Below are 130795 nucleotides of genomic sequence, written 5' to 3'. Positions count from 1 at the left end.
CTCTCATGAAGACCTAAGCCATGTCTTTGAGGTGCTATTTATCAGTTTGGTGATATGAACTAATCTTGGTCACTTATGGCAGTACACTGCACATGGCCTTGTGAAACCTTGCTATCACCACCGGACTACTGGAAAGCTTCCAAGCTGATCCAGCTCTAACACTTTGTTCCAGATACCAGGCTAGACCTGAAAAGATACACTATGTTTCACTTAATTCTAGATAACAGTAAGATCTAGGTAAATGAAGTTAAAATGTGTTAAATATGGTGATTTCAAAATAACATTAAAGTTGCAAGCATGTGGACCAATATTAAACTTGACAGAGTGACACTCAGAAGTGTGAAGCAATGGCCATGTATTAAAGTGATAAATTCACCCTAAAAATATATGAGGTTTCCAGAAGTATATTTAGCCATTTACAGGTTAAATAACTAATCAGGTAGACTATGTATCATAAAGTTTAAGGAAATGTTGGGGCAGTGAGGTTTGATCATTGATGCAAACATCAATACATACCAATATACAGGAAAGTCAAATGAAATGTACTAAATTAGAATATATTACTATAATCAATCTTATTAATGAGGGAAATAACAATTTTGGATACTGCAAATGAATACAACCAAATGTGGTCACACAGATCAACTATAGGTACCAATAAATCCTATATCATCAACTAAATGTGAAATTCTGATCCCCAAAACTTGTAAACAAGGATTGAAATTTGCATATTTGGGACATATACAATGTACTTGTTAAGATCAAATGTGCAAACATAATTTAAATGATCTGTCTGAACATTTATAGTGTATTTTTAAGATTGTTGGTTACCAATTATTAAACTCATTGATTCAGTAGAATCAGATATCAGCTGATGCTTCAATACCGCATTCTGTCAAAGTACTAAATTGAAATGTGTTACCATACATAGGAATATTCATGATGAAATAACATTTTGGGATATTTGGATATTTTCAGTGCATACAGCCAGAAATGTGCCTTACAGATTCACTATAGGTACAATGTCAGCCTATATGATGTATTGAATGTGAACTTTTGATCCCAAACATTTTAAAATATTTGGATATTTGTTTATATGGGATATGTAACCATGTTAAGATCAGTTGTACAAAGTTAATTTCAAATAATCTGTTTGAATATTTGTTATGTAATCTTTAGAGTGTCAGTTAACAAATATTATTAGTACTTGATAATGCATAAAGCAAGATGGATCATTAGAATTCCATTAACATCATGTAGGCCACAATGCCGAACTACACCAATTAATATCTTAACCAAACTGAACAATAAAATGGAATGCATTTTGTGTTCAACTTACATCATTTTTGCTGTTTTCTTACATCCAAGGGTAAATATACCTGGAGAAAGCATATTTTATCCCTTTGACCTGTATTTCATTCTCAGACAGTTTAAAATGATTTAGTAGAGAACTTGAGTAGGCTCTAATATAAAGTTTTCATCGCTGTCCTCTCACTAAATACCTTATAACTATGTTTATAAACAACTACTGAAGGCTATACAAGAAGATGTGTGTTACTCAGGAATTTGCACCATCATAAACACATGAATTAACTGCTTGGACCCCTAATAAATAGTCTGAATGGCCAATACAAATTATAATTTTGTCTTTGTGTATTTTAAATGAAGGTCTCATTTTGACTTACAAAGATATTTTCTGTGACAAAATGTGACAAATATCCAACATTGGAGCTTGTATATGGTGTAGGAATATATACATGCTGATAACATTTAATATCATTCCAAAAAATATTATATATGTGCATTGTAGGGGGAAGTTTTTATTTTATTTTAATGTTTTATAAATTTTATTGAAATTTTAAAAATAAAAATTAATTGTTTTACTTTTAATTTCATTCATATATTTTCAAAGTCAATAGACATAACATGTTCAAATTTCATGTGTCTATCGTTAATAATAAAGATTTTATATCAATTTAAACTTTACTCCAATACTGCCCTAATAGGACATAGAAAACAATTAATTTTACTATATGTTCTCTACATTCTTTTCTCAGTACTGACCTTTCCACTGTGTGACAATCAGTGCAAATCATATGTTAATCTAAAATACCTTCAAAGATGACTTCATGGTGAAGTTCTCGTCAAAGGTTGACCTGCTCTTTTTGAGATGCTGGACTGTTAACATAGCAGCATGAAAATAGAACACAGATTTCACTTCCGGATCATCACCAAGGCCTTATTACTCACTGTTCACTGTCGCCAAAACACATACAGACAACAACACCCTGAGCTCATATTCTCAAGAATATACAATTACTTTTAAATCCCTACCAAAAATGCATAAATAAAACTCTTCTATCACCACAAAAATGAGAGAGGAATAGGTGTTCTAAAAAAAGACTAGAACTACATTCGTGGGTACTTAACTGGAAGTATTAATTGTGACCCAATTCCACATGAGGCTTCAATCCATAGCCTTGACTCCAAGCTAATTCACCAAGAAGCTTTGATTCAAAGTCATGATTCCATGTTGAATCAGCAACACTATTTAATAAAGAGCTGTGTGTCTAAGCTAGAGAATTACGAGACACAGACACAGAATCAAATTGATGTGGTGGAAATTTTGTATAAAAGAGTATTATTTATGGAAAACAAATTTCACAAAGGTGATATCGATATTTTAAAATGACTTTTATAATTTATTTCTCATTGTGACATATAGAAACGTATAGAATATTTTCACACACCTATATATCGTGCTTACTACCTAAAATAACGCATATCAAATATGCAAGAATATGGAATTCGCAAAATCCATACAAATTATAAATGTCAGTTTATGCAAAAGCTCTCACAATTCAAGCATCATGTACATACTTCACACGTATCAAACGCTTTACCCAGTCCAAGCGTAAAGCACAATTCAAGAATCGTCTAAATACTGCACACGTATCAAACCCTTTACCCAGTCCATGCATAAAGCACAATTCAAGAATCGTTTAAATACTGCACATTTATCAAACCATTTACCCAGTCCATGCATAAAGCACAATTCAAGAATCGTTTAAATACTGCACACTTATCAAACCCTTTACCCAGTCCAAGCATAAAGCACAATTCAAGAATCGTTTAAATACTGCACACTTATCAAACCATTTACCCAGTCCATGCATAAAGCACAATTCAAGAATCGTTTAAATACTACACACTTATCAAACCCTTTACCCAGTCCAAGCATAAAGCACAATTCAAGAATCGTTTAAATACTGCACATTTATCAAACCCTTTACCCAGTCCAAGCATAAAGCACAATTCAAGAATCGTCTAAATACTGCACACGTATCAAACCCTTTACCCAGTCCATGCATAAAGCACAATTCAAGAATCGTTTAAATACTGCACATTTATCAAACCCTTTACCCAGTCCAAGCATAAAGCACAATTCAAGAATCGTTTAAATACTGCACACTTATCAAACCCTTTACCCAGTCCAAGCATAAAGCACAATTCAAGAATCGTTTAAATACTGCACACTTATCAAACCATTTACCCAGTCCAAGCATAAAGCACAATTCAAGAATCGTTTAAATACTACACACTTATCAAACCATTTACCCAGTCCAAGCATAAAGCACAATTCAAGAATCGTTTAAATACTGCACATTTATCAAACCCTTTACCCAGTCCAAGCATAAAGCACAATTCAAGAATCGTTTAAATACTGCACACTTATCAAACCCTTTACCCAGTCCAAGCATAAAGCACAATTCAAGAATCGTTTAAATACTGCACTCTTATCAAACCCTTTACCCAGTCCAAGCATAAAGCACAATTCAAGAATCGTTTAAATACTGTACACGTATCAAACGCTTTACCCAGTCCAAGCATAAAGCACAATTCAAGAATCGTTTAAATACTGCACACGTATCAAACGCTTTACCCAGTCCAAGCATAAAGCACAATTCAAGTATCGTTTAAATACTGCACACGTATCAAACCCTTTACCCAGTCCAAGCATAAAGCACAATTCAAGAATCGTTTAAATACTGCACACGTATCAAACGCTTTACCCAGTCCAAGCATAAAGCACAATTCAAGAATCGTTTAAATACTGCACTCTTATCAAACCCTTTACCCAGTCCAAGCATAAAGCACAATTCAATAATCGTCTAAATACTGCACACGTATCAAACCCTTTACCCAGTCCATGCATAAAGCACAATTCAAGAATCGTCTAAATACTGCACACGTATCAAACCCTTTACCCAGTCCAAGCATAAAGCACAATTCAAGAATCGTTTAAATACTGCACACGTATCAAACCCTTTACCCAGTCCAAGCATAAAGCACAATTCAAGAATCGTTCAAATACTGTACACGTATCAAACGCTTTACCCAGTCCATGCATAAAGCACAATTCAAGAATCGTTTAAATACTGCACACGTATCAAACCCTATACCCAGTCCAAGCATAAAGCACAGTTCAAGAATCGTTTAAATACTGCACACGTATCAAACGATTTACTCAGTCCATGCATAAAGTACGATTCAAGAATCGTTCAGATATTGTACACGTATCAAACGCTTTACCCAGTCCATGCATAAAGCACAATTCAAGAATCGTTTAAATACTGCACACCTATCAAACGCTTTACCCAGTCCATGCATAAAGCACAATTCAAGAATCGTTTAAATACTGCACACGTATCAAACGATTTACTCAGTTCATGCATAAAGCACGATTCAAGAATCGTTCAAATATTGTACATGTATCAAACGCTTTACCCAGTCCATGCATAAAGCACAATTCAAGCATCGTTCAAATACTGTACACGTATCAAAGACTTTACCCAGTCCATGCATAAAGCACAATTCAAGAATCGGTTAAATACTGTACATGTATAAAACGCTTTACCCAGTCCACGCATAGCGCAAAAAGCCACTATCTCGAAACTGCTAGTTTGAAAAATTAACTAATTATTTAGACCCGTAAATATTCCATTATTCAAATTAATTTTCTACCGTACACTTATTTATGATTTGATATCAGACTTTTAACTTAAGTTAAATCTGCTAGTGGGAAGCTTGTCTTTAATTTTGTTTTAGTTCACTTACTGGATGTTGTAGATAGCAGAGCCCACTCTAAGTTTTCCACACTGTAAAGGAAGATATAGTTAGTTTTCAAATCACGGGGGGGGGGGGGGGCGTATATCGAGTACGGCCTGCAGGGTAGTGTCAGTAATGCATTTAGTCATTTTCTCTTGTGTTCAAAGCAAGATCACTCTTGTAATGAATCTGTGGTCTTAAACCAGGTAACGGAAAAAAGCGGTAAAGTTTTGTAAAATCAACAAGTAATTTATTTCCTTATTATACAAAGTGAAAATTGAAATGGAGCTTACAGTGTTGGGAATTAAACACCAAGTTTTTTATCACAAGTTTAAAATTATAGAGTTCCGAAATGAATTCCAGTTGTGCTGTGAATGAATTTCCATCTTGAATGTGCTCATGTGCCAGTAGCCTCAGATGTGTTAATATACCAACAGTCTTGATGGGGCACAAATATATAATTCACAATGTTCTTTAATGAATTCACAATAATTCCAAAATACTCATGTTGTCGTAAAGTTTTTTTAAAAAATCTTCATAACTAAAATGAATAATTTAAATGATTAAATCCTCTCAAATTATAATTGAACACACCTAAATAGACTAATCCCATTAGACATATATGAAAGGTTGGAATGGGCATTCTAATTTAAACAACCTTTATATAAAAGTATACATTAAGAGTAAAACGATGAGGGGCCAAATTATATTTCCTGAATGCTATAAGTTGTAATTAAGGTCAGGTCTTTTTTACTTATATTTTAGTAAAAAAATAAACATAATAAACATCATGTAGACTACAAATTCCAGAGGGGAAAACCAATGTCGTGAACTCAAAGCTAAGTAAATATGTTTACATGGAAATGATAATTATCTTAAAATATAATCTACAGTAATGGACAAAATAAACCACATGATATAGATATACATAACACTCTAATGTGACAACAGAACATTTTTTTAAGTTAACATAATGGTTTGTTTATTTTGAGTGTTTTTATTTACCCCAATAAAATGGTATATCTAAAACCTGCATATGAATAGATTAAGCGCTGCTTTTCGTATGAATGCAGCCTAACGATTCATATATTCCCCCACCCAAACGTACACATTACAGTTGATAAAGAAATAACACACTCATATGCAGGTTGTGTAATGTTATATGTACATTCCTTGGTTGCAAATTTATTGTGACCTGTCTTTCTGCAACCATTGAGTAATTTCTCAAGATTTTATCAGCGAAATTAAAACTACTGTTTACATAGAACAGATACACGAACATGTCCATACTATGCTGATTATCAAATGGCGCCACAACCTGGTACGTCGTCAAACAGCAAACAAGACATTTGTTTTGTTTGCTTGTGTCCAGCATCATTAAACCTGCTCAGCGTATTAATCCAAAATGTTTGTTTTCCTAAGTACAAGATCATGTTTCTTGCAGTTGCTTTTCTGTCCACAGTATACTAATGAAAATCTTCATTTTATGATGCCTTAAACATCACAAATATAAATGAATGATATGATAAAGTGCTACATTTTGTTTCTTCTGTGCCCTTAAATGTCATGCATTAATTTATTTGAAATATTTTAAGAACACTTGTAAGATAATATAATACTTGTATTTTATAATTTGCCAGCTGAAAGGTTGATAATTTATAATTTCCTGCAGACGTTACCAGAATAAAGAAATTATTGATAAAAACATATCAGAATCTAGAGACAATTCAGATCAACCCGGGATTTTCAGATAAGATTGGAAATATCGAAGATTTCTTTACAGACTTAGTTGTAGTGAAAGCATCTGAAAAAACACCGGGTAATACAATAGGTCAGCTGGAAATAAAGTCTGTACAGAGTTTAAAAGAAATATTTTTTTTACATGTACTGATATAATCAATCGCATTACATGTATACTGATAGCATCAGCTGATCTGGGAAAATCCACATTATGTAGGTATCTTGTGCGTACTTGGTGTTCATGTCAAAAAAGAAGGCTGCATAATATCACCGAAAAAGGGTCAGCTTCACATTCATCAGCAAAGAACAAGAAAGATGGTCATGTGATGCTCGTATTAAATATCCTGCTCTACATTAACTTTGAGTCATTTCAAATGAAAAAGATTTAACTCACGTGATCTGCACGCAAAACCCTTCTCTTAAAGCCACTAGAGAACTTTCCACTGATCAGCTTTCACTCTTAATGGAAGAAATGGAAGACAAAAAAGATCTGCTCATCATGGATGGCTTAGATGAAATGACTGTGCCCGCCGTGTTCATCGAACAAACGCTAAAACGAAAAGTGTATCCATCAGTGACAGTCCTTGTTTCCTCTCGACCCTGGAAAATATATAATTTGCGGCTAATTCAGCCTGCTAATGCTGACTTTTTAGTTTGTATTCTAGGACTCAGTTGCATCAATAGCATGTTATTTGCTCAGGAAATGTTTGAAAGGTGTTATGGGGATGAGTCAATTATTTGACTGTTTAGGTTTGATGTAAAGCATGACATTATTATATAAAATCGTATTCATGTGCCACTTCTGATGTTGTTTTTTTTTGTGCATGATAGGTATAAGAGAAATGTTTCCCTGAAACTGTTCTTTATTTGTATCTGAAAATGCTATACATAATGGCAGACCCGTATAAAGAGAGAAAGGCTGAGACAGGACAAGATGAGTTAATCAGCTGACATGTAGAAGAGACAAACACACAGCTAAGAGATATTCCTAACTTACAACACATATCTATCACCAAAATCTTTGGTGAGAAAGTTTTCCTATCCATCAGTGACGTGGTAAGTTATTATCTTCTATCTGATAGGCAAGAAAATAGTCTCATTTTCGATAAGGACTATCTACTTAGGCAACTAGGGAATGATTGCAAATCAAAGCTGCAGTTAGTCGTTGAAATTGGTCTCCTATCCAAACATGACAGTACAGGTGTAGTTGGTTTTACCAGAAAAATAAGTCTGAGTTTTCTTCATACGACTATTCAACAATTGCTAGCAGCCATTCCATTGTGTTGTACAGAGAATAGTTTTGCTTAGTTTCTTGGTAGGTTGAGAATATACAATGACCTGCTTCAGAATGAAATCATTGTTATGTTCATTGTTGGTATGTCTCCACAAAGTTGTATGAGAATATTTGAAAGAATATTTTTAGCAAGCATGTGATGATAATATATATATATATATATATATATATATATATATATATATATATATATATATATATATATATATAACCGAGAATGGGGCTACCGAAGTAAAAGCCTTTTCACATTTGGTTGCCAAACTCTCTCGAAGATGTAATACTCATCTTTGCCTGTAACCTGTATAGAAACTGTGGGAGAGAAACTACTGAAGAAAATATTCACTTCAGACTAAGACACCTACATGCAGCTAATAAACAAGAGTTCGATACAACTTTTTTATTTGAAGCATATTACCGATGTCACTTTTCTTTTCCTAGATCAAGTAGATTTTACCTCAGAACATGTCAGTCTAGTTGTGATATTTCTAAATGTGTTTATTTTAAATATCTGGTACTAAAAGATAATAATCTTGATCTACTGAAGTTGGATCTATCTAGGATGTATGCGTTGTCAGTGCTTATTAAATGGAAATTAACCATGACCTGTGAGAGTGCTGTATCTCTGTGCAGTTCTCTACCGCAATATACACAACTACAGGAGCTGAATCTGAAAAATATTAACCTACATGATAGTAAACTGGACGTATCGATGGATACCCGTCTGTCCATACTCAGACTGGAAAATGTAACTGCATCAAATAATAGTACAGTGCTGCTGTGTAACAGTCTATCATAATGTAATCACCTCCAGAAGCTAACACTGATTAAAGTTAATATTGGCGATGGTAAACTGAACCTATTAGGAACTTCCCGTCTGTCCAAGTTCAGACTGTTTCATGTGACTATGTATAGCAAGAATACTGTGTCAATATGCAACAGTTAGTCACAGCTGCATGAGTTTTTTTGTTGGTTTTTTTTTTTGCTAATGAAGTTATATAATTTGCATAAGTGTGACTTTTTAGTAACTGGAATAATTTTCTGGGGTGGGGTTAGGGGATTCCGCAAAGCAGTGATTTTTTTGGAAAATGAACAATAAATAGTCGTTACATTTCGTATGATCTTAATAAAAGAAAACGTGTGAAGGTAAAATTTTGTCCTTTACAGCGACTTAATTATATTACATTTTGCACTCTTCAGTCATTACTGGTGATCATGCTGTATTATTATGTTTAAATTAAGGTGTATCTTTCTTGTTGTCAATCGAATGACAGATCTATCGGCAAAAACGAAAACATGTTTTACATAATATCAGTTTAGATTCTCCATGAAGCTGTGCCATGTTGTCATAGCTGTTTGTTCGTTAAATAGACAAGAATAATGTAAGCATGACTTTTATACCTCAGTATCTTGGTGTACAGGTTGTCAACACGTATAGTTCTCATATTTATGCGTAGGACATTGTGTCTGATAAATATTATAACTATTGTTAACATCTTTCTTTGACCTCTATATGTCGCCGTACAGACTGTCGGCAATTAAAGTTCTCTTATTTACATAGAAATCTTATCCGATAGATAGACAGACTGGACCAGAATGCTCGTGGCTCATTTATTTGTAACCCGCGTTTCAAAAGTCAGTTTTATAATTATAATCTATATATTTATGGCCAATGAACTTTACATTTTAAGTCAATGTGGCCCACAGTGTCGAAGATGCTGAACTACTTTGAACTAGAATATTATCAGTATCATTTTGTACTGAATGTCGACAATTACCCTTATAACATATATGAGATTGCGTCTGATATGCTACTGTCTGCATCACTTTAAGACCTGTCTTCCATTGTACTGAATGTCAAAAATTACTTTTATAACATATACGAGATAGTGGCTGAGAGATATACTACTGTCTGCATCACTTGTATACCTCTGTCTTCCATTGTACTGAATTTCGACAATTATTTTTATAATAATTATATATGACATTTTGTCTGAGATGTTACACCCTTATCTGTTTCTTTATATATCGCAAGTATTACCTTTAATGCAACCGAACCTCTTGTCAGTTCACCAAACATTTGAAACTTAATTTTTCAAAATTAGTACAGACACATTTTCCTTTTCTCTTTAATTACAAATTTTGCATCCAGCTTTCAATCAGATATACATGAATTAATTGTACATTTTAAATTTCTCTGAACAAGTGTTGTTGTTTTCGGTGCAATTAGAATTACGCCTCTAACTTCACAAATATAAAACTTCTTTTTTGATTTCATTCTTATTATACAGAATGTATAATTGGTTTACCAACCATTTAATGTTACGTAATGCTGACACGTTTATTTAAACTGGTTTTTTTAATACATAATTCTCTCTCTCTCTCTCTCTCTCTCTCTCTCCAGATTAGTTGATAAAAACTGTTTAGAACCATCACAGTCTCAATTATTCTCTACACCATTATACAGCTATTGGTCTCTTTACTGCTTACATATAATAAGGCAGTATGGAAGATTATAGCTGTTTTCAATTAACTTGCATTTCAGGATCATTATTATTATTATTATCATTATTCAGCCCAACCTTATTTTCAAACTAAAATTTTCTTTCAGGTATTTGGGCAATTTAAAGTGAAGAAATCAGCTGAATATCTGAATAATTTATTGATTTAAAACTGTATTGTCTATGGAAAAAATGTTTCATTTTGTTGTTAGTTTAGTATGTTGAAACCACAATGATAAAATAATGGTGGCAAACACAAAGAATTATGACAAGCATTTGCCTGGCATGTAGTAGATGGTACAATCAAGTCAGCATGGCCTGGGAAAAACGCTGATGTGTTGTACACCCTTTTCCAACATTATAATTTATGGTTTGCTTGAAACTTCCAAGTTGCTGAACTAATATTCCGTTTAAACGATCATTTGTCATTCCAATACATTTCATCATATTAAAAAGTGTAGAAAAAAGATAGACCCAACTCTATAAAGTATTGTATATGCTTGTTAGACTTGCCATTGCTTAATTCAATACATTAAGTGAAATTTGTAGTATTGACTATGAACAACAGTTTAACTATGTGACTGCAAATCTAAGTACATTATGTGCAACAGTACAAATTCATCCCATTTAACATATTGACACTGATCGAGTACTAGACATGACTCTATGTCTGGAATTAATCTTGTGTTGTCTTCACCTGTCTTGGACATCATTAAACGCAGCACGAATTTAGATTGAGATTTACTATCAGCCAGTCAGAGACAACATTTCAAAAGTAACGTCGTTTATGATTGTAAAAACAAAATCTGAATCTCCAACTCAAGACTTTATGTTGTCTCATTTTTCAGGTCATTGTTTTATTTACATTTCTGTTGTTTGAAATATTTTTGTGGATGGTGTTGAACAAATATATTACTGAGGTTATTATCTATATCTGACACATTTCAATATCAAATCCACATAAAATTAACACAATGTATTTTCTTATATATATATATATATATATATATATATATATATATATATATATATATATATATATATATGGTCCCTCCAACATACATACATACATGGTCCCTCCATTTAATTTTGTTACTGTAATCAGAAGAATAGTTCTTCAAAATATACTTTGCGACCTGTGATGATTATAATACCGTATTCTGGAAAGGCAATAACTATGATTATATCAGTCATATTCAACTAAAATGCAGTTCATTACAGTTACGAATGTATTAACTATGCAGTTTTAAGAAACGCTAAATGATGATTGCTTTTTCACTTACTTTCTAGGTGTATCAAAGTACTTTTTATTAGATAATGAAGAATTAAATGCGACATTAGGAAATCAACAGCTATTTGCGGCCTGCTATAAACTGACCACGCGTGCTTTCTGTTGTGGAAAAACGATGCGATCTCAATAATCGACCTTTCAATAATATCAATCAACTTATTTTTAGCAGCCTCTTATATCCTTGCCTACTAATCTAAAAATCAAGCTTTCTTAACAGCCCCTTATATCCATGCCTTCCAAGGGGGTCCTCACCAGTTATTATGTACTTTTGAGAGAGTGACGTCTGTAAGGTGAAGTTATTTGCATTTTTAAAAATGCACATTGGAGAGAATGTTAGTATACCTATATGCTACTTTAATGTAATGTGGCTGACATTTCTTTTGATATTGTACTTTAAGAAGCTGTTGTTGAGAGTGATTGTGCAGTCAAGCTATACATTATTTGACAAGCTCATATTTGAATGGTATTTTGTTTTGACTGGTTCACTGCTAACAAAAATGCAAGCCAACCCGGAAAAGTGTCAATCAAAAGATTTGGATAAAAAGTCATTCAGCATGAAGCCTGTACTAAACATACAAAGTGCTTTCATAAATTGTGAATAAATTGGTAAGCTCCATGGAATTGTTATTGCCTATCAACTGCATTTCGATTCAGATTTAAATGAAAATCATTGTAGGAAAGCTTCAAGGCCCCTATCTTGTTTGAAACGAATTGGTCATCAGCTAACTAAACTCAATAAACTAACAATCTAATATACATTTATCCTCTCCAATTTCAATATCCGTCCCTTAGCCTGGCATTTCGACAGCGACACGAACCATCTCAAACTATAAAAAAAAAAACTACAAGATCGTGCTCATGAGATTTACGTATGATGATTTCACAAGCAACAATCAAAAACTTTACTTATGGAAAAAATGCTAATTCTAAAGGTGCGCAGACTTCGGGTTATGACTCCAGAGACTTTGAAGAAAATTGAATAAGCGTGCTCCAAAACATTTGGACGTTTTAAAGTTTTACATACTATAAATATAATTTTAGATATCAAATAATTTAGATGTCCCAAGGATTAAAACCTCAATATTTGGCTAAACAATCATGTACATATGCAGGTGAAACTCAGTGGAATGAGATAGCTGCCAAATCACTTTAGACAGCGATCGAACTTTAATTCATTTAGAGCTTTAATTCTATCCTGGAATGGTAAAGACTGTAAATGCAATATCTGTAAATAATACTCACACCTTCACCATGATGACAGCTGATGTGTGTGATGGCGTTTTTCTTTATCACTCCGTGTCTTACGTACTAATCAAGTGCCCTACTATTAGCTACTTTCTTTTTAAGTAAGGCGTAAGCTACATTAGAGCATGTTTTAGTCCTAATTTGGTGCTTCTGGATTTCGTTTAAATATTTTATATAAATTTAGCATGAAAAATTCTAGCACGTAGTTAAATCCTCCTGAGACAAAAAAATTATAACAATATTAACCACAATTAGTTAATAAGTTCAAAGTTGTACTGGAAAAAATTATTTAGCAAAGTACAATGTTATTTAGAATGAAATGGAAGAAAACATTGTAGATTACTTCACAAAAGAGAAAAGCTTTGTTTAGACGTTAATGTTCTTTGTATCAGACGATACTGAAATGATCATAAGATAATGTTTAAATTGTGAACCAAAAATGGTAGTCATCCATAGACAAGGCTACTATGTATTTTGGTACTTTAAATCTAGTTATTGTTTATAAGCCATGTCAAATTATGTTCTGGTGATCAAACAACTTCGTTGCAATTGGAATTTCAATTTATTTGATGAAGCATTTTTATTCCTTTACAAACTTCTTTTGAAATGTTTCCGTTTTAAAGAAATTAAATTAAATTCATCCTTAAAAAAAGTCCAGAAACTTTTCATTTATTTTTTTATCGGTTATCAAGTTGTTTTATCTTTTGGAAAGTTATTAGCGCCATAGAACTTGATGTTATCGTTCATGTCACCGTAAAAGTTTTCAGAATCAACATGATGGTATACCGAATTCGCATCAGTCATTAACGGTCTTGTTTAGTCATCGTTTTGTTATATAACTTGTTGGAGCAAAATTCATATATGAGTTATATGGATTTACTCTAGAAATGTTTTGGCAAATTAAATTCAAAGTTAGTTTGTCTTTCTTGTTTCTGAGGTAGGCTGACGTGAGTTCACTGTTGTTGTTGTTGTGGGGTTTAACGCTATTTTTCAGCACGAGATAGGCTATACATGGAGTCCAGTATTAATGGTAAAGGAAGAACCCGGAAAAACCCCGGAAAGAACCACCGACCCACGAGAAGCTACTTGCAAGTTTTCTCACATACCCACATAGGTTGAACCCGAGACTCGAACCCACGCAGACAGAGGTTGAGTTCACTGTAATAAGTGTTCTCCTTGCAAGGTAGAGATATTTCTGACTAATTCTATCAAAACATAATTTTAGGGATCTGCTTTTCCTGCGACATTATAACAATTTAATAAACACAGTTCTTCATCAATTTGATGACGTCTTTCCAGAAGCCGTTGACAGCTTTGTGTCTCAAGCTTCTATTAAGTTTAATGAATGCTTTCAACAATGATTGTTGATTACAGTAGATAAAGCTAGATACCTTTGTACTTATAAATCCAATTTTAGTTCAAGCTTTAGATTTCTCTATATCTATATCGTGTTCTGTACATTTTGATATACATACAGATTTGGATAGTGATGGCTTTAAACATTTGTGTCCATCTGTTACCTTTTTCCTACAACTCTGTTGAATCATTTTCAACATATATTGATTTCTACGAAGTTAATGGGTCCTACAATATATTGCCCAAGCACTATTCGTTTATTGGTTGCTATTTATTATGTGATATCATCCTTTTTCCATCTTTAATTCTACGTCAACCAGCGAGAACACGAAGAAGTCAATCAAATCTCAATATCCGTAAAATTGCATTTTTATTTAAACCGGTTGCCTTGCTGGCTTAAGATAGTTGTTATCAATGTATAAATTGCTAAACCCCCAAAAATGTCAAATATTATTTAAAAAATATCCGTCATGACATAATAATCATGCAAGTCACGTGTGTGATAAAATTAAGGTTCTTCGTGTCATCCTGAATACAATTAATTTTTTTCAGATATATTCAAGTTGTTTGCAGAGAAACAGAACTTCTGTATCTAAAGGATAGCATTATCATCATACTTTTCCAAGCCTATCCTTGTAGTCAGATGGTTAAATGTCCTTTCTTAGATATTAGATTCTGTATACCCAAGCTGTACAAAGGCCTGTGTAAATATTTGATATTCTTCTCAGAATCGAAACCGTACTATAAACCTAAATGCGATGTTCACCATTATTTGTTGTTTTCTTTTTCTAAACATTAAACAATCAACTTTGAAATTCTTACTCAATGAAATAAATTCTGGTCTATGCTCCGTGTGACTTTTACCTCTCCAACTTGATCTACATGCTATAATAATTTTATTCTGTTCTAATAATGTTTCTGGTGTATTTTCATCGCAAATATTTGATATTATCATGTCCGTTTATCTATCATGACAGAATTTTAAACAAAACTTTAAAAGTATTAATTCGAGTTTCATTATATCTTTATATTTGGGGACCACGAAAGGGAATTATAACTAATATGTCAAAGTGTCTTTGTATGTAAGCTATTCTGTAGCTTCTCTCCATGCCATGATTTATGGACATATCAATTCTATACAAAATAGCGATTGCTACCGCTTTAAATTATACACTTTTAAATTTATATTAAATTGATTTGCGTATAGTTCTCACTCCAGCTGCCAGCTGTTTCGAAAGACTATGAGATTTGGAAATAAATGAAACTAAAGGCCTTCAAAACTCATCTCTGATTTATCAAACTTCAAACAAAATGGGTTCTTCCAAGTTGTGTACTTTATGTAAGCAAATTAACCTAATGGCCTCTGCCTCTGCCAAAAATGCTGAAAGGGTATGCAAACTCAAAATCACATCAGCTATTGTCAGTCAGTCAAGTAATCTGTGGAATGGTAATTGTTTATCTCTAACTGCCTTTATCTTTTAATTGTCTCAATGACAATTAACTGCATATGCTGCCCGGTGATGATAGATTTCCATGAGCATTAACCATGAAGCTATGCAACTGTTACTGTTGAACAGACTACAGGTTACAGACATATATCACTGAGTCAAGCATGGTCTGTTTTTATAAGATTTACTGGAAATTATGTTTTTATAAATATGACCGTGTGGTGCTGGGAGTCAAGAATCAGAATTTTTGTGTGATTCATCATGATCTGTCAAGTACATTACCTATTGCCAAAGGAATTGTTATAAACTGAGGGGAACTGTACTGTTACATAACTAGAGGCAAAATGTGGGAATTGTTCTCATAAACAAAACAAAAAATATTGGAAATTTAATAATTGAGAACTACAATAATTCAGAAATTGCTTTGATTTTTTTTCAAATTAGAAAAATTTCTGACTTATAGTTAAAGTAACAAGTCTATAAAATGTCATATTATTTTTTACATTAGGAAAGACTTTTGGATGCACATGAGTGTGGACAGTACTTAAAGGAGATTTCTGAAAGATCTATTGTATCATGCTGAAAAATGTATCTCACTAACATGTGCCCTCCTTTGTGTATTTCATACATGTTGACTATGATCTTCAACCAGTGCAAATATGATTAATTTTTTAATACTCATTGAAAACACACTTTGAAAACCTAAGCCAGTAAAATTGGCAGTGATCTTATTGTCGGAAGGGTATGTTCTTAATATTGATACAAACAAGTGTTTAGTTTGATGATTTTACCATGAACAGAGCTTGAGAAATAAAGTAAAACATGAAATTTACCCCACGTCAGAAATGCATGAACTATGGTTGATGATAACCTACTTTTTCAATGAGGTAAAGGTGCATGCCCTCACTGCATTTCATTTTCTATTAAACCCATCGTTACAAACTGTTTCCTGGTACTTAGGAAGAATGGTTGATACGTAGCGCAGTTGTACATATGTATTATTTTGATATGTGTGAATGTCAGTGCCAACACAGATATAAGAACTCTCCTGTTTTCTAGTGGAAGCAGAAAACATGATTTACTCACGGCTACATAACAATACTTTATTGCCACATAATTGTGGAGCCATAAAGGGAAGACTTCTGCATAGCAAAATGGAGGTAGACTAACTATATAAATATACTGACAGGAGTTAACAGAAGGTTCTTTCAAATGCTCTATAATCAAGGCTTAGACAAAGTTTGGGCAATGTTTTAGAATGTCTACACTAAGCTACATTTTGGTTCAAGTTCTGGGTTATCAAGTCTTTGCCATGTTTTTAACACAGTCTTTAACTATGAAGCCTTTGCCAAATTTTAGCTAAAGCTATGAACTATTAAGTCTTTGATAACTTTAAGTTCTGGGTATTCAAGTCTTAGCTAAATTTTTGGCTAAGTTTTTAAAATGAAGACATAGCCAAATTTTGGCTTAAGTTCTGGACAATCATATTTAAGCAATTTTGGCAGAAATTATCATACACATAAGAAAACCAGTAGATCTAAACCTTTTGGTCAATAGACTAACTTCAAAGACAGTCGGATCTTTTATCAACATCAACTATGCACAATTTCAGGGAAATAAAAATTAAAAATAAAACAAGTGCATTTATGCCATATGGAACCTCTTGATATTTTCAACAAACAGTAACTTTTCAACATTATCAACCAGATTCTGATGGCAAATGCTGCAAGAATAATTTATATAAGAGAGGGTATTGTCAGTTAAATTAAGAACAAGAAGTAGTGTATCTCATTGTTCATGCACCATGTATAGAATATTGTGCTGAAATATGGCATTAAACCCACATACCAAAATGAAACCAATCACTGCAAAGATATCTTTGTTTTTAAAAAATCCACAAGCATTTTCAGTTTCCTTCACATTTTTATTACCTGGTGACCACTGATGACATTCAATGTGATTAAATGAAATGTCTTCAGAGACCATCTTTATACCAAAATAATATGGTCTTTCAAGGCAAGTGATTTCCCATTACAGATAAAAACACTATATAATCAGTCTTTGATTTAAAAACCTGGTCTCTTGAGACATATCTCCCACTGCAGTTGTCTTTCATGACAGGTTTTTCTGTATCGAGTTACACATAATGAGCTCTCAATAATTTCCTGGTCAAGAATTTACCTTGAATCATTCAATATTTTCAGAGAAATCAAAAATGTCCCCTCCATATCCAGTTTCATATAAGGTCTTCCAAGTAGGCGTTTGTTAGAGGTCTTCCAAGTGGGCGTTTATTATAGAAGAATCACTGCAAATATGCTATGGTGACTGCATATGACTTGTGATACATTACCCCCTACCCCATCTAAAAAATCTACTTGGCATGAAATACACAAACTCTGGACTGCTGCTACTTGATCACATCCATTTAAACTCAGATTTTCAAGCATTGTTAAACTTGTTGCATATATTTCTTAGCCAGTAGGTTTTAGCCTTTGAGGAAAGCATACTTTTTATTTAATTTTGTATTGTCTGAATTTTTAGGTATAGAAGAATACACATTTTCCAAAACATTACTAGGTTCAATATTTTTACAATTCTTTTGTGCTGTGGCAATAGCCATACCAGACGGCAGAGCAGTGACAACAGACATAACATAGCAAAGCAGTGACAACAGCCTAACCAGATAGCAGAGCATTGACAACAGCCTCACCAGATAGCAAAGCAGTGACAACAGCCTAACCAGATAGCAGAGCAGTGACAACAGCCTAACCAGATAGCAGAGCAGTGACATCAGCCATACCAGATAGGATAAATTTTGCAGCTATACAATGTAGCAGAATAAACATGTACTGTTAATACCCTTACTGGATAGAGGAATAAACTTTAAAAACCTTGGTGTAGCTATAAGCCACCTGAAATGGGATCAAAATAGGTCAAGCAATTTTCAGAGGTGAAAACAGCAACAGCGTACACATGGATTCTATATGACACAAGATAAATAATGCAGTAAAACAGCTGCAGACACATACTAACAACTGACAAAGATGTCTATCATGTGCATTTGACTTGATGGTTAAGGTGTCTGACTCTTTACCCGAAGCATATAGGTACAATTCCCACCATTGAATCAACATGGTTTGAACCTTTTGGTGCATCCTTGGGCAAGGGTACTTAACCTTACTTGCCTTACTTGGCATGACTCAACTTTCATTTGTTGCTGTGCCATGCAAAATCCAAAAATCAAACCCAACAATCTCCATCTTAAAGTTTGTTTTTGTAGACAAGGCAGCACATTCAATCAAAGTGTTCTGTATGTGAGAATAAACAAGCAAAACACCAAAAAAATGGGACAAATTAAGATTTATTTACATGATCTATGCATTTTAAATTATTAACAATATTCGTTTAATATATATTTGAGACAGAACGTTAACTTCTGAAAACATGAACTATATGTATCTTAACACATGTAATTGTGTAAATTACGGAAATTTAATGATTACATGACACATGGATCTATAACAATCCCGAGCATGGTCCACTTTAACCTATACAAAGCTATATACTTTCTGCATTTTTCAGAACAAACTGATGTTTTTGTTGGTTTTATATTTTATGGATGAGGAATGAGATCCTATTCATTTCACAGAAGGACTATTTGTTTGATATATCTTTGAATTTGTGGCTTGTATAAACCAATAAATTAATGACACATGGCATCCGATCAAAAACAAAGAAATCACAGTTGTTACAATCATATGCGAGAGTAGTCAGTAATGTGAGCTGGCTAGATGGATGCTTTCTCATGAATAGGTTTCACAAAGGAGTCATTTTTATTTTATTTTTTTTATTTTTGTTATTGTGAATTGGAACCATTTGTAATGACTTAAAAGGTCTTTAGGTAACAATGCTTATGTGGAATTTGGTAAAATTCTCTGGAGCAGTTTAAGACAAGATGATGATGATGATGATGTGTGTGTGTGTATATATATATATATATATATATATATATATATATATATGAAACTGCAGCCATTATCTAAATATTTTGTTGGCCTCCTGGAACAGTCTAGCCTTGACTTCAATTACAATTAAACTTGCTGAATCATATGTACAGAAGCTGTTTTGTGATTATTATATTTTTAATAATAGCATCCATTTCAGACGGTGAACTGGCATTGTTTACACAACGATGAAAAGTCTTTATGCAATAATTCCTTATTTCCAATTTGGTTGATTTAATCAAACTGTTTTTAACAACAAGTCAAAACTTGCCAAAGATGATTATGGACACTACATAACACAAAACAGATGGAAAAAACTAAAGACAGATCAGCACAGTAAGCTAAAACTGTCATTCTCGAATATCAGTTTCATTGTTTTTGACTGACAAAGCTAATATAGTATTCGAGGTTGTCAAAGACTTGATATTCTAAAATTCAGTTCTTGTAATGAAAAATTCCAAAGCATCTCTGTGGTTAGAGAGAAATGCTGGTTGGGGAAAGCTAGTGACAAAATCTACAGATATACCTTTTTATTCTGCATAGAAATGTGGATACTGTTTTACCAACATATTTTAAGAACTTGGCAAAAACAATTTCAAGGTGAATTTCAGTACAAAATGTCTCTTTGCTGAATACATAGTGCATCATGAAAAACCTGACTAGGGCTGTATTCAATAAAGCTTGCATTGAGTAGCATTAGACTAACATTAGGTTCACAACCCAAGTACATTGGCTGCTAGTCATTACTGCAAGGCGGCATAAAGATAATGGTCAAGACAGAAAATCTGCAATACAAATTTTATTTCATGAGTTCGCCAACTTTGTTGTATAAACAGAGGCCTGAAGCCTGAATAACTGATATATTCAGTTCGTATGAATGTTTTGAAAGCATGGTTTAAACATTGGGAAATTCTATTTTATGTTTTCTTGATAATAACAATTATCCACCATATTAAGAATTTCAATGATAGGACAGGCCATTCAGCACTTCCTAAATGCCATCCACACTATCACTAAGCAATGCTAGCCTTAATGAATGCAGCGTAGTGATGCACATCAAGTAATGCCAGTGGAAACTATTAGGCCACAGAAATGACTCACCATCATCTATTATTTTCTTTCACAACAATTTTGTGATCTACAGATATAATCTTGAATCAATTGTGATTTTAGTAATTTCACTGGTATCCATTATATTTTAAATACAGTGCCTAAATTGAATAAATTGTGTTATTTTAGCAATTTCATAGGTATCCTTTCTATTTTAAATACAGAGCCTAAATTGTTTAATAACTAAATTTCTCCTTCATTTTCTAAATAAAAAGTTAATTGTATACTGATTGATGTGTATCTACCAGTACAAGAAAAATTTGTTTTTCAAAAATGAAGGGTATTAGCAAAAAAGCATATCTGTACAATGTGTACACGTGTGTGTTGTACATTGTGTACAAGTGTGTGTACTGTACAATGTGTACAAGTGTGTGTACTGTACATTGTGTACAATTGTGTGTACAATATGCTCTTAAGTGATACTTCTTTCAACATAACAGTAAATCTTGATAATATATAATGAAGACGCATAAAACTTCCCACAATTCCACAGAGTAATGTGAAAACTTTCAAAAATTAAATAACAATCTCCAAAGAATGTGATTATGTTTGAGATCTTTAAAACTATACCATTCAAATAATTTAGTATGTTATTAACAGTACTGTTTATTTACATACAATTAAAACAATAATAAAGTAAGATGAAAAATGTAAATGCCAATTCTAAATATTGATTTCTTAAAACATGGCATCAGGTTTAACCATGCCAACCCCACGCACACAATTGACCCAACTGTCAAAAATATAGACCCTGGCCTTCGGTAACATAATGCTTCTCAAAAGCGGTGTCTACACTGTTAACATGACAACTACAACTAGTATGGACTACTCAAGAAGAGTCTTGGACAATAAACTACATGACAATTACTCAATAAAACATGACAACTACCAACTTGAATACAGCCAGTATGGACTCGAGAAGAGTCTTGGACAGTAAACTACATGACAATTACTCAATAAAACATGACAACTACCAACTTGAATACAGCCGGTATGGACTCAAGAAGAGTCTTGGACAATAAACTACATGACAATTACTCAATAAAACAGTTCAAGGAATCAATAAATCCTGGTCTTCATCATGCAAATTTTGAACAACTTGTAAAACAATAATGATAAAATTTATATTAATTATCTCTTTAACAAATAGATCTATATACAGTGTTAATCTGTATAATATATCTGCAGGTAGGTTTATTTCAATAATTTGATATAATAATAACAAACAAGAATACTATATATAAACAGTACAGAATAGGCCCAGCCTGTATTTGATACTGTCTATATAGGAACTAGCTAAGCATGCCCAACTCTGGACAGTGATGAACAATGAATCAGTGGCCCTGACCATGACCTTGTGACCCTAAAAGGTACAGACTCCTTCACTGTCCTTAATACAAATGAGTTATGAAGTTTGTTAAAAAAGATGACTAATAAACAGGTTCTAATAAACAAAACAATTTCTTTATTTTTGACAACTTTTAAGATTCTGACTCAACATCTACAACCCCCTTCATTCCCATAACATTAAGCCATCTCCAAAGTCTAGTGCAATTACAAAATTTTTTAATTAATTATTTTCATATGAACTTGATCCTCCTTGTTTCTGTCAGAGTGACCTTGGCCACTGAACTTCTGACCCACAATTCAACAAAGCTTGGCCATGATTGATGCAATACACTTTTCGTAACTGTGATCCTTCTTATTTTCTGTCATCTTGACCACAGATGTGTTGAATCCAAAATGGATAGTTTTATTTGTCTTTTTGTGTCCAAAAAGTAAGCATACACACAGTATGGTTAATGTATACTGAAAACAACTAAAGCTACTGTATGGAAAACAATTTTTCCCTTTCTTAAATCACAGTTACCTTGATCTTTGACCTTCTGACCTATACAAATCTACTGGTTTCTGGTTCTTTTTTTAGACAACTGCTCATCATCCAAACAGTTATTTCATATACTAGGTCAAGGACTTAAGATATCAGGTATAAACCATTAATCTTCTTGGACTGTGACCTAGACCTCTGAGCCCTAATATGAAAGGTTTCTTTGTTATCCCATCTTCAAGTCATCCACAAAGATGATTGCAGTATGTGACATCTTTGTGTAGAAACCATAAAAATACAAATGGACAGATAGACAGATGCATGGAAAAATGTCATAACATGAAATGAAACAGCATGAATAAAAATATGGTTAAATGTTAATGCATGTGTATGGTGAGTGATATTTAATACTGCTAGGTCTTGTCCTTCTGTTTTGTATTCCGAGTATTGGCTGAGCCTTTTAATGTATTCTGAATTAAATCTGTGGATGAAACTGTGGAAGATGATCCTGGATTCGAGGTACTGCTTACTGTTTGTTGTGGTGATGGAACCTGTGAATAACAGATATAAATGAATTAAAATCCAGTTGTATTTATAGAAAAATGTACAAAGTAATATTTAATAAAGTTGAAACATATTTCTGATATTCTTCAGTGATAAAAAGATTTTCAAATTAGCTGCCCTGGTTGATATATTGGATTTCAGATTGGAACCATTTTCATTTTGGTTCAACTCAGCATTATTAAAAGTACTTTAGTATGTGCTCCATGTCAATATGATCATGCAGTATTATCGAATAAACCAATTTTTCTTAGAAAATTAAGTTCCTTTTAAAATACTTACCCAATCATAATACCTTAGGAGAACTACTCCCAAATCCAGCCCTCGCAGAGACTTTTTAGCTAAAGGGAGATAAGTTGTCTGCTAACCTATATGGTGGTTGGGAAGAGTGATCTCCCCTTAGGTATGAGACTTTGTGACAAAGTCATGCTCTCAATGTATGTAACTGCAGGGAAGCTGGGAAGATATATGAATATGATGATTGGGTAAGTATTCTTGAAGAAACAATATACAAGGAAAAACTAGTTTCTTCTTTCAATCTGTTACACAATCATAATACCTTAGGAGAATAGGATAGAGGTAGAAGGAGGTACATACCCTTACACCAGAGATACCATTTCTGGTCCCCTAAGGTATGTGAGACAGCTTCTAAGAAACCTGACTGGAGGAGAATCCATCTGTTGGGGCACTGCTTCAAATAGGGAAAAAAGTTTCCTCCTGCAAATCTAGCGGAAATTGCGAAGCCACATCTTAAGAAGCTGTCCACTGACCTGGAAGGGTGATCTGTTCAGCTGCGGATAAAGGTCCCACCAGAACAAACTGAGCCCTCTGAAATGACAGATCCTGGAGATAAAAGCCAGAGAATGTGGACTCTGATCTCTATCCCACTGTCTGAATGATGTGAACGAACAGTTCCGGTTCAATGCAAGGCTGGTGGCAACTGCTCTAGCCAAAATGTGTAATAAGTTCATGTGAGCTGGGGTTATTTCCCTTTATGCCGAGTGAATAACCCACTTAATCCAGGACGAGATAGTCTGTGTTGATATATCTTCCTGTCCAGTCTGGAGAGGTAGAAAGAGGTGTGATCTCCCTTGATGCAAAGGCTCTGTTCAATTTAGGTACCACTTCAAAGCCCTAACTAGGTTTTCAACAGATGTGACAGAAGATTCATGAGGAAAGTCTGGTTATCTGTGAAAGGAAGGCAGTTCTTGGTGATGAAAGAGGATACCGTCATAAGCAAGATGGATGCATTATGTTGGAACTGGATGTAATTTGGGTCTGCTGATAAGGCATATATTTTGTGAATTCTGCCTGCAGTCACTAATGCCATGCAGGTCTTGTAGGAAAGGTGTGCCAGAGATGCCGTTTAAAGTGGTTCAAATGTCTTGTTCAGCCAGTTCATACCCAAGAGAGGTTCCACACTGGGCATAAGGCAACTGCCATCATGGTTGTTTCAGGAGACAATGGAAAATCCGAATTCACCGAGGAGTTCCCATCACTAGATTGATGAGGTTGCTGATCCACTACTTCTCCCATCCGAGTGGTGCAATGAGGATAAGGCAACACTCTGATTCTCTTGCTTTCTGCTTTCTCTTGCTTATCAGTTTTGGAATCAGAGGTGTTGGAGGGTATGCATCCAGGCCATTTCCTATCTATTGATAGAGCATAGCCTGCCCAGTCTTTGAGTGCAAAATAGGAGATACGCAGGTTGGGAGTTGGTGTTCCACCTTGTGGCAAACAGGTCCACCACCAGTCGATCAAAGCAGGTACACACCTGAATGGAAGCTGATGGATGAAGATTCCATTCCATCTGTATAAGCAGATTGTGACGGGACAGAGATTTGTCTAGTATGTTAGTAGCCATGGGATATCGCAAACTTGCAAGTGGTTTTGTTTTTTACAACACCACTTTATAAAATCCCACAATACTAGGCTGTTTGCGAGCTCTGTCAAACCCCAAGGAGTTATGGTAGAGGGTGTTGCCAATAATACTGAGTCTTGTGGTGGTGACTTGGGTGCCAGAGCGATTTCAGAGCGAGTCAATATCTGGCGCTTCGTGAGAAGGTAAGTTACTTTATCTGGACTAGCTTTTGGTCAGCTGGGGACAGGGCTATTGAAAAGAAAACAAAAACTTGAACAAATTAAAAAGTTTAAGAAAAATCTTTGCAAGATACCCCATCTTCAATTAACCTGACAACCATATATCTATGGTTTCAAAAGATTGAACATGTAATATGCGTTTCATGCTGCCATTGGTAGCAACCATAAGAATATTTTTTCCCTGCAAAAATTAAACTTTCATAGCACAATAAACATGTCACTATAGAAAATCCATCAGATTCCATTGCTTTTATATAAGTTTGGTGCTGACATCCTCTGAAAAAAAGATTAACGGTATTTATTTTTATTGAAGATTGTTGTCGACTTTCATTGATGAAGGGTGCATGTGTTATTGAGGTTACCATTAAAGGAGAGCTTTGGAGGACCAAACAGATGTCTGTTTCTTATTGCAGCAGCAACATCAAATAATTTTAGAGCATTGATTGAGACTGAATTTTTTTTCCATTTGCTTCATATACAGAATGATTGGTGCTTCATAGGTGATCAGTTTTCTTTGACGTCTCAGCAAAACCATTTTTTTCTGGGTACATTTTAAAAACAAAAGATAGTAGCTGTAGCTGTCATTTGGTTGATTGTATCAGTTACTTTTCCTGCATTCGAAAGTTGGTTGAGTGTAGCTAGTCCCAGTAACACAGATAAACCAAAATGTACATCTCCATGTTTTATTTTTGTTGTTGATCTTTTGTTTTGTTTTTCTATTACATTTCTGGTGGCAGAGTGATGCTGCCTTCCTTGCATGCATTAGAATTTCTTTTTTTTTAAAAGGCCAACAGACACAAATGTTCTGTTCTGTTCTGACAGGGATTACTACAGAAAAGATGAGTATTCCAAAGGATTTAATTCTATGAGTGAAAAGAAGAGGAATTTTACTTACCATCCACATACAGAGGTCAATCAAAATAAATATATTAATTACTAGCGAGGGGCTGATAATCTGACACTATTTCGCCCGAAAAATCCATTATGAGATAGTGCCTCATTCAGTTGATCTCCGCTACCAGAATTTTTTTTTAAAAAGGAAAAAAATCCAGAGATTTCACAGTATAGAGTACTCAGGCCTGATGTCAAAATAAGCAGATTATGATATAACAATGCACTGTTAACATGATTTGTCAATATGCACTTTATCTAACAATAAATTCCAGTGCATTTTACATCAAGTTTGTGGCATCCTTTAATGATGCCTCTGAATTTTATTAGTCCAAACCCAAGATTGTATATACAAGCTTAAACAGTCAATAATGTTGGGGGAAAAAAATCACCAGATGGTATATTTTGACACCAGTAAGGAATATAAATAGCAATTTGTGACATTGGTGAAGCCCAGCATGATCCATGAATAAAACTTTGTATGTTATTTTATCCTACTTTTAAGGGGAAAAATTTTTTTTGAGTACAAGAAAAATACAGATGCAATTGCAGGAGCCATGCCATGATCATCTTTTATTAGAATTCTTTCCAAAAATCATAATAAACTTTTTACATGTTACTTTTCATACTTTGAGGAAAAGAAAAGAAATTTTTGTATGAGAAAAGTACATGTTTATAAAATTTCGGGAGCCACACCACAAACATGTTATATCCGAATTCTTGTTATAACAGAGCATAAAATAGGGGGTCACACTGTACAATGACAATACCATCTGTAACGAGAAGTATAAACCTGTGGGTCTGCATATGTGATGTTTGAATACAGTGTGGGTGCAGAGCTATACCAAATGATGGTTACCTGGAAAAAAGTGATTGCAGATGATCTCAATCACAATGCTACCTGTAGGGAAGGTCATGTACAAGCAGATTCATTGAAGCATGGCATTCCAATGCTTAGCATACTGTCGTAAAGGAAACTCACCTGTACATACGAGAAATGATGGAATTATACACATATAAGGAGTATTTTAAGGGCAGAAAGACATGCACACATATAAATAATGTAGCCCAAAACTATCTTGTGAAGTCACAAAGACTATCCATGCGAGTGACTAAGAGCTCTTCAGACATGATGGAATGCTTATGAAGATAAAAATGTGTTGCCTATAGAAACATGCATGAGCAAGATGTGACTGAGTAAACCATGTATAGAAAGCCAACCTGTCCTTGTCCAACCAGATCAAAAGCAATACAGAAATGTACACAAGTGCCTACATTACACACAAGAACCTCCACCTAAAAGGGAACTGAGATACCAATGTACGTGTGCCAGATATCCATTATGAGGAAATTACCTGTAGGCAAAAAGGCCCACAGATTGCTTTTTTTGTGGGTACAAGTAAAATCATTGAAGTTGGTGCCCAGATGCTACAAATGCTTTGGAATAGAAATTCACTGACTGGTACTCATTTGTAATGGAATTACACATATATTAGGAGTTTTTATAACTGTGAGAGACTTGCACATTCAAACTAATTATAGCCTGAACTGAATGTGAAGACACTTATGCTCCCTGTGCAAGCACCTAATTGGTGATGATGACAAAGCATTAGCAAATTGTGAAGGCAGAACTTTGTCAGAATACGTTGAGAAAAGGTTGGAAATATAGATGGAATATACTTTCCTCAGAAGTGAACAACTCCAACAACTTGTAATAGTAGATCCTGCACATAGATTATGGCTTCTGCAAGGTCTCTCATGCTCAAAGCCACATTAGGTCAGCAGAAAAAATTTAGCTTCCTTTAGCTAAAAGTATTATTTGGGAGGGCCAGATTCGTGAGGGAGTAGTAGTTCTCCTAAGTTATTATGATTTGGTAACGTATTTAAAGAAGAAACATATTCTACTCCAAATCTTGGTGTCTTCTTCAATATGTTACCTGAAGATTGGGAGATTATGTAATAGATGGTGGTGAGATGCATCTCTTTACCTTGGAAAAGGCACAATCCTTTAATGTATGTGAAATCTGAGAGATACTGGCTAAATTTAAGATACAGATATGCCTGGATGTGGCTTATTCATTGATGTATTGAGGAGATCCAAGATGTCTGGCCTATTCCGCGATGTATTGAGTAGATCCAAGACATCTGACTTATTCAGTGATGTGTTGAGGAGATCCAAGACATCTGGCTTATTCAGTGATGTGTTGAGTAGATCCAAGACATCTGACTTATTCAGTGATGTGCTGAGGAGAACCAAGACATCTGGCTTATTCAGTGATGTATTGAGTAGATCCAAGACATCTGACATATTCAGTGATGTATTGAGGAGATCCAAGATGTCTGGCCTATTCCACGATGTATTGAGTAGATCCAAGACATCTGACTTATTCAGTGATGTGTTGAGGAGATCCAAGACATCTGGCTTATTCCGTGATGTGTTGAGTAGATCCAAGACATCTGACTTATTCAGTGATGTGCTGAGGAGAACCAAGACACCTGGCTTATTCAGTGATGTATTGAGTAGATCCAAGACATCTGACATATTCAGTGATGTATTGAGGAGATCCAAGATGTCTGGCCTATTCCGTGATGTATTGAGTAGATCCAAGACATCTGACTTATTCAGTGATGTGCTGAGGAGATCCAAGACATCTGGCTTATTCATTGATGTATTGAGGAGATCAAAGACATCTGGCTGTGTTGATGAGATCCAAGACATCTGGCTTATTCAGTGATGTGTTGAGGAGATCCAAGATGTCTGGCTTATTCAGTGATGTATTGAGGAGATCCAAGACATCTGGCTTATTCAGTGATGTGTTGAGTAGATACAAGACATCTGACTTATTCAGTGATGTGCTGAGGAGAACCAAGACATCTGGCTTATTCAGTGATGTATTGAGTAGATCCAAGACATCTGACATATTCAGTGATGTTTGAGGAGATCCAAGACATCTGACTTATTCAGTATGTACTGAGGAGATTCAAGATGTCTGGCTTATTCAGTGATGTGTTGAGGAGATCCAAGACGTCTGACTTATTCAGTATGTATTAAGGAGATTCAATATGTCTGGCTTATTCAGTGATGTGTTGAGGAGATCCAAGACATCTGACTTATTCAGTGATGTGTTGAGCAGATCCAAGACATCTGGCTTATTCAGTGATATGCTGAAGAGATCCAAGATGTCTGGCTTATTTAGTGATGTACTGAGTAGATCCAAGACATCTGGCTTATTCAGTGATCTGTTGAGGAGATCCAAGACATCTGGCTTATTCATTGATGTATTGAGGAGATCAAAGACATCTGGCTGTGTTGATGAGATCCAAGACATCTGGCTTATTCAGTGATGTGTTGAGGAGATCCAAGATGTCTGGCTTATTCAGTGATGTATTGAGGAGATCCAAGACATCTGGCTTATTCAGTGATGTGTTAAGGAGATCCAAGACATCTGGCTTATTCAGTGATGTATTGAGGAGATCCAAGACATCTGGCTTATTCAGTGATGTGTTGAGGAGATGCAAGATGTCTGGCTTATTCAGTGACGTGTTGAGGAGATCCAAGATGTACAAAATTTCCTGGGCTGAAATTTGATTATCTAAGTGAATGGCTGACAAAACTGAGATGACTAAGATATTTTCCAGATAGTGGAAGACTCAGTTTAAGTGGGCTGAGAGCTACATTCCCAAAAGTGACTGAAAGTTTTGGATGAGATGAGCATGGATCCGTCCTTGTTGTCAAGGAATAAATGGCAAAGCCATTGTGACACAAACCAAACATGTCTTGGTACAAAACTGAATGTAGAAGTGGTTAAGAAGATTCCATTTATGATTCAAGTGAACCCCCTGCAAGTCTAATATTCAGACCTTAAGGGAATGCCATAAACTAATAGATGTTTCCCTGCAAGTTAACCTTATTAACTCGAAAGGTCAGTGAATTGTGAGTTAAAGGGAGGAATCTCAGAGGCCTTGGATGACTACAAAACCATCTTCCTGAACTGTGCTGAGGCCCATCTCGGAATCCCCATTCTTGATTTACATTGAAAGTAATTAGGATATTTTTTTTCCAGAAAGACATTAAAAAAATTATCTTGCTCTTGTTTCTGGGAAGAAAAAAACAGAACTCTAAGCTTCATTTTCTTATAAGAAAACAAATTATCACTGTGATAAAAAAAAAATCCTTATCTGACAGATATTCCAATTCCTGCAACATTGCTCCCACAATTAAATGATTTTCTTACTGTACACATGCAAAAGGCCTCACCATCAGTTAAACAGTCAGTCCCTTACTAAACATATGTAGCATTACCCCTTCTTCAATGCTGTATCATTGTCAACACTGTTGTAATATATTGACAAGAATTAACAACAGATGAATATGTCAATTTCAGTGGGAAGGTGTCATTTATATTCCACAAGGCCATCTTTCTTGCAGCACAGTATTTAACGCCACAATTGCAATGTCCGAATTGTGTGAAATGAAACTGAATTAAAATTTATTACTGAAATGAACAATGATGTGGGGAAATTGCCATGATTATAAGATTAATCTCACTCTTTGTTTCTGTGGTAGTTAATTTGCAATCAATGATTTTAAAATTTTATTTTCCAAGCAAAGACAAAACAACCCTTACCATCAACTTAGTTTGCTTGCTTGCATTTTATTATTGTGGCATAAATTATGATATTCAAAAGAGCCCAAATCAAAATCTCTATCTCTTTAGTGTTATGTCAATACACTGATTTATTTAGTTTATTTATTTACAGAAAAGATGTGTAGTTATATAACCTATTGTACCATGCATCATTGTCGATATTAAGGTTTGAACTATTCATATTTCATATGCAAAAAAATATGTGAAGTTCACCATAATAGGTGAACCATCTTTTACTGCCTTGGCACCTGACATTGTTTGCGATTGGGGGGGGGGGGGCAATCCCAATCCTTATATTTATGTGTTTCTGTGCCACACAAGCCTAAACCAAAACAAACATACCTCAAATGATGTATACATTTAGGTTCTGCAAACAATTTTAAAAAACTTGTCCAATATCCTGGATTATTTTATGCACCTGTTATCAACTTTTAGTGAAAATAAGTGTAGTCATGTAGTCATCCGTCTTTGGTAATTCTGAACACAAGTTCTCTCAGGAATATAAGGATCCAGTAAATGTTTTTCAGCCAACTTTTTAGCACATAATGAAATTAAATCATCTGATATTCTATTTCCTGATGCTGAAACAATACACGGCCAATCATTCAGCCATTGAATTTAATCCTTTCATTCATTATCTTTTATTTACTTCTCTGTCATTACCACAGTTAAATTTTGCATCTTTTCCCAATTCTGGCTAAGTTAAAACAATGAACTTCACCTTTAGATATACTGTCATCCTGCAGCATATTTTCTAGTGATTGCTCTCAACCTACCTTCTTTTTCTCAGCATTTTATCAACTAAGCCTGCATTATTTTTTGTTCTTTTAATACATTTATATACATGTAGCATAGAATGTCTTCATCCAATGTCCATGCATCTGCATCCAAGAGATGTGCTTGAGTAGAGACCATGTTTTACCAATTTGATCACTCATTGTTTTAATAATGGCTGTATACAACAATTCCTAATCAAATATACAGCATTGTTAACATAATGTTTGGGAGGGAAAAATGTATATATTATAAATATATGAGCAAAAAAACAAGTCCATTAGTTTATAATGGCAAAGACAGATAATTCAGAGCCCCACCATGCTCTCTTTGTTGTTGTTGTTGTTGTTGTTGTAGGGTTTAACGCCATTTTTCAGCACAAGATAGGCTATACATGGCGGCCAGTATTAATGGTGGAGGAAGAACCCGGAAAAACCCCGGAAAGAACCACCGACCCATGAGAAGCTACTGGCAAGCTTTCTCACATAACCACTTTAGCCAAATCCGAGACTCGAACCGACGCAGACAGAGGTGAGATGGCAGTGATCCATAACGGTGAGCGCTTTAGACCACTCGGCCACTCAGGGCCCCTGCTCTCTTTGTGTCTACCTTTCAATTAAACTATTTAGTAGCGCATGTTTGCAGTGGTCATAAATGGTAAATCAAGCCCACTCTATCAAAACTACATGAACTCTGCAATGGTGGTCAGATGTGTGTCTGTGAGAAAGCATGATGTGTTGAGCTTTTCTCCATCAGAAGTCACAGCAACTCCGTCAGGATACATGAAGAGATGGAGGGATTTTCTTTTTCTTATTCCTCTGCATCTCCATCACATTCATATACATATGAACAATTCTTTTTTTTTTTTTAAACCTGTCAGGAAGTTTTTCATATGGCAAGATCATTTCATAGTGTTTAGTGGTTTTGGTTAGTATTTGTTAGGCACTGAGAGTAATGTATCTTGCCAATGGACACAACACAATAAATTTGTTAACAAAATTGTACACACTGCATTCTTTTTCAATCCTTTTTCAATCTAATTTCCTCAATCACTTATTTATTTAAAGACCGCTCCAGTGGTCTAAGTGGTTAGAGTATCTGCCTTGGATATAGGAGATTGCAGGTTCAAACACTGGCCTAGTCATACCAAAGCCTTATAAAAAATGGTACTAGCAGCTGCCTTATTTGGCATTCAGCATTAAGAGGTTTGTGTTAGGATTGATTGGCCTGGTGTCAGTATGTGACTGGGTGGTACATGATGCTACATGTCTGTGGCATGATGCCCCAGTGCTAGACATGAAATGCCTGGCTGCAGACATATTAGCAATATGGCTAAAATTGTTAAAGCTATGTTCAAAATCTAAATCACACATACGTCTACTTAAATTGTTACCTATTATACTTCCATTTATTGTTTTTTCTTCAGTTTATATTAGATTTAATTTATCCCTTAGATGTAATATTGTGCTAATTTATATAACTTGCTTAATGGAAAAGTATGGATACTGCATTTAAAAATATTTATCTTTTATAAATCTGTATTGTATGTTTCTTATGTTACTTCTATGGCTTTAACAGGAAAACTGGCATGTAGAGAATGCTTTCAAGAGTTTAGGAGAAATCACTTAGAAGCTTTTCTATGTTCAGTAACGGTGGCCAGATTTGACTTGGGATTGGCATCATCTGTAAAAGGTCTTCATGCCAGGATTCTAACTAATTTCAGGAGATTTTGACAAATGTTGTATCAATTTGGTTTTCATTTTGCATTTACTGTAGCAGCCATGTTTGAAGGCAAATCATTTTTTTTAAATTTTGTTAGACCTTCATGGCAGGATGCTTTCAGTCAAATTCGGACAAATTCTGCTTATCAGCTTTTGAAAAGTTGTTGGCTATTTTGGTCTTTCCTTCTTCAGTAATAGTGATCATTTGTTATAACAGATCTTCATCACTTGCATATAGCTTTAAGCCACTTATGCCATGATGCCTTCTTTCAAAAATTTGTTTGAATTCTGTTCAGTGGATTTTTCAATAAGCATTTACAGGTTATTTTATGTCTAGTGATGGTGGCCTTATCTGCTAGTGGCTCTGTATCAGTTGAATTAATTTTAAAAAGATCTTCAAGCTAGGATACTGGTTCTAAATTGTTAAAATTCTGTTAAGAAGTTTTTGTATGGTCAGACAAAATCATGATACAACAGGAGAAGGGCCACATCATAAGCTCACTTATCCTTACGACCAGGTGAGCCAAAAAAAATTCTTAGTACTAAACAACTGTACACAACATTCACACTACAAAATTATATTAACAAACACTGAATATTTATGTACAGAAAGCAATGTTGTTAAATACAATTACCCAAAATCCATCTTTTCATTTTTCATATTTTAATTATAATATTCTTTTTCAAACTTTCATCAGAGTGCTAATAAACCTTTTTCAAAATTCTGTGCTTTCACAATCTGACATACTAATGTAGTCATAACCTAAAAGCGATCATTATCTAACAAAACAGTGCTTGCTTGAGAGGTTTTGATCTCTGGCTAAATAGATAGAGTTGCCACAGTAAATAATTCTTTGTCTCATGCTTGTCAGTAATAGGAAATTCTTCTTAGTTTAAAAGGTTGCTTCAACTTCATTTTGAAATTATCTGATAATAGAAATTAAAAATAAAATCATCACCTAAAATGCAGAATTAAAAGAGCGAAAATTGTGTAACCTCACATTCTTCCTATATTTCTTTTACCCTAATCATCTTTCTGAATTCTGCCCTTCACCACTGATTTAATTATGTTAGTCTAACTGTGTATCAGACTCTTGCCTTGATTGCAACACTTCAGCTCAGCTGTGTCGTGTCCCGCACTCCTTTCAAAACATCTGCTTCAAGAATAAAACAAAAGGAAAATTGGAATCTGTGCAGTCCAATCAATTGCATCTGAAAGGTACTCTATCACTAAATGGAGTCAAGTAAAGTAAAGCTTCTGTTTAATTATGTAACTGCATTAGTTTGACACATGTACTAAGACTGACAAGTCACAGTCAAAGGCACGAAGTTGAGACAGTAATTTACTGCTGGCAGCAGTCTGTTTGTACCTATATTAGATTATTACAGAAAAAAAATTGTTGTATGTTGACTGCTGTTGGCAATTGCTAGTGTGAACCTTATTTATATACTTAATGACAGTATCATCAAAAAGGAAGAAAATCTCCATTATTCTTCTACAACTCTGCTGCATTTTGCTTAAGGCTGCAACATTTACATGTGTAAACTGGCTTAGCTTCATTTACTGTCTGTAAATATTTACAAAATCAGTAAAAATGAAAAACAAACATGCATTTCATGTAGCCATCTTTGACACTGGAAAAACCACTTGTATACCACAATACTGCTGCATTTCTTGGTCACTGTAGATCCCATAAAAGTAACCCATGTTGTGTGTCTAGACAGTACATCCAGATTAATCATCAACTTTTGTTATCATATAGATATACGTAAAATTAAGAAACAAAACTGCTATCATCCTAGGGATGTTTGACTGAAATTGTCCGATGTAATCAACAAGGATGCCTTATTAACTGGATCCTGCCTTCATATGAGCCACAGGTCGTACAGCAAATACACCTATTGTAAGTTGAGCTGGATAGTCCATGCAAATTATAATAGCAGTCACCTGTTCTGTACCTTTGGCAGGTAGATATGGGGAAGATGCGAGTTGCTAAACATTTTGTTTAAACAGCATCATCTGGTTGTTACAAACCATGCATCTGTTTAGATATACCAGTGCTACAGCCTTAATTATGAATTTAGGGCTATTATGAGTACAAGGTGCTGCAAGAATAACAAGATATTGGAATTTTGGACTAGTATTTTTGGAGCATGACCACTGTGTGAATCTGCATATTCTAGATGATACAGAAGGGGAAATCCTAATAATCAGGGATTGGTCTTTGTGATGGTCCCATGGCCCTCTTTTCTACAGAAAGCAATTGGGTTTTGTGATGGCCCCATGGGCTTCTTTCCAATAGAAAGAAATGTCAAAATAAGGAAAATCAATGAGACATAAGACACGAAACATAAGAAAATGAAAGGCACCAACATGAAAATTTGAGGAGTAAATATCTCTTAATATTTTTGCTGCTGCAAGACAAATGCTCCATTTCAACTGTTATATAGAACACTTATTCAAAACAAATGCTCCATTTCAACTGTTATATAGAACACTTATTCAAAAATGCTCCATTTCAACCATTATATAGAACACCTATTCAAACTAAATGCTCCATTTCAACTGTTATATAGAACAGCCATTCAAAACAAATGCTCCATTTCAACTGGTCACAGAAAGAGTCCATTCAACATAAATGATCCATTTCAACTGTTATATAGAACACATATTCAAAACAAATGCTCCATTTCAACTGTTATATAGAACACCTAACCAAAAATAAATGCTCCATTTCAACTGGTCATAGAAAGAGTCCAGTCAAAATAAATGCTCCATTTCAACTGTCATATAAAACAACCATTCAAAAAAAAATGCTCCATTTCAACTGGTCACAGAAAGAGTCCATTCAACATAAATGATCCATTTCAACTGTTATATAGAACACATATTCAAAACAAATGCTCCATTTCAACTGTTATATAGAACACCTAACCAAAAATAAATGCTCCATTTCAACTGGTCATAGAAAGAGTCGAGTAAAAAATAAATGCTCCATTTCAACTGTTATATAGAACACCTAACCAAAAATAAATGCTCCATTTCAACTGGTCACAGAAAGAGTCGAGCAAAAACAAATGCTCCATTTCAACTGTTATATAGAACAGCTAACCAAAAATAAATGCTCCATTTCAACTGGTCATAGAAAGAGTCGAGTAAAAATAAAAGCTCCATTTCAACTGTTATATAGAACAACCATTCAAAACAAATGCTCCATTTCAACTGGTAATAAAGAGTCCAGTCAAAATAAATGCTCCTTTTCAACTGTTATATAGAACAACCATTCAAAACAAATGCTCCATTTTAACTGGTCATAGAAATAGTCCATTCAACACAAATGATCCATTTCAACTGGTCATATAAAAAGTCCATTCAAAACAAATGCTCCATTTCAACTGTTATATAGAACACATTCAAAACAAATGCTCCATTTCAACTGTTATATAGAACACCTATTCAAAACAAACGCTCCATTTCAACTGTTATATAGAACACCTATTCAAAACAATGCTCCATTTCAACTGTTATATAGACCAACCATTCAAAACAAATGCTCCATATCAACTGGTCATAGGAAGAGTCCATTCAAAATAAATGTTCCATTTCAACTGTTAATTAGAACACCTATTTAAAATAAATGCTCCATTTCAACTGTTATATAGAACAATTCAAAACAAATACTCCATTTCAATTGGTCATAGAAAGAGTCCATTCAAAATAAATGCTCCATTTCAACTGTTATATAGAACACCTATTCAAAACAACTGCTCCATTTCAACTGTTATATAGAACAACCAATCACAACAAATGCTCCATTTCAACTGTTATATAGAACAACCATTCAAAACAAATGCTCCATTTCATCTGGTCATAAAAATAGTCCAGTCAAAATAAATGATCCATTTCAACTGTTATATAGAACAACCATTCAAAACAAACGATCCATTTCAACTGGTCATAGAAGGAGTCCATTCAAAATAAATGCTCCATTTCAACTATTATATAGAACAACCATTCAAAACAAATGCTCCATTTCAACTGGTCATAGAAAGAGTCCAGTCAAAATAAATGCTCCATTTCAACTGTCATATAAAACAACCATTCAAAAAAAATGCTCCATTTCAACTGGTCACAGAAAGAGTCCATTCAACATAAATGATCCATTTCAACTGTTATATAGAACACATATTCAAAACAAATGCTCCATTTCAACTGTTTTATAGAACACCTAACCAAAAATAAATGCTCCATTTCAACTGGTCATAGAAAGAGTCGAGTAAAAAATAAATGCTCCATTTCAACTGTTATATAGAACACCTAACCAAAAATAAATGCTCCATTTCAACTGGTCATAGAAAGAGTCGAGTAAAAATAAATGCTCCATTTCAACTGTTATATAGAACACCTAACCAAAAATAAATGCTCCATTTCAACTGGTCACAGAAAGAGTCGAGCAAAAACAAATGCTCCATTTCAACTGTTATATAGAACACCTAACCAAAAATAAATGCTCCATTTCAACTGGTCATAGAAAGAGTCGAGTAAAAATAAAAGCTCCATTTCAACTGTTATATAGAACAAACATTCAAAACAAATGCTCCATTTCAACTGGTAATAAAGAGTCCAGTCAAAATAAATGCTCCTTTTCAACTGTTATATAGAACAACCATTCAAAACAAATGCTCCATTTTAACTGGTCATAGAAAGAGTCCATTCAAAACAAATGCTCCATTTCAACTGGTCATAGGAAGAGTCCATTCAAAACAAATGCTCCATTTCAACTGGTCATTGAAAAAGGCCATTCAAAAATGATTTCAGTCAAACTGTATATCTTGTACTGTTCTTGGAAACTGATATCCAGTTCCAAGGAGATCTTTTTAACAGTCAGAAAAATGAAAAAATATATAGCCCCTTAAATGGGTAATTTAATGAAATATGCATTTTGCTTGCATTCCACTCATGGTGTCATTTAAGTTATCTTCTCTTCATTTTTCATTTTCTGTCTCTGTAACACATTCAGATTCTGCATTTATTACTTTTGCATCTTGTCAAAATAAAAGTGGGCTTTAATAAAAAAGTAAATGCATGCAATGCAAAAAACAACACTATCATAAACTGATAAATACAAACAAGTAATATGCAACTGCAATACATGTAAAAATTAATTGTAGCTGTAAAAATTGTTTGTCGATACAAATGCCATTGTTTTACGTTATCACATAAATGGTGGTTGTGACAATAACAATGTCTTGACCTGTAAGGGGTAAAAAAACTGTCAAAGTAAAGAACATAATCCTGGATTACCCCAAGAAAGCACTTTCAACTGTAAATTTAGTGGCAGCCTGAAATAATCAATTTTCAAAAATCTGTTCTAGAAACTGGCATTGAGTTCTGTTTTGATTTATCTCTCATTCTTCTGTGTTTTATATTTTTCATTTGTGCCCTTTCTATACTTTAAAATGTATTCATCATTGTGCCTGCATTCATTCTGCAGTTCTCAATTATTCTGCATTATATCTGCATTCCATTTTTGCTTCATTTGTAAAATTATCTGTTTAGGGTCTGTATCTTCATTATAAAATGATAAAAATGATTATTAATTGCTGCCCATAAGGCATTTCTGTATATCTCAACTGTGAAAGGTGGTATATTTATAATGTACCGTACAGTATGAAAGGTAGTACATTAAAAATGTAACATTCCATACACCCTTTTACAAATTTTAACGTTGAATCATATAAAAAAACTCAACACTGCATGTGTCATTTGCCAGTAAAGTTATACTTGTCTGTCACTACTGTATCTGTCATTGCCAATAAAATTATACTTATCTGTCACTACTGCATCTGTCATTGCCAATAAAATTATACTCATCTGTCACTACTGCATCTGTCATTGCCAGTAAAATTATACTCATCTGTCACTACTGCATCTGTCATTGCCAGTAAAATTATTCTCATCTGTCACTACTGCATACATAGGTCACTGCCATTAAAATTGTACCGATTTCTCACCTATGATTTACAGGGGAGATGAAATGATACAGAATGTGCTGTATCTGCGACTTACATGGGTTGATGATGGCTGTGAGTGAAGTCTACTTGTGTCAGATGATGGACCAGTGTTAGCTGTTCAAAAGAAGAAATAAACTAATATACTGTATTGTCCACAAAATTTTCATACTCTGAGAACACCATTAATTCCCACATATAATTTGTTGTTTTGTTCTCTAAATTTTACAACAAAAACTTCCTATCAAAAGTATGTAAAATGTTGGCATCAAGGAAAACAATAATATTTTTACATAAAAAAAATAACACCCATCAAAATAGATCAAGGGAAGTAATAATACTCATTTCCTCATGGTTAAAATTAAAGTTATGTCCCCTTACATATCTTGACTGGTCTTTCCAGTCAAATGACCAGAAGAGCTATATATATAAATCTAAAAGCATCTCATTATTAAAAACACAAACTATATTCTAAATAATGGACTGGGCACCATGTGAAATGCTTTGAAGACTGAAATAACGTCATGCCATATTTATTTTAAAACCTCATAACAGGTATTTAGAACTGACATAACAAAGAAATGAATTCAAATTAAGATTGTTTAGAAGTAACAACACAAATCGCTGCCACTAAATACCCTGAATACAGCTTATTGTCAGACAAAAGAATTAAATTGTAAGGTCTATTCAATGAAACATGCTTCTGAGATTCACACCAATTAAAAAGAAATAACAAGAAATTAATCTGTGCAAGCCCTTCTTTTTTTTTTGAGGTTCAATCCCTTCCACTGGGACTAGCCAGCTATTTAGAAAAAATGGTTCATGAATCCAAGTTAATATGACAATGATAGTCGATGAAGGAACCTGTCAATTTTCGTGATTTTTTTTCTCCAGGAAAAGTATTTTGTTTAGTTTCTCCTCAAACTGGCCAAGTTTAATCTAAGTTTTTCTGATTTTATCTTTCTGAAATTTGACCATAAATGACATGTCACTATTAAAATATGCCCAATGTTAACATTCCTGCCAATGAAAACAACATCATATTAAACACACACACAAACACACTCATATTAAAGACACAAACAAACAAACTCATATTAAACACACACACAAACACACTCATATTAAACACACATACAAACACACTCATATTAAACTTGTAGGAGCAAGTTGTTTGTTAAGGTTCTTTTATTTTATATAAATATTCTTTAAGTGAAACAAAATGAGAATTTAAAGGATTTTGAGTATGATGAAGATATGAGAAACCATATTTGTATAAGATTATCATTAATGATTTTGAATAAATGAAAATATACAAATGACTCGTTTTATTTTTAAGGAAAGGTGTACCAAAATTATGAAAAGAGATGTGCCTCAAAGAATAAACATGCATGCATACACACACACACACACACATATATATATATATACACACACACACACACATATATTATATATATATATAATGACCCTTTTGACCAAGGATATTCATCCTTTGGGTAAAAGTAAAAATATAACCAGTGAGTTAATCATAAGTAGCTTACATCAAACTTGATGATGTGAAAGATAACTGAAAATTATATGAAATTTAACAGAAATACACATACTGTATTGCATTTTAGTTGTATTACAACTTGGATAACTGCTGTCACTTTATAAATTTTCACAAACTTGGAATGACTTTCTGGCAACACCTAATGCTTGGTTTCTTAAACATGTGCTCTCTCTCCAAGGAATTATGCAGTACTTTTGGCATGTAATGATCCAATAAAAGTAGAGAAAACAAAAGGTAAACAATAATTGTTCTTAAACGTCTAAAACAAATTTTGCTGTACTTTCAAAATCATTTTTCTTGCATTAAATCACTAAACATTAAAACAGGATACTAGTGATGGTGATATTTTAGGTGAGCTACACTTTAAAACAGGATACAAGTGATGGTGACATTTTAGGTGAGCTAGACTTTAAAACAGGATACTAGTGATGGTGATATTTTAGGTGAGCTAGACTTTAAAACAGGATACCAGTGATGGTGATATTTTAGGTGAGCTACACTTTAAAACAGGATACTAGTGATGGTGATATTTTAGATGAGCTACACTTTAAAACAGGATACTAGTGATGGTGATATTTTAGGTGAGCTACACTTTAAAACAGGATACTAGTGATGGTGATATTTTAGGTGAGCTACACTTTAAAACAGGATACTAGTGATGGTGATATTTTAGGTGAGCTAGGAAAATGGGCAAACACCGGAGGATTGGAAGAAACAAAACAGAAATGTGTTCATACAGATGACTCACTACACTGCCTGACCTACCTAAATACAAACTTAAACAAAGCATAATGGATGAAACGACTAGGGTAACATTATTATTCACAAACCTAAATCTGCAAGCACTGTTCAATTTCTTAAAAATAAAGGACTGTTTTATGAATGTTATTAGTAACTAATAACATATCACCTGCTGCAATATATACCTAACTTGTAGAATTGCTAGAAAACCAAATGAATTCTTAGACACAATCATATTTGATTTGACAGAATCCTATTTAAGAGGTATCCAGAGTATGGTGTTCACTTTTCTGACCATGATATACTGAAATTTAAACACAACTAACTTGATCAATGAATTTATAATGCAAGTGAAATTTATGGGCAATGAAGCAAACTATAAGCATATGAATTAAAATAAAATGGATGATATCTCACTTTTCAATTGGAAAAACTATCCACAATCACTTTCAAGATTCATACATGGACCTGTTCATACATTAACTATGATTTACAAGTGAATACATCTAAATAGCAGGTCAACTCCCAAGGCTCCAATATTTAGAAAATCTTCCCACACCTTTAAAATGACACAGGGAATTTCCTGAGCAAATTCTCATTAAAGACTAAATATATTACATAATCATCAGAAGGATAACAGAAATCGCTGTTTCCTTAGCTTCATTCATGTTGTCCAGAATGAGTGGATACATCTGTGGTAGTAAATAGACCAGAAAGAGTGACTGCAGGCAAAGGTGTCAAGTTGTTCAAGTACTGAGTAACCAACATTGTTTTTTAGAATTAATTCGATCAGTGGCAACCTATAAAGGAATAAACAGAAGCCAGATAAACCAGGACCAGACCAAACTTTTATCCATGTTTTTAAGTTAAATCCTACCAAACACCATAAACACTCATATGTTATCTCATAATGTGCTGGCAGATCAGGTCTATCTTGTTTGTTCTACTGATTATTCTTATTTACACACAGCTCTGCTAATGCATAACGAGCTGGCAGATTGGGTCTATCTTGTTTGTTCTACTGATTACTCATATACATACAGCTCTGCTAATGCATAATGCACTGGCAGATCGGGTCTATCTTGTTTGTTCTACTAATTATTCTTATAGACACACAGCTCTGCTAACGCATAATGTGCAGGCAGATCTAGATCTGTGCAATCAGACTGGACCTGTAGATATGAAGATGTTAATGTTCTGTACCTGATTCACTTGTATTGGGACTATCTTCTCTGGAACGGGTGCCAAGATGCATGCTGCTTCCAGGTAAATCCTGAAAGTAGGTCACAGTTTCATTCGTTTCATTCTTGCTGTACATTTATTGGAATTATGAACATATTATAATCAAATAACCAACTCACTGGAAGACATATCTAGCTTGGATTTAATAATGGTACAAATTAATAATAATAATAATGATATTAATGAGGAGGAGGATGATGATGATGATAATAATAATAATAAAATAAAGAACAAAGAAAGACATTTAATGGATCTTGTTGAGAAAAAATGGGCAGATGGTGTAGAAGGGTAACACTAACTGCCCCCACCACAGTGAACAAATGATAATATGATAATACAAACCTCCAGTGAGCTTGTCTTTATCATGTCTTTTGAAATGTCAACAGTGGATGAAGAAGCAACTGATGCAGAGTCGGTGACTGAGTAGGGAAGAGAAAGGCGAGCATTCACTGCTAACAAATGGTCTCTTCTTGATACCAAGGTTTTGATATAGTCCTCAAGTCGGCCATTTTCTGATTTGAGCTGGTGAAGGCAGTTTAAAAGAGATGCAACTGCAAAAGGAGCAATTAACACATAAAAACATTATGAATGATAAGCATTATTAAATACACGACACATAGGTACAAATAATGAGTGAACCAGAAATCTAATTAAAATATTTATAAAAAAAAAAAATCTTTGAACTTAAGGTTTTCAGTTTATATGAGACTGATGTTCTGAGAAATGCATTTTCATCTATTATTCACAATTAGATGGGCATGTGATGAGGCAAAACCCCATGTGCCAAGATGGCATATGATATATATATGAGTAGTAACATACTGCGTGTGGACATAACTCCACTGTCCTTCCATTCTCATGCTGTTGTTGGGTTTGGGTTTCACTGCATAGTAAATGAAAGCTGAAGTAAGCTGGCTGATGAGAGCTAAAAACAATGTAGTATGAACATTTGTAATATTCATTACTGCAATAGTTCAAAAGCTCAAATAGTTCAAATACGTTTTTTATTTTTTTTCTTTATCATCCTCAATAACATCACCACTTTTAATGAATTTGATGAAATCATTCTGGATTTACTGAGCTCCCTCTCCCTCTTTCTCTCACACACAAACTATATTACAGAACTCTTTCTACATAAAAAGAAGCCAGGGTATGAAAGGTCAGAGCCTGTATGCCCACAATGAAAGGATTGCTGTAAAATGTGTGATGTTCCCCATGGTTAAAAGTGAGAGTGAGCCAAAGAATGAATTGTCAAAGCTTCATAATGTTTCATACATGTTTCATGAGGTTTTAGAAATAGAAGCAAATGAATTTTTTTTAAAACAAAACTTGAATGCAAACTATCTAGAAATGTGATCTTCAAAATGAGGTCAAAATGACAATGAGTGTACAGTAAAAACTGCTATGAGCGACCTCTGCTATGAGCAACCACCTGTCCTTTCCGACCACAATTGTAATGCAAGGATCAATTTTATTATACAAATGCTGTTATGAGTGACCACCTGCTGAACGTGACCAGCAACCATGACCACATTGCAAAATTGAGGATTATCTTCACCGACCTCTATCTAATCCCCGTAAAAACGACTGCTCATACTGTTCTAAATTGTAATTTTTTTATATAAAAAATAGGCTGGCAACCGATGTTTGTTTTTTTTTTAGCTATCTCTAAAGTGTTTTATAGTTTCTGTCATAAGCCAGACTAAAATATATTTCCTAGTCTGGTTCCCTGCTTCCTATGCTCCTTGCATTGTTCTCCGCTATTCGTATAGGGGTGAGCAACGCAGGGAGCATAAAAAGCAGGGAACCAGACTAATTACTCCCAGACTTAGCCAGCTTTCTGGCCTTATCATAGGAGCTGGCATCCCTATTAACGACCTTATCGAGAGAACAGACACCACCAACCTACATGTAATCAATTATTACAACGACCACTTGATTAGTAATGACTGTCCTGATAAAAACAAACATAAAAGGAATTTTAAAAAAAAGATTGTTGCTACTGGTGATAGATGCTACAGTCCGTAAACCGGGCTAATGCACATCACAAATTGCCATTGTAGTGCCAAAGTTGACATAGTGGTCGCGTATATTGTTTGTCCATAGAGTTAATCCCACAGCCCAGTAAAAACCATCTTTATATTCGATATTACAATTGAGCACTAATAATTTTAACACCTAGAACCCTAATGACAATGGACGAACCTCTAACTAAAAAGAGGCAAATTTTAAGGCTGAAGAAAATATTTATTTCAACTGAAAGAAGTGAAAAAGAGCAGACCACTGGCAAAAAAAGCGGTTTAAATGTCAGTAAAACAAATTTAGGCTGCTATAAAGGAAAATGAGTATCTTCAAATGTAAATGTTATTTCATGTTTAATGATAGAAGTATATCTTTATTGATTTATAATTTGGTTTTTAGATGAATGCATACAATATTTTAGCAAGAACTATTAATAAAGAACAGAATATATGTACAGTGATTGTGGTTATTTTTCTTAAAATTGTTCTGAAACTGCACCTTGGAAACTGATCTTTTTGTACAAATCTGCTATGAGAGACCACCAGTCTTGAGAGACTGCATATTGTTGGCAGAAGGGGCAGTCTCTCATAACAGGTTTTACTGTATTCCAATATGAATAATCTTACCTTCCTAATAATTCGTCTAAGCATAGAGAAAAACCATCAACAGATTAAGGAAATGTAAACAAATAATAAAAAAAGCCAAAATCTAAATGCAAATTTTCCACATCTGTGACCTTAACTCCAGGGTCAAAAGAAATAAAAGGGTGAGTATAGAATGGATTGTCTTGCTTTCAAAATGATTCCTGAAAAGTATGATGAGAATGGATCAAAATGTTTAGGAATGCAAGCAAATGAAAGAACTTTTAACCAAAACCATAATGCAACTTGTCTATGACTGTGACCTTCACTCAAGGTCAATGGGTCAATCACACCTCACAGAATGATTTGTCTTGTCTTCATAATGATTCATTCCAATTATAAAGAAAATCCATCATGGTAATAACATAAGCTAATAAAGAAACTTTAGCCAAAATTTTCATGCAAATTTTCCACAACTATTACCACGACATCTAGGTATAACGGACTGGTGAATCTGTCACACAATGAATTTTCCTAGTTATATATTAATTAATGTCAAGTATGATAAGAATCTATGAATGGGTTTAGGAAACATAAGCAAATTAAAAATTTTAAATCAATAACTTAATGCAGATTTTCTCTCTGACCCTGACACCAGATAAAAGGTGCGAGTGTGAATGACATAGAATGGACAAACTACATAGTAAATTATGACAAGTATGATGAGAATCTGTAGTGAGGTTTTGGAAATATATGCAAACAAGAGGCCAAGTACATGATACTGTTCGCCTGGGTAATTCATATGTCAGCTTGTGAATGCAAATTTACACACATGCTGAAACTGAACAAGCGAAAGAAAAGCCTAGAGTACATAGCATAACTGCTACTTTGAATTCAATGTCATGTCATTTATCTTTTTTCCTAGACTATACATACAGTGTCACTTTTTTGACACAAGGACATTTATACAACCAGCACATGTTCGATGAATCTATCCATGCACCTGGGAAACTAGGCCGTAGTTCGTAACTTGGAAACTCCTTACACCCCATGGGACCTTGACCCTAAGGTCATAACTTGGAAACCCTTGGAATCCCCACTGCAGTTAGCTCAGTGGTTAAGATAATGGACCAGAAGATTGTAGGTGCAATTCTCACCAACTAATCAGCCTTAATTTACTAACGAATAGCTCTGGTATGTTTTTTTGCAAGTCATGTATTTATCTGCTCTTAATAATTAAATCTGGAAGTGTTTCAGAAACAATGCACACTGGGTTATGTTTTGTCAAGGGTTTCATTCTGAAAAGAAATCACAGGTTTTTCTACTTCAGGTAATGGTGACTATATTTTTGACGGTGGGTTGTCATCATTTAAATAAACTAAAAATACTTCAAGGCAAGGTATTCCGTGTCAAATTTGGTCAAATTCTTTTGAGCACTACATGAGGAGAAGTTGCTGAAATATCCTTATATATTCAGTAATGGCAGCAATATCCGCTGGCAGAATGAAATCATTTATATACTTTTAAAGAGCTTCATGTCAGAATGCCTTCTTTAAAATTTTATCAAAATTCTTTGAGTGGTTCTGGAGTTTATTCAAATTTTCAAATTATGCAACAGTGGCCATATTTGAAAACAGACACACGTTTTCAACAAATCTGGAAATGCTTTTTGGCCGAATGATTTCTTTCAAATTTGGTTTTATTATGTTTATTTGTTCTTCAAAAGAAATCATGTCATTCTTCATATATTTAGTAATGGCAGCATATCTAAAGTGGATCGGAATCATTTAAACAAAACGGAAAAGAACTTCATGCAATGTATGATGCTTTCTGTTCAAATTCTGGTGTTTTTTAGCAATGGTGGCCATATTTAATAGTGGATTAGTCAGGGAAATAATTGCTGTATCTTGACTTTTTTCTCTCCAATTTAACCCCTTGACAAAATTACAAGACAGATGCATTAATTTTTTTATAAATTTCTTTCCTTTTGCAGAACGTCTAAAACTTATTAACAGAAAAAAGTAATATCCTGAATCCATTATTTTCTTCTCACTGTATAGAAAGATCAAACAACTTGCATAAAGTTAAGCAATAATGCAAAACAGGTGTTACGTGCAAGGTAATAGTTTTTTAGCAGGAAGGAAAGACATGTAAACAAGATAAACAGTAGAATTGATAACAATATTTTATTTAATTAAACAGGAACAAGAGATTGTAAACAAGAAATAAAATTTTCAGAAGACGATAAAGCTTACAGGAATAATTTTATTCATAGTTTTTTTCATTTGTCAATACTCACAATTAAAATAAAATGGAGAAAAAACAAGTAACTGATGTAGTCCTTTTTTAGTATGGTGATGCTGTGATTCTCTGGATGCATGCTCGTGCCATGTTCCAAAAGTTAAATAAACATCAACTCATTCAGTCCCAGCACTGTTATCTTTATCACTGCTGCTATGACCCAGCAGCACTAAGCTGTGTCTAGCTGCTTGTGCCCCAAAGAGTTTTTACCTGTTTGGAAAATTTTGTTTTCATTCTTACCTTAATTTCTCTTCTTATATCAAATAAAAATCCATGAAATTTTCATCAATTATTCCAAATGAATTTGTCTACACAGTGATTATTTTTTTTCTATTTGTCCAAGTCTTTCACAACTTATTTATACACTATTTACAAAATTATGTGCAACATTTTTTTCAAATCAGACCTTAATTTCATTGAAATAAACAAGGAAAATTTAATCTGTGATATGGCCTGAAACATTCTGCACATAAATTTACTTGGCATTGTTCACATCCAGTTGTTTGTTCAGTGAACACATTTTGCAGGGTTTTTTCTTTGGCATGACCACTGGCCAATGTTGACCTTGCTGAAGCGGGGGTTGAACTTCTACTTCTCTTTTCCTTTTACCTACAAATCCACCAAGTAGTTGATGTACAAGATTCATTCTAAATTCCAGCTGGGTTCTAGCTCTTTCCCTGTTCCTTTTGGTGACAATATTATGGTTCCATGATTCTTTCATCAGCAAATATGAATTTACTACAAAAGTGTCAAAAAGGAAAAAAAAAACAGATACTTCCATCATTTCAAGGACTTTCTACCAGTGCTCAAGTTGCTCGCATTTGATCCACATGGTCTACTCCATTCATGTACATGTTGTACAGTTTGACTGGGAGTGGACATGGAATATCCTTGAGGGAACCATCTTTCTGCTTCCAGCTAACAGATGTGGCCTCACCGTCACAGCTGGTACACAGTATAGTGATATTCTTCTTGTCATCCCAAACTGTAACTCTCATGTCTCCTTTTTGTTTAATTATGCTTTGGCCCTGCTCCTTCAGCTTTACTTTGTGTAATCCAGATGGAAGACCCTTTTGATTTGATCAAACTGTTACGCTGCCATACCTACCTTTTTGCTGAAGCTGAAGAAATAAATCTGGATATGTAATTGGTGTAGACATGGTGTGCAAGACAAAACAAAGGTTCCATCAAATTAAGAACAACCCTTTGTCCAAGATTTATTTCTGGATTGTTGTCAGTCCTTCCAGTATAAACCTGAAAGTCCCCAACATATCCATTATGAGGATCCACTCGAGCCCATACTCTGATGCCTCTCTTGGTTGGTTTTAAAGGCACATACTGCTTAAAGCCCAGTTATCCTGAAAATCCAATAATTGCTTCATCGATGGACACCTCACGATGTGGGTTGTATCCTCTAGTGCATGTATTGCGAATATGCTCCAATACTGATCGAATGTGGGCCAGTTTGTCGTGACCAGGAGTTCTTCGAGGTGGGATGTTGCTGGTGTCAGTCACATAAAAATATTTCAGTAGATTTTCAAATCTTGCATGACTAAATTGAAGTTCAATGCAGGGAAGGATGGAAAAGTTTGTCCTTATACCAATGCATATCTTGGGCTGGTGCTGGAAGGACTCCCATAACAACATGAGCCCCAATCAGAGCTTTTATCTCATCTGGTGTTGTTGGATACATTTTGTTTGGTGATACCAAGATGCATTTTTGGGCATATGCATCAGTTTTGTTTGCAATGTTAGAGTACAGTTCATCTGGAAATAACAAATGAAAAAAATCGATTTCTCTTTTTTCCTTGTTCATGTTCACTGTAGGTCCGGGATTTGGTCCACTAAAATCATCAATTTGGACAGGCCGAAGATGATCGCTCCAATCTGCTAGATCCGCAAGAACTCTATCATCATCACTATCAGCATCCTCTTCTTCTGACGATTCAATCTCAGAAACTTCTAGGTCCGAATCTAAATCTAGCAAAATATCCAACATATCTTTCCTCTGCTTGCTCAATATTTTCAAGATCAAACCCAAGACACTCCTCATTTTCGCTCTCATGATCATTAAAAATCACTATTATGTCTGGCATCATATACAATTTTTCATGAACAGAACATGTGTAGTGAAAGCGCTCGCGATTAGTAACCCTTGGCTTCTGAACAATTCAAATCTGCACAAAGGAAAGTAAAATCATTTCTGATTGGTTTAATACTGGTCTGATTCTTAGAAAAAAACAATTTGTAACCAATCAGAGACGTTGTATCTAACAACACACATTCACCACAACTGGAGACGGGATCGGCCAGTGAATGCAGTAAACAAACCACGACTACAGGCGAGATCAACCATTGAATGCAGAAACCGATCACGCGTACAGACAGGATCAGGGACGAATGAGTTTAAGGTGTACATAATCATTGGAGTGTAAAATATATGTTATAGTGACCTAATTTTAATATGATGCATGATTCATGCACATATCAGGTGTCGCTAAGTACAGAAAGTATCTGACAAACTCACCTGAACATGGACAGTATACATGATCACTGGAGCATAAAAAGCAGCTCAATGACAAACTGTTGACATGGTTGGGTAGTACATCTTGTGATGTATGTATACATAAAACTTCATCATCATACCAGTAATAGTGTTCAAATAACAAACAAAACATGTATATTGCTAATGCCAATGCCACCGCTGCTGCTGACAACACCGGGAGTATAGCATGAGCTCTTTTGTACTGGCAAGCTAAATACGAATAAGAGGAACTCACTATCAAAGTGTTGTCCTTGTTCCATGAGGAACTGTGAGCTATGTTCCCACTGCCTCTCAAGAAGCTGTTCCATTGAAGCTGGAAAATCACTGAAATCAAAAACTCAGACTTTGAACAGTTCACAGTGACTCCCTTCATGAGATGCAAATCATGGGGTAAGTTGAAGAAAAAAAATGGGTTACAAAAGAATACAGTGGTCTACCACACCACCCCTTTATAAGGCCACCCCTTTAGCACTGAAAAGCTGGCCTTATAAAAAGGGTGGTTTCACTTGTGGGTGATAAAATGATAAAATCATACTATTCTGGTGTTAGGAAAGGTGATCTCTAATCACAAAAGGCCTCTGTTGACGGGGACTACTGTTTTATGAGGTACGGATAGTGCATTGGTAATACACTCACTTTACACCTCTATCATCTCTGATTCAAAACCCTTCTTCAGCATTTGCAAAAGTATATGGTAGCCTGTCCAAGGTTGGCAGTTTCCTGAGGCTTTTCTCAATTCAGAAAGTAAAGGTTACCTACATCTGAGCCTTAAATGAATATATGCAAGTATATCTTGCTAGAACATGTTGTGAATTGATCTAAAATAAATAAAATTTTGAAAAAAGAAATGCCTACAAGAGGTATATACTTGCACATTAATTGGTCTGCTAACTAAGGATGTCAACAGTATCATGGCACAAACCCATTTGCTGGTTTATCAACCAGCCCAATTAACTGCATGTGAATCACCTTTTTGATTAGCCAATTAAATGTCTTCAACACATTTCAAGCCATGTACTGACTTTTTCTTGTGGAAGAAATGAAGAAAACTACCTAAAAGCAGTGAATGAAAGACATTTTGACCGGTTTGAAAATACATATAATAACAGCAATCATATCATAATAGAATCATTCAGATATAAACTCAAATGCAAATGTTTCACATCTTTACAGCGCAGATCAACAGAGGTCCATGATCTGATTTAATACAACTGCCCATTATCAACATGTTTGGCCCGTTATCAGGCAGGCTATTAAGGTCAATTTAAATTATAGGACTGCCCGTTATCAAGCAGGCTATTAAGGTCAATTTAAATTATAGGACTGCCCGTTATTAAGCAGGTTCTAAAGGTCAATTTAAATGATAGGACTGCCCGTTATCATGCTGGTTCTTAAGGAAAATTTAAATGCTAGGACTGCAAATTATCATGCTGGTTCTAAACGTCAATTTTAACGCAAGGACTGCCCGTTATTAAGCAGGTTCTTATGGTCAATTTAAATTATAGGACTGCCCGTTTTCAAGCAGGTTCTTATGGTCAATTTAAATTATAGGACTGCCCGTTATCAAGCAGGTTCTTATGGTCAATTTAAATTATAGGACTGCCCATTGTCAAGCAGGTTCTTATGGTCAATTTAAATTACAGGACTGCCCATTATCAAGCAGGTTCTTATGGTCAATTTAAATTATAGGACTGCCTGTTATCAAGCAGGTTCTTATGGTCAATTTAAATTATAGGACTGCCCGTTATCAAGCAGGTTTTAAAGGTCAATTTAAATTACAGGACTGCCCGTTATCAAGCTGGTTCTTAAGGAAAATTTAAATGCTAGGACTGCCCATTATCATGCTGGTTCTAAAAGTCAATTTAAATTATAGGACTGCCCATTATCATGCAGGTTCTTATGGTCAATTTAAATTATACGACTGCCCATTATCAAGCTGGTTCTAAAGGTCAATTTTAACGCTAGGACTGCCCATTATTAAGCAGGTTTTAAAGGTCAATTTAAATTATAGGACTGCCCGTTATCAAGCTGGTTCTTTAGGAAAATTTAAAAGCTAGGACTGCCCATTATCATGCTGGTTCTAAAGGTCAATTTTAACGCTAGGACTGCCCGTTATTAAGCAGGATTTAAAGGTCAATTTAAATGCTAGGACTGCCCGTTATGAAGCTGGTTCTTAAGGAAAATTTAAATGCTAGGACTGCCCATTATCATGCTGTTTCTAAAGGTCAATTTTAACGCTAGGACTGCCTGTTATCAAGCAGGTACTTATGGTCAATTTAAATTATAGGACTGCCCGTTATCAAGCAGGTTCTTATGGTCAATTTAAATTATAGGACTGCCCGTTATCAAGCTGGTTCTTAAGGAAAATTTAAATTATAGGACTGCCCGTTATCAAGCAGGTTCTTAAGGTCAATTTAATTTATAGGAATGCCTGTTATCAAGCAGGTTCTTATGGTCAATTTAAATTATAGGACTGCCCATTATCAAGCTGGTTCTTAAGGAAAATTTAAATGCTAGGACTGCCCATTATCATGCTGGTTCTAAAAGTCAATTTTAACGCTAGGACTGCCCGTTATTAAGCAGGATTTAAAGGTCAATTTAAATGCTAGGACTGCCCATTATCAAGCTGGTTCTTAAGGAAAATTTAAATGCTAGGACTGCCCATTATCATGCTGGTTCTAAACGTCAATTTTAGCGCTAGGACTGCCCGTTATTAAGCAGGATTTAAAGGTCAATTTAAATGCTAGGACTGCCCATTATCAAGCTGGTTCTTAAGGAAAATTTAAATGCTAGGACTGCCCATTATCATGCTGGTTCTAAACGTCAATTTTAATGCTAGGACTGCCCGTTATTAAGCAGGTTTTAAAGGTCAATTTAAATTAGAGGACTGCCCGTTATCAAGCTGGTTCTTAAGGAAAATTTAAATGCTAGGATTGCCGATTATCATGCTGGTTCTAAAGGTCAATTTTAACACTAGGACTGCCCGTTATTAAGCAGGTTTTAAAGGTCAATTTAAATTATAGGACTGCCCATTATCAAGCTGGTTCTTAAGGAAAATTTAAATGCTAGGGCTGCCCATTATCATGCTGGTTCTAAAGGTCAATTTAAATTACAGGACTGCCCGTTATCAAGCTGGTTCTTAAGGAAAATTTAATTGCTAGGACTGCCCATTATCATGCTGGTTCTAAAGGTCAATTGAAATGCTAGGACTGCCCGTTATCAAGCAGGTTTTTAAGGAAAATTTAAATCATAGGCCTACTCGTAATCAAGCTGGTTCTAAAGGTCAATTGAAATGCGAGGACTGCTTGTTATCAAGCAGGCTATTAAGGTCAATTTAAACGCTAGGACTGCTCGTAATCAAGCTGGTTTTTAAAGTCAACTTAAATACAAAGACTGTGAGGGACCCACTTCATAAAAAACCCTCAGTACAACTGAAAGTGGTTCTCGACATTGGTGCAAGCTACTGCCAAAATCCCTGAGTTCTTAAAGGCAAGTCATTAAAATAAAATCTACAGACATTGTGACTGAAAAATAAAATGTAAAGATTCTGTTTACAGCTGCTTTCTCAGTGGAAAGCCACTACTAACTGCAAGTTTAATACATTTTAACTTTATTCTGAACTTGGGACTCTTGATTACATGTTGACCTGAGAGTAAAATGACACCTTCAAGCTATTATTCAACAAGTAAATCTGATAATTCCATACCAGCAGTTGTATTGCTCCCTTGCCCTTCACCCAGGTATCGTCATAACTGATCCATATACATAATATCAAGAATTATTAAAACCGCGGAATGTTTTAAACAAATTGAAAATGTTAAATCTATAACAATAGAAAGGCATTAAACAAGACAAGTAAAACAAATTGGACAATCCACTTTGTCAGTTGGGAAGTCATGCTGGTGATGTAAATGCACAAACTGCTGTCATGTAAAAGGTCCCAATTCTGTTTACTTTCTAACGATGTTTAATCCCTTTCATCCTATGATGTGTGTTTTGCTGAGAAGTGTAATGAAACATTAAATTCAGGTAGTCATAACAAAAAGTAGCACTGGCAATCATCATGGACACTGTCATTAATTGTGTCAGCCACTGAAATCAAAAGTTGATTCACATTATTATTTTGACTGCATTTGCTGGCTTTGATCACTTAGTTCATATACAATGACAGAACAAGTGAACGGTTTCAATTGCACTTCACTATACAGTATCCATATAGTGTACATACAAATGGCCAGGGATTAATAGATAAAAGAATGTTTGTCCAATGGAAAACACAAAAGAATGTTCTAATTTACATAAAATAATATCTAATTCTTAACCATTTATGTTCCAAATAACATAACTTCCAGAGTCACATATATAGAGTTACACTGTATCCTGCATTTCAGAGTAAATAAAAGAGACTATTTTCTCAATAAAAAACTAGATAATCAAACACTGGCATCTACTTGGGATATTCCAGTGCCAACCTTAGAACACAAACATGTCTACAGTCACATAATGTACTGGCATATCAGGATTCTACTCATTTATTTTCATTGTATGTGTTAGACCACTGAACAGCAAGGACCCAGATTATGCCCCTTACTATTATGCACCTCAGTATATCTCTCATATAATACAAGTATGGCCAAGGTTCCAATTTTTGGGATGATTACACTTTTGGTATTGTTCCTACTTTAGTATTAAGTGACCGCAGTTATAAACACAGTCCAGTTTTAAGGCTCCCTTAACAGCATTATAGTAAAAGACCACTGCATAATGCACACTACATTTAATTTCAAGTCAGCAAGACCTGGATCTACTGGAGCATTATGTAATGGCACAACTGGGTCTATGCTGTTGGCAGTTATTGCATGTTATACATGTCAAAAAGGTGCATCCATTTCTCCCTTGCAAAGCATGCAAACCTGTTGGTTCCAGGAGGTGCAGATTTGTGGAGCAGACTTGGAAACACTTTAGGGGGTCCAATTAGCACTGACCCATTAGAGCCCTTCTCGGTTGTTTCAAGACCTGGAATAATGAGTTGAAATTTTATACATACACATGCAGTTACCAAACTCATGTGTAGATTATACTTCAATTATCAGATTTTAAAATAAAATTTCAGTACATCTGCTTTATAATTCTGCAAAATGGAACTTCTTATGTACTGACTTAATCAGTAATGCTGACTTTTTTATATATCACTGTTATATAATGTTACACCATGATTATCATTGGAGAAAATTAAGTTCCTGAATAATGTTTAAAATGTAATCTGTTCTTGCAAAAAACACCTGCTTGTGTTATGATAAAATATTCCCTTATATCATAATCATGTTTTCCACTATTAAATTTGGGGATATACTTCAGCATTTTTCTGTGACAGTTTTAACAGCCCTTTCAAAAGTAAAGTATCTTACTGGCCATTAGCAGGTTTAGTCATTCTGCTTCATGGGAAAGGGACAAAATTCAATGCACTTTCACATAAACTTGTATAATTTGTCAATGAAAATTCCTATTTTGAGATGAGGAACATCGGGGAATAAAATCTAAAAGAAACTGCATTTCTTATACCTAAAAGGTATTATGATGATGTAACTATCATTATACGACTCATGATGATGGGTACTTTTAACAAGACTGATTGACACCTTGTATGAATGCACATATGACACACATTTAGATTCCTTGATGTAAAGAATGATGTCACTGAGCAATGGTCATGTGAAAGGAGTAGATAGATGGAGTCAAAGTAAAACAACAATAACAACAAAATTCTCAATTTATTATGACAAAATCTTTTATGGTATATAACATCAGGACAGTAACCTGATCCATAACTCAACTGATAGCAAAATGACACTGAATCACACATGACCCTTTGGATTTCATGAGATAAGACATACTTTCATTACTGAACTCAATGTCTTACAATCAACCAGATCACGCTGTGCCCGTAAATTTAAAAATAACACCTTAAAATAAACAAGTGTGTGAACATCATGCACAGTTTATGTACTCTGAGTGCAATGAAGACTGTAATGTTCATAAATATTAACACAGCTCAATATGAACATGTAACCACTTGACATCTGGATCAGCCACCACAACCGCATTTTTATGAACACCTGCATCCATAGTTTTGTAATAATTTTAGTAAAGGGTTTTATAATTTGCTTGTAAATCCTACCCTGGATGGTTTCTGTTAATACTTAAGATGGATTGGTATAATAATAAAGATTACATTTCTTACTGTGGCTTTCTCACTTGCCATTTCTAACTTGGGGGCACAAGTCACATCTATATATTGGACATGGTTAAAGTTGATGGTTTCCATTTGCTTCTATTTCCTAAACATCTAACGGTATCTATACATACTTGGTATAAATGTCTATTGAAGCAAAACAATTTATACTGGGCATATTCACTCACCACTTTGACCTTGGGATTAAGGTCACAGTCCAAAAAGACTTCTTCAAAGATTCACTTCTACATTTGCTTATGTTTCCTAAGCCTATTTATAGGTTATGTTCACACAAGGTCTGTCTCATTACGCACAACCAAACATTCATTTTGGCACACATTAACTCCCACTTCTGACCTTGGAGTCAAAGCATGAAGATTTACTGCAACGCTGTGAAGCGTAAATTTAGCATGCAGGTCTTTTGGTCTGCTTGTAGTGATACCCTGTATTAATATATAGTCACATCTCCAGTTCAAAGACATACTAAGAGAGAAACTGTTCGTTCTTGGGAAATGCTGTGCTAGTCTTTCATGTAAACCACATAAGTATGATGAGGAATGAGCATCATTTATTCATGAAATCTGAAAGAAAATAGCCTGAAATAGTTTTCAAAACCTTCCTGAAAAATATTCATAATTAATAAGCCCATCAATTGTCTCAGTTCTGTATTCTCTGATCAATTTTGAAGGCAACTTCCTTACTAAAAGGCTGATGTGTCACTTGTCTATATATGTATCTCACAGAGAGAGAGTGGGAGAGCAAGAGAAATAGATGAGAGATAAATGTCCCTCATCAATTAGCTATAAACAACACATGTTCTGTTAATATCAGAAGATACTGATTTGGGTAAATTGTAAACTAGACAAGAAAGCTAAAGCAAATATCCAAATTATTATAGTTTTGATTCCACCACACCTCCCACCAATCTCATTTATAACATTTGTTTAAGGTATTTGCCCACAAATGATGGAATTAATTTCCTTTTGTTTTACAACTTAATTTTAAAAAAACATGTTACCTTGGGGGTTACAATATTCTGGATGATGTTCTGCTCTGCACTGGTGATCTGTTCAAAGTGCAACATGATTAATGGAAAATGTAAAACCGATCACAAACATTAAGATATAGCACAATGATATATGCAGTTTTATTACATATTAATTACTAATGATACACAAAAGTTTTATTTTATACTTAAGGGACTAGAGCTTAATTTTTCAAAATGACAACAAACCAATTTCCCTCATTATTAATGAATACATTGTTTTTCTCTTTCCAACGGAATGCTTTTAACATTATTAACATCCCAAATTGTATTACTAGTAAAGGTTTCCTAATAGATTATGAAATATTTTGCTCAATAGGCAAGTGAAGTACATCTGTCATTATAGAAAAAGACGGCAACTCTGAATAAATTGTTTCATATCAAAGATTATTACATGCACTGTTTCAATAACTTCCACTGCTAGTACAAGTAAAATCATGGAAAGTACCATATGCAATCACTTATAAGTCAAGTCCAACTGCACAATGCAAAATGTGCTGGCTGATTTGGGTCAGTGCAGTCTATTTGCAGTAATCAGTTGAACAAACATAGACCATGATGAGATGGCAGATCAGGGTTTATGTTGTTTGCAGCTGGACTTGACTTAAATACAGATATATAAAGTAACCTCTAAAGGAACTAATCACTGCCTGAAATAGTGCTAGTTAAGTATCTATTTATGAATAACAAACCAATTTCTGTAACAAAATAAATGATTTTGAAATAACTGGATTGTATGATACAAGGTGTATGGCGTTTTTGAAAAAACTATTTATTTATAAAACTGTTTCCATCCAGGCCTCATATAAGCTTTATAGTCATAGTGACAATTGTTGAATTAGCAAGAGCCGACAAATGCTTATCTATGAACCAAAATTATAGTTTTTGTTTTCCCCAATCATTTTAAAATTTGCTGTTTTGTTATATACAACTTGTGACATCATCCAGTACGACTGATTATTAACACAAATTATGTGGAGTTTGGATGATAGCTTTTATTTAACGGTATGTCATCCTTCAACTTTCCAACAGAGTCTTATGCTTGTATTATTCATTTTAAAGGTGACAAAATTCAGATTAAATAACTCAGTAATCCATGACCAACGTGACAATTCATCAGACTCACCTTGTGAGGGTTTAGGACTAGACTGACCGGCACCTTCTCTCAGACTGGCCAGGGCAGACAGAGTGTTGAGTGAATTGCTGCTATCTGCTGAAAATTTAGTTCCTTTTTACTTAATATATTACTACCTTATATTCTTGCTAATAAGTCATGATCAACTTCAAACTACATCAGATCATGGCATATACTGTTTGTTCTTTTAATTACTCCTAACAAAGTGCATGGACACATAATGCGAAAGAAGACCCGTGTTTGTGCAGTCTGCAGCTGGACCCAACTTACTAACAACTAAATACAGTAAACATTTATTCCTTATATACATTAAACATATATTTTCATGGATATCAATGTTAGTGATACCAAAGTACGTTTTGGTCAGTAATTAACATTGTTCACTTGGTCTCTAAATGTGTAGTGTTTGATCTGGAGATCATTAGAATTTTGTGGAACATAATGTGGCTGACAACACTTTGGTGACTCCTTTGTGTCCATTCTACTGCATATTTATAAATGTTTTACTTGGTCAACTTAAGCATTAGATGCATTCCATGCACATCACATCACTTAGTGTACATAATACATGTTGTCATCCATTGTTGTACATACCGCTGATCATTAACACAACCCTATTGCAACAATTAGGGTATCAGAATGTAGCTGCACAATGTTCTCCATAAAATATAAATAAAAAATAGATTCTCTCTTTACAATAAGTAGCTGTGATCAGGGGTCATGAGGAAAGCACATTTTTTAGTAAATTATGTTTCTCCTTTAACACTTACCTGATCACATTACATTAGGGTAACTTTCTTTGCTACCTCCAAATCCAGCTCTCCTGCAAAGACCAAAAAAGGCTTTTCTGTCTATATATTATATAGACAATGGAAAACAACTATTATTGGTTATCTCCCCTTTATATACACTAAGAATCTACCCAGTTTAAACCAGTTTTGTAATGAAGCAAGACCTTAAAGGATTCTCACATTGCAGAGAAGGTGGGAGAGATTATTTGGAATGTGATCAGGTAAGTATTAGAGAAGAATTATAATTGACTAAAAGAATTGCTTTCTCCTGCAAATACATTACCTGATCACATTACCCTAGGAGAATGGGTAAGAGTAGTAAATACTGAGCATAATACCTCTACCTGTGTCACCCAGGAAAAGCATGTATACTCTACTAATGGAAGAAATTCTCCTAATATTAGCTTAGCACAACTAGTGACCTCAGTTCTAGACATGTGAGGAGATCCCTATGTGATTCTGCACTTAATAGGTATCACATTTAAAGTATTACCCAGGTAAATTCAGCAAAAGTCCCCAATACCACCAGTTACAAGTTTGTGCTATCACAAGTGGGGGGTGGTTGCATTATGTGCAGCTACCAATGGCTCGATGAGGTTCAGTCTTCTTCTACCATTTCCAGCAGATAAAAGCTGGTGAAAGTGATCTGGGCATGTCATCCAACAGACTCCACTATGTCTTAAATGGAGATATTATCTGAATGTCAGGTCTGTGGAAACTGCTCATATTTCATGAGTAAAGAATTTCATGAGGCATACACGTTCCTAAGAGAGGTCTGTGTATGCTGAATTTATAACTCCCGATAACCAAGTGGCTAGTGCTTGTGGTGTTATGTCTTGCTTTCCATACATGAAAGGCAGAAAAAGCCTGCTCCAGCCATTGCAGATATTCTCTGTACGCTTCAGATAATATTTGAGAGCGCGTATAGGATCTTGGAGCTTCACCTCTCTTGATGTAGCGATCAAGGAGAGGGGAGTGAATAGTACTTTGTTGGTTATCTAGTGATGGCAGCCTGTTTTTGGCAATAAAGCCAGGTTGTTAATATTGGAACAACTCATCCACTGGGACTGAGCTGCATGTAGTTCGGGTCCATGGAGATGGCCTGTAGCTCACTGACTCTGCATGCTGTGGCAAGCGCTATCAGAAAACAAGGCATATGAAAAGTGATTGAAGGATGTGGATGACAATATGTCAAACTTGGATGAGTTAAGAAATGTCAACACTCAGGAAAGATTCCATTTTGGGAACAACATGACTCAGCATGGTCTAGATAGATCAAAATTGGATATAAAGCTGGAAAGTTCTTGTTGTGTCCAATATGTCTTGTATATGATGTCATAACTTGTCCTAGATCAAGGACCAATATACTGACGTGGGCTAAATTCTTGGCTTGAATGAGAAAGATAAAGAAGTTGGACAACTGAGGAATGGAGGCACAGACAGAGTAGGGTGACATCTGCTCAAAGATCCCACCCAATTGTTGGATGCAGCAAAGATGGCTTTTATTACCATGAGGTTGATTTGAAAAGCCAATGTCTCAAGACATCCACTTTCCACTAACCATTGTAAAGTCCAATAGCAAGTGTGCTCCCCAACCTGACAGACTGTCATCTATACAAATCTTGATTTCTGGTTTTGGGCTTTCAATGGGTATTCCTGCTGCAAGCCACTTCCTGTCTTGCCACTTAAGAAGGAAGTTTTTGATGTGTGTTGCTATCATAATATTTTGATCTAGATGGTCTGTGAAAGGTCACCTTTGGCATAGAAGGGCCATTTGTAATGGGCACATGCAAAGGTGGCTAAGGCATAGCTGCCATACTTCCAGGCTCACAGTAAGTGAAAATAGGGATAAGAAGTCACGAATTTGGACATGAATCAGTGAAAAATACCATGACAATAACTCCATCCACTCTGACCATCAATACTACACTATATCAAGTTCGCAATATAAAACTAAAACACTACATATATGTAGAAATATTTATTTATCAAGATATGATACTATGGCAGACTTGAACTTCCTCAACTGCTTGATCATAAATTTGTTTTCTAAACACATCTTGCCTATTGGTTGATCTTGGTGACTAAAATTGCTGACAAATTTTCTGCAGCTAAGTAGGCCCTAAAGTATGTCTTATTTTTCCTCACTAGAGAAAATACTTTTTCGCTGTCACTGTTGCTGTGAGGAATGCACGGGAGCTGCAGCACATTTGGTTCTTCCACAGGAAAATTTGGAAGCGATTTTTTAGTCCGGGAACATTTGTCAGAATAAATGTTCAGCATGGTCTCCAGCTCATAAAGATAGATTGTGTTCGACAAGAAAACTCACAAACAATGCTTCAGCGTTGGTAGCCTGCAGGTCTTTTGCCGATGGCTTAAAATATTCCAGAGCTGAAATCTGCGAATTCTTAATTTCCCAACGTCTGTGTGTTTTTTGCAACTGACGTGCTTCCTCACATCATCTCTGAGTGCAAAAAGCATGATGAATATCAATGTTTAATGGCAGAATGAACGGCCAATTTTTGATATATTCCAAATTAAACTTCACGTTCTGAGTAATACATTTCTTTTTCATTGGTGGTGAAGACATTTTCAAGATCATATATGCGATGCTGAACAGTAACTCAAATCAGTGTAGGTGATATATGCGCAGAGCAAAATTCCGGTTAGGCCCCAGTTTCTCTCAAAAGCATTTGTAAAACTACTCTTGTACAAACAGATTAAAATAGGCTAAAATGCTTGCTACCGGGTCAACTGTACTAATCGGCTGTAGATCTACAAATATCGCAACCACCAGTACCGGACTGCGAATATCGGCAACTGCGAATATCACGACTAGCGCTTAACGGGAAATCTGTTATTTTATTAAAGATTTAAAATAATTGAGGATTGGAGAATTTGTGAATTTTTGGCTTGTGGCATGAATCCATGAATCTCTGAAAAAGTCGTGAAATTCACACCAAATTCGTGAGGGTTGGCAGCTGTGCTAAGGTACAACAAATCTGCTGCTGCAATGAACAGCCAGAGGAGCTGAAGAAACTTCCTAGCCAAGATAAACATTCTGTTTGAAATCCTCTTCTACACATGAATGATGTTTTCGATGTGTTTGGGAGGGAGACACACATGATTGTGGTGTGTAAGGAATTCCATAACCGAGATGGATAAAATGTGGAGAAAAAATAATATCCAACTTCTCCATGTTTATTATCCACCCTAGATTGCACATGAGCGTAAGGTAGTTCATACCTTGGATAAAAATCAAACTAACCCAATATTTCTGAAAAATGTCATCCAGGTACACCACTGTCATTGTGGAGGAGGCTGTACTGAACCTTCAGATTTTAGTCTAATGCTTCTGTGAAGACCCAATGGCTTAAGTTGAGGCTGAAAGGAAGACATGGAACTGATATGATGTCATATGGATTGAAATGTGAACATATGCATTTAATAGGTCTAGGCTGATCTGGTAATCATTATAGTGAACTTAAAGATGGATAGACTTTGCTGTCTCCAACTTGATTTCAAGGCCAACATGAATGGGCCAAGTCTGGTGAGCTCCATCATAGGTCTCAATTGCCATTGGATTTCATCATCAGAAACAGACTGCAGTAGAAGCATTGAGTGTACGGCATTAGTACAACTTCCACTGCCTATTTTATGAGTAAAACCTTTATCTCTGTCTGTAGTATGTCTGCCTTCATGGGATTGTTTGGGTTTCCATTATGAAGGAGGTCATCAAAAGTGGAGAAGGCCTGATAAACAATATGCTTAGGACCAACAACATGACTTGGATTACTCGATCATTTTGTGGAAAGAGATTGATTCAAGCCTGATAAAAATGAAGGAGTCTGGCACCCATGGGTGGGTTGCCAGCAGGCAGGGGAAAATGTTAGTCACCGATGGGTGTTGTAAGGCTTGGAGGAGAAGAAATGTGTTCAATCTCTTCTCCTGCCTGAGAGGTATGGGTGTATAGCCTCCTATAATTCACTGGGCTATTGTGTCATCTTTGAGAACTGCCACTACTGTATCCCTGCTGTTTTGACTGTCCTTTCTATGGAATGATCATGTGGTAGGTTGTCCTGATAAGGGGCTTGCACTGACACACGTAGTGGTAACTCTTGTGTCACCTGCTTTCTGATCTCCTCAATTTGTCCCCTGAAAAGAAGGGGAGAGCAAAACAGAAGAGTCTGCAAGGCTGCTACATGGTGGGACATCAGAAAGGAAGAGAGCATCTATTCTAACCCATGTTGCAGGAGGTCATCACCTGCTTTCTGATCTCCTCAGTTTGACCCCTGAAAAGAAGGGGAGAGCAAAACAAGGCTGCTACATGGTGGGACATCAGAAAGGAAGAGTGCATCTATTCTAACCCATGTTGCAGGAGGTCATCAGGGAGTTAGCCATGGTGTGTTGAGATTCACTACCTTGGTGTTACAGCTCACAAATATAAGACATAACTGCTTCCAGCCTTCTCAGTGAGGCAAAAAATTGCCAAGCATTTTAATCAAGTAGTGAGGAAGTTAATATAATGTTTTTCACTAGCTTGATGGTGGCACTGAAGACTTCTGATCGACTTTATAATAGAGCAGTGTTTTTATGCCAAAATTGAAAACGATTTTGTAAACATTAGGCATTAACAAACAGTATGTATCATAGTGTGACTTATACCAATGAGACGAGAAGCTAGCTAGGAAATGAATCATGGAAGTTGCATTATTGGGGTCGTGTATTTTTGCTGAGAGACATTCAATGATTTCTGCAATTTATGCTGACTGAGGCAATGTACTAAATGATGGACTACATCGTCATAAGTGGCTTGTCTGGAGGATATTCTAGCACAAAATTCAAAACTGGTTTAAACCAGATATACTGGCGGCTATATAGCAGATAGAAAGAGGAGATAACCTCTAAGATTTGCTTCCCATCATCTATATAATGTATAGTCACAAGGACATTTTTTATTTTAGGTTATGAGTTGTTTATTCTTTCATATCTCCTGGAAGGCTGGAATCAGAGGTAGCAAAGAAAGTTATCCTAATGTAACGTATTTGCAGGAGAAATGTAGATGATGCACACATATAGTTTAATTCATCTAATCCCATGAGCAAAAACCACACTACTGGTATAGAAAATAAAACAAAAGTCATGAACACAAAATACAACAAAACTGGTGTTGTTACACAAAATATCAACTGAAAAATACAAGTGAGATATACATTATATATAACCTTCTCAATATTCAATAATACAAAAAAATCAGATTCAATTCTAACATATAGCAGCAATCATTACCTTTAGAATCCAATAGAATCTGACGTGTCTTTTATCTTGACAATAAAGTAAACTAACTATAGAGAAACAAATTAAATGAAGAATAATTTATTACTGCAGTCATGCATTTTTAATGTATATTAATACAAATGCAGTTGAACTGATTAAATTATATCCTACAAAAACTTAACAAAGTAATGTACATACTTGCTTATAGATTGGGTTTAACTGTGAACAACATAGACCCCGATCCACCACTGCATAATGCACCAGCACTACTGATTACTCCTAACGCAGACCCTGATCCACCACTGCATAATGCACCAGCACTACTGATTACTCCTAACACAGACCCTGATCCACCACTGCATAATGCACCAGCACTACTGATTACTCTTAACAAACTGTATAGACCCAGATCTGCTAGCACATTTTATGATGGAAAATCTGGGTCTATGCAGTTTGCAGTTGGACCTCACTTGTTCACAAGAGATGAAATGAAAACCAAGTGCATCATCCAGCGAATACAAATATTTCCATGTTCAATGTGTGTTTCTTGTCATATTATATAGATTTTTTCCTCATAGGTGTCTGTGGACTCAGGTTTGTTCAGTGTCAGGATCTCATGTCTCCTAATTTGAAATTTTATATAAAACATAGAATCTCTGGTTAGTAGCAACTACCAACTCTATCGAAATCAGTAATCGATAAAAAACAAAAAACAGGGAAATAAAATAATCCTCATAGTTTAGCATTGTTATTTTGTCTGGTGGATCTTTTGATCTGGATAATAATTTAGGCATAAAATGCACATACTGAAAGTTATTATTCCCACAACCAACATTAAAATGGAAATATTTCTGAATATTTTATGGGCTGGTTTCATCCCGCCTCTGATCGCCAACTCCCCAATTTAACAGATTTGTATGTTTTGATCCCGCAGCAACTGAAGGCATTTAATTTTACCCAAAGTAAGCATTTTAGGATTAATATCTAGCTGTATCTTCACTTCTATAAAGATATTACTCACAAAAAAGTCAGACAGCAGTAACTCCAAACTGCCACAATATTATGTAAGCTAACTCTTCACATTTAACATTTTATTGAAAGCAATAAAAGAATGCTGCCATATTACAAATATATCTGCAACATCTAACAAGGAAAATATGGGAAGTCTTGTTTCATAACAAAAGGCCATCTCAAAAGTTATTGAATTTAAGTTTGGTTGCAAGTTGTTTTTTAGTAACTTACTGAGTTAGCATCTTCTTACAGGATTTCTCAGACTAAAAACAACTTAAATACTTGTATATTTTTTTATCTTACCTTGGTTGAGAGAGGATATAGAGATTGGGCTCTGAAAGTACGGCTCTCCTCCAAAAACACTGTAATTATGATGTCTGTAATAAAAGAAAAACACATTAACATCTAACAATGTGAATTAATTTATTTTCATGTACATAATCTTTCATGATTTTGCAAACAATTACATTAAGTGTGTTGCTTATTAAAATGGTACATATGCTTCTGAAGAAAAAAGATACCACAACAGAAGACTCCCTTGTTTCCACCTTTTCTTTATATTGAAAAGGTGTTGCTGAGATTCATCCTAAATGAATTAAACTGGAATAAAGAGTGATTCTTACTTGTGTGACTGAAAATTCCAAAAATGTGTTAACCACTGCAGTCTTCATTGTTCAAACTTTGTGTTAATACTTGATGATTAAAAATAGTCATAAGTGTATATAGGTAGTACATAAAAACTATGAATATGTCTGGCTATTTTCACAGGTTGCTCTATCGTACATACAACTGTGAATATGTCTGGCTCTTTTCACAGGTTGCTCTATAGTACAGACAACTGTGAATATGTCTGGCTCTTTTCACAGGTTGCTCTACAGTACAGACAACTGTAAATATGTCTGGCTATTTTTGAATGTTGCTCTATAGTACAGACAGATGAATATGTGTGGCTATTTTTGTATGTTGCTCTATACTACAGACAACTGTGAATATGTCTGGCTATTTTCACAATGCTCTATAGTATAGACAACTGAATATGTCTGGCTATTTTTGCATCTGCTCTATAGTACAGACAACTGTGAATATGTCTGGCTATTTTTGCATGTCGTTCTATTGTACAGAAAACTAAATAGGTCTGGCTATTTTCACATGTTGCTCTATAGTACAGACAACTGTGAATACGTCTGGCTATTTTCACAGGTTGCTCTATAGTACAGACAAACTGAATATGTCTGCCTATTTTCATGTTACTCTACATTCAACTATAAATATGTCTGGTTATTTTCACAAGTTACCCTAAAAACAACTGTGAATGCCTATTTTTGTATGTTATTCTACATACAACTATAAATATCTCTGGCTATTTTCATATGTTTCTCTATAGTAAGGACAACTATCAAGCTATTTTCCCATGTTGATCTATAGTAATGACAAGTATTAATAGATCTATTTTCACATGTTACTCTATAGTAAAGACAACTATTAATATGTCTGGTTATTTTTACATGTTCCTTTATAGTACAGACAACTAAGAATATGTCAGGTTAATTTCACTTGTTAATCAATATTACATACATCTATGAATAAGTGTGGCTGCATCTTCAGAGGTCTCACTAGGATATTAAAACTAGGAGTCCAGTATTCCTATTTTGGTAAATATAGGAGACCCATCAACAAAAGCTTCACTCCCCTAACAGAAATGTGGAACATTGCAGATCAGAAGAACCAGTGGTTGCCAACGAGTTTAATTTTCCACGTCCTTTTCACCAGTGACATATAGCTCTTGTTAGCCATATAAGTGAGACTGGATTTTGTCAATCCAAGGAAAAGTCTTATTCCAAACACTAAGAACCTTCTTACACTTGACTACTATACCATCCAAAATATCAGTTCAAGCAACTTTAGCACTCTTCTGAATATCATTACAATCTTTGTCATTTTGCCATTTAACCCCAAAATACTTATCCAAATTTGCATACAGCATTTTGACCAAGTCCAAGTCTCAAAGTATCTTGATATAGAGGTGTCATGCATGATCAAAATTAACATAATGATGAAATCTAAAGTTGTTCACATGTACTCTTATAATGACCACATGTACTATATTTACCATATATATTGGGACACGATAAAATAAAATAAAAATTTCTGTCCCAGAACTTATGGTGAAAGTTTTGTTTCCACCTCACTGATATGTCCCAAGACTTAAGAAAAAAAATATGAAAGAAACTAACATTGTATTGTTATCATTTATTCCTTTTTTTATCATGAGCATTAAAGAAAATATATCCATGAACTCCATATATGTAGCGTAGGAATCCATACTGTAGCATGTATCACTTATGGCCAATAAGACACAACACATTGTTCACTGACATGAACATTGAGAAATAAATCATGTTTGGTATGAATGTTATCCAACTGAAGTCAGATCCAACAAAGTCACAAACGAGAGGGAGATAATCAACCCATTGCGTGAAGGCATGGCACAGTGTTAGGTGCAAAATAACCAAGACTAAATTATATCCAGGTCAACTATATGACAGCACCTCGCAAATAAAAATCATTTTTTGAAAATACATTCACTTGAGTACAAGTGACACTCTTTTTCCTAGCATGGATTACAAAAAGTATTATTAAAGCTGCTGCTGTGTATACTATTTACCCAAAGACATCACTGTCCGTTTGTATTAATTATAACTACAGATGAAAGGCTAAGGTGGTAAATAAACACAACTAGCAGCGAGCAGTAAACTCATTGTTTGAACTTACCAAAAGGACATCAAAGATGAAGGTAATTTTTATTACACAGCAAGCTGACCTTGGAAGCCAACTTTGTATACTTTTAAGCTGATTTAAAAAAAAAAAAAGGATATCAATACAAACATTATTTTATTACAAACCAAGCTGCCATGATGATGCCGACTAAGATTCTTTTAAGTGTGCCGATATTTTTTTATTTTTTTTCAATATACAAAGTCAGCCAAGATATGTAAGCTAACTTCGGTTCCTTTTCACCAGTATTCACAGGAAATTTGAAAACAAATTGAAACAATGGAACAATTTTTACAGTGACACAATGCAGTGCTTCATGCATGAACACTGAGACACAGCTGTTGCCCAGAAGATTTGGAGAAAATAAAACCATTTGATGAATTTTTGAAGGCCAGAAGAGGTGATTTCGCCAACAATATGATCATAAACATGGGTGAAATTCCAGTGTATTTTAATCTCATTCGTGGATGGACTGTCAATAAGATGGGGGTTGAAAGTGTGAGAATTAGCACAACTGGTGCAAGTTTTTAAAAAATCTTATCTTAGTCCTTGCAGTTTCCACTTCAGGAGATGTGTTCCCTCTAATCATAATTTTTCATACAATGTATGTCTCGAAAAAACTGTGTCCAAGAACATACAGTTCACAAAAAATTACATTAAAAATTAATGCATGGTATCCAAATAGTGTCCCAACATTTAGGGTAAATATTGTACATCTCTGGGTCTTTCTGCCTCTGAATTCAGTCACTGTAAATATCAGCACATTTTCCCATTCAGCTGCTGCTGAAGTCTTTGAACATGCTGCTAAGCTATTCCATCATTTTCTTTTGATGTACTCTTATAATGATAACAGGCTCATCTGTTGGTTTTTTTTTCAGCCACTGAATTCTGTCATTGTAAATATAACACAGCTAAAATGATCAATTGATCAACATATCTTCCCACTCAGCAGGTGATTGAAGCAGAACTGGCAAGTCTCTGAATTTGCCGCCCAGCTATAACAGGCATATAATGAACATGCATGTGATTTTCTGCATACCAAATTAAAAAAATTGCATCCAAATATGCACAATTAACCATATCTGACACCTCTGATCTTATATATTGCTTAACAGCACAGACAAATTTAAATGTGTCTGACAATTTCCACAAGTATTTTAATATTTTCCTTTCGGAATAAAACAATTAAGGTCATTAGTAATCTCAAAATTCCATCTCTTTTGGTTACATGCAAGTCGTATATGGCAGATGATAATTATATAATGGATAAGCTTGCAATTATGTTCATTACCACTGCATCAATTAGGACCAATCACAGTCATTAATACTGCTTCAAAAAGGACCAATCAGTCATTACTGCTGCTTCAATTAGGACCAATCAGTCATTACCACTGTTTGAATTAGGACCAATCAGTCATTACCACTGCTTCAAATATGACCAATTACAGTCATTACCACTGCTTCAGATATGATCACAGTAATTACCACTGCTTGAAATAGGACCAATCACAGTCATTACCAGTGCTTCAAATAGGACCAATCACAATCATTACTGCTGCTTCAAATAGGACCAATCACAGTTATTATCACTGCTTCAAATAGGACCACTGAAAATGTGGAGTATTCCATGACTTAAATCAAATACATTTTTTCTTTGGTTGTTCATGTTTGAATTAAAATATATTATTTTGATGTTCTCATCTGAGGCACATTTAGGGGATATATTTTTGGTGACTAAGGTTTTTCTGTTAGGATAACAATGATACATCATGAAACAAAATAATGAATTAATGTATAAAGCCAGAAAACATTTCTTCTTTTTCAGAAAATAAGCTTGGTTCTTAAAGATGTATTCTTGTGACTATACAGTGATTAAGGCTTCATTGATTCAGCTGAATCTATTCATGGTGAACAGCGCCCAGTAAGCTTTGATATTCTAAATATAGTTACAATACATCTGTCTAGGCAGTCCAAGTTTCCTCTTACCCTTGTCATCCCATTTTTGATATTTGAACATTTATGTTTGGGTGTAGGGTCAGAGTCCACCCCTATCAAAAAGTTGGAATTTGCAGATACAATCTGGTGTCAGCATGGGGTAGTCACTTACTAGTCGGCCCAGCAAACTTGATAGACCTTTCATTGAGATATACCTGCATGAAATCGATAGAAATATGATTTATTTTCTCAGAAATTGCGATCATAGCATTCGTTATGTCTTTAGTCCGCAGACAGATGAGATGAAAGTATGTTGTTGCTGAAATTTGACCTGGATCTGGCCATTTGCATTCCTAGTCACGTGACTATACAACTCTCACAACCTACATGTCAATGACATCAGAGGTCATATGGTCATGTGATATCAACAATAAACCATTTCTAGTGTTGCTGCAGGAAAACAAATCTAAAATAAATGAGACTAACTTTTATGGAAAAATGAAAGAAAAAAACTTCTCAAAACATTTATTGTGAAAACAATGACCAAAAATATGTAAATGTTGCAGCAATTTAAAGAAAACCAGATTCACTACACAAAGAGCACATGTCAATGTGGTAGTCACGTGACACCAACAAAAACATCGCTGACACTTGCTTGTTACTTCTTGAAAATGGTTTTCTCCACCCTGCTGCAATACACACAGGTTTCTGTTCGTTGTTCTCAGAATAAATATGTTGAGAATTAAGTGTGTATTATATTTATTTACAAACATTAAGTGACTTCTATATATGTCCAAATTCTATGTATAACAAATTTGGAAATTTGTTTATTGTCGATATCACGTGACTATATGACTCCGATGTCATTGTCATGAGGTTGCGAGATTTGTATAAAGACATGATGAATGCTATGCTCACGACTTTTGAGAAAATAAATCATATTCCTATCGATTTCATGCATATATATCTTGATGAAAGGTCATTTAAGTTTGCTGTGCCGGCTAGTAAGTGGCTACCCCATGCTGACACCAAATGGTGTCGGCATATTCCAACTTTTCAATAGGGAATGGACTCTGACCCCAACATAAATGTCCAAACATCAAAAATGGGGTGACAAGGGTCTGAGGAAATACGGACTACTCTCTAGGTAAATTTGTAATTCATTCACTTATCTTCAAGTAATAAGCTTGGTGTTTTGTTAGAATAAGCAATATTTCACTGACAGCATGGTGTTTTTAAAAGTTTACAATGCTTCACTGACTCAGGATGGTCTTTCAAGGTAATCTGCACCAGAACAAACTTTGATATGCTAAACATAGTTATCGATAGTCACTTTGCCTTGTCTAAGTACCAGAACTTTTTTTCAATTTGTTAATTTTTCTTCAGAAAGTTAACTTAGTTCTTTCTCATTTTTAAAACATAGTATCTGATACTACTTTGTTACAATACAGTGAATAATATTTAATTGAGTCAGCGTGGTATTGTTGAAAGATCAAAATTAGTACTGGTTAATTCTCTGATGGGTTGAAAAATCATTACAATGCATTGTCTTGGTAAATTCTGGCTAGGACATGGAAATTTTAGAGATGTAATAACATGAAGACAATGATGAGAACTATTATGAAAAAACACCAGGAATGATTACAAATGAGGACATACAACAACATTTTGAGTGATAACAACGAAGAGGAATTTGAGGGATCTGTAAAGGACAACCACTGCAACATGAACATTAAAACGACCCTTTTAAGGGCCATCTATGTAACAGAAAGATATACTTGTACTTTCAATATTGCTACTTTTTCATTCACTAACCAAAATGGCCAAAAGTTGGCATACTAAAACATGAAGCAAAATTATAAAGATTTTTTTTTAAAATTACCACATGCATGTTTTATGGAAGAACTACATTTTTATCTCTCATTCTGAGTCACAAATCTGCATGTGTGTTATACACTGATGCACATCATTATGCATGCCAAAATAAGGTAGTCACCTTTATGCCTGCATGTCTGAGCCTGAAAAAGTAAAAGTAATACTACCACAACTAATAAGACAAATACTTCCAGTAGGAAAATTATATGGCTTACATTATTATTACTCGCAAACATCATCCAAATATAAGTAAATACCAAAACAAACACAAAGTTGCATAATTTCTTCTACTTCTAAGCTGAACTTAAATATTTTCCTAATATAAACTGGACTTCTATAATTCAGGGATTTGTTAATTTTTTGCTCAAACACTTCTACTCTGTTTAAGGGTTCATAACAAGACCACTCAGCCATTCAGGGACCCAATAACAAAAATGTGCTAATGGAGGAATGAATGGCACACAAAAGATCATCCCATAAGTTCTACTGGTCACAGACCATCAGACCTAAAACACCAGCTTTGGAGAACCTTGTACTCCTAAAAATGCTAATCTAGAGTGTCATATGGGTTCTTGTAGGCAGTGGGTCCTGAATGCCTAAAAACCACAAGTGTAACATCTCATAATCGTCACCTCTCTTAAGCAGCAGCCTCTCACATTCAGCTAATATAAGCTCTCCCAATATTAATTTTTCAAATGTGTTTCACATCTCTGGAAGAGCACCTCCTGTGAAGCAACCAAACTTTTTTAATGTCAAAGGTGCCTTCAGCATAACAGGTTATCCTAATAATATCAAGCAGAATTCATGATGTCCACAAATTCATAATGACAATGTTAATTACTGGGAGACAGTAATGTAATTGTGAAGATAAACTGATATACAAACTGAGCATGTAAATGTATTGTATTAATAATCAATATTTAGCCAGAGAATTTCTGTTAGTGACATACCCTGTTCTAGGCCTTTTTGCTTTGGAGGCCACATTTTGTGTGGAGTCAAATTCACTATCTATGCTAGTCCCTGCTGCTTGCAACTGCACATTATTGTTTAATCCCATACTAGAGATGCCACTATCCACTGAGGTAGACGACGAGAATCCAACTTGGACTGTATCAGAAGAATTTTGAACAGCTGATGTTGCAGATGATTTTCCCAATTCTCCTGGAACTGTGAATCTGGCATCCATAATGAGCTTCTGCTCCACAGAGGAGTTCTGATTAGACATGCTTCCACTTGATGAGTGTGGACTCTCCACTCTCTGCGAGTCCAAAGAAAGAGTATTGGAAGGGACAACTTTTGCAGAAGTGTCTGTGGCACTATTGTTAACAGGTGTAGAGAGAGTGTTGTTAGATGAAGATATCTGTGGCATACTTTGTATTGATGGTTGGGTGATGTTTGGCTTTAGCCTTTCTCTTAATGAATCACTAATAGTTTTTTCACTTGTTGATGGACCGGTGTGGATTCTAGGTTTACAGTCTGGAGAAATCTTCATCTGGACATCCTTGCCCTGAATTTATGCAGAAAAACATGCTGGAGTATTTTCAAATATTTTTATTTAAAGCTCAAGATAAAAAATACAGCTTTTAAATAGGGCACTGAGTGTAAGAAATGCTATAAAATAAAGCACAATTCTTGTGATAACAAATTACAAATGTTCAAAGCACTTTAACATTCTCTACAAATAAACGCATAAACATAAACTTGGTTTTTACATGTTCTTCTTGTAGTAAAATTAAAGCTAGAACAAGAGTCCCTTGAAGGATCTGGTACTCTACTGGCCCAAATAGTTTCCATGAATCCAAGATGAGACCAATTACATCTTTTTAACTGCAAAGTGTTGAAATCGTCTCTGATATTATTGATTGATAGCTAGATTTCCAATATGGCTACAGTGAAAGCCAAGTAGTAAAAATATGTAATCACAAGACGTTTTGATGAAAACCCGTGACTGATAAGACCATCTATTCAGGAGTAGCTAAACAATTTTCTGCTGGCCATTGATTGGTCATATTGCATGCAAAACTGGCAGCATTACATACCTGCCAACCCTAATAAGACTGTCTCAGTAAGGCAGTTGATTTGTTCCGTAAATTTCACCAGACTTTAGTAAAATTTAACAAAATATCATTTACTACTATTGTAAAGTTGGAAACATATATTTAAAAAGTTTGGTATTCTAAACTGATGCAGCACCCGTAAAAATTACCTTCAAGTGAAAAGTTTGTAAACTACTGGTAGACCTTATTTATCTCTAATACAGCTACACAAACTTCAGTTACAAACCCTATGCAGCTGAATGGCTTCTTGCTATTTTTCAACCTGACAAAGTTCTTGGAATTTGTTTTTCATTCTCACATCATGATGCCAGGAAATCATATCTCCCACCATAAGACATACTCAAATCTACACATCATGTCAAATAGACCTTAACTGTGTCTCTTCCTGCTTTTAGTCACAAAAATCTGAATATTCCTTTTTTATTCTTCTGTACGGAGTATTAACACGTTTTCAGATGCATATTTTCCCTTTCAGCTTCAACACGTATCCCTTGCTGGATGCCATGTTTTAAAATCTATAATTAACTTTTATCATACAGATGCCTTGACGAAAAGATATCTCCACTTTAAAGTATCTAAATTACTGCTGTAACGTTAGTCGGGATCCCTAACTAGCTCCACATGATCTAATATGAAATCTGGATCCTAATCAAACACAAACAAGACAATTATCTGGATTTTACCATAAAAACCATAGTTACATAGTGTTTGCTTTTATTCCTAAAGTCTGTATTTTAAGGGTTATTTTTGTAAGACTTGTGGCAAAATTATAAGAGTTGACAGGTCTGGCATTATGATTCAGGGATAACTTGATATTATAAGAAGTCTTTTCATGAAAACTCCATATGGATATGACCATGCATTCAGGAAACATAGTGAAAACAGGATTTTCAAGATGGCAACTATGTGGCCATATTTGTTGCCATATTTACATGATTTTCTTTAAGACCATCATGATGCTATCTGAGTTCTGGTTAAAATCCCAAGACAATAATGACTTCTGTTTAGGAAGAGTGGTAATGAGAATTTTGGGATGTCTGCCATGATGGCTATACCCACTCAGAGATCACACCACTTTCAACTATGACCAAACATACATTATGAGAAAACCCAATGTCAATATGTCCACTGATTCTGAAGGAGTAGCGATAACAAGATTTTCCAAGATGGCCAATTCTGGACATCTGAACAGCACCATTTTCAACACGGACCAACTAGATTTGGGTATGACTGTGTGTGCAAGATTTCATGGCAATCATCCCAGAAGTTTAGGAGGGGTATTGCTAATGGATTCTGAACACTGGATTCTGGAAAAAAAGACCCTCACATAAGCTCTTCTGATCCGTCAACAGTAGAACTCTAAAAACAACAATTACTGCAAACAAAATGTCTGTAATTGTGTCGAGAAATTTTGATCTATAATTACAACCTTGCACATCATTTATGCCAACCTGCAATTTATATATTGTCTTTAACATCAATACATCTAATCAAATGTTGCTTATTTATCTTCATCCACTCAACACTCAAGAAGCATCAATATCATAGCATCTCAACACCAAGTCAGAAGGATGGACAATCATGGGACATATCATCAGTTAAAGATGTCCTGGAATGCTGGGAATTAAACCCATTCAAAATATTATCAATACCAAATGAGCCTGAAAACAAAACAAAATTTGGTAATGGTTTGCTGTGGAAAGCAAAGTCATTATGAGAGGAGATGTAACTCCTGTAAACAATGTCACAGATTGCTGGAAATCATAGACATTCTCGGTCTGTATGATATAAAGCCAAACAGCAGACCTGGCTGAATTCCAACACACCTTTATAATGTTATGCTGCAGACATCAATAAGTATGGGGGATAGGCATTCCAGGGACATAACTCTTGTAAATGATGTGATGGAACACTGGAAACTGAACTCATTCAAGGTCTCATCACTACATTTCTGCATGCCAAATTTGGTTGGAGTCCAACAATCATTGGAAAAGTTTAGCTACAAATATGAAAGTTCTGGGGACAGACAATCAGGAGTCATGATACTCTAAATGAGTATAGAGAAGACCGGAATTTGACATTCTATCAGGGTACCATCAATAAAAAGCTGCAGGTCAAATAAAAAGAAAATCTAGGAATTTCCAGTCAAGTTATCTTGTGGAATCTTTATTGATGATGACTTCGTGGAAAGACAAAAGGAGAGACTGGTAGGTGGACAACATGATTACAACAGGGCTCTCCTTACTTCGTTAAGTGTGCCCCATATAAAAATGTAAAAGTACAAAAAAATTATAAGTCTTTTCGTAGGATTAAAATTGTTGACATCAATTCATAAATTCACAACAAACCATCTGAAATAAGTTCAAATGTTCACAAGAGCCACTTTTTAATATTTAGAAAGAGCTATAAGTTAATAAAAATTTTAAGCATTTTTTTATAAAAAAGCAAACTGAGTTCAACACAAATTGTCAATTAAAAATTTTTAAAGGATAACAACTTTAATGGATTTTATGGTTACAAAAGAAACAAAACAATCTTTCTTCAATAGCAAACCATAACCAATCCACTCAACAATGGAAATGCAATTTTTCACAAAATCATGAAAACTGATACACACCAAAATCAATGAATTCATATTAAGATCAACATTAAGAACTTATCCATATGAAGGGAAAAAAACTTTCCTTGTATCCAATATTCAAATTTATGGAGATTATGCCAAAACTGCATCAAAAGAAAAAGCAGTAGTACACACACTTGGACAAAATACTTCACAAAGAATTTACCTGGCCCATTTTCTCCGGTGTAGAATCTGGTGTGGCATTATCATTTGGGATTGGCTTAAAGGCGGGAATAATTTTGATATTTGCATCCTTTTTCTGTAATGAATAAAGAACAAATGTAAGAATCTTGTACATTTTTCTTCTCAATGCAAAACAGATCTCATCTGTATCCATAATAGATGTTTTTGCAACTATACAGGGGCCCCAAGTGGCCGAGTGGTCTAAAGCGTTCTCTGTTACAGATCACTGCCATCTCACCTCTCTCTGCGTGGGTTCAAGTCTCAGATTCAGCCAATGTGGGTATGTGAGAAAGCTTGCCAGCAGCTTCTCATGGGTAGGTGGTTCTTTCAGGGATTTTCCCGGGTTCTTCCTCTACCATTAATACTGGCCGCCATGTATAGCCTATCGTGTGCTGAAAAATGGCGTTAAACCCAACAACAACAACAGCAACTATACAAGTTTGATTACCTACAAGTCTATTAAAACAAGAACATATAGATACACCCAACAAAGAGGATTAATGAAAGCATATAGATGTGTTTTAGTCATCTTATAGAGCCCCTGTTAGTGCTAGCAATCAACAAAAATCACCAAAGGCAGTAAAATGTTTCAGATATTCATTTTTAAAAAACAGTATCAAGCAACTAAACATCTTGGTCCTTTTGCTGTTGTCAGCATTTTGTTCTAAAGTCACAGACATTTGCACTCAAAGTTGTATAAACAATGTTAGAAAACACATTCTTTAACACCTGAATGAGCTGAAATCCATAATTTGGCAATAAATCAAAACATTTATTAAACTGAATAGAAACATTTCCAAGAAAAAGGGGTGTAATGAAAGAAAATACCAGTTAATAATGAGCAAAAACTACAGCTGAATGGAAGCCAAATCCTGAATAAAACATTTCATATTTGTGCCATTTCCTAGTACACTAAATAATCAAGCAGGTCAGTAATTTTCAGGGCCAAATTTGCTAAAACTTCTGAAATTGTCATGCCAAACTAGTGCAGAAATTAACAGTTCAACAATAACGGGCAAGGCAGAATTATTTCATGCTGTATTTTATTGGCAACACAGCAGAGTTATGTATAGATATATCATTACCATTTGTATAACATGCAAAATATGCAGTTATAATGAGCTGCAGTTAGAAAAAAATTTCAACAGTATAGAACCAATCCTGGTTATCACGGTTTCGTCTTTTCTGCCAATGGCACACATCTTTAAAGCCATATAATACTGAACATCAAGCTACTATTGATAATGCTAATTTACAATGAAAGCTGTTCAGGAAGATGTAGAGAGCAATTGGAAGCTACTTTTTCAAACAAAATTTAAATTAAACTTGACAACACATTAAAAAAGTCAGGATTACCCCTTCTATCCCTATTCAATAAAACTGAATGCATTCTCTAGAATCATCACTTGTGTTGTATGCATTCTGTAATATAGTGCAACTTTAATAGTTCACCATCACAAATTTATGCAAATTTAACAGCCACCCCACACCCTCCTTGTACTAACCATACAGGTCTAACAATGACCTAGGAATCATAATGCACAATCCATCAAGTATACATCTTCCTGCCATGACTGCATATATGAATTCTGGTTAGAAAAACTTCAAAATATCACTATACTGTATATAGTCACTTCTAAGTCTGGTCCTACTGCAAACTGCACAGACCTAGTTCTGCTGTTGCATAATGTGCAGGTAATGTTGGTCTTTGCAGTTTGTTTGGAATGTGTTTTTCATTCTCACATCCATAGAACAAACACCATAGAACATGATCTACTGCTCCGGTGGCCTAAGTATTTAGAGTGTCTGCCTCGGATGTGGCAGGTCACAGGTTTGAACTCCGGCCAAGTCATACCAAAGATGTTTAAAACTGACACTAGCAGCTGCCTCACTTGCATTCAGTATTAAGAGGTTAGTGTTAGGACTGGTCAACCTGGTGTCAGGATAATGTGACTGGGTAGGATATGATGCTACATGTCTGCAGCATGATGCCCCAGTGCTAGAAATCACTATAAACTGACACACTGAGGACATCATAGCAATATGACTAACATGGTTAAAGTTATGTTAAAATTCTAAATCACACACACATACACACAGAACCTGATCTGCTAGCGCATAATATAATCAGGGTTTGTGTTGTACACAGCTGGACCTGACTTGTGCACAAATATCTACAGTAAATGATATTTTTGTCAACCTGGCTTTTGACCCACCCACCCACCCCTGGCCACTGATTGTTTTTGTGACTTCAGGGTACATCAAGTGTATAAACCACTTCAATCACAATGCTAGGGCTTGATGGTGATATTCTCTTTCCCTGCATTCACCGGGAATAATATTTTTATTCCTTGACTTCTTTGATTGAAGTAATATCTGCAGCTGCAGACAGTACCTTCAGTGGTCACTTTTCTGAACAGATCTATTGAAGAGAAGGAACATATAATGACTCTCTTATTGCCCGCTGATGGCAGCCTATTCTTGGGTACAAAGCCTAGCCGAGTTATTAGGACTGAAAAACCATCTGATCCGAACTGGAGACAGTTTTGGCCCACTGAAATGGCATGTAACTCACTCACCCTACATGCTGAAGCTAAACTATCAATAACCATGTTTTGTATGAAAGTAGCTTGAGCAAGGTTCTGGTTAAAATCTCGAGTTTATCTGAATTGTGTCAAAACCCATGAGAGATTCCAATCTGGAAACAAGGTGAGTGATTCTGGTCTATTCATGTCAAAATTTACTACAGATCTAACAGATTTTCATCATGACCAATAGCACTTTTGCCATGATGCCTGAATTTGAAAGACATTATGGAGAGATAGCCTCTTATGGTAACTGGGACTAACTCTCTCTTCATGTACTGTCAGAAAAAAAGACAGTCATCTATGAGACTGAGGCACTGCAAGAGATGATGTTGGTGACTTTGCATTAGTCCCTGGATACATGCCACTTCCCTTCGTAAGCTATTACAGTGGATGGCCTTCCTGCTCATGAGATTCTCTCCACAATCAAATGTTTAGAATTCTTTCTGACCAAGGCTCCTGTGATAAGAGCCAGGAATGAAGGAGTTGGTCCAGTTGTATAGAATACCTGTGACCTTGATTGTTTGAATAGATGCAGCTTGGCCAGAACTTTCCTGGACAGATCTATAACCAAATTGAGTAGATCATTGACCCAGGACTTGTCCCATCCGAGAGAGGCTTTCAGAATCAGTATGCAGTTGTGACCCTTCAACTTCTGTATATTATTCTGTACTAAGAATGTAGATGGGTAGCCAAAAACCCACAACCCCTTCCAAAGACTGACAGTGCATCTACAGCACAAGCTTCTGTCTCCAGAACAGGAGAGAAGAACATGGGCAGTTTGTGATTCCACATTGCAAAAAGATCTATCAGATGCCCCCAAAGTGAGTAAATCTAATGAAAGATTGACTGATGGGTGGACCATTCAGTACGAATTATCATACCCTATCTTGACACAGACTCTGCCAGGACACTGAGTCTGCTGGTAATATGTCTGATTTGTAGAATTATATTGTACTGAATGCACCAACACAGAAACTTTGAAACCAGAATGCATAGGTAAGTTGATTTGGTTCATTCCCCACTGAGAAGACAGGTCACCATCAACAAGCTGTCCAACATGATTAGAACTACTTTCCCACTGACGTCATCTTTCAGGAATTATAGGTATTGATTATAGCCTTTATTTCCAAAAGGTTGAATTGAAGACAAATTTTTTCTGGCCCCACCTTGCCAATGACAATGATGAATATTGGCAATAGGTGGGCTTCCCCAACCATATCTAAAGTCTTTGGTTCATATTGTAACTTCCAACAGGGGCTCTTCCAGATGAATTTATATTCATAAGCCAAACATGGTTGTGCCACTGATACAGAAACAATACTTCCTTGTTTGTGATCTTGACCTTTTGACTGAGTGGACAGGAAATGGGTCACCACTGTGCCAGAAAGCTCATCTGTAGAGGCACATGAAAAGATGGCACAGCGGAATCAGAGCCACTGCTACACAGAATAATCCCAGGAGTTGTAAAATTCTCCTGCTGCAATCCATTTATCACTGGAAATGGACTCTGTGAGTGCATAATGGGTACTGTGATAAAGAATGGAAGTAATATGAGATTGAGATTGATGATAGATTCCAAATCTGTATGGACAAAACGCTGATATGGATGGAGGCTGGACTTTTCTCCAGTTCACTAAAAACAGAGATGACTCAAAAGGGATAGAAGTTCATTCCTACCTTTACAAGAATAGAACATACAAATGTTTCTAATGGATTTTGTAAAAGTACAGTGCAATCATTGCACTGTGGATGAAGCCAACTAGAAGATGCAGATTGTAATCATTTTAAATATTCATGGGCTGATGTTTAGACTATGCAAATCGAAGGAATTTCCATGACACTGGTGGATAGGGATGTGAATTTATGCATTGGTCAGATCAAGACTAATGGCAAACTCATCTCTTCTGATGGGGAGTTGGATCAATCATGCCATCTCCTTTACGAATCTTGGCATAATTGTGTATTGGTTGAGGCAGCTTAGATCAATAATCGGCATGAGGTTGTCATTGGCCTTCTGCAAGAAAAGCCTCTAATATAACCCCAGAGATTGTGGTTTTCAAATAATCTCCAATGCCCCTTTGTTGATTAATGACCAGATCTCCTGCTGTACTTTTGTGTCCTTGTCTGAATCCAACAGTAAGAGAGAGGCTGGTTAAATTAAATCTGAAGCATCTCTAAAACAACTGTGCTTACCTACTCATCCTGTGAAAATAGAGTGACCCATCGATAGTTGAAATGCAAAATTCTGGCACCCACCCATCGGTCATCTGTGGGTATTTGGATGGTGAGTCAACAAAGTGAGTTGGGAGGCTTTGGCAATGAGAAACTATTTCTTACCTCTTCAATAAGGCTGTATCCTAAACTAAGCAGGTTGATGCCTCCTGACATCTGACTGGGATCCAGATTGATTCTGTGACTGAGCACTAAACAATCCCTTATCTCTTTGTTGCCAATTGTCATGTCTTACTTTAAGGCTGAGGCTGATTAGGTTTGTATGACTGTAATGCCTGAATGTCATTTGAAGGGGCAGTTCCTGACCTACCTGTTTAGTTCAAGTGATGTTAAATGTAGACATGCCTCACTTCATACCAACTCCCAGTTAGCAGCAACAGTCAAAGCATTCACCATGGAATGGTGTGCTGCTAAGTTGGTAACTTTTGCAATTTTGGTCCTTGACTCCCAGGTCAACAATAGCAACATATTACCTGAATTTTTGGTCAGCCAGAAAACTGCCAAAGCAACATCAATGAACTAGCTAATATATGATGTACCACTTTCAATGTAGCATGAAAAACATTTTCTTGAACCTTTTAGCAAATAGAAGCAGTCATATTTATATCCACAAAATTCTGTTTAAGGCTGGAAGCTCAGTCTGAAAAGCATCTGAGTGAGTTCTGTAACAAAGAAATTAAAAGGCTGCTGCTAAGTGACTCTCAGAGAAGAAAGCTTTAGAACTGCTCAGACTGCACGTCTTGTTGGTTGGATAGTCTGCAATTTATTTCATTTCTGAAGACTGTGGAGTAAGACAGAAATAGGAACTCACATCCTCCTTGTCTAAGTCTACTTAAGCCATGATCATGTGGACCTGAGTGGCATTTTGGAGTGGAGGGATTTTTTAAGCCAGCAACATACAGTAAATTTCTTCTACCACAGTATTAAAACTGAAATTTGTTTTTTCCATTGTCAGATACAAGTCAGAAATTCAAGTTTATTCACACATTCACTTTGTTTGACATCTTAGCCCAGGTCTAATTCTACATCCATGTAAAACAGGTTTCTCAAACTCAAACCACCCTGAGGGCCATATGAGTGCATTTTCAGTGGCCCAATGGCCGCACACCTTTGTTATCTCTCACGACACTTTGTGATGCCAATCCTTTTGTGGGCCACAGGATACGACTTGCAGCATGTTTGAGACCCCAGATGTAAAATATACTTGGTGGCTTGGAAGTGGCATTACTGTTGTCCCTGTATGAATCACAATACCACCACGATAGGTATGCCATGGTTATATGACTAGCTGGATCCATTTGAAAAATCTATCATGCTGCTGGCTCGCCAGGAGAATGGTCAGTATGGATGCTGACTGCATATGGTGGTACAAATGGCTCCAGTACTGGGAGTGCTGAAGGCTTGTTTAGACAGACAGATCTATCAGTAGGATCCTCCACATTAATCGCTCATATTTCTGCATATGGTACTAGTTGCCAATATCATTGATCTATGATGACTGGGCATGAGGTAACCAAATGCCTGGATGGGCTAGTCGGCAGGTGAGTCTGCACTGTATGGTATTATAGTAAGATAGATGTGTTGTGTGATGTGATTTGGATTTTTAATGTAGCTTTAACAATTTTTCATTCATATCGCTATGATGTCTGCAATGTGAAAGTTTATAGTGATGTCTAGCACTGAGGCATCATGCCCAGACATGTAGCATGATGTCCCACCCAGTCACATTATACTAACACCAGGTCGACCAGTCCTAACACTAACCTCTTAATGCTGAATGCCAAGCAAGGCAGCTGTTAGTACATTTTTATAAGTCTTTGGTATGATTCAGCCGGGGATGAACCCTCGATGTTCCGCATCAAAGGTGGACGCTCTAGCCACTAGGCTTCCAGAGCAGTCTAGTAAGATAAAATGGATCATTAAGATCTGGCCAAAAAAAATATGCTCAAGAGACCACCTAAAAATGTGGGGACACATCACACATACCCCTCATGTCTCAATGTACAATTTGTGCCAATGAGTACTGTGTCATTGCAAAATTAATAAATTAACAACTCATAAATGTTAATAGGTCAGAAAAAGAATACCTGTTACTAAACAAGTTAGTGAAAACATGACCAAGGTCAGTGTGTTGGAGCATAAGGTTAGAATAAACAAAATCCATGAATGTGACACATTCAAATAAACACCGCTTAAAACATCAACAAAAATGCATATCATCTAAAAGTAGATTCCTTACTGCACATGAAAACTCCAAATATTACAATGGATAGTCAAAAATGATAGAGTTAAACACAGAATTTACAGAGGTCTAAACACATTCTTCCATGTACTGTATAGGCAAATGGAGGTGGCAAGAGCAGGTAATGAGCAAGAGTTACTGCCCTTAGGCTACATGATGCAGATGGTAAAAACCAATGTTTCATCTTGAGCAATGATAACAACTCTGCAACTGCCAACAGGAATATGACACCCACGTCTTATAATTCTAATGCAAAAATCTTTGAAAATTTAGAAATCCTTTTGTTTTGTGATCTCCACTCTGGAAAAGTTTTCCAATTTAGCTGTATTATTATATAAATCACTTTAACAGTTTAAAGTTCTATATTGTATCACATGTGATATTCATGCAGAATACATACCAATTTTTTATAGTGGTGATGGCAATATCCACAATATTTTACATTGTCTCCATAATTTCCTGCCTCTTCACAAAGCAATCCCTGTGCCTGAGCACTGAAATCAAAAATAAAACTGTAAATCTTTTGATGCACATTAATAAATTAAAGCCATCTACAGGAGATGACTTGACTGAATGTCATTTTCCTTTGCTAGATTCTATGAAATAAAGAATGTGTCTTTAAGAGACTACATGCACATGCATTTTCTCAAAATAATGTGCACCAAACAGGCAATCAATGTGAAAGTTTTTGAAAGTTTTTTTTTATACTGCAAATAACACTAATCTCAATTAATTAAAAAAAACCGTTAAAGTAACTGTATTTTTTTTTAAAATTACTACCACTCATTTTCATCAAGCTCTGCTTTTAAATAATATTGAAACTTTAGCATTCATTCAACTGTGTACTGCATCTTGCTTTACATTTCCATGACTTTATTTTCAAAGGTATTAAAGTAAAATAAAATACATAAAAATAAAATACAATATTTAGGGGAACTTTTTTCATGGATTTGTCATTTTTGCAAGAAATTTTAAAAAAAGATTAAGTACTGAGTGAGGTTTCACAAGTGTCTAAAGATTATATAAAAATTCAACTGCCCACAAATATTAGCAATCAGGTTTATTTCCTGTTTGCAGTAATAAGGCTGATTAATTAAATTATTCATTGCTAATACATGGGAAAAATGCAAAGATCTTAATCAAGGAAAATGCCAACATTCTTTTTATGGAGCTAACATACAGTATTTGTTTTTCTGATTTCTTCAAGATAACTATCAAAACAGTTTTCAACAAATAGAGATTAGGCATTACTGGAAAGCAAACAACAGTAATCCTCTTCTCTCAAAACAATCTTTGCCATATACTAACAGTTCTGTCAGAACCAAGTTTCAATCTCACAGCTAGTATCACAATCTCACAATATAAAAGATGCTTTCGTGAAAGAGCAGAAAACTGAGGTAAAAATCTCCTACTGTTGTGTGCCTTCCTGATCATAAGTCCTATCATTGGTAAAAAGATGCTGTTTCTATGGAAACTGAAAATGAATCTGCTGAATCTCTCATGAATGTCCTGGCTTCTCATAAGTGAAAAAGGAGTGAGTACAGCTCATATGTAAAACAAGGGCTAAATTTATCAGATATCTGATCAAAAATGGAGTTGCAAAAGTATAAAATCTTCCAGCACCAAGCTCAGGTATGATGTGAGCAAAACAAGAGTCAGCAGTACTGTACTAAATTCATTAAAATGAAAAAATCTGGTACAGAAGACAGGATAAGCCTGCCCAAACCCTTGTTCCTCAGAAACATTTACCTTCTCGCCCAACATAAATCATGATTTCATCACTGGTATTCGACACAAGTGATTGCTCTATCAAATGAAAGGAAGATTGCTCAATGAAAAGAATGGATGGTTGCTCAATTGAAGTAATGGGTTGACACTGGAAATGTACTTTCAGATAATGTTTCTACTGACCTGAAAATATATACCCTAAAGCCAATTCATGCAAAATGGCACACATGCCAAAGCATCTCTTCAAACAGACCTGAACGAAAATCGGCTTCAAGAAAGGAGGACTCTTCTATTGGTTGTTTATTTAACAGTTTATGTGTGAAAGGCATTTAGTAACAATAATGTAAATTGTGTTTAACTTACTCAGTAAGTTGAATAGTGAATACATGTAATCAACAGAAACAAAACTTAAGTGAAATCTTTTTCATATATTCAAGAAACAACTAAAGGGTGTGTGTGATTTGGACTTTTAACATAGTTTTAACAACTGTAGTCATAAAAAATTACATTGATTCAAGGGATGCATTACTGGACAACAAAGATACGAAGGTGACCATAAATCTATTTACACAGCTCATTTAAGCTGGCATTGTGAAAAAAATGTTACTTATAACTAAATAGTAATAAATAAACTAGATTTCCAATATCAGTGACAGTGATTTCATCAAAAGCCAAGATGCCGCCATAAAAGAGTGCAGGTTACCCATTTCCATTATGACTTTAAAATGAAATCATGTCCCTAACTTGAAAACTAGTAACCAATGCTACTTACTTCTAAAACCCATGGTACCTAACAAAAAATAAGTTCTCATCTTAATATACAAAAATTTATGATGAACCTCTGAAAGGGCCTGGTATTAACAATTCTCCACTTACCAGGTGACATGGAAATTCATTTTACAGCCATTCTTATTACACTGCATACAGGCTCCAGCCATGGCTTTTGACACTTCTTTTCCATTCTCTTCACACACATAACACAGCTGAAATGGAAAATTCAGCCTATCAGAACTGTCTTACATTCATTAGCAAACAAAAAGCTGCTGCTGATATCCAATGGAGCTTCAAAGTTTTCACACAAAAATTTGTGTATGTTTTAGGGATATGAAGAACGGATGCCAATGTAACCTCTATGCTGAGCTTCTGTGATTGCAGGTTTGGCATTGCAGGCATTTAAGTAGGAAAAACTAAGCATGCGCTGTCAAATAATATCTGGGTAGATCCAGTCTCAAATGTACTTTTGTCAAAAAGTATGTTGCATTTCAAAAAATAAATCTTCAAATTGAAAAATAAAAAAGCTGATTTTTTTGGTATTATATATCTATAATGTTATATGGATCAATAAATGCAGCAGATTTTTCTTTTACCCATTTTTGTATACTTTGATCTTTTATTCGTTAAAAAAAATCAGAGTTCATATTTAATAGGATCATAAAGTCATAAAACTTGAAAATCAATTATGCACTGATTGAATGCCCATATGCATGCATAGTGTGTATCAATTGTCAACTTCATGAATCCTGTAAAAAGTTAATTCTTATCATTACAAATAGTTATGAAAATAATAACAAACCTGAACAAATAATAACAAATCTATATTTAACCACTGTTTACAATATTCTCAAAACACACAAGGGTGCTTGAATATTTATATGTGTGTGTGTGATTTAATTTTTTAACGTAGCTTTAACAATTTTTCAGTCATATTGCTATGTCTGCAGTGTGGTAGTTTATAGTGATGTCTAGCACTGATGCATCATGCCGCAGACATGTAGCATGATGTCCCACCCAGTCATATTATCCTGACACCTGGCCGACCAGTCTTAACACTAACCTCTTAATGTTCACCACCTAGCAAGGCAGCTGTTAGTACCATTTTTGTATGTTTTTGTATGACACGGCCAGGGTTTGATACCATGACCTCCCGCTTCCATGGCGGACTCTAACCACTAGGCCACTAGAGCGGTCTGCTTGAATATTTAAGAAGTTCCCTTGTGGTTTAAAGAACTAATAACTTCTAGTTTGTATCACATGATGCAATGTTAACAACCCAAATGATTGTTACAAAGGCTTGGTAAAAGTCTGTAATTATATGCACTTTTTAAAGAATGTTACCATCTTTATCTTATCCTGTTTGAGAACATGTTTACTTTTATTCAGAACAGTTTATTTTCTAAAGATTTTAAAATTTTGTGCAGACAGATCAAGGTCTATGTGGTATTTTCTACTGATTACTCCTGACAATTTACACAGACCTAGATCTGATAGTATATAATGCAGCAGACCGGGGTCTACTTATAAGCAAGTATATAAGGTACCGACATATACAACAATATACACATTTCATAAAGTGTGACGGCACAATGATCTCATGAATACATATGGCTAAGGAATAATGTCAAAGGCATCATAATGAATATCAAAGTCATTTCTTTATGCTCTTTTGCAATGTTATGAAATACAACCCAAAAAAAGCAGGTTTAGAAAAATAAAAAATTATGTAAATGGAATCAAAATATCCTTGCTCATCTCAAATAATTTCATAGTTTCATATAATTTTAAATTCTGCAATTATGATTCTTTATAAATTCCAATACTGTACACATGCAGATGTCAAATACATTTTCCTGAACTTCATCCTAACTTTGGTATCAAAGAACTAAACAGGTACTATGTCCTAGAAACTCTACTTGTTGTATTGCATTTTAAACAAGGGTCCTATGGAAAGTAGTGCCTCACCTACAAAGCTCATTATGAATTTAAAACTTGTGAAATGGGAACTTCTAGCAACTGAAGCCACAAACTTTAAACATAAATTATGTAATTAAGTGCAGTTGAACATACAATGATGATGCAGAAGATATGACATTTGGAGATGAACATACAACGATGATGTAGAAGATATCACATTTGGAGTTGAACATACAACGATGATGTAGAAGATTCACATTTGGAGTTGAACATACAACGATGATGTAGAAGATATCACATCTGGAGTTGAACTAACAACAATGATGTAGAAGATATCACATTTGGAGATGAACATACAATGATGATGTAGAAGATATCACATTTGGAGATGAACATACAACGATGATGTAGAAGATATGACATTTGGATCATTTAACACAGAACATTACTACTTTTGACAAGCCTTAAATAACGCAGATGGAAAAAAATGATATAAAAATCTTGACATTTATGGGTCAGACTGGAACTGCAGGGTTTGTACTAGTTATCACAGTGAACTTGAATGGAAAAGCCTTACCACATAATACAACTTACATTTGATATTTTTTAACTGCAGCTATAAAAAGGTCTAGAATCTAGAAAAAATTCACAATTGTGCAGTAATTGGTCCCTAACAGTGCGTAATTTCTAGAAATGTATCTACAAAATACAAATGCCTCACCACATTCTTCAAACACAAAACTGAACCAAAGGATATCAAAGGATATGTCTCCACCCAAAGAAAATAAATCAATAACTGAAATGCAGATAATCTGCAAAAAAGGTACACATATGGATGAGTAACTTGAATACCGGGTGTTTTAAGTGCTTAAACAGCTAACCATTTGCCATTTTTTGGTCAAAAGATGCTCAAGGACATCACAACTTTATGTATAAATTCTGATGAGAATGTTGTACACAGATCAAATGGAAAACTCTGGTGGCAAAATGTACCACTATTTTCATTTCCAAATAAAACAAATCAAAAACTGTGCCTCAATGTAGATTTGACAAATTTAAAACCATTGTAGTCTATGTATCAATTGCTTCCACCATCTATGTAAATACTGCTCTTTCCAAATTAGGGAATATCTACAATGAAAAAGCAGTATATCAACAACAGTGAAGTTAAAGTTCTATGAACTACCAAACATGTTCATCTCATTATGTATAGGACAGGGGTGTCCAAAGTCCAGCCCGCGAGCCAATCACGCCCGCGGTAAGATTTCATACGGCCCGCAGCTTCGGTCATATAATGTATTATTTATGGCCCAGATATGAATGAAAGGCAGAATTGTGTTTTTAGAGTTGTTCATGTCTGCCTGAGTGGCTTATATTTAGTTACATTGCCATTTGAAAAATAAAGATAATTGTGACAATGAAAATTTTTATTTTATTTATTGTTTATTTGTCTTTTTAAATTTATTTATTGTTCTATAACAGTGTATATTTGCATGTAACTTTTGTGGTTAAAAAACATCAGAAGGAACTATTGGCCCACGGGCATCTTCACTTTATCAAATCTGGCCCTCTTTGCAAAAAGTTTGGACACCCCTGGTATAGGATCAGAATGTTAATCAGTTAATTAGAACACAGCCTGTTAAAGAAGCATTCATGCAAAAAATCCCAAGATATATTGCTTCCTATTCAAATTAACAGCTTAATCAGCATATTTATGAGAATGTCAAAGAATACTTAAGTATTCATGCCAAAAAAAATTCCAAGAAATACTGCCAGTGAGAAGTCTGCAGCTATTTTCGTGCAGACTGATCAACTGTCGAACAATGTGTGTACTGTAACAGACCACTGATAACATGGCATATGCTGCACATATGAGGTCCAAGTATTACCACTGTGTTATTATTACAATTCAAATCTTCATTTTGATGTGTGAAGGTGTTGGTTTGCATTTAGCTGGGTCAAACATAATCAAGAAACAGCTTTCAATGACAAAGATATAAGGCTGCTATCATTCACCCAAACAAAGAATAATTACTTAATTATACCAATTAAAATGGAATTAAAAATTCTGAGTGGCATGAGTATGCAAAATTAAATGTTAGTAATGTTTAAATTTACTAAACCATACTACTTCTTTCATTTAATAACAATATATATCAGATAAATGGGCAAACAAGTTTAATTTATCTTTTTGTAAGCCATTTTAAAATTAAGATAGGACATAACAATGTGACTTAACAAAAAGACCAAACATCTTAATGAGTCACAACACAGTGTGAATATGACAGATTCAAATGATTTTCAGAAGTCATTTAAATGGTATTAATAATTAAAGTTTACGCATACCCATCTTTTATCCTTTCTGTTTATCAAATGTTGTGCTTTCCAGGAAACCATTTAAAAACAGAACTTTTCACTGCAACTAATAAGAACCTCTCTTTTGTCATACATATGTATTAGTCACTAACAAATAATGGCTTTACATAATGTATAACTAAATAAATCTTAATTTTCAGACATTTTGCCACAAGATATTTAGGTATAACTATGGTTGAAATCTGAGAATTACAACTAATGACAGTCTTTAAGATGCAATGTACATCACTGTCATCACAGCCTGAAAATTTCCTCTTTGACTCAATGGTCGGGGATCATTAGGACCCTGAAATTGCCAAGGTTTGCAGTCAGTGTGCAATGGTCTCATCAGGACAGAAATTGAATAGTTCTGGTCCCTTTCACAAGTTGAATAACTCGTTTTGCACTCAGCTTTGTAAATGTTCGGCAATCAGAGTCTAGATTATTGAGAACTGTGTATTTTATTTACTACCAAAAACCTTACTGGTACAACTAATGTGCTCTTTGTTGGTTTCATGTGCTATTAATGGGTCAGTCATAAAATTGGATTTTCAGCAATATTTTAAACCACCAGTCTCCCACTACTGACTATTTTCTGCTTGCATCTGTTCACTTTTATAACTCTTTTCAGATGTTTTAAGAATTAAAAAGCACATTTTCTTCAATTTATAAGATCAAATAAGAATATTAAAGGTCTGATGGGCTAGTGCTGCTTGCATATGACTGGTCCGTGGATAAAAGAATAGGTCTTTGACCTTGGACCACATTAATTTTCAGGCCCTGTGTTATTAAAGATTCTAAATAAGAGGCACAGTATTTAATCAATTGACTTTTCTGATTCTTAATGAAGAGCATCCCTAATCTTATTTAGCATGTCAAAATACTGGTTCATAAATAATAATAATAATATTGTGGACTCAGTACAGCAACTAATTAGAAGCTCTAAGTGCTTTACAATATCAGATAACACATAAAAACATTTAATGACAAGATTACAAAAACAAACACCAAGAATTTACAAAACATGCTGACAATAATTAAAGAAGTAAACATTATTATGACTTTAAGCTGTTCTTAAAAATAACAACCATTATGCAAAATACTAAAGATACATTATAAAACTGTTAAGAGAAACATTTAAGGTTATCGAAAGAGACAGGGAAAACTAGTACTAATATTAGTACCCTTACTCGTACCTCGTGGACAGGGTACTAACATGAGCATATACGTGTTAATGGAGCCAGCCGGGTGTGATTCACACCTGGCGCTCTTTCAGCCTAATAATAACACTTTAAACATATTCCTTGCATATAATCCAATAAATTGAGTAGTCCTCTTATTTAATACTGGAAGTATCGAAAATTATTGTAGAAATAATTGTAAAATCTCGTTTACCTTTAACTGAATATATTTTCGTTTAGATCGTCCGCCATATTATTTCAAATAATGATTACTTCCATTCTCAGCCTCGTTTGTTTGTGTGCCATATAAGGACATTGATGCCTTATTTGGAAATGTAAACAAATCATAGTAAAAATTTTGCACCGTTTGGGTAATAAATTTTGCGCATTAAAAGTAAATACGGTATATCGGCAACTTTGAAATTCCACCAAGAAGCGATTATTCGCCACTTGATTGATAATAATACAGCGTAGTATATCCAAAATATTGTCTGGCAAGCCTTACATAGAAAAGCGGTCACGGCGAGAGTCTTGCGTTATCTGACATGGCGGACAGGATAAGGTTAGAGTAACCATGCCAATTTATTTTACCATGTAAGGGCTTAATAAATTCAAAATAAGCTTAACTTCTTTCACAACATGATTATCCTTATGTAGTTGATTTCTACACTGTTTGTTTTTCTGACTTTAGTGATGATTTTTTTTGCTCCATTACATGATATGGGATTGGTTCGTAGCCTCAACCACAACAATTCAAGTTGAGGCTACGACATCGTAGCTAGGGAAAACAAGTAATGACTGGTAATAAACATGATGAAGAGGCAAACATTTAACTGATAAAACTTTTCTATTTCTAGTAATGGTAGACATATCTGATGGTGGACTGACATCATGTTTGGATAATCTGTTCCACATTTAGCTGTAAATGGTTTAATTGAAAACAGCAAGTGCTGACAGATACCAGACAAAAGGCCAAAGCAAAATCTCACCTAACCTTGAGGTCATGTCAACTAAAAACTGAAGGAGAAAGAAATTATGGTGGTGGTAGCGAGGGGACTGTAAAGTCATTGAAAAGATGAACGACAACATTTTCTGTCAAGGAAATGAATAAACTTCCTATATAACCTCAAAGGTTTTAATATTTACATGTCCTTTTTAAGTCAATATATACAGGGCTAAAAATTAGTAGTAGTCCGTTAGTCCAAGGCAAGTAAATTTCCTGTTGGACAATTAGTTTTCATACAATGAGTCCTACCAGTGCTTCTGACTACAAATTTATATTAACTTGTAGGCCTGATTTATAACAGGGTTCACATTTCTACAAGTATCAGATTTAAAAATACAGGAATATCTTTTCAGTTCCAATTCTGGTGGAAAGTCTGTAATAGGTTTACCTTATTGAACCTCTCTGGAGGAACATTCTTTAACACTATTGGTTCCATGGTCTGTACATTGGCAAACCAGGCTTCAGGGATGAACAGGGCACAAACTACATGGCACCAGCCTGAGCAAAATACAAAAGAAACTCAAATATTAACCATAGGAATACATGTAATAAGAACAACTAGAAATCTGTGTTTTTAACATGGTTTGAACAGCCCTGGATGCTTTTATTCAAGGAGTTTTCAAGGGCTTCCAAAACATCCAGTGAATATTTTTCTTAAGAAATTAAATGTTCTGTTTGTTTTTATAACTGCATTATTAGTAAAAACAAAGAATTAAAAACATAAATTAAATGTATGGCACTACAGCAAAGGGATACTACTCCATCTGGTAACTACACATATCATGTATCATTTAGGCACCATATTTTCTCCCATTTATTTAATTCAGAAATTATGTAGAAAACAAATTTTCCAAATTTCAAAAGGTGATAAATACTTTTTTCAGCTGTAATGTCCTTCTGATATATTCATGCAATAATGGCAAAATTCAAAGGGTTTTTCAACAAAATCAAGTAGTTTTCAAGGCAATATCTCAAACTAAGGTTGTACAAAGTTTGTTCTGGTTTTGTTGATTAAACACATTTTTCAGCACATGACAGGCTACAGTACACACATCACATTTTATGGAAAATCCACGTCACCAGGGTGGTTTTTAATCCTTTTCACAGTGTATCCATCACAGACAGGACGTAGTGGTCATCCTGGATTGTCCACACTGTGGATTGTAGTGGATAGATTACATTTTATTGCCCCAATTAGAAGTCACTGAAATATAATTACGTAATCGTGGATGTACACTACATTGTCTGGAACTTACCTATTGTCTCAGGTGCAGTACACCGTGCAAAATGCTCTTTTTAAGTTATACACAATGCCATTTAATATTCAAAGACTTGCCCACTTTAAAATGCAATCAAATAAGAATGCTGAGACTGAGTGTTTCAAAAAATATAAAGTTTAATTATAGCAATTTTAATATGAATGAGAGAATATGCTGTTTTTAAAAAAGGTAAAGAAAATGACATGTAAGTATTAGCAGGTTTCATTCGTTCAGGCACTTTACATGTTCGTACACAACAAAAGCTCCACAGCAGTATTAAATATGCAGAGGTTTGGTTTCAAAGGTTGTAAATCCCAATTATTTCCAGTTTATCTTGAACCATTCCTATTAAGTCTAAGGATGTCATGAATGTTAATGCAGTGAATGCTCATTTGTTCAACTTACCAGCTATTCAATTTCTGAAGCCTTAAATGTTAATCATGATATGATTTGACAATATATAATTAGAGAATAAGAAAAGCACACTAGTACCAGGTTAATAACCCAATTAAACATACACATTCTTGTTAAATAGAAAATGAAACTACTAAGCAGTAATTTACCTATTTAGTTATTTTAAGAAAAGAATGGAATCACTTATTTGTCAGTTATGAATTCCAAAGTAAAGATAAATGTAACACATTTCAAAAATACTCTAATTATCAATAACTATTTCCAAGTCAGTGACATTAGGTAAAAGTGATGTCAATCTCTCTCCCTAAATCTGTCTCACTCTCTCATGGTTGCATGCAATAAACACATTTTATTACAATGTACATTGGTTTAACTTTAGCTTTATGTAAGCGTAACTTCTTGATACTCCCCCCACCCAAACCTCTTATCAAGTATGGCATCACACATCAGCTGAACACATCATATATTATAAAAATGCCTTCAAGATTGCCCAAAATGGCTGAGCAACACGTTTGCCAAGGCCATAAAATCTATCTCTAATTGCATTGATTGTTTTTAATATTTGGCTTCATATTTTTCACAGCTTTAAACGGGTATCTTGAGTAGAACTTCATTAACAAGTCTAAAATGGAGACATGAGATTTTGGTTTTCAAAGGTTATAAATCCCTATCGTTTCCTATTTATCCTGAACTGTTCATATGAACTCATAGGTCATTGTGATTATTATCACTGTGTTCACTTTTATTACTGTAGTATTGCTCACTCTTTCAACTTTCATTTTATTAAATTTCTGAAGCTTTAAGTTTGTACACGTTAATTATGGCCAGATTTGACAACAACAGATCATAAGAAAAGCACAATAGCAGGTTAATAACCCGACTTATGATATAAATTATCTTTAAATACAAAATGAATTACTAAAGATGCAATTTACCTAATTCTTTATTTCGAATAAAGAGCACAATTAAAAAAATTATTTCTAAATTTTGTCAGAAAAATTCCAAAAATGAAGATAAATGTAACACTTTTCAAAAATACATACTCTTTAATTACTAATGGGCATGAGGGAGGCAATGATAAAAGAGTGTGGAGATTTGTCTTAGTAAGCCATGGAAGCAGCTCATTAGTACTATTTTTATTACATTAAATTCATACCCATATATCTGACCGCTCATCTACAGTGACTCCCATCTCTACATTAAATAATTCTGTACTCCCATCTCTACATTAAATAACTCTGTACTCCCATCTCTACATTAAATAACTCTGTACTCCATCTCTACATTAAATAACTCTGTACAGCAAAGAGCGGTGCTCTGCAGCTTCATGTTGGCAATAAAAAGAACTAGTAGCAACATCGGTCTAAAGTTATGGTTCATAAAAACATTTTATTTCAAATAAATATTATTTTTTTTTTTTTAAAAAGCATGTAGCATGGTACAGCTTTCGTAAACATGTCATAGATTTGTGCTGGGATAGACATATATTATCCAATGTGAAGAATGATTAAGCAGAATAATAAAAATTGTATATGGTTTGTTTTAATACCAATAAAAACCAGTTTGACTTGAAAAACCCTGGCAATTTAACCACACTGCATTTCTCAGTCCATATTACAAATCAAAACAAATAAATGTTTCCTTTGAAACATTAAATATAACATTGAAGTTCAACACCACATTGACTGTCCATTGTTAACAAGCTTATTGGCTGTCTTCAAAGAAACAATTTCACCCCTTGGCTGCTGCTGGAAGATAGTCACACAAAAAAAAAAACTCAAAGAAAGTTGTTGTTATTGGGTTTAACCCCATTTTTCAGCATAAGACAGGCTTTACATGGTGGCCGGCATAACTGGTGGATGAAGAACCAGGGAAAACTCTGAAAGAACCACCAACCCACGCGATGATACTGGCTAGCTTTCTCACATACCCACATTGATCAAGCCCAAGATTCGAACCCACGCTGACAGAGATGTGATGGTAGTGATCCATAAAGGTGAGTGCTTTAGACCACTCTGCCACTCAGGGTCCATGTCAAAGAAAGTAACATTTTTCATAAAATGTGACGAATGTGTCTGTAAAGATTCAGTGGAAACAATAATTTCGGAAGAGAAGTGTTAACAAACACATGGATAATGGATGACGGACACTGGACAGAAGTTAATGCCATGACATAAGCTCTAATGAAGTATGACCAGTACAGCAAAAACTTAAGAGATGGCATATCCCCTACCTGGTGCCTCATTAATGTAAATACTCCAGCCAGAACAGAAGCGCCCTATCGTCTATCATTCTCAAATATGAAACTTGTGTTGCTTGTACTCTTATGGCCAAGTACCCTCAATTTATTTATTAATGTACACATGTCGCAATTTATTTTCGAGGGCAACATAAACAAGAGTCCCATGAAAAAATTCCAGGAGTTCAAGCAACCACCATTTTTTGCTTTGTAACTGCTGAGTGCTGAAACCATATGATATGTTTTAGCAATAAGAGCAGCTTTGGCAGCAATACTGGATGTTAGGTCAGCGTCATTTTCACTTAGGAAGTTTTTGGTGGAAGCCTCACTTGAATATGATCATTCCTTCAGATGGAATAGCAATATTAAGATTTTTATTATGGTGATAATACTGCATGTAAGATCAGCACTATTTTCACTCCGGACTAAAAAAAACACTATAATAAGTCTTTTGGTTAAAAACACAAGTCCATGTGAGCATCAATTCAGGAGGAGTAGAAATATTTTTAAAAATGACATTATAACTTTCTGTTCAGCAGAAGTAGTGATAAGATTTTGAAGATGGCTGTTATGGTGGCCATACTGAATGTCAGTTTTAGCACCATTTTTATTTAGGACCAAAATGAGAAATCTTTTAGTGAAAATACCATTGATTCAGCAGCTGTAGCAATAACATGATTTTCAAGACAGCAATGGGGCACCAGGTGTCAGAATGGTCTCAAGTGCTAGCCTCTACCAATCACATCTACCTCACCTTTCTCCATGTGAATTCAAGTCCTGGACTAATCCAACATGGATATGTGAGAAAGCCTGCCTGTAGCTTTCAGGGTCAGTGGTTCTTACTATGGTTTTTCCATGTTCTTCCTCTACCAATCATACTTGCCACCATGTATAGCCTATCATGTGCTGAAAAATAGTGCTCAACCCACAAGAAGTAGATGTCCATTGTAATGGCAATACTGGACATTCAAATACTAGAGGAATATGTTTGACATTAGAAGACTGACAACAAGCTCTTCTCGTCTATAAATAGTGAGCTAAAAAATACTAAATGAAGAAAATTCTAAGTATCAAAGGGCACCTCAATCCTGCTTGCTTAACATGTGTACCAAGTTTGACAAAACTTCAGACAGTGTTTCCCTTTACCCTCATTTGTGCTTCAGAGACCACCAAATTTTTAATTTGACACCCAGTTTTGATACCAAAGTTTGATTTTTACTTAGTCTGACCCCCAGTTTTGACACCAAGGAGATTTTTGACTCTCAGTCTTGCACCCCTAGGGGATACAATGCCTCAGAAAGTAAAAGAATTCATCAACATACCTGCACTATCAGTTCTTTTCAGAGCTCCATCCTTTTGAGGACATAATTCACATTTCTGAAATGTACAGAAAAACAGATCTGCAGTTTGTCGTTCTGGATTGAATTATGTATGTATCAGCTAAATGTATCTCCAAAAATGTTCCATAAAAATTACAGTCCACATGTACTTTTATCTACTGATAATGATCTTATTTAAAACAAGTGCACTGTGAAGAAAAAAATTGTTGCACAACAGAATTACGTTTACCTTAATTTAGTGTCAATAAAGAATTTAAAAAAATTTAAGTGTCAGGAACGAAAGGAAATTTCGTAACTGACCATCAGTTCCTTCTAAATAATCTGTTCATTTGTCCGCATGATATGTTGACAAACCTGGGTCTATTGCGAAATAGTCTTAAGTATGAAAAAGCAGAAAAGGAATAGAAATAAATTTTGACCAAATCAATAACTAATCATAATTAACTTTACCTGAAGTGATAAAATCTCTACTAAATCATTTATTTGATAAGCACTATCGAACTTAATTCCTTAGGCACAAGAAAGATGTCTGGATAAAAAGGAACGTTTAAAACTTGCACTATAACTTACAGGAGATGAAAAATTTACATTATTTGGCACTATTCACCGATCACATGTACAAACGTTTTGTAAATCTTTCATTGGAAAACAACAAAAAACCAGTATATTTTTTAAAACTAAAAAAATCTCAAGATAAACTATTATTAATATTATTATTAAATGTGTGTCAGTTTATAGGACATTCTTCTCAATGGTTTAAAAGAAAGACTAATAGAAAGTTTTTCAAGATAACCAGCCTAGTTGCCATGTCAATGCAAGTGTTATCATTTTTCATTTAGGATCAACCAGGTTCCTGACTGAATACATTGTGTCAAATTTTATAATGATCCTTATTATGCAGAGAGATTGACAGTATTTGAGAAAAGCCAAATTAATGTACAGGATATCCAATAATAGTGCTCCTGAATATTTACAGTCACTATTCCAGTATAGGCTACCTGGCAATACTCCCCTGTGATCCATGTATATCAAACTGTATAAAATTCCCAAACCAAATAAGGAATTATTCAAAAAAAAGTTTCTAATACTCTGGAACTTTGCTCTGGAACAGTATTCCAGTTGAGATTAGAAATGCCCACTCTATTTCCTTCCTACAAACACAATATATCCAATGGCTTCAAAGATGCAGCTAAAATAAATAAATACCTTTGTATGAGGGCCTCAAGGTATAGTTGTTAGCTAATTGTGTTACCCTCTTTAAATAAAGTCAATATTATTATTATTAACAACCAAATCATTCACATTGCACCAACTGCAGATGCAAAACAACTGTCCTCGTCACAGACACTCATTCTGTGAGTGAAAAAGGAAACTGTTTACAACACCAACTCCCCTTCTATAAATTAACAAGGTGACTATAACTGGTGCAGTTTGGAATTTGTCCCTGTGGCAATTCTTTGCTAATTTGCTTTTAAAAATTCCATCAGCATTTACAGATTTACAGTGACTGTTTATATATATATATATATATATATATATATATATATATATATATATATATATATATATATATATATATATATATAATGTGTGTGTATGTGTAAATGGAGACATCACAACTTGTTCCCCGCATAAGAATTACATACTTTACAGATCAATTAACAACCACTTTTGCAAGAAGTTTCTCTGTTGCTTTGTATCTAAATGTCCAAGTTTGGATATGAATATTTTCAATGTGTCTTGCAATGAATATGCCAGTTAGTTCTGATTGGTGATTACCGTTTTACTCTTGACTTGAACAAGCAATAGCCTCCAATCTGAATTAAATGATACATATTTCTCTCCGTGACACATCAGAAATGTAGCCTTTAAATCTGATTCAAGTAGACAAGATACAAAACAACAGATAAACTTCATGTAATGTGGTTAGTGAATAAACAGAAAAAACAATGCAAGTCAGACATGTGGAACAAATCTGGAAGGTGATCTTTACACTGATATATATTATCAGTGGTATGGTGTGCTGAAGGGATAAAATAATCAGCATGGATTTGGCAGGAATGGGGACATATTTCAAACCACCAGAATTACCCACCATGTACTGTTAATTTGCAGAAGACGATTAGGAGTTTATCAATAGTTTTTCTTTTATGCAGACAGGAATGACTGCCTATTTCCTGCTACAGCAATCTCAAATGAATTCTTGATTTAAAGAATGAAAAGGCAAACAACCAATAATTATTTATGACTACTGGAGAACATGTCTAGGGTCTCATTTTGTATTGACTCACCTCTTGTATTGTTATGAAAAAAGTAACGATCCATAGATATATTGACAACTGTTTCACCCCTAGCACTGAGGATACAATTTTGTTTTCACTGCATATCTGAGTAAAGTGATGGATACTGGGGGGAGGGGAGGGAATATTTTCTAGAATCAGGGTTCCTACAATCTTTAACAAATGTAACTCATGACTTTTCCAAAACTTTTCCAAGACCTTTACCAATTTCATGGGTACCTATTATGACCTATAATACTTACACAACACATATTTTTAACACAAAAACATTTTCCTGCTGACTTTGGAAATACTACATCCTATTATCCTCTTCTGAGTGCAATGAGTACAATGGTTCTGAATGGCGGTAAGATCCATGGATGTAGTCTGACTGTGAAATTTTGGGGGACCCTACTCTGTAATTTTTCTGTAATCTACAAACTTTTCCAGGATTTCCATGACTGCAGGAACCCTGTAGAATTCCACCCAAGCAAGGACCCTATATATGAACTTACCACCCTTGCTGCTCTTTCTTGTGATTCACATTTCCTACAAAACCATGGACCAGTAGGCACCTGAACAATGCCATAGCAGGCTGAAAAATAAAGCAAAACAGTTAATTTGTACCATATATAAGTGTATTAGGTGGATCCAATTGCAAACTGCATAGACCCATACCTGCTAATGCACAAAGCACCAGCAGATCTGGGTTTATGCATTTTGTTAAGAATAAATTAGTAAAACAAACGCAGGCCCTCATCTGTCTTGGTATAATAAAACAAAAGCAGAAAATAGTAAATAATAAACTCTGCAATTTGTCAGACCTTTAGTTTATCTTTCAATCCAGTAAAATCAGTATTTACTGTCCTCAAAATCTGATGTAAGATTGGCACCATTTATATTAACAACAAACTAGATATCATAAGATAATTTTTGGTGAAAATCCTATTAATATCACAATTCTGGTGAAGAAGCAATAACAAGATTTTCAGATTGGCATCATTTTTATTAAGGACCAACCACACACCAAAGACCCTATGACAATGTGACCTTCCATTTAGAAGGAGCCATGAAATGAGATTTTTAAAGATGGCTACCACAGAAGCCATATATGAGGTCAGATCTGCACCACTTTTCAGTCAGGATAAAATAAGCTATCATAATTAGTCTTCTGGTGAAAACTCCATGTAAATACAACTCTTTTTAGGGGAAGCAATAGCAAGATTTTCAAGATGACACCCACTGTGGCCATATTTGAGGTCTGATTAGCACCACTTTCATCCAGGACTAATTAGACTTGTCTGACCAGATGGGTTCTTGTCTTCTAGCTTTGGAGAGAGAAGATCTCAGCAGTATAACATATAAGACACTAAGTAATTTTGATATCTAAAAATACACATAATAAGCTACAAGGTTTCTTGATATATTTGATCACTTTAAAATCGATCTCTCCATTACTGTCTCTGCCACAATCATCCTCTAACAAGACCCTTTATGAAGTTTATCAAATTCTCATCTCATATCTTGTATCTCCTAATTATATCTGCTCTCTCTCTCTCTCTCTCTCTCTATAAGACAGTCCCCTTCCACCCCGACAAAAAAAATAACTAAATGTGCTGAAACAGCATTAAAAAGAAAAGTACCCAATTACCAGGATTTGTCAGGATGCTGGCCAAGAAAGATATGACCCGATTGCCTAGATTTATCAAACCTTCAGGAATCCCACAAACTTGTCCTGATAGTTGTTTTCCAAATTCTCACCCCTATTTCTTCTTAAGCAGAAACCAGATACTGGTAACTGCCGAGTGTTACTTCCTGCCCAGCCCTCCATATACATTTCAACTTTTTCCTAAATTAAAGTCCCTCTGGTCATACTTCTTAAGAAATCTCCTGGTGAAAACCAAATAGTGATATGACTTTCCAACTAAGAAAAATAGTAACAACAAAATTTATATGATGGCCACTATGGCAGTTATATTGGACACCAGTCTCTGGACAACTAGACACTATGTATTAAAAGTCTTATGGTGAATACCCCACATCACTATCATTCACCATTCTGGAGGTCTCTGGACCCTATCCCATTTTCAACTAGACACTATGTATCAGAAGTCTTATGGTGAATACCCCACATCAATATCATTCACCATTCTGGAGGTCTCTAGCCTATCCCATTTTCAACTAGACACTATGTGTTAGAAGTCTTATGGTGAATACACCACATCACTGTCATTCACCATTCTGGAGACCTCTGGACCCTCCCACTTTCAACTAGACACTAATGTATTAGAAGTCTTACGGTGAATACTCACATCATTATCATTCACCATTCTGGAGGTCTCTGGACCCTATCCCATTTTCAACTAGACACTATGTGTTAGAAGTCTTATCATGAATACCCCACATCAATAAAAAATTCACCATTCATTCTGGAGTAAGAGTAACAAGATTTACAAGATGTGTGACATGATGGCATACAGGGCATAGTACCATTTTTATTTTGGACCAAATAGATATCTTAAAAAGTTGTTTTAGCATTAATAAAACCATGTTGATAAATCCATCCATTCAGGTGGGGTGGTGATCACAGGATTTTCAAGATGGGCAATGTGGAAGGGCTTAACATGAACTCTTGAAGTATTAACAAAAAATTGAAAGCTTTAATATTCTCCACTGAAGATTTTCTGCAGTTTACTTACATTTCAGAATTATAACTAGCAAAATCCTTAATTGTTACTGATCAATTACAAGCCGTGAGTGGTGGCCATACTGGATGTCATTGCAGAACCATTTTCATTTAGGACTAGCTATAAACAATCTGTGTGTAGTTTCATAGCAATCCTCTATGCAGTTTAAAGGAGACCAGAAATAAAACTGTTCCTTTTATATATGTAATTCTCTACAAATTTTAATTAGACTAATGTTTATAAATTAAATATCGTAGGCAGGTAGTGATTATATTGCATGGAAGATACCATGATTTCATAAACTGCCCTGTTTTTCCAAGTTCTGATGAGACGACAGATCACGTGGTCCCGTGACAATACTAGCCAGTCCTCGAATACAAACAGAAACACGGCAAGCAAGAGAGACAGAACGAGACCAGATTTGGGTTGCACATTAAGTTGAATCTGCTTCTGAGATATGCTCGTAACTATATCTGTCGAATTGTGGGTTAATAATGTGTTTATAGGACTCAAGGTACCAATTCAGTTCCCATAGTAAACCTATGCAAACACCATGATATTAAAAAATCAAGAACTTAAAATTTTTGAGTGCTCATGATCAAACCTTTTTTTATCGGTATAGAAGAAACCTGTATGTCAGCTTCTGTGTAGAAGACAGGATATGAGCCACGGCATTTTCTGGACCAGCATGTACTTTCAATTCCACAACAAAGAGTCAGGTACTAATTTTAGTAATGAGTACTCCAAACTCAAGACTGTTAAAGGACTGAAATTTCATCAATAAAACAATGTCTCTATATTTTTTCACTTACAACTATGATAAGCTCTCAAAAGATTCTTTTTCCTAAAACATAAATTACATTATTAACCAATCCTGGTCAGCCAAACCCATATATACTCTATTTTATGTTCACCCATTTCCAGGCTGGTTCCCATTTTTCCATATTATTAGTACCGTGTGTCCTTAAGACCTGACAGCAGAAAATTACAACAGTAAGAAGGTGCTCATATATCATATTCTGGAATTTTAAAGAAGCAATGTAATTTTAAAATAAATATTTATACATTGTGTGCTGTGCAAAAATGTGATAAGGATTAAGTGATGGTGCCCAATGTAAAAATTACAAATTACCACATTGCAATAAATTTATTTACGAAAGATGAGGTTCAACTGTACTATATGTAATTGACATATTCATTACCTAACCCCTATACACACACACACACCACCTATGGACTGATATCTTGAAATGATATATGTCCAAGATTTAATCACTGAGAGATAATACTGAATTCTGGGCAGAGAGACTAGAACAGGGACCGACTTGTGTGTGAAACAATATACATTACCGGGGAAGTGTAAAAGACCTTGAGAACAGTTTTCATCGGTACTAACTTAAGCATTAGTTTTTCATACACAAAAAACACAAATAAATCTGCAAAGCAGAAATCACAAGTAATTAGTTTAAACGTTAAGAAGCATCCTTCTTATGATTCAATCAATTACAGTGTATCTTACATGCAGGCTACAGTTAGCGTAGACAAATCTGATAGTATATACATGTCTGGAATAAATAGTTTATGTACTGTACTGGTTAGTGCTGAAAGAAATTGTTTTTAGGCACAGGCCCTGGGCTGGTGACTTAAATAAACTCACTGGCCCTGACAGAAATTCCACAAGCCCGGACAGTTCATACCTGTCAACTCTCAAGCTAGGAGAAAAAACCTCCTGATTTTTGGAGTATTTCCACACCTACTTCCCGATCTCTTAATATCTCCCGATTTTTCACAGAGAACTCCTGATTATTACATTATGTCTGTCAATTTTCATTTCTCAGAAGAAAAAAACCCAAACCATACATAGATATAATGTATGCAATCAACAGTTGCCATATTCTATTTTACCACTTGTGAATATTGTAATGATGAAATACAGTCCTACCCCACGATAACACCCCTGCAATAACGCTAATTCGGATATAATGCGGTCGTAGCGTGGCTCCCAAAATTTTGTATATTCATTCGCACACGAAAAAATACTTTTGTTCAAAGTATGTGAAGTAGTGTATAAAAAATTTATTATAATTTTGGGGAAGAGATCGCGTATGAAGTCGAATATAATATGATCTTGGCATGGTTCCTGAAATTTTAAATACATGTACATGTATTTTTTTCATACAGGAAAGAATTTTTTTTCTCAGTACGAGAAATAGTGTGTAAAACATTTATTATCATTTTGGGGAAGAGTTCGTGTATGAATTTTAATATAATACAATCGTGGTGTAGCTTTTGAAATTTAACAATTTCACCAGGTTCTTGAAGTGTTATGACAAAATAAACATTATCAGAAATGTTACTTATTACTGATCCATGAGTAAAGTAAGTCGTCTTTGTGATTGTCTTCAATTAATTCTGTATACAATCGTTGCTCAAACAATAGCCAACATGTGTTTCTACTTTAACTGCATACACAACCAAGGAGCTGACAATGTGGTGGTTGATAAAAGATTCTCACAATTTAATAAACATCAAACAACGAAAGCCACAAACATGTTTGCTGGGGTTGGTGGTGTTATTAGATGCAATCAGTTGACCAATAAATAATGTCTGCTTTATTAGCTGGAAACTGAAAGGGTATGAAATTGTACACGAGTTCACCTTTAAAAAAAATAATTTAAAAGTGACTCACGACCACTGCAGGTCTACTGCACTTAGTTCTCGAGTTTTACATGTGTATCATGTCTGCTTATGAACTCGTTATTGATTTCCTCTTTTTTATAATATGGAGGACACTGAAAGAGCAATTAGACAATGGCCAACCCACAATCTGGAAGAAAACAATGCTTTTCATTAAATATTTAGAGATAAAAAAAAATACAAGTTAATTTTAAAAAATTTGTATCTTATCATGTTTGAAGTGCAGCAGTTGCAAGAGTGTGTGACAAATAACAGTTAAAGAAACAGGACAATTCTCAGCACATGGAAACTGGAATATTTGTTTGTGTAGTCCTACAATTTAAGACATAGCACATGTTGTTTTTGCTTCAGTGCTATGTCTTACTGTCCAAATAACGGGATTGTATAGCGTGTTCCGATGTCATCGACATCGGAACAAGTAGTCAAAGTTTCAGGAATATCTCACACATTTGGCAGCATATATCAACCCTCTTCCACTAATTTATGTGTAATTAATATACTTACTGTGCTGTGTTTATCCTGGCGGAATGAAAATATGACACTAGCAAATGGATGCAGTTTCATGTTCCGTTGACACACATTTGAATTTGTTGCAATGTGATGGTAGTCGAGGTATGCCAAAGTATGCTTAAGTAGGTTCATGTGGCGGATATGTTTCTCGAATGAAATTAAACATTGCTTTACAGTTCCAAGATGCATAATATATTTTTATTCGTTTCCTTAAAGAACAATATTTCAACTTAACCTAATTTCGGCTTTCCAGGCTTTCATCACTTTCCAGTCAAGTGAAATGCAGGCCAACAAAACTTGAAAACAGGTCCATTTCTTTTGTGAGAATTTGAATTTAGTAGAGAAAAGACATCAGGGTAAGTAAAGTCTGACAAAAACATAACTTTACTTTGTGGGAAAGCGTCGTTATTGGTTGCCAGTTGTGTGTGATATTTCTGAAAATTTGACTTTCATTTACTGTTAGTCGACATTAAAACACGCTGCACAACACCATTAGTTAAGCAGTAAGACCCATCACCCCTTGAACAAAAATATCTGGTGATGTGTCTTGCGTTGTAAGACTATAGTGTTTGTGGAATTTTAGTCACTGCTTGTTATTTTTTTAAAGGTAACCAGCCATGTGCCTGTACCTAAGAAAGGAAAAGGTTGGGATTTTTTGCACTGATAAGTGAATGGAATATGCTACTTAACTAATTCATTTTTTTTATAAGTAAGAGGCTCATTATAAATTCAATTAATGGTATGGGTAAATGGACTGCGTGGGTGGGAGAGTCCACATACCATTAATATTGCGTTTTATTGTTAGCCATTGGAATTCTCCTCCCCATTTACTTATTCGTTTACCAATGATGTTAATTCAATTTTTAACAAACCCTGTTACAATCGCAGCCAATTTCCCGCGATTTTAACACAAACAAATAACATGTGGTCTTCGGGAAGAAAAACAACCTTGGTGAACAGCGACATTACATCCGTGACCGTCACAATATACGAGCGGATTTTCGGCCCAACCTCTCTCATCTGAACAAACACAACATCCCCCAACCATTTCCTTCATTGTGGCTGTCTATTTGTAGTGGGGACGGAATTATCCATGAATAATTCCATGAAATGCTAATGTAATGTGCACAGGAAATTTAACGTTCGCCATATTACTTTTGGTCAATAAGCATGCGCATAAACTTTCAGTGATGCATTATGGGATATGTTTACATCGAGCACGTGGGCACCTGTCACTACATTTTCTCTTTTTTTTTTTTTTTTTTTAAAACTTGTTAGTTTAACGTTGGATGCTAGTTATGAAGAGCCATAACTCCGACAAATAATAAACTAAAACAGATATAGACAGAGGAACATTTATATTTTAGACGTAAAGATGCTTCCAAACCATATACAGCGACCATGGGACCTTGAAAGCACTGCTTAACATGGTCACATGACTCGTCATTCAGCTCTACCCCTGGGCAGCAGAATTACATAAACTTAATGTGAGCAAAGGATATCGCTGCTTAAATCTATTAAAAACAATGAATTTTTCCATTCTCTAATGGATTGAAATCATGATATAACAATCTTATTTCCCAAATGATAAACATGTGTGAACATTTTTAACTACATGTATTCTGAATTAATCAATAGTTTTCTTTACATATATTTTGACGTCGACATGGATAGCGCTGTGAAGTCATCTAGATCAATCATGAAAGCCCCATTCGTACCAATTATACGCACACACATTTAATACAAAAACATTTTAAACATTTTAAGACCTACATATTTATGATAAACATATTAGATGCATACGTGCAATATATAAATACATAATTATATCAACAGCAATAACAATGATATAAAGTTGAATCATACAGAAACGTGGGCCATTACCAAACTGAAGCGCAGAAAAAAAAAATCTGCATAAAGAACAAAGACCAAACATGGACTAGAGGCTAAATTATACACATTTCAAAACTAATATGACTTAAGCCTCGGTTAGAAATTAAGCTGAAGGTAACATTGTGCATAAATTACATTTCAATGCTCAATCTGAGCAAACCGAAGATCAAACAGAAAGTGAAGGAAAAGTAGTTTACCGCTGTTTAAAAAAATGTTATTTACACAAGCATACAGATCGTTGTCTCCTATCGATCCGCGGAAGACACCACAGGAGTTCGTGAAACCGAAACCCATTTCGCAGGATATTCCAGATATGGGGAGCAGCAAACATGAAAAAGCCTTAATATACCTTTCTGTTCTCATCCTATTCAGTTAAAAATAATATCATGCCAGACATTTGAGACCAGAATCTTTTCATTAAACAAGGTTAGACAAATATATGGATGGCATGCCATATACGATTTTAAGGTCGTTTTAATAGAGGTTTGGTAATCATGCCCCTGGAAATAATAATAATAATAATAATAATAATAATAATATCATTATTATTATTATTATTATTATTATTATTATTATTATTATTATAATATATAAATTAATTAAAATATTCAGTATTGTCACAATAGTTAAATAGCAATTATGTATTATTAACATTGTTATCTACATGTCTATATATAATACAGATAATTCATAATAGCAATTATCTTCAATTAGATAATTTTCTGGACATTAAATTGGACTTCATTGACCTAATTATTTTGATATTAAAGTGACTATCTGAAACAGGTTTCAAAACATTAATGGCCTAATGGTGCTTTCATACTCGTACACAAGAACGATATAACTTTGACTTTTGATAGAGGTGCGGCTTATGTCAGAAATCATACATACATACACACACACAAACATACATACATACATACATACATACATACATACATACATACATACATACATACATACACACACAAACATACATACATACATACATACATACATACGTACATACATACATACATGCATGCATACATACATATATACATACATACATACATAGATACATACATACATACACACACAAACATACATACATAGATAGATACATACATACAAACACACACACACAAACATACATACATACATACATACATACATACATACATACATACATACACACAAACATACATACATACATACATACATACATACATACATACATACATACATACATACATGTGCATACATACATACCTACATACATCTTACTCCTGTAGGTGTTCCTTTATCTCTTAATTACACATATACGTGTTAGGTCTCACAAAAAATGTTTTTTACTAATCTTACCAAGCTCGTTGTCTGCTTAATCAGTTATGGACTGTAGATTATCAACATAAATTTTGTTTTTATTTTATAGTATTGATGATTATGTATCAGTATGACCCTAGTGGCCCCATTTCTCCAACGACAAGAGATGCTGCACGTACTATCAGCTATATCACGGAATATTTGTTAAACGCAGGAAATGGAACAATAATACATTTCGTTTACAAACAAGACAAAAATGCCAGTAATATGTAAAAATCATCGCAAATCAATAATCACACACACACACACACACACACACACACACACACACAAGACACACACATTTCAAACTTTCGCCTCCACGAACCTATACTGTTGGGGTTTTTTTTTAGTTTGCCAGCCACAAAACCCCAATGCCCCCCTCCCGTTGCCCCTCCCCCCGCCCAATAAAACAGCCTAATCCCTATGAAAACAATATTACAAATTCGTTGCCGCTACAGAACCCTACAAGCAACCAAAGTTATTTACAACATTTCCCAGTGAATACGGGAAAAACTACCTCCCATATAATATATGTAAAAGAATACCCTGTCGCACATTTTTTTCCAAAGGTTTCCTACTACAGAACCCAACAGTTCGAATTATGAACTTTTGATTTTTGTAATCCTGGTTCCATTGACAATACAAAGAGCTGGGACTCGGACAAAGTTTCTGAGAACTGGCAGATACAGATTAAACTTCATCTCTTTTTTGTGTGTGTGTTCCTCCCAAGTCGTACATGTTAAAAACAACAGGAAACGAAATACACGTTTAACGAGCTCAGGTTAATCAGACATAAACAGTACAAACTTGCCAGCCATCTCTGGGTTAAGAATGTTGTAGCTAGCCCGAGGTATGACACATGCCACACTAACAATGACGTGCTACGTTACAAGGGAAAACACAAAATGTAACTTTCGGGATATGACGAATGACAGTATAGCGCCAACGGCCTGACAGATCTGATTAATAAGATTCCTTATCCCATATTATAAGTATGTATGACCAGCGTGACTACTCTAAAAATTAGAACTCCAAACTTTAAACTACAACCATTTACACCTACCACCATCACAAAATGTTCAGACCAACACTCCACCACCCACAACCCAAAAAAACACAAAACGTTTACGACTTGAGGTATAAGCTCTGATTAATGGGCCTATACGCAGTTACCATTCCATGAAAAGAGCTTTAAGGTGACGTGATTAAGATTAACCTGCATATTTTTGCACCCGTCCATATAAGAATACGGAAATGCGTCTCTTTATATTACTACAAAGTAGTAAATCGACATTGTTTTAAAAAAATAATTGGTCCGTAGTAGCTAGTCTATCGTTTCAAGCATTATGTATTATTAATATATGATAGTCGATAGATAATTTACTGATGAATATCTCTAAATAATATACATCACCTTCCACCAGCATGCGTTCTATAAGGTTAGATAAAATACTATTCAAATAGAATGTGCACTCTGAGAAGTGTTCGACTTATTTATTACAATTTAGATAACTTATTTAATTTTAATATAATGATAATGTATTTAACAGAAACATAACTTAATTTTATCCTAAACTAACTTAATTTTACTTATAATTTTTCTAAACCTGGAAAGAAATCTCTTATATTTTTTAAGACATAAACACCGCACCAAATGTAGTGGATACCTTATTTTTTTTTTTTTTTTTTATACGTACGAATCCAGATTTGTGCTAAGGACCCGAGTTCTCAAATTAAAAGTGATACTTCCGGTGCACATTAATACCTCTGAGGGGAAAGATCACATCACTAAAACTGGACCAACTTCTAGAGTTTCTAGACTTTCGTTTTGACTAGAGATTCCAAACCGGGTTATAGCAAAGTGCGTAATTGAATCAACCAAGGTGACATCACACCCAATTGTACTTATGAAGCAGCGAATTATGTCCCCGAAGACGGCCAGCTGCACCAAAAATCAATTGAGTTGGTCGTGCAATCATTTTCGCTAGCCAGGGTTCCGATGTGTTAACCCTATCTACACCTTGGCCGATCGTATAGATATTTAAGAGCTTTGCCCAAGAGACATATACTGGATTTCAAGAATTGTTTCCCTTACTATGTAATGCCAACTTACCAACAGCGTGTAACAGCGGTGCGTTGTACGTCGGCGGAAAACGGTGGAGGCAGTTGACTTCAAAAGGATACTTTGTAAGTTTAACATCGAAAGTATGACTATACACCAGACATAATTCATTAATTGGATACGATGGATTGCCGCCGCATATAATGAAATTCACGACCCGATACACTGAAATATCTGTACGATCTGTCAAGACGCAGATAGGGTTAAGACATCGGAACCTTGGCTAGGGAAGACGTTCGTCCAACTGCGTGAGCAGAAGACTTTTTATAAAGTAAAGGTCAAAGGTAATAAAAACGGCTAGACATAAGAATTACAGCTACCTAAATAGAATATTTAAAACGCTAAAGATTAAAAACTGAATGTCTGAAAAAGATTATTTAAGATATGTATACTACGAAATAATCAGACATCGTTAATATACAATCATATGAAAAAGAAAATGGTGAAATCAAATACATTTGTACTGATCGATGTATTTTAAAAATACATTTTGGAGGTAATACTTTCGTAACACCATGGAGAAAGAAAGTAACAAATATTTTTCCACTTATAATCAAAAAGTGTGTATAATAGAAAGGCTAATTGAAACTCTGAAGACAAGAATTTGGATACAGTTTACTCAGAATGAAAACTAGTAACTGGTTAGACACATTACCTAACCTTTTTGAACGATGCAACAATAATGACCATAGATAAATTGATATGACTTCAATAATAGTCAATGACTGCAAAATATGAATATTAGGTATGGATCAACTTCCTTGGTTACCTGACTGATGATACTTTGCACCAAAAAATAATAATATAATCCAGACTGTTCGGATATCAAGATAAAAATCTATATTTGCAAATGGATATCTTTCTAATTTCAACATGAAAATATGTACATATCGTGTGTAAAATTGAAGACCTCTTAGGGTAGAAAATAGGCAAGGAATATTTCAAAGGAGGAGTTCAACAAGATGACGTTTTCAAAGTAGAATAAAACTGAAGTAAAAGAAAATAAAACGCAGAAGTATTTGTTTATTAAGTGGACAGGGCATGACCATTCTCGTAACAGCATGGAACCAAATAAATAATACGTCACTGAAATAATATAAAAGTATGTACTATCAATGAAAACAATTGCATACTTTATTTGCCCTGAAAATAAGTAGGACGATCAGGTAGAACTTCTATATACCAGAAAAAAAGACTTAAAAAGAGGAAACCACATGAAATCGAACAAGTATCATCATATAGGAAATGACGCAAGCAGAATATACTCGAAACCAAAGTTGCTTTTTGTTGTGGAAAGCTGTAAAATTGGGCTCAATGTTCGATCATCAGGAAAATAATTTTCATAGTGAATTTTAATTGGAAATGATAATACGACAATATATGACTTTAATCCCTGATTTAAAAAATATCAAATTTACAAGACGGACGTTCCTGCATTTTTTCATTCATCACCCAATGAGAACTGAGATCCACAAAATGTTAATGCAAAATAGAAACAGAATTATCAGAACGCTCCAAGATTCGTTTAATGAAGCACTAAATAAGTACAAAATTAAGGAGGGAATGATTAGGATTCGTATTTATTTTTAAACGATGTAGAATCAAACTTGAAGAAATAATAGGTTGAAACCTTAGATATTTCGAAACTGTCAGAGTTTATCTGGATGTACCTATTACACTCATAATGAGAATAGAAGGCTAAAATGGTATCAAAGAAAAAGAGCTTTAAAAATAATGAACATAAATGATATGCAAGTGGTAATTAACTCGTTATTTTAAATACTGCACACAAAGTTTCGCCAAGATTAAGTCTAAATGCATAATGGGGTTTTACAGATTAGGATCATCTGATGCTGTAGATATATAAAAAGGACCAAGGAGATACGAATAATGCATATATATATATATATATATATATATATATATATATATATATATATATATATATATATATATATATATATATATATATATATATACCACAATGGATAAAAAGTAAAAACGTTTGCTTAATGTTTAGAAAAACGTTAATATATGCTTCTTTTAAAATATATAATCTATAATGAATGCACGAAAAGATTACCCCTACAAGCCTAAAATTATACCTCTAACGAAAATCAACATTCTTTCCACAGATGCCCTTTAGAAGTGTCAATGACACAGCATAGTAGACAATCATATAGGACCTGTTGGAGAAAGTTTATTAAATATTCTAATCGTATTTTTACGAGAGTGGCGTCTGCGCCAATTAACAAATGACATGAAAAAATAATTTGCAGGGAGTCTCCAAATAATTTGAATTTTGAATTATCATTACACGAGCACAAGCAATATGGCAACATAGTAAATAACATAATATTGATAATACATGAAAGAGTTATTTTGCAAAATGGGAAAAATACCAATACCACCATTAACTAAATGTCCTGCATGATCTATATTGTTATTTTGGAAACATTATGGAGTCAGTAAGAACTGTGCAAAAAGGGAATATATAAAAGACAATAAAAAAGCAGAACACATTACATCAGAATAATTCAGTAACAGTGTGAATTTTGCAGATGTCATTGGAACACATATAACAGTGTGAATTTGGCATATGTTATTGCAGCACATAACAATTTTAAATTGATGAATGCCATTTTGCACAGAATTTAATCTGTGGCATGTTTCATCTGATAGGAACTTGATTGATTTTTAACGATGTTCCGTTCGATAGCCGTATCACACGAAATTGGACGGGTGTGAAGAGTGTGTTTTGTATATCGAAATGCCAAAGGGTTAAAATTTTGCAGAAACAGCGTTCGTCCTTGTTGAAGTATTTGTCATAAGTTCAAACTTTGCAGAGATCGGTATATGAAGGGAAGCTAGGAAAAAATGTAAAGTGTACAAGCCCCGGAGGTGTTATTAATGGCGGTTAGATAAACTTGAATTTTGAATCATGCATAATACAAACTGATTATCATTTGGTTTGTGTGATGCTTTATGCCAAAGAACTTTTAATTAGAAATAGGCAATATAAGCTAAGAAATGGTTTTATTTTTATATATTTGTACAATTAAGATATGAATTTGTTAAACCTATATTGGTTGTATTACCATTTGTGCAATAATGTGGGATATACGGTTTTTTATTGATTGACCGTATGTGTACATGTGTATGACATTTTGTCAAGATCATGATTATAGTTCACACTGCAGCGGCGTAAGTGTCATTAAGCGAGATCAGACTATGTTATCAATCAAATAGTAATGGTGATTAGTTATGTTGGAGAAATACAGTGCTTTGGTCTGTGGAAAGAGAGAAAGTCGAGTATATGTTGTGTTGTGCTGAATGCAATGTTACAACCTGAGGAAAATTAGCAGTGTTACGTCTCTTGTGAAATTTAACATTGGTATTCTGAACGACGAGTGGCGTGTGTGAATATTCATTTCAGGAAGTTGAAGAGCAAAGTATTATGCTTCACATTTTTTATTTATTAGGAAAATAACTTTCACGCCTACTACAAAGGATGTCACGATTAAGACAAGGGAATCCACGTCTGAAGATAATAGTGAATGACCAGTAAGAGGCTGAACGGGGAGAGACCACTAAAGGCGGCGACGCATGATATGATAAGGCCAGAGGAGTTGTGTTGTGTTGATGATGGAGATTGACCCGCAACCATTTATCACGATTTTCAAACATGCCGGACAAGTATAGTTCGAAATGCTCATTCGATTTCGTATATATATATATATATATATATATATATATATATATATATATATATATATATATATATATATATATATAAACGGAACTGTTAACTACATTTTAGAACCCTGAGATAATTTATTTTTTCTGGTAGAGGTGCATCCTGCAATTGGACTTGTACAATTTTCTGGTTTATCTATTTTAATTAAATTGTTATATTCATTATTCCGTATCTGGTGTTGTTCTATCGTATGTCTCTGCTCAGATCTCCATTTCTTTTCCATCCGTTTATTTCATATTTTAATATTCGCTCGATCCGGGCTATACCACCTTGGTCGATCATCCTATAGACATGGATACACACCGTCAAAGGAATAATCGACGACAAATGCCTTTAACGTAAATCGATTTGCAAAGACTACGAGTCTGTAATTTACAGATAAGCGTAAATAAATGTTACTAGTATTTGTAAGAAATTTCAAAAAATATATATAAAGATATAAAACGAACAAAAGCTACTAAAATAATATTCGCGTAAAAGATAAGAAATATGTATTTTTTCATCAACTTTTATCATATTCGTGAAAATGGGATTAGTGACGAAGTTACCCCAACGAATTATACAGAAAGAGATCATGATTATAATCAGGAAAATACAGAGGCCCTGTATATGCGGGTGTAATGCGAATTACAAATATACAAATGTATACCAGTCGTTATTCATGATTTGACATGTATCGATTCTCATCTAAGTATCAAAGCCTTAGTTAAAAACGATTCCGATCGAGATGTAACAAAACAAATGACGTTCAAAAATAAATTACGTATAGTGAGGATTTTATAGTTGATACATGTAAAGAAAGGCAACAAAATGATTTTCTTAAAGGGGACAATTAGATTTGTTGATGATTTTCAGTTCATGAGTCAATCGTTAGGATAATTGCTAATGATGTAATCAATTACAAATTCAGGGAAACCATGTACATTTTTGTAACTGGAACCAAAATAAATTCCCCTTCGTCTTAATGACGCGGAATGTTTTAAATATAATAAATGTTGGTGTTGCTAATATGTAGCCTTTACTTTGACTAGACCGACAAAGCACACATTAAAAGGGATTACCTGTGACACAGACAAAGCACACATTAAAAGGGATTAAGGGATTACCTGTGATGAAGTATGTTTTCCTGTGAAACCTAATAAGTGTATTTAGAATGGGCGAAAAAGCTACACCTGACCCTCAGGCGTCAGATGTATGTATGTATCACTCTAATAAAAAATGAGATCTCGACTGTCCTAGGTGAAGATCCGACAGCGACCGCTTAGGGATCATGTTCTGGTGACCTATAATATTGCCACAGTCACTAATTTTATCAGCCAGTCAAAATAAGTCATATCTTGACGTTTGGGAGAATGAGCAGTATGGATGAAGAGCAACAATGTGTGCCGAGCGATTTGATTCACTTTCAGATTTATGAAAGCTCCATTTCCATTTCAACAGTCACCAGAATATACCCCCATAGCGGTCGCTAACAGATCTTCATATAGAACTGTGGAGATCTGATTTGAATCGTATGTATGTATGTATGTATGTATGTATGTATGTATGAATGAGTGTGTGTGTGTGTGTGTGTGTGTGTGTGTGTGTGTGTGTGTGTATTATGGTGATTTAGTGCTGATAACTTTAGGTATCCCAAATTTTTTTAATATATAGTGCTAAGTAATTCTAGGTTTCCCAAATTCTTAGCTATATAGTGTTGAGTCATTTTCGGCGTCACAAAATCTTGGTTGTTTAGTGCTGAGTAAATTTAGGTATCCCAGATTCTTCGTTTATCTAGTGCTTAGTAATTTTAGGTATCCCAAAATATTGGTTATGTAGTAATGAATAATATTAGGCGTAATAAAAAGCCGGTATGAATTATTAAAAAACGAATAAAAAAGAATACATTCAAAATTTAAATATTTACATAGATGCTGTTTTTCTTTTTCATTTTTGTGCAGTTTTGTCACTATGAAGCGGAATAACATATATAATATCAAAATTGCTATAACGCAATCTTACCACAAATTTAGCTTAAATTTATGCTATATTTAATAATAATTAATAATAATAATAATAAGAAGAAGAAGAAGAAGAAGAAGATGATGATGATGATGATGACGATTAACAATAAAAATAACGGAAGAAGAAAACGAAGAAGACAGACGATGATAATGATGATGATTAGTTGCTGTTGTTGTTATTACACATCCATGACATGCATAGTAAAATACCACCTGAAGCGCATACCAGTTAGACTGAGCTACCTAAGCTGGCGAGTAATATTCTGGTTTTTACATCCGGGATACGAGAACTCTAAAGTAAACAGTCTGACAAATACATACTGAAGCTAGTGATTCATATCCTGTATTATTTTTTTTATACATTTCTGCACAACGACAACACTAGAAATAAAAAGAAAAATTAGTAGCGTTGTAAGACTAATCTGCAAACAATAGTGTGATGTATTTATACACATCATACCTTATAGCAGAAAGCTAATTATTATTGAATTCAAGTTTTTTTCGGAGAGGTGATTGAAATGTTTTAAGAGTTTAACATGAAATGAATAATATAGTATTACTATCTAGAGTCTGATTGCAAATTTGGATGGAATAACTGTCTGGTCACAGCTACTTGTACTGAAGAATAGCATTCTACTGAATAAAAGTTTTAGTTTATTGACTTCATCTGCAATAAATCGTGCCTTTGAAAGTATTGAAAACAATGTTGCAAATTGTTGAAAATAAAGAACGTTTTACGGTCTTCTTGATAACGCCAAAAAGACAATTTATCAGGCAGATTTTATTCTCCCGACTTTTGTTTCGTTGAAGAACAGCATTTGAGATAGATGTACTAACATACTGAGAGTTCCACGTGCTTAAAAATATCATTAAACTGTGGGTAAAAATTGAACCGGAAGAAAATAAGATAAAATGAAGAGAAAAAAATGTTACCTGAAGTCAACGTAGATATTACGCAAGCAAGACAAAAATCTGATTTCCCTGCAGGTTCTATATTAGTCACATGATGACCATTGACAGGTACACGCGCAGAATATGAAAAGACAACAATAGATATAAATATAGTATGGATGTTATAGATGTAATCCCAAGCTACACAAAGGTCAAAAAAGGGAAAAGAGAAAAGGGAGATTACATAAGTGGTGTGTATATTGAAAGTGCGAGACAACTTCAAAGAACTTTAAAAATTAGTTCCATTTTTTTCTTTCTAACGTGGGCTGGTTTCATCCTAGCACGATTAAAATCATTCTGATAAAGTGACTCAGTATACATCTGAAATGTTAATACTTTTTAAGAGATTACTTGCTAAAATTAAAGAACGTAATAGTCCTATTGGCGTCTTCATGAGACCTAAAGACAGTTTGTCAAGCGTAAGTTATTGTCCTAATCTTTGTCCTATTGGCGTCTTCTTGAGACCTAAAGACAGTTTGTCAAGCGTAAGTTATTGTCCTAATCTTTGTCCTATTGGCGTCTTCATGAGACCTAAAAACAGTTTGTCAAGCGTAAGTTATTGTCCTAGTCTTTGTCCTATTGGCGTCTTCATGAGACCTAAAGACAGTTTGTCAAGCGTAAGTTATTGTCCTAATCTTTGTCCTATTGGCGTCTTCTTGAGACCTAAAGACAGTTTGTCAAGCGTAAGTTATTGTCCTAATCTTTGTCCTATTGACGTCTTCATGAGACATAAAAACAGTTTGTCAAGCGTAAGTTATTGTCCTAGTCTTTGTCCTATTGGCGTCTTCATGAGACCTAAAGACAGATTGTCAAGCGTAAGTTATTGTCCTAATCTGTCATATCGTTTGATATGGTTGATGTAACGCTTGCAAAAAGATTAGGATTTTTTAAAAAGATTTCACTGATTTCACTGCATGAGGGTCTATATGGTCCACTGGATGACCAGTGGCAGGAGAACATTTTACTGACATGCAAGCACATTCAAAACACAATGATGGATACATATACATTTTAACACTGATAGATGCTATTACTAAATAATCTTGGGCTGAAAAGGTAAAAGCGAAATGGGAGGATGACATACATAACGCATTTATGGAAATATTTAAAGAGTAGACTCCTGCATACATACAGTTTCATGCAACAAAGAAGTTAAATCGGTGTGGAAATGAACACCCCGAGTACTTTTCTACTAAGTCAGACCAAAATGATTAATTTTTAGTTGAAAAATTTAACAGAACTATGAAGACCAAAAATGTGGAAGTATTTCGCTGAAAATGAATACATGAAATGGGCTGATATTTTATGAAAGCTAATTGAGAAAAACAATAATTCATCACCCATCAATAGACTTGACTCTAGTTAAATCAAAATACTTTAGTGAAATCAATATACACGATTCGAGTTAAATCAATAAACACGATTCTAGTTAAATCAAAAGACGCGATTCTCGTTAAACCAGTAGACACGACTCTAGTTAAATCAATAGACTTGACTCTAGTTAAATCAATAAACACGATTCTAGTTAAATCAAAAGACACAATTCTAGTTAAACCAATAGACACGACTCTAGTTAAATTAATAAACTTGACTCTAGTTAAATCAATAGACACAATTCTAGTTAAATAGAGCAAGGAAGAAAACAGTACAAAAGTCGGTTAATTCATATGACATTTACGAGCTTCCAAATATATTTAAGACCTAACAGAATGAAAGAATGAACGGTACGAAGTTAATTTTTGTGGCGTGGAAAGGATACGGTGATTGTTTGACCGTTGGGAGCAAACTTAAAATATTATCCTATTAAAATAATTGATCTAAATAAATGAAGTATCAAAGATACACGTACTATCCGTAGACGGTGAAAACAGAACTTGGATAGGAGTATTAGCGAGCAGAAAAACTTTGACTTGTGTTTACAAATAATAAGTTTCTATAATGTGACAGATAGTGCGTTAAAAATGAAGGAGTTAAAAACATGTACAGCGTGCGAAATTTTAATGATCCCAAAATATGAAGGAAAAAAGAAATTACATCCAAAAGCAAACACAATAGTAAAAATGAAAAACGTGATAATTTGACTACAGAATAAACAGTTGTGTCGCTAGGTGATACGAACAAAACAGATGTATGAACAGAAACTACGCTGAAACGTAGGATGATGTTTTTGATTATTTTTAAGTTTAAAAGAAAAAGGACTGACAAGCAGATACAATCAAATGACATCAAGCAGGCAAACATATATAACATCTTTTGGACAGTTACTAGGTTCATAAAACTTTTTATCTAGCAGAGAATCATCCGTTTCTCAACGTATGACACTCCTCGAAAATGTCCAATGGCAATAAAATATCCGCATTGACGCACTAGTCATGTAATTGTACAAGTGTATGAAGGTTTCATGATATCATGTGCAAACATTGTAATCGTCATGTGATATGTTTAAATAATATGGTGATAAGTGAAACGTTATTATTAGTGGTAAAAGTCTTCTTTTTTTAAAAATTAAACTTTTGGAAAATAATCGTGTATTCTTATACGTATATATCTCAAATATTTGTTTTTCACCTCTCTAAATTGTAACACTATTTTCTACGAACTGTTCATTACATAACCTTTCAGGCAGATCCTCTAAATATTATCCCATTAACCGATAACTACAAATATAATAGTCGTTATTACATTATTTTCTTACCATTCTTCATGAGGATAGCAACCAATTCTTCGTACAATATTTTTTCAACCCTATTCAGTAAGTTGTAAAACACATGAATGCAGTAAGTACTTAAGTTAACAATTGATCTGTAACATTTATGAAATTGACTTGAAGTAAAATAAAAACCCTGATGGAACGTGTTGAGCTGTTGCCAAGTCCAAGTTTTTATTGTTCTTCAGGAATATCTTGCCTTTAGCAACGATCCTCAAATATTGTTGCAAAAGCAGCATGGTTTGTCCTGACAAAACAATGACGACTAGGTGATATTTGATTCTAGCATAGCACTATTGCAATTTTGTGGGTCAATACTTTCAAAACCATAATAAACGTCATAGAGACCCTCTATTTGAGGATGAAAGTTTAAAACGTTATATATATATATATATATATATATATATATATATATATATATATATATATATATATATATATATATATATATATATATATATATATATATATTCTCATTGTCAGCTAATGTTTCTGGTGTTTTTGCAACTTTGGGCATTTTTTCATAAATATTTCTCTTTGTGTTGTCGATATATGTGGACTAATACTAATTTAAAAAAAAAAACGTTTATTACAAGGTAATAATACCTTCCACATTTATGGTAGTATACGGAAAAGATGCGTATCTTTTGCGCAATGTTAAGCCTCTAATAGTCTCCATCAGTGATGATAAAACCTTGTATAATTATGAACATGTCTGTGTATCTGACTTTCTCTGACTCGGTGATTTAACAAGGGTAATGTGGTTTTGTTCAGTTACCCTGCCCCCCCCCCCCTCCACTATTGTATACACATTTAGAGATATGTTAAAATCGTACTATAATAACGACAAAAAAGTACGAATGAATGAATTGTCGAAACGATGCGGAACTGAAAGAAAAACTATGCCAGTTTAAAATAGCCGAAGTATTCTAAATATAAAGGTGTATTAAGAAGGGTGACAACTCTGAGTTTTTGAAGGATAATACGTTTCTGGACTGATCTGGAAATAATAGTACATTAGAACATGAAGGAGTTGAATATGTATGAGTTGTAAATCTACGTTGATCACAATTCCAGATGGAACAGAATACATCGTCGAAACCTCTGTATAGGCTATGTTCAGAATCTACATGTGACTTTATAATTGTTTACAAGGAGTTTCCTCATGACGTAATAGACAACGAATTCTCTAATATATTGACACCGGCGAAAAATAAAGATCATAATTTGGAAATTTTAACAAAAATGTTATCACTATTATTTTTAATATCGAAATACTTGATGGAGTGGGACAGAAATACTAATATGCTTATTTAGTTGTAGTTGCTCAACACCTAGACAAGTAATTTGAAGAAGAAAAAAAAAACGGACGAATTAAAGCTTGATCTTTGACGTACAGAGTACTATGTAAATGATTGTGGAGTTACACAGGATCGAAAGAGAAGATTTTATAACTATGGAAAATATTTTAAGGTGCCTGAAGAAAGTCACTTTCGAAATAATTACATCGCTTTATTATTAGACAATGCTAAAGCAAACATTTATAATCAACTGTCCAAACCACCGGAACCGTTTAGTGTTTGAGATCCAACACCAATGTCAGTTATATGGATAGGTTGTACGCTAATCATTTGAGGAACCATTGAAAAAGGGGTGACACAATATAAGTTAAAGAAGCATTTAAAAAGATTGGGATTTGCTAAATTATTACAGTGACTTTTCTTGAAAATGAAAACGAATATAACATTCTGTGTTATATACAACATAAGACTCTCCTTAACCATCAGAAGAGAAACTGTTATGCTAATGAATGAGACCACATAAACATGCCACTATTGTTATAACATTGACATAAACTGCTAAATTTAAACTGTCTTGCTAAGGTTCATTATCCATCATGCTACTTACCATCCTAGTCTGACAATCGAATGGAACCTGTCATCATTTAAAAACGTCTCAGTAAATCGTAATTTCGATTACTATAAATGTACTATCATTTCAGAGTGCAGGGGAATTCATGTAGTGATCCACACTTGTTTGTGTAGCACACTGATTAAAGATACGATTCTGTGGAACATCATACAACTTGATGAGAAATGTAAATGACCAACAGTGATGGCAATGCATTATAATTCATGATTTTTTGATGAATGAAAATATGTGATATTTAAATAATGGACTAAGCATTTTATAAAATTAACAATGTATATTTAAATAATGGACTAAGCATTTTATAAAATTAACAGTCAATGTCCCTTGAGTAGTGAGCATCAGTGGGGTTTCTGATTCAAACCCCTATTTTGTACTTGGACGATAGTATGATTCTTACCCCCTACTCCTCCCCATGTTGGTCTAAACAAAATATGAAATCAGCTTTTGCGAGACAAAAGCGTCGATTTCATTATCGATTATCCCACTCAAGGACCTCTCATTTAATCAGCATTGTCTTCGAACAAAATAGGGGTTGACCAGAAACACCCACTTATGCTCAATACTGCAGGTTTTTTTATTTTTCACAAAATGTTTTACTATACCTAACATTCATACAAAATGTTACTATACCTAACATTCACAAAAAATTTACATGAATCACTAGCGATTTATTTTAATAAACAATCTAAACAATCCACGTTACTAAAGTCAAAGACATAACTTTTATATCCTAACAAAAATGCGTTGATCCCATTGGAACAGTATCGTTTGTCATCAAAATTGCAATGTCCGGATTTTATAATAAAATCAATCTCGATTTTATGACAATTTTATGTTATTGCCATGATCTCAACTTAACTAGAAAACCCATCTAACGCAGCTATATAATTGTCAAATCCTATCACCTTACCGACTACATTTTATTTTATTCCCTTCGCCTATTTCTTAACTTTATTTTTCTCGACAGTACATTTTACTACGCAATCCGATAAACTCAACGATAGGAACAAAATTTGTCTCATCCTTAAATTTTCATATAACTTTTTATTATTATTGTCGCAGCGAAATGAGCTGTTTGTTGGATAATCTGAAAGATCAAACAGCTCTCTGTTATCAAAAATCTCTTGATAAATATCATCAGATTTTAACTTCTACAAAAGCGAGTCAGTATCTGTAGATAAAGGCTCTGCATCAGGCCACTTAAATTTAACAATGTAGTAATGAAACTGTTACATTAACCACTTGCTTCGGGTAGATGGGACTCGTAAACCTTGGATGGTAGCTCATCTAGGAGAAGGAAAACTCCGATTCCAGACCTCTGCTGCCTTGTGGCTATACCCACTAATGGGAAAGGCTAAGGAAGTAAACCCCGACAGAAAATCCGGAGATGGAGTCCCTAAGGCGGTCTGACATTGACTTCAATGTCATTCCGGCAACTCCTGTGACGCCGTTGGTGCCAAGCTGTATCGGCATTCGTCGTTCCCTTGGGCACACCAGCTGCGTGGAGAGAGGGGATCTGCTGCATGGACAACAGCTGATTCTCCATACCACCCTGCCCAGGCTTCATAGCTCCACTGGAGAGGACACTCCAGCGTCGTCGTACGGCGTCGGCACAACACGAGAAGTAGCAGTTTACCGGTTCTAAGTCAAAGCTCGATTGGCGTAGAGCTTGGCGCCAGGGGTTACTTCTGACGGTGGGAGAGATCATCAGGTCTCACTGGACAGCAACCGCCCGCCTCAAGCTGGGCAGCCCCCAGTCAGTAAGGTGCTGCCCGCCATGGCCTGCCTGCTTCACTGGGTGCGTGGAGCTTAGAGAACCATCTCGACAAGTGGGCCATAAAACTCCGCACCAGGAAAGACTAAAAGAAGAAATAAGAAGACTCCAAGTCTTCGTTTTGCAACCAGGAACATCAGGACCATGTGGCTGACAGCGGCACAATCAGGGAAGCCAATTACACGTTCTTTTGGCAGGGGAAGCCCTCGGATGAACCTAGGCAGCATGGTGTAGGCTTTGCCGTAAAGAACACGCTAATCACCTTCATTGAACCTCCATCATCAGGTACTGAGAGAATCCTTGCCCTCCGGCTGTCAACATCCTTAGGCCCGGTCAACATCTTCAGCGTGTACGCCCCAACCATCTGCTCCACCTACGAGGAGAAAGACAAGTTTTATGAGGCTCTAGATCAGGCAATATCCAGTATCCCCAACAATGAAAGCCTTTACTTACTAGGAGACTTCAATGCTAGAGTGGGAGCTGACCATGAGGCCTGGTCCACCTGTCTCGGCTTTTATGGAAGTGGCAAGATCAACGAGAATGGTCAGCGACTGCTGGAGATGTGCTGCTCCCACAGCCTATGTGTGACCAACACTTTCTTCAAATGCAAGGAGATCCAACAGGTGTCGTGGAGACACCCACGTTCACGCCACTGGCACCAGCTAGACATCGTCATCACCAGGCGTGCAGAACTGGCCAGTGTCCTCCTCACCCGCAGCTACCACAGTGCCGATTGTGACACGGACCATTCCCTCGTGGCCAGCAAGGTACGAATATTACCCAAGAAGCTGCACCACGCCAAGAAGGGTCACCCACGCCTCAACACCTGCTGTGCAAGCAACCAAGAGAAATCATAGCAGTTAGTCAATAAACTGGAGGAAGCCCTCACCAAAGTGACACCTGATGACACCATTGACCCCAAGTGGTCCCATATCCGTGACTCTGTGTACAATTCAGCCATCACAGCTTACGGGAAGAGGGAGCGAAAGAATGTCGACTGGTATGATGCAAACTGGGAGGAGATGGAGCCCGTGACTGAGGCAAAGAGGAAAGCCCTCCTGGCATACAAGGCTGCACCTAGCCCCAGAACACTACAAGCCCTCAGGATTGCAAGGAACAATGCCCAGAAGACTGCACGCCGCTGTGCCAACACCTACTGGCTGAACCTTTGCGACAGTATACAGACAGCTGCGGACACCGGGGATACAAGAGGAATGTATGAGGGTATCAAAAAGGCGACAGGCCCCCCCCCCCCCAGCTACAAGACCGCCCCCTCAAGTCCAAGACGGGCGAAGTCATCACAGACCAGGGGAAACAACTGCAGCGATGGGTTGAGCACTATCTCGAGCTATATGCAACCCAAAACAATGTCACCGGAACTGCCATGGACGCCATTCCAGACCTGCCTGTCATGGAGAAGCTAGACACACAGCCCACCCTGGAAGAGCTCGGAAAAGCCATTGATTGCCTTGCCTGTGGGAAGGCTCCTGGAAGCGACGGCATTCCGCCTGAAGTCCTCAAGAGCGGAAAACAAGCACTGCTCCAGCCCCTACACATACTCCTCTGCCTTTGCTGGGAACAGGGATACACCCCACAAGACATGCGTGACGCCAACATCGTCACTTTGTACAAAAACAAAGGAGACCGTAGCGACTGCAACAAATATCGGGGCATCTCCCTCCTCAGCATCGTTGGATAGGCTTTCGCCCGTGTTGCCTTGGCGCGCTTGCAGATCCTAGCCTCTCGCGTCTACCCAGAGTCCCTGTGTGGATTTCGAGCTGGAAGGTCAACTGTAGACATGATCTTCTCACTACGTCAGCTGCAGGAGAAGTGTCGCGAGCAGCAGATGCCCCTCTACATTGCCTTCATAGACCTGACGAAGGCGTTTGACCTGGTTAGTCGGAGTGGACTCTTCAGACTCCTGCAGAAGATCGGCTGCTGTCATCATGTCGTTCCACGAGAACATGCACAGCACAGTGTGCTTCAATGGCGCAACATCTGAAGCATTCCCAGTCATCAGCGGAGTCAAACAAGGCTGTGTCCTTGCGCCGACGCTCTTTGCCATCTTCTTCTCCATGCTTCTCCAGTACGCATTCAAGGACTGCAGCGAGGGAGTGTACATCCATACCAGGGCTGACGGAAAGCTGTTCAACATCGCCCGTCTCCGTGCTAAGACTAAAGTCACAGAGGTACTCATCCGTGAATTGCTCTTCGCCGACTATGCAACCTTGACATCACACACGGAAGATGGACTTCAGCAGCTGGTACGCCGCCTCTCCCATGCTTGTAAGGAATTTGGACTGACCATCAGTTTGAAGAAAACGAAGGTCATGGCGCAGGACGCAGACTCCCCTCCCTCTGTCACCATCGATGGGCACAACTTGGAAGTTGTAGAGAACTTCACATACCTCGGGTCTAACATCTCCAGCTCACTCTCCATTGATTCTGAAGTGAACGACAGGATTGCCAAGGCAGCAGCAGTGATGGCCAGATTTAACCAGAGAGTCTGGAACAACCCCAGCCTCACAGAGAAGACCAAACTGCGTGTCTACCAAGCCTGCGTACTCAGCTCACTTCTCTACGGCAGCGAAACATGGACCACCTATGCAAGACACGAGAGGAAACTCAACAGTTTCCACCTGAGATGCCTGCGGCGCATTCTGCACATCCAGTGGCATAACAAAGTACCCAACACAGAGGTTCTAGAACGCGCCAACATGAACAGCATGTTCTCCATTCTCAGCGAGAGGCGCCTTCGCTGGCTTGGCCATGTCAAAAGAATGGACCCAGGTCGCATCCCCAAGGACCTGTTATATGGGGAGTTAGCAGAAGGTGCACGACTAACTGGACGACCACATCTGCGCTACAAAGATGTTTGCAAGAAGGATATGAAGACGGCAAACATCAATGTCAACGACTGGGAGAGCTGTGCAAACAACCGTTCCAGCTGGCGCCTAGCTGTCAGGCAGGGAGTTCAAAACGCAGAGGAAGAGAGAAGAATAAAACAAGCTGAAAAGAGAGCTAGAAAGAAGGATAGACAAAAGCTTACTTCGGAGCTACGCCATCGTCTCCCGTAGACGGACAGATGCCAAGAACATTAACCACTTTGATGTATTAAGTACCGCAATAACGACATAAACAGGCTTGTTTAACTTTAAATTTGTTTGTTGAATGGCTACTAAATTTTCATTAAATATTTTCATACTAACAAACACATCAGATGCTATAAGTTTATTACGACGTTCCACGTTATTGACGATTTCAATATTGACTCGCTTTCTGATATTGTCCATGGTCTTGTCAAAGACGCTGTTGTTCATAAGCTTGAAGAAAAAACTATTTTCGAATTCTGTTTTGGCAACTGCTCGTCATGCTGTGTTTGAGTCAATATAACCCTTCATCCATCCGGAATGATTAAATATTAATACGCGATAATCCCTTCTTAGTATCAAACCTTGATCAACTGCTTGCTTAAGATTTTTGTATTGCCAAACGTATCTCCGTTTGACAAGCAGATTAGGAACAAGTTTATGAACAACACAATTGTTTGAGATAGATTTACCCTGCGATTAATTTCTCTGTTCATCAGATAATAAACTGTAATCTATCAACATCGAATCTGGACAAAATAGATAATAATTATGTTTATCATGAAGCTCAACAGGATAGTCTTAGATCAACTTCAACAAAATAACTAACATTACGATTTTATCAGTTTCGTCAAAAAATCGTTTTTCACTGATCAATCTGAAACCACCGTATGACATAGATTCGGACATGTAATACGCATACAGATTTTCCGATCGACTTACAGCCATGCAAACATCTGAAATAGAAATATTTCTTTTCCTTATGCTTGTTATATTGCCTTCCGATTATAATTCATAGTTTGAAATAAAATTTCAGTTTTTTTTATCAAATCTCCGGTCCGAACCAGATGCTGTGTACTCGTCTATTTTTTCATATTTCCTGGAATATATTATCTGATAATGATATTAAATCTGTCCCGGCTAAAATTCGACTAGAGTTTGATCTGACATAAGGATCGGCGAATTCCTCACGTTGCTTAGCAGCAAGCTGCACTGTCGTAAGCGTCTCTGCAGCTGGCTGCTGGGATCCCAAAGATATATTCAGCTTAGAAAACTCGATGTGAAACTGCACTATTATTTTCAGACCCTTGTGCGTCACAAACTCGGATTTAATTGTTAGCAGAAGCAGATGATATAAGGTTGTGGTAGAGAAATCTCCTGCTATTATCGAACCCGGAAAATGCAGTTACAATTTGTGAAGATTGATATCTTCTTGTCGAGAATAAACTTCTCTTTGCGATATTGGCGAGTTTCCACAAAGCTATATCTACTGTTTTATATTTCTCTAATAGTGCGATATGAAAATGTTAGAGATTTGATAAAAACAATAGTATAAGATGGACAATTAACATCAACGACCTATTATCTCGAGCGATATTACAAGGTGTCAGGAATTATTATGGTGCCATCCGAGATATAATTTGTTCGCCGGCAATGAACTCGGAGTTGTGATAAACATTGGAACGAAAAATTCGATTGGAGTATTAACTCCGGCTGGTTATAACATTCGAGTGAAAACGGAAGATGACAATGAGTATAACGAGATGTTTTTATACGATTTCATCTGGACATTATTTAACGATGATATTCCAGCGGAGATGCGAGTCTATCAGGTAAATGGGAGTGTATCAGGCAATAGCACAGCAAATTTGTCATTATAAGACGAATTTCAATCCCATCCCGTCTATCATCTTTACTAGGCGAATGGCAAAGACGATTAGACATATCAAAGCAAATAAAAAGTTATTAAAAATATTAATAATCATGGTTAGTTGACTGTGATGATTCGATGAACTAATACTAATCAGATTAATTATAACTCTCACAGGTTCTTGTTTGAAATTTTTAATGGTCAGATTCCTAGTGGAATTGTGGTTGATCATCTTCACAATATTAAAACCGATAATCAGCATGATAACCTTGACCTTGTGTCTCAACAAGAAAATGTTCGTCGAGGAAAAGGTAAGTTTAATTTTAAACAATCTATCCGTCCTATTGTAGCAGTGCTGTCCAACCCGCGGCCCGCGGGCTGGTTTTAAATGGCCCGCCAGAACGTCGCTGCTTTTCAGTTTTCTGCTGCGGCCCTCGGCTTCAAGAAAAACATTTTTCAGTGGTCCATGGTGTCAAAAAGGTTACTGTATTATAGCTACTAGCACTGCCACAGGTGAAGAAATATCCTGTTCGTCAAAAACAGCAGAGGCAAAATATTTTAATGTTC

At 35.1% G+C, this 130795-nt stretch overlaps 1 protein-coding gene across 6 annotated transcripts; it reads right to left on the bottom strand.

The window, feature by feature from the left end:
- Window positions 1–19324: 19324 nt before the first annotated feature.
- Window positions 19325–108282, bottom strand: LOC149776237 (zinc finger protein zfp-1-like). Of its 6 annotated transcripts, none has more exons than XM_089942638.1 (18): window positions 107951–108280; window positions 101624–101703; window positions 98812–98866; window positions 93966–94075; window positions 87221–87327; window positions 85017–85110; window positions 77538–77630; window positions 73645–74201; window positions 66413–66486; window positions 59022–59108; window positions 57869–57916; window positions 55532–55634; window positions 50854–50942; window positions 43512–43720; window positions 43131–43200; window positions 39690–39748; window positions 34718–34776; window positions 23336–23474 (listed from the first exon to the last, which is right to left on the bottom strand). In XM_089942638.1, exons 1-17 carry the CDS (start codon window positions 108057–108059, stop codon window positions 34765–34767), a joined length of 1956 nt encoding a protein of 651 aa, XP_089798764.1. In that variant the 5' UTR covers window positions 108060–108280; the 3' UTR covers window positions 23336–23474; window positions 34718–34764. The 6 variants fall into 6 exon arrangements, with proteins under 6 accessions (XP_089798763.1, XP_089798761.1, XP_089798767.1 ...); XM_089942639.1 differs by having other exon boundaries at window positions 34718–34773; window positions 107951–108279; XM_089942637.1 differs by lacking the exon at window positions 34718–34776 and having other exon boundaries at window positions 19325–23474; window positions 59022–59105; window positions 107951–108273.
- Window positions 108283–130795: the final 22513 nt, after the last annotated feature.

This window comes from Sinohyriopsis cumingii, chromosome 18 (assembly GCF_028554795.1).
Source record: "Sinohyriopsis cumingii isolate HCF-2022 chromosome 18, ASM2855479v2, whole genome shotgun sequence".
Taxonomy (NCBI): domain Eukaryota; kingdom Metazoa; phylum Mollusca; class Bivalvia; order Unionida; family Unionidae; genus Sinohyriopsis; species Sinohyriopsis cumingii.
This window is presented reverse-complemented; position numbering and strand designations above follow the sequence as displayed.

Bases quoted from the DNA above. Each gene is read 5' to 3' on its own strand.
- LOC149776237 (XM_089942635.1), bottom strand. From the start codon at position 108,059: ATGAAGGAAATGGTTGGGGGATGTTGTGTTTGTTCAGATGAGAGAGGT. The intron at 85,111-87,220 runs GTAAGTGGAGAA...TTTTGATTTCAG, and splicing joins ATGAATTTCCATGTCACCTG to TGCTCAGGCACAGGGATTGC. The intron at 43,721-50,853 runs GTGAGTTCCTCT...CTCCTTTTGCAG, and splicing joins ACAAGGACAACACTTTGATA to TTGCATCTCTTTTAAACTGC.